Source organism: Acipenser ruthenus, chromosome 53 (assembly GCF_902713425.1).
Source record: "Acipenser ruthenus chromosome 53, fAciRut3.2 maternal haplotype, whole genome shotgun sequence".
Taxonomy (NCBI): domain Eukaryota; kingdom Metazoa; phylum Chordata; class Actinopteri; order Acipenseriformes; family Acipenseridae; genus Acipenser; species Acipenser ruthenus.
The window spans coordinates 3,890,832-4,035,010 of NC_081241.1; the positions used below are offsets into that span (position 1 = coordinate 3,890,832).

General features: G+C 40.8%; 3 protein-coding genes across 8 annotated transcripts; 2 read left to right on the forward strand and 1 right to left on the reverse strand.

Annotated features, from left to right (window-relative positions):
* The first annotated feature begins 4,055 nt into the window (after positions 1-4,055).
* LOC117433101 (transmembrane protein 184B-like) lies at positions 4,056-64,537 on the forward strand. Of its 3 annotated transcripts, XM_059016791.1 has the most exons (11): positions 4,056-4,451; positions 35,398-35,511; positions 35,817-36,044; positions 40,932-41,097; positions 46,270-46,360; positions 47,599-47,674; positions 50,483-50,574; positions 50,922-51,091; positions 52,154-52,348; positions 56,801-56,827; positions 58,585-64,537. In XM_059016791.1, the coding sequence occupies exons 3-11, from the start codon at positions 35,817-35,819 to the stop codon at positions 58,824-58,826; spliced, it is 1,287 nt and encodes a 428-aa protein (XP_058872774.1). In that variant the 5' UTR covers positions 4,056-4,451; positions 35,398-35,511; the 3' UTR covers positions 58,827-64,537. The 3 variants fall into 3 exon arrangements, with proteins under 3 accessions (XP_058872774.1, XP_058872773.1, XP_058872775.1); XM_059016790.1 differs by lacking the exon at positions 35,398-35,511; XM_059016792.1 differs by lacking the exons at positions 35,398-35,511; positions 56,801-56,827.
* Positions 64,538-74,155: 9,618 nt separating this feature from the next.
* On the reverse strand, positions 74,156-108,226 carry LOC117968497 (transcription factor MafK-like). Of its 4 annotated transcripts, none has more exons than XM_059016400.1 (3): positions 108,121-108,226; positions 80,317-80,381; positions 74,156-77,645 (listed from the first exon to the last, which is right to left on the reverse strand). In XM_059016400.1, exons 1-3 carry the CDS (start codon positions 108,140-108,142, stop codon positions 77,235-77,237), a joined length of 498 nt encoding a protein of 165 aa, XP_058872383.1. In that variant the 5' UTR covers positions 108,143-108,226; the 3' UTR covers positions 74,156-77,234. The 4 variants fall into 4 exon arrangements, with proteins under 4 accessions (XP_058872383.1, XP_034772056.1, XP_058872385.1 ...); XM_034916165.2 differs by lacking the exon at positions 108,121-108,226 and adding an exon at positions 107,986-108,112; XM_059016402.1 differs by lacking the exon at positions 108,121-108,226 and adding an exon at positions 81,479-81,602.
* A 6-nt stretch (positions 108,227-108,232) lies between these two features.
* LOC131723068 (mucin-2-like) lies at positions 108,233-115,482 on the forward strand. Its single transcript, XM_059016399.1, has 2 exons — positions 108,233-108,622; positions 112,858-115,482. The coding sequence occupies exon 2, from the start codon at positions 113,131-113,133 to the stop codon at positions 115,474-115,476; it is 2,346 nt and encodes a 781-aa protein (XP_058872382.1). The 5' UTR covers positions 108,233-108,622; positions 112,858-113,130; the 3' UTR covers positions 115,477-115,482.
* The last annotated feature ends 28,697 nt before the right edge of the window (positions 115,483-144,179 follow it).

Consider the following 144,179-nt stretch of genomic DNA (forward strand, 5'->3'; position numbering starts at 1 on the left):
CAGGATTGCCAATTCACAGGTTAGCCAACTCACCAGGGTCTTTAACAGCTGCATTGCACTGCCAATTTTCCACAGCTGCAGATCCTTCACCATGCTCTGATTCTAGTCACACAACAAAGAGTCATCATTATTGAATATGGTACGTGTACACAGTGTTGTAGAACACTAAACCAATACAAAGACGTCCTGTGCTGTAGGTCACAGGGTCTGACTGCAGGGAGACCCTTTGAGTGAAAAAGATACTGTACTTGTATCCTAAATAAAAAAAAACATGCACAGAAACCAGAGATCTTTGCCGGACTCTCTCCTGTAATAATGTTGCTAGTGCTAATATAGTGCCTTGCATAAGTATTCACCCCCCTTGGCCTTTTCCACATTTTGTAGTGTTACAACCTGGAATTAAAATGGATTTAATTAGGAGTTTTTGTCACTGATCTACACAAAATAGTCCATAATGTCGAAGTGGGGAAAAAAATCTACATATTTTTCAAAATTATTTACAAATACAAAACTGAAAAGTCTTGATTGCATAAGTATTCACCCCCTTTGCTGTGACACCCCTAAATAAGCTCTGGTGCAACCAATTGCCTTCAGAAGTCACATAATTAGTTGAATGGAGTCTACCTGTGTGCAATTAAAGTGTCACATGATCTCAGATTAAATACACCTGTTTCTGGAAGGCCCCAGAGTTTGTTAGAGAGTATATCTAAACAAACAGCATCATGAAGACCAATGAGCTATCAAAACAAGTCTGGGATAAAGTTCTGGAGCTGCACCAATCAGGGTTGGGTTATTAAAAAATATCCCAAACTTTGAACATCCCCCAGAGCACTGTTAAATCCATTATTAAAAAATGGAAAGAATATGACACAACCGCGACTCTGCCTAGAGAAGGCTGTCCACCAAAACTCAGTGACCAGGTAAGAAGGGCATTAGTCAGAGAAGCAACCAAGAGGCCAATGGTAACTCTGAAGGAACTGGAGAGATCCACAGCTGAGATGGGAGAAACCGTCCATGGGACAACTATAACCCGGACGCTCCACAAAGCTGGGCTTTATGGAAGAGTGGCGAGAAGAAAGCCATTGCTGAAAAAAACCCATATCAAATCCCATTTGGATTTTGCCAAAAGGCATGTGGAAAAAGGTTCTCTGGTCTGATGAGACCAAAACTGAACTTTTTGGCCTTAGCACTAAACGCTATGTGTGGCGCAAAGCCAACACTGCTCATCTCCCTGAGAACACCATCCCCACGGTGAAGCATGGTGGTGGCAGCATGATGTTATGGGGATGCTTTTTATCGGCAGGGACTGGGAAACTGGTCAGGATTGAGGGCAAGATGGATGGAGCCAAATACAGGGAAATTCTAGAGGAAAACCTGTTTCAGTCTGCAAGAGACCTGGGACTGGGGTGGAGGTTCACCTCCCAGCATAACAATGACCCTAAACACACAGCCAAAGCTACACTGGAGTCTTTTAAAAACAAGAACCTGAATGTCTTAGAATGGCCCAGTCAAAGCCCAGACCTCAAACCGATTGAGAATCTGTGGCAAGACTTGAAAATTGCTGTTCACCAACGGTCCCCATCCAACTTGACAGAGCTTGAGCAATTTTGCCAAGAAGAATGGGCAAAAATTGCAGGATCCAGATGTGCAAAGCTGGTAGAGACTTACCCAAAAAGACTCACAGCTGTAATTGCTGCCAAAGGTACTTCTACCAAGTATTGACTCAGGGGGGTGAATACTTATGCAACCAACAAATGTCTTTTTTTTTGTTTAATTAACTTTTGTGTCACAATAAAAAATATTTTGCACCTTCAAAATGTTAAGTATGTTGTGTAAATCAAATGGTAAAAATCCCAATTAAATCCATTTTAATTCCAGGTTGTAACACTACAAAAAGTGGAAAAGTCCAAGGGGGGGTGAATACTTATGCAAGGCACTGTAAGAGGTAAGACATGGACATTTAAAAAACGTGTTTATGAAGGCATTAAAAAATCTTTGCATTAGCACACACTAGCAAACTCAGGGTCTTTAAACAGCGCCCTCTGTTTAAATTACTCTGCAGAAAAATACAGCAGGTTGCTATAAATGTGTCACCTTGCTAAACCCACACTCAAGTACTGGTTTTAAAGTTATTCATATGAGATAGATCAATGGGTACTCTCCTGGTTAAATAATAAACAAATACAATACTACTACTACTACTACTACTACAAATAATAATAATAATATTAAAAATAATAATAATAATAATAATAATAATAATAATAATGGGTAAAATAACTTTTGCATGTACATTATGTTTATGTATGCATTTATGTAATTTAAATAAAGCTAAGAAGGAATCTATGAAAAAGACCTAGGAGTTTATGTTGACTCAGAAACGTCTTCATCTAGACAATGTGGGGAAGCTATAAAAAAAAAAGGCCAACAAGATGCTTGGATATATTGTGAAGTGTTGAATTTAAATCAAGGGAAGTAATGTTAAAACTTTACAATGCATAAGTAAGACCTCATGTAGAATATTGTGTTCAGTTTTGGTCACCTCGTTACAAAAAGGATATTGCTGCTCTAGAAAGAGTGCAAAGAAGAGTGACCAGAATTATCCCGGGTTTAAAAGGCATGTCGTATGCAGACAGGATCAAAGAATTGAATCTGTTCAGTCTTGAATAAAGAAGACTAATCTGATTCAAGCATTCAAAATCCTAAAAGGTATAGACAATGTCGACCCAGGGGGCTTTTTTGACCTGAAAAAAGAAACAAGGACCAGGGGTCACAAATGGAGATTAGATAAAGGGGCATTCAGAACAAAAAATAGGAGGCACTTTTTTACACAGAGAATTGTCAGAGTCTTGAACCAACTCCCCAGTAATGTTGTTGAAGCTGACACCCTGGGACCTTCAAGAAGCTGCTTGATGAGATTCTGGGATCAATAAGCTACTAACAACCAAACGAACAAGATGGGCTGAATGGCCTCCTCTCGTTTGTAAACTTTCATATGTTCTTAAAGCTAATTTCATATTGGTTGATATTGGTTCTCTGTCACTCTGTGAAGTGAATGTTATGATTTTAGACCCACATCTTGTTCTGTTTTGAGCCTCGCTGTGCTGCTCACTCACCCTCCCTGAGAATGCTTTACTGCCCGCCCTCGCAGTGGCAATGGAAACGTATAGTAACCAAGACTTAAAAACATTTCACCCCAGAATGCAACCGAAATCCACTTCTTGTAAAGGGATGGAAGAATATATCTGTAATTGTACAGATAAATGGAAGGCAAACATTCTGTTTTCAAACAAATTATACAAATGTTAACATAGATGTATTGAAGAAAATAATGATATGGTCATTATATCATCTGAGTAGCCTTCACTCAGGCTGCCCGGCCCTCCGGCTGCACACTGATAAGTCACACAGCTCCCACTCAATTACCACACCGTGCATTGCTTATTGCATTACTTCAGTATTATTTACTTTTTGCCAGCATGTCAAAGTAATCTAGGTGAAACAAGTCCGTTGTATTGAGAGAGGGAGCAATGTGGGTGTGCAGGTCCGTCGAGCTTCATTCTGGGTAAACAGAGCTGCTTGTGCACTGAGCAGGGAAAACTGACTGGAAATGTGTTTCTTTAGGAGCAGCTGACAATGCTGTAATAAATCAACGGTATTCAAAGCCATTTAAAGTACCTCTGAGTAGAGGCCATGTTTTAGTCTGTGCAATGTCAGGCTGCTTTGTATATAATTAATTTTATATTTTCATATAAACCAATGTGTGTGTGTGTGTTTTACAGTAGTCGCATGAAACAAAATCGTAGTCTGGAAAACAATACGATGCAATATTGTCGGGTGGGTTGAATTCATACAAAAGATATGGAAATCTGTAGCAAATAGTAAACCTGTTACAAAACTTGAAAGACGCAGTTTAAAGAGTTTACAGTTAATCGTTTTAAATAATATTTAGAAATAAATAAAGTGCCAACTATGCGTTTAAATAAAAACAAATTTTCAGACTTCAGTTAGGTCGAAACGTGGCATGCTGTCTCTTTAAAAACAAAAGCCTGTTACATCACCCGTTTGGAGAAAGGGAGTTGAAATTGCGCATGCGCATTGCTTTTCTTGTCTGAAATCGCAGCAGTTTGATACGAGGAGAACGCAGCCGTATATAGTTGCTGAGGGCCGAAACAAAAAGGGGGACAAAATCGTTAAAATTCGTGTTTCCAGGCTGCTGTACATACCTTCATTCTTCAACCGAGCGTCTAAACTGGGGAAATGGCGTCTAAAACCCGGCTTCTGAGTTGATTTGAGTGAGGTTTCGAGCCGTTGTTTTTAGGGAGGGTGATAGCAGTATTGAACGAGAGTATTTATCACCAGAAATAAGAGAGAGTTATATCCCGTTGGCTTCTGTCTGGATCAAGTGAATGATTTGTAAGCGAGCAAAAGGTGTTCTGTAATTTGCCAAGGTAAGCTACTCGCTGTTTTTTTGTTGTTGTTTTTTTTTTTTCTAATGAAAGCTGACCTGAACAAACAGCAATGATTACACAGCAGGTACAGTGTGTGGTATTAGTTATACTGCGGGCGGGGTATCGCTGTTGTGGTTTGCACAGCGCGGATGGAGATCAGAGCTGTACATAAAATACTAGTTGCTGTTTTTAAATATATAAATCCAGTCAATCGTTGACATGTAAACACACTGTGATCGGCTTAGCAACGCTGCAGTTTTTGAAAATCCGAGTTTTAAAATAATACAAATCATGCAAGCGGTTTTAACAAAGCATCATTCTTACACAGACACCAGTAATTCCGCATGCCTGTTTATTTGAATGATATATTTACACCCACTGACCCTGTAGAACGGGCATTCACTCACACCCTGTAACGATAACAACAGCAATGTGCAATCTGGTGCAAATTCTTGATGTGATCATATGTTACCCGTAACGTTTGTTTTGAGACAAAGCTGCGCAGTGTGTAAGTATTGTTTTCTGTGAGTATTAGCGTCCAGCTATTTTTGAAGTTACTTTTTTTATTTTTTTTACCGTGTGTTTGAAAGTGGTGAGACCAGGCCCAGAGCTGTTGGTTTGTACAGCTGCATTTGAGCATTGCTTGTGTTTATTTCAATGAATCCGTGCACCTGTGTCCTGCAGTACTTGAGATGCGCAGACTGTACTCCTTTGAGAGCAGACCCACTTTTCTTGAATTCAGTGTTTTGCTTTCAGATATCAGTCATCCAGTTTGACTATTTACACGGACAATGTAAAAGGTAAAGGTTTGGTCTCCATCTACTATTTATTCTTTCATTTATTCATTATATGGCTCCCTGTGCATTTTAGAACTGATTTATAAAATGTTGCTTTTAACTTGGAAAGCCCTAAATGGATTGGCCCCCCGAGTTATTTCCAGGAGTTGCAGAGCCCTGACAATCCAAGTCGTACTCCAAGATAACAGGATGTGGGGCTGTTGATTTCCTGAGAGTGAATAAAGATGTGCGGGAGGGAGGGCCTTCTCTTCAAAGCCCCAACGTTGTGGAATGCTCCACCATCTTCAGTCAAAATAGCAGGGAATCTATGGAGTGAGATTACTGTCAAATACGAGAGCGCAGAATCACAATGTGTAACTGTGAAATGGAAAAAATACAACCTCTCAAAAAAATCGCTTTTGGTTTTATTTTACCCTTATGGTTCTGTTCCGCTTACAGATCTTTTCTCTGCTTGCTCTCAGATTTTGACAGTAGTTTGTCGCTCCAAAAAATCTGCAGATGTGTAGCTCAGGCAGCCTAGATGATTGTCGGCACGATCGATGAGCACTTCAACTCAAACATGGCAGAAAACCAAGTACCTGCTGCTTCACAGCCTGAGGTACAATTGGATTCGATCATTTTATATGGTTTATGTGTTCCGTAAGTGTGCATAACGGCATTCAGTTTTAGTTTTGACACTTGTACGTCCCTAGGTGCAAAAAGTATTGTTAAGTAATTACTGGTCAATTACCTGCATGCAGAAAGTGTGGTAAGGTCTGTGCTAGTGGTAGTTGGCTCCAAAAAAATTCTGGTATTTCAATGTAGTCGTAAACATTTTACTGAACCACATTTTTTAACATTGTCGGAAAGTCGAAGTGATACACAAACATAATCACCTGAAATAACAAAAATCGGGAGCACACATTCCCCCTTAAATCCTGGTACAATCAATCAATTCAGGATTCCATCAGTGAAAATAAAATGTCTAATAGACAGGGAGTAACAGGTAGGTGTGTTCCTCCCAGGAAACAAGATACAATATCAAGATACAATACAAAAACAATTACAATATCAACACAAGTGATGAACTATGATGTAACTGTTTCAAAAGAGTGCTTGTGACTGGTATAGTCCTTGTTTTTACTGAAAATAAGCTATTTTTTAGCATGTCAGGCTCTGGGGTAACATTTATTTAAAAAGTGAAGTTGTATCTTTGTATTCTAACCATTAATCTTGTATAAATATATTTCTAAAATATGCTATCATTCCCGCCATTCTCTGTTATTCATTGCACACCTTTCCCCCCATCCCCACTAGTGCAATGAATCACAAAATCTGTAAGTCAGTCGAGGAAGAGTTGTTATAGGTATGCTATAGACCGCCAAATTCAGGCACCAAATAAAATAATCTGTTATACAGTGACCTTAGAAATGCGTGTAGCAAAAGAGAAGCCATATTAATGGGGGATTTCAACTTCCCCCATATAAAATGGGAAAACCCGGTGGGGAGCACGACAGACAAAATTGAAATGGTGGAAAAGACAAATGACTGCTTCCTAACGCAATTTGTCAAGGCACCGACTAGAGGGGAGGCATACCTTGATTTATTCTTTTCAAATAACAAAGACAGAATAACTAAAACAGAGGTCAGGTTTACAATTTTATTAAGGCAAACTATGAAGGGATGAAACAGACTAACAGAAGTAGATTGGAGTAAAATAGAGAAAACATCAATGGGAAAAAGGGTGACTGTTTTTTAAAAATGTAGTACTAGAGGCACATCCCAAAAATAGACAAATCTAAATCTAAAACAAAATGGCCAAAATGGTTAAATAGATCGATATTGAGAGAAAAAAGGCACTTTACAGAGTGAGGCTGTGTGGTCCGGTGGTTAAAGACAAGGGTTTGTAACCAGGAGGTCCCCTGGTTACAAATGCTAACTTTTTTTAGGCACATAAAATTTAGGGGCACTCAAAAATATACAATTTTGCTCAAATGTGTTATTGAAGATTCCTTCCTTTCTTACATAGCATTTGTGCAGTTCAATACTTGGCTGACGTTTCTAGATGTATGCCTCTCTGGACATTGCGTACCATGTTGAAGCACTATGTTTAATATATTTTCATGTTTGAACTTCTGGCTCCCTGTTAAGAATATAGCCTTGCCTGCCATCAGTTCCCCTGCATTCTGACAAAATGTGCAAAACATGGATTTTTTTTAGGATTGTCAAACTTAAGCCAGGGACAATCTTTTCGCCACTGTTGGTTGAACTTGTATGTTCTTTTGCTACTTACAACTGTGAACACGCTGTAACTAACATAGCCCTTCTCCAAGTTCCCTGTTAGCTTTCATCTTCTGACATACCTTCATTGCTCGTTTCTTTTAAAGGTGTCGACATATCTGAATTTTGTTCATCGCGGTTTTCTTTTGAAACCTCTCCAATCACATGAAATTAATTTGTTACTTTCCTCATCTTGGTTTCACAAGTTTTCAAACTGTCTGGAAACGAGTAGCCGTCGCACTGATAAATCAATGAAATTGGCAGGTATGGGATTTGTAGTTTTTAATGGTGATTAACAGTGGGCAGTGGACACCAATGAACACAATTCCCAGAGTACATTACTATTGAGCTATGAGCTTAGATCCGACTGGTCATTTTTTTTTGTTTGTTTTATACTTTCAGCTGAAAAAAAATCACGTTTACTTTTTATAGTCAACCTTTAGGAGTTTCTAGTCGCACACGTGCGCCTAAATTAAAACATTTTTTTAGTTTCATATGCAGAAACTGTTGGGATATTTTCAGCTGTGCTACTTGACAATGCAGAAGGCTCTCTTGTTCTGATTTGTCCCGAGATCGCAATCCACGTATTGGCCACCACTGATCTAGGCAATAAAAATGTTCATTATAAATATCATATGGGAGATAGTGAAAATGAAGAAGGGAACTATGAAAAAGACCTAGGAGTTTATGTTGACTCAGAAATGTCTTCATCTAGACAATGTGGGGAAGCTACAAAAAAGGCCAACAAGATGCTTGGATATATCGTGAAAAGTGTTTAAAATTAAAAATTAAGGGAAGTAATGTTAAAACTTCACAATGCATTAGTAAGACCTCATGTAGAATATTGTGTTCAATTCTGGTCACCTCGTTACAAAAAGGATATTGCTGCTGTAGAAAGAGTGCAAAAAAGAGCAACCAGAATTATCCCGGGTTTAAAAGGCATGTCGTATGCAGGCAGGCTTAAATAATTTAATCTGTTCAGTCTTGAACAAAGAAGACTACGCGGTTCAAGCATTCAAAATTTTAAAAGGTATTGACAATGTCAGCCCAAGGGACTTTTTCAAACTGAAAAAAGAAACAAGGACCAGGGGGTCACAAATGGCCGCCTTTAATTTGTAAACGTTCTTATGTTGTTTAGTTTCAGGTGTTGTTTATCTTGGGTGTAATAAGAGGCATGCATGTTGATGCACTGTATTGTTTAAAAAAAAAAAATTATATATATATATATATATTGTAATGACCCGTGCAGCAGACAGAGACGTTGCCAGGTGCATTGAATAACCAATTACAATCGCTACAGATAGATAGATATATAGATATATATCTAAAATAAAATACGACTGTAATCCTGCACACTGGTAGGATAATGAATTTGCCAGATGTATGGAAGGTTTTGTGGCACGACTGCCATTGCCCTCTGTTGGTTATTCTGCATCTCCCACCCTAGCCCATTGCCCCCCTGTTTCAAATATGTCAGACCCCAACCCCCTCTTCCTCAGTGATGGCAGTCTCTCATTCCTCCTCTTCCTCAGTGATATCAGCTCCCCATCACCCAAAGCGGAGCAAACATTCAGCTGCTGGGAAAAATGTATGGATGACTATGTAACCTATTAATTGCAGGTTGGTGTATTATATGAAATGTGTACAGTATATTGTTATTATTAATTTATTTGGCTGATGCTTTTATCCAAAGCATTTTTTTTTTTTTTGCAGTTCTGCTCCAGTAGCTAAACAGATGAGTGTTTCATGCATATTACGTGTTAGAGGTCAATACAATTACTGTTCAAATACAACTGTGGATTGCATTGGGTTTATGTCACACATATAGTACATGTCTTACATACATATTACATGTCGTGGCACGTTACTATCCAATAACATACATAATGTGGCTCTATACTTCTCTCTATCTTGTCAGCATTTACAATTACATGTACCGTAAAAAACATTGTATAAGTCGATTTTCAAGGCATTTCTGCAGGGCCCTTTAAAGGGGGAGCGACTAATACACCGGTGCGACATGTGCGGAGTGTCTAACATTAAACCACTGTACTGTACCAGTGCCACAATGGGATTACTACACACAGCCACGGTTATGGCTCCCACAAACTTAACTGCCAACAGCCAGATTATTTATTTATTTATTTATTTATTTATTTATTTATTTATTTATTAATTAAGAAAGTTTACAAACGAGAGGAGGCCATTTAGCCCATCTTGCTCGTTTGGTTGTTAGTAGCTTATTGATCCCAGAATCTCATCAAGCAGCTTCTTGAAGGATCCCAGGGTGTCAGCTTCAACAACATTACTGGGGAGTTGGTTCCAGACTCTCCAGTAATTAAAACTCTTAATTAGAACCACTGTTCTAATTAAAAGTTTTAATTTGTTTCTCTCAGTATCCTAAGTCACTTTGAATGTTAAACGTAAGCGTTCAGACTCTTTTTAGACTCAAATTGTCACACCTCTCTATACTGCGTGTCTGTTAACACAAGTTGTCTCTCTTTATGAATTTCCTAATTCCCACCCTCCCAAGTCACTGATTTGTCAACATTCAGACTAAACCTACCCATGGGATCTGTACCAAACAGCTATTGGTTAGAAAGCAGAGTAATATTAAGTTTGAGCTTGTTGTAACTGCAATGCTATTTGAGACTCATGTTGCAGAATAGGGGGAGAAGTCAGCGAAGCACCTGGCTCCAATTTGTTTTAATGGGGTCCTGCAGAAAGGCTGGGGAAACCCCATAGTGAGGACTGCTGTGGTGAAAGCTGCGTACAGCTGTGAGGAGACCTGTCTGGTTGGAATCAGCCAGAAACACAATCCAGGCATAGTTTTTGCAGATTGGTGTAGACTGTAGATGGAACCGCATGCAGCCCCAGTTTGGTACTGGGAACGAGATGAGATTTAGTTTTACACACTGGTTTCTTGGTGCAGATGTGAATTTGGCAACATGTCTAAAGAATCTAGGGACCAACTTTGGCAATGTCAGTAAAACTAACATTGAGAATTACCAGAACAGTGCACATTAAATAAGCTATACAGAATGGAGCTACTGTTAAAAAGATCTGCGAAATTCACTGTTAAATTGTATCAACAAACCTATTAAATAGCCTTCTAAAGGAATTCAGTGGCTGGTAAGTCCGGGTTTAGTTCAAACGTGTTTTGGGCCCTGTCCACACGACATAACTGAGAACCGTAAGCTCTTCTAATTATTCCAGCGCAAAGCAGCCACACTGAAGTACCTCATGTTTAGTCAGTAATGTGTACAAAGGTCCTGTCTACACTATGCCTTTAAACCGTATTAGTTGCCTTTAACCGGCTTAAAAGTGGCAAATATGGTTTACATCCACACTACACAGAGTTTAATACCGTACTCAAGACCACCTCGGGCTAGTCTCGAGTCTGGTTCCAATTGGATCACATCAGGTAGTGCGGTTTATCAGAAGTGTGGACGCTGTATAATACTGAACTACATTTTTTGTGTATCCTGTAATATCCCAAAATGTTTTCTGATATGTTTGGTGAAATACTCATAGCAGGCGCCTGAAGGACTTGCTATCACTGTACACTCCACAATCGGTATTCATTTTTATGCTTTAAAAAAAAAAAAAAAAAAAAAAAAAAAAGAAGTCAGGACATCTCTTGTTAAACTAGTGCGGAAAATAACAAAAGCACATCGTTAAATTAGGCGACTGCAAAAATGAAATGCAAGTTAAAAATAGGATCGGGGATGAACGTAATTTGTCAGCTCTGCTTGAAATAAAATGAAGGGGACCAGAATTAGGCTCATGCAAGAAATGAAGATTGTTTTGTAACTAACAGCCTTTTTCTGAGTTTAATTATGAAAACCGAATCAGATCAGTTTGTTTAAAGGGACATCACCTGATTAAAAATAAAACCTGAAAACTTCAAGCCCGACTCGTGTGTTCGTATTTACATTTTCTAAAATACTTGTTTAATTTCTTTTTAGCGATATGGACCTCTATTAATATGAAGCTGTAACCAAACTATTTGAATGTTTGTACGCATTAAGCCTGACTAAACATGAAACGGTACTCTAGTGTGGACGCTTTGACCTGGAGTAATTAAGATGTTTTTGGATGTGGTTCTCGAGATCAGTTATGTAGTGTGGACAGGGCCTAACACTATTAAAATAGTTCGGTTACAGTTCCTAGCAGCGCAATGGACTGTGGAAATGAATACGATAGTATCCCACCATGCACTGTATTTTGTTTTAAAATAATGTGTTATGCTTCATATTAATTGAGGTGCAAATTTAGTATTTGCTGTCCAATAGAACCAAGCTTTCACAGCAAATCAAAATGAAAAATGGTCCTTGCATGGAGCGCACGTGCTAAGAGCGCAGATTGCTGGCACAGTCCTATTGAAATTGATATTCCAGTACCAGGGTTCTCCCTCAGCTCCACCTCAGGAAAGCCTAGCTATCGATAGCAGGTGTGGCTGAAAGTACAGTAATTGTGCTCATTCACCAGAGTCTCATTAGCTTACATTAGCCCCACCTGTATGGAGCTGTTGGAAGAAAACAAGAGGAGTGCATTCACAGAATGAAATCAGAAAACAAGAGGAGTGCATTCACAGAATGAAATCAGAAAACAAGAGGAGTGCATTCACAGAATGAAATCAGAAAACAAGAGGAGTGCATTCACAGAATGAAATCAGAAAACGAGGAGTGCATTCACAGAATGAAATCGGAAAACAAGAGTCCGGTTATCTGAACGTGTATCAACCGATTTACCATTAAAACAGACTCATTTTTGTACTGGATTTTTTTGTCTGTTTTTACTTTATTTATTTATTTACAGTATGACTGCAATGAATTATGGACTGAAGCCTAAACTTGAATCAAAGCACTATACAATCAATCAGTCAATAAATCATCAATCAAAACCTTTATTTATCCAGATGAGTCAATTCAGAGCAAATTCTGAAATATAAATCAATCATTCCTTTTAAGGACATAAGAAAGTTTACAAATGAGAGGAGGCCATTCAGCCCATCTTGTTCGTTTGGTTGTTAGTAGCTTATTGATCCCAGAATCTCATCAAGCAGCTTGAAGGATCCCAGGGTGTCAGCTTCAACAAGATTACTGGGGAGTTGGTTCCAGACTCTCACAATTCTCTGTGTAAAAAAGTGCCTCCTATTTTCTGTTCTGAATGCCGCTTTATCTAATCTCCATTTGTGACCCCTGGTCCTTGTTTCTTTTTTCAGGTCGAAAAAGTCCCCTGGGTTGACATTGTCTATACCTTTTAGAATTTTGAATGCTTGAATCAGATCACTGCGTAGTCTTCTTTGTTCAAGACTGAATATATTCCATTCTTTTAGCCTGTCTGCATACGACATGCCTTTTAAACCCAGGATAATTCTGGTTGCTCTTCTTTGTACTCTTTCTAGAGCAGCAATATTCTTTTTGTAGTGAGGTGACCAGAACTGAACACAATATTCTGGATGGGGTCTTACTAATGCATTGTAAAGTTTTAACATTACTTCTCTTGATTTAAATTCAACACTTCTCACAATATATCCGAGCATCTTTTTGGCCTTTTTTATAGCTCCTCTAATCAGTACTTTCTGTTTTCTAGATGTTAACCACTCCCTAATCCATGTGCATGCATTTCCTTGAACCCCTACTGCATTCAGTTTGAGAATTAATCTTTTATGCAGGACTTTGTCAAAAGCTTTCTGGAAATCTAAATAAACCATGTCGTATGCTTTGCAATTAGCCATTGTTGATGTTGCATCCTCCAAAAAATCAAGCAGGTTAGTTAGACACGATCTCCCTTTCCTAAAACCATGCTGACTGTCTCCCAGGATATTGTTACCATATAGGTAAATTTCCATTTTGGATCTTATTATAGTTTCCATTAGTTTACATATAATAGAAGTCAGGCTTATTGGTCTGTAGTTACCTGGTTCAGTTTTGTCTCCCTTTTTGTGGATTGGTATTACGTTTGCTATTTTCCAGTCTGTCGGTACAACCCCTATGTCAAGAGACTGTTGCATGATCTTGGTTAGCGGTTTAGCTTCTTTCATTTCTGAATACTATTGGGAGGATCTCATCCGGCCCAGGGGATTGGTTTGTTTTAAGAGCTCCTAGTCCCTAGACACTTCTGCCTCGTTATGCTAAAGTTATTTAAATATTTTTTTTAATTGATCTATTAAACCATTTTGACCATTTTGTTTTAGATTTAGATTTGTCTACTTTTGGGATGTAATTGTTTTGTGCCTCTAGTACTACATTTTTAAAAAAACAGCCATCCTTTTTCTGTGGATGTTTTCTCTATTTTCTCCAATCTACTTCTGTTTAGTCTCTGTTTCATACCTTCATAATTTGCTTTTCTAAAATTGTAAATCTTAGCTTTAGTCATTACTTTTGGGGTTTTAAAAATCACTTCAAATGAGACCATGTTGTGGTTTGAGTTTGCCAATGGTTCTCTGACCTCTGTTTTAGTTATTCTGACTTTGTTATTTGAAAAGACTGAATCAAGGAATGCCTTCCCTCTAGTCAGTGCCTTGACAAATTGCGTTAGGAAGCAGTCATTTGTCATTTCCACCATTTCAGCTTCATCTGTTGTGCTCCATACTGGGTTTTCCCATTTTATATGGGGGAAGTTGAAATCCCCCATTAGTATGGCTTCTCCTTTTCTACACACATTTCTAATGTCATTGTATAACAGATTATTTTGCTCAGCATCTTAATTTGGCAGTCTATAGCATGCGCCTATTATTATGCCCTTTGAATTTGTGTCCATTATTCTGATCCATATTGATTCTGCGTTGTTTTCTTTGTCCTGATTTAACACCTGGGCTTCAAGACTATTTCTTATGTATAGCGCTACCCCTCCGCCTCTTCTGTCCTGCCTGTCTTTCCTATATAGTGTGTACCCACTAATATTATATTCGTCTCCATCACTCTCAGACAACCAAGTTTCTGTAACACCTATCACATCGTAGTTACTTGTTAGTGCTGTAGCTTCAAGTTCTAACATTTTGTTTCTGAGATTTCTAGCATTAAGATAAATACATTTAATAGTTGTCTTACCTGAGTTGCTGCCCTTGTTTTGATGTGGTCTCCCTTCTGTTTTTTTGTTTTCTCCCCCCTTCCTTTCTAGTTTAAATGCTTCTGGACCTCCTGAAGGATCCTTTCTCCGAGTAGATTGGTTCCCTTTCTGTTTAAGTGCAGTCCGTCCCACCTATATAGATAGTCCTTGTTGTAGAATGTGCTCCAATGTTCAAGAAAGATGAAGCCTTCCTGTGTGCACCACGATTTCAGCCATGCATTTTGATTTTGTATTTCCAGCTGTCCATATGGTCCTTTGCAAGGTGCCGGCAGTATTTTACTTAGCAGATGCCTTTATCCAAGGCGACTTACAGAAACTAGGATGTGTGAACTATGCATCAGCTGCAAAGTCACTTACAATTACGTCTCACCCGAAAGACGGAGCACAAGGAGGTCAAGTGACTTGCTCAGGGTCACACAGTGATTCAGTGGCTGAGGTGGGATTTGAACCGGGGACCTCCTGGTTACAAGCCCTTTTCTTTAACCACTGGACAACACAACCTCCCTATCCAGTATCCCAGTATATCAGAAAATCCCAGAAAATACCACAGTTTTGGTCTTGTCTTTTAATTTCCTTCCTAGCTCTCTGAATTTGTTTTGCAGGGATCTTGGCCTGTCTCTTCCAATGTGGATGACTACTACCAGGTCGTCTCCTGTTCGTTCTAGGAGCCTGTCCACATTCTCAGTGATGTGCTTGACAGAGGCTCCTGGAAGGCAGCACACTGTTGTAGTAAGGGGGTCCAAACTGCGAACTGAACTTGCTGTGTTTCTCAATATGGAGTCCCCAACAATCATGAACTCCCTTCTTTTTGCTGCCTGGCCAGCACTGTTTATAGGGTCCTGGATGTTGTTTCTTTCATTCTCTTGATGTTGGATTTGGTCATCTAAATGTTGAAGTGGCTCAAATTTGTTGGATGTCTGGATTTCTGGCGGTTGTGTTTGACGAAGTTTCTTTTTTTCCCTGCTTCTGCCTATCTGAACCCAGCTGTTTCGACTCTCTTCCATCACCGTGGTGGCTTTCGGTCTGCTAGGGGTGCAGACTTCCATGAATTGTGGGTGTGTCAGCTCCTCAAGCTCCTGTTGCTGTCTCATTTCCTCCAGCTCCTTTTCTAGCAGGCTTAATCGCTGAAGCAAGTCCTGGATCGTGAGGCACTTCACACAAACTTGGTTGAGCTCTGTTGGGTTTTCTCGGATTTCCCACATCATGCAGGTGTCACAGATTACTGGCTTGAAGACCATTTTTTTTTGTTTTTTGTTTTTTGGAAGTTTAGTTTAGTTTCTGCAGCTGTCAACCTGCTTCTAACTGCGTTGTACTTGTCCACTCGTACTTCTCCCATGATGTCGCTTCCACGCGCTGTCGCTGGGAAGACTGCATCTGTATTATTTAGAAAACTTCTGTTTTGAAAAAGACTTCAAGTGGACACGTTTGTCATTGAATTCTAGATTCTTTTAGTACTTGTGTAATTTGTATACAAATTTGTATAACTCCTGGTTTGTTTTTTGCACACCTGTTCATATGACAAAGCAAGAACCAAACAGCCAGATAATATAATACAAAGACTCCTGAGCACCTTAGTGGTGTGTTTCTCAACCTTAACATGATATTTCTTCTGTTAATTAAAGAATAGAGTGATCGCTTTGAAAATCTGGCCCTGTCTTTTCATTCCTAATCATTAGTAGGGATTTCCTGGGATCAGTCCACATATGTATTATATGAACAATCTGATTGGTGTGTGTTCAATAAAGCAGCTGGTTTCACAGTATAATTGAGAGCGTACTGTACAGTACCAGTATGAATCTGGGTGATGTTGTCTGCAGTCATTCTGAGTGGTTCTGGGTTCTGTTCCTACAGTGTTGAGCTTTCTCTGAATCTGCCTTCACCTGCCTTTGGGCTTGCTTTGAACATGTCTGTAGACAATGGAGAGTGGGTGGGACTGACAGAGGTGAAAGTTAACTGTGTGGAGCGACAGGCTCAAAGCCTGGTAAAGACAGATTGAGAGGAATGCTACCTCAATATGATAAGAACATAAGAAAGTTTACAAACAAGAGGAGGCCAATTGGCCCATCTTGCTCATCTGGTTGTTAGTAGCTTATTGATCCCAGAATCTCATTAAACAGCTTCTTGAAGGATCTCAGGGTTTCGGCTTCAACAACATTACTGGGGAGTTGGTTCCAGACCCTCACAATTCTCTGTGTAAAAAAGTGCCTCCTATAATAAAGCCTGGTAAAGACAGATTAAGCGGAATGCTGCCTCAATATGATAAAGCCTGGTAAAGACAGATTGAGAGGAATGCTACAAGGCCCAGAACCACTCGCAAGGATTCAAACTTGACTGGTATCTTCGATACTGTAGCGCCAATCAAAACTGAGTGTCTTGTGTAAAAAAAAAAAAAAAAGAAAAAAAAAGCTCACCATGTTTTAATGGTACAACTCGTAGGATGAATTTCGAGGGTCGTAAACTAGAACGGGGGTGGCAGGAATCTAAACTGCACATTCATTATATCACATGGAAGGGCCACCTGGTTAAATATAGGAAGGCATTGGCTAGATCATCATATTAGTCTAATTTTAATTGAAACAAATAAAAATAATCCTTGATTTCTTCTCACTACCCTAGATAAATTAATTAATCCTTCCCCTAATAGTCCTACCCTTGACATTGGCTCCTCTCACAGCTGCAATGACTAATTACATTTCTTTAAAAATAAAATACTAGACATCAGAAATGAGATTCCACAGACACCATCTATTAAGGACTGCAGCACAATTTTACCAACTACACCTATTAAGGCTACTATGGGGGCTTTTTCTTTGATTACCTTACAGGAACTGACAGAGCTAGTTCAACATATGAGAGCTACTACATGCTCTCTTGATCCTATTCCTACAGAACTATTAAAATATATTCTTGGTGTTATTAATACCCACATTTTAAAAATGATAAATGGTTCACTTTCCTCCGGTATAGTTCCCTCAGCACTTAAGGTAGCTGTGGTAAAGCTATGCTTAAGAAACACAATTTGGCCCCTAAAGTCCTCAATAACTATAGGCCATCTCCAACCTACCTTTCTTAGATAAGGTTCTAGAGAGAGTTGTTGCAATTCAATTTAAAAAATGTGGCTTAATGGTATATTCAAGAAGTTTCAGTCTGGTTTTCGTGCTGCACATAGCACCAAGGCGGCCCTTGTCAGAGTTGTGAATGATCTGCTGATAAGCTCTGACTCAGGCTTTCCATCAGTTTTAATTCTTCTAGATCAAAGTGCTGCCTTTGATACTGTAGACCATTCCATCTGAATTAAATGACTTGAAATTTAGATGAGTGGCGTCTGCGATCTCCCGACGTTCTTACGACATCCCAACAAATTTAACATGTCAGAAAATTTTAGTCCCCAACAAAGCAATTCGTGAAATGTGTGAGGGGCTACGGGCCGATTTCTTGACGAATACTGCCAGTAGCCAATAGGACAAGCTAGCAGCAATGGTGACGAAGAGAAATGTTGTGCCCCGCAAGGTGTGGAGCCTCAAAATTGAGGAAAGGATGGTGGAGATGTGGCAGGAACACCCGTGTGTCTTTGACAGAAGTGACATTTCCTATCATGATCACTCATTGGAGGAGCAAAGATGGAGGGAAATTCCTTTGGAACTTCAGGTACCTAAGTAAATAATTGTTATAACTTGTTTACGCCGAAGCAGATACTGTGTGTGGTAGTGTGTGCTCTCATTAGAATCAATTTCTAGTCACTCGTATTCCATAACCCTTTCAACCCCCTACTGTATGCTTGTATTGCTAATTTGATCAAATACGAGGAGGAGGGGTGCGCGTCTGTGTGTGTGAAATAGAGAATGTAGATTACGTTGTTGCATATTTAAACCTATAACAAACTTGTAGTAGCTATTAAAGTTGTATTCTAGTCTGTTCAAAAGCGCAGCACTCGCTCGTAGTACAAAATATTTATGAAAGTCTTCAAATTATTCATTTGACGACCGCTTGACGGCCAATCTCCCACGCCAATCTTTTAATCTAATAAATATTTTGTACTAGGAGCGAGTGTTGGGCTTTTTGAACAGATTCGATTTTATTATTTTGGATGCACCTCGAGTTGGTTCAGTGCACAGACGTCAATGAAATAAATATTGACATTGCTATAGCTTACTTAATTTTATAACTGTTATAAACTTTTTTTATCACAATATTGAACATTTCTGCAGTATATGTCCCTGAAGTATAAGTTTGCATGCTGGAATTTGCAGAGTATGAAATTAGCAATATCCACGGTCCTATTATACACACATAGTACTTACATATTCAAAATGCATTACGGTATGCTTTCAATTATATAGATCTGAATAATGACACTGTAATATGTATTTATAATTATTTTTGGTCAGTGGTAGAAGTCCAAACACACGCAGAAAGCTGCTGAAACCTCGTCACAGTGGGAGTGGGGCAAAGGACCTCACTTCCAGCAGAAATTGATTTTAAAGAATCTTGAATTCTTAAAGCCATTTCTTGTGCACCATCATAATGAAACCAGTTTGGAAGCAAGTAAAATATTTTTTTTAATGAGAATATTTTTCTAGTGTTTAATGTTTTTCATATCAGAGAAAAATATTAATAGCAAAATCTACATAAGCCAATTGCGCGTCCAAATGGATCTTCTCCGTGTTTTCTTCTTTTATCTGTGCAAACAATGCAGAGACAACAGCGATCGCCCCCTCGCTTGAGTCCATGATTCTCCCGAATGATGTCTACGATTCTGCAATGAAAATAGGCGCAGCCCGTGACAAGATATCTCGTATAGTGTGTCTAGCTTGCAATCCCCCGATCTACAGTGAGAAATCGTAGCTTAATCGGTACGCGTGCGTGGCGCTGCGTCTCCCGATTGAAAACATAGTGTATTGTAAACCTGGATGGGAATTGGATCAGAGTGCCCATTGAATCGGTTCTTTTGATTCACCCTATGAACAAACTGCTTGGCGCACAGGAGTCGAGTTACCAGCCTATCGAGTAGCTGATTTATTCGTTGTAAGAGGAAACCGGGTTGTCTCTCAACTCGTTGAGTGTTATGAAACTGAAGACCGTATGTGCCATGTTGGATCCAAATTCCCGCTTACTTAGTGCATGATAAGAACTCTGTGAGCCAAAATGGCGTCAGTTACATCCTCCAGACCATAGCTATTTATCTCTCCAGACGGTGTGTACTTTTCACGCTGTCAGTTTCAGTTCTTCTTAGTTTACGATGTACGTAACCTTGTGTAAGTCAGCCAAACAAAAAAATAAATAAAATGAATCGCTACTAGTTGTAGCCTATGTGTGTTGATCAGCTGGAATGAACTGCTGCTCTATTGATTAAAGAAAGATTGAACAATAACCCTTGTCATCAACTGTTATCAATGTGTTGTTACTGTATGTATTGTACTAGCATCAAAATGTTTGGTTCTTTTACAATTCTTTTACATACAGCTTGAATGAATAATTGTTAGATGGTATTTGAACTAGTCACAATTTTAGTATTTACGTTTGGTATACTTAATGTGAAATGGGTATTAAATTTTCTAAAGATTGGTCTTAAAAAGTCTTAAAAAGGTCTTAAATTTGCTCAGCTGAGAGCTGCAGGAACCATGTTAAACCACTGATCAAGCTGAGGCAAGTGAAACAGCTTCCAGTCATTGAGGAGAAGAGTGAGCTGAAGAGACTGTGTTCTTTGCACTTCTTTGACTTTCAAATGAAAGCAAATTGCTTGTGGAATATTCATTTCAATAGCTCCAGTGTGACGCCACTAGGAAGGCATGTTTCCTTGTAAACCACAGCTGCAGGAAAACAAATCGGCTTGATTTGGATTGAAGTGGTTCCAGATTGCGTCTAAATTCTTAAACATTAACGCCTGATTCCACAGACCCAGAACAGAGCTAATGTTGAACTACCTTACCTGCAGTAACCGTGGTGTAATTACTCACTCTGTATCCAGGAATCTAAATTAGGGCTGGTAATTAATATCAGTTAACTTCTGTGATTAACGCAGTTATTTCTTTGGAGATACGTTTTTTAACGCACGTTAATCACACTTCTCTGTCTTGACTCTCTTAGCTTCCCGTAACTAATCCCCTGCGTTGCCATTTTAATATCCTGGCGTGCATGCAACGCAATGAGTGCAGTCTGCGTTTGCATTGAAAGGTTGTCACAGAACTGCATTGTGGAGCAAAGTGCTAAAAGTGAAGGACTTGTCGTGAATGGGAATTTTATTAAAAAAAAAAAAAAAAAAAAAAAAAAATACTTTCCGTATCACAAACGTAGGCTAATCTAATCTGAAGCACCACCTGCGTGCTAAACATGCTTTCACTTCTCAAAATACACTGTCTGCAACAACACAACAACAAATGAAACCCTTCCGTTTCGACAGTGTACACCTTTTAGAAATTCAGGAATCAAGTATGATAATATAATATATATATATATATATATATATATATATATATATATATATATATATATATATATATATATATATATATAGCATTTACAATTCAGGGGAATATAACCTTTAGTCAATGAATGCTTTTTTTTATTTAGACAATTAAGTTACAAGGAAGAGAATACTTTTTTTTTTTTTTTTTTAAACAGCAATGAAAAACATCAGTAAAAGATACCCTTTCAAAGGAAACTGATAAGAAAATATACAGTACAATTTGAAATGCATTTAAGGTGAGTAATAAACTGACTCCATTGTGATTAAGCAGTTGGTTCAAACAATTTAACAGCAAATGCTGGAGTTTTTGTGTGTGTTATTGATATCGCTGCTGCTGTCGGGTTAGCATTCTCTGCACTAGCTCTCTGAGGTGTCTGTCTCTTGCACATTTTGTAAGCTGAACCCAAGGCTACCTAACCTAATAAAATGCAACTAAACAAATCATGTTGCAGTGAGTCATTGTGAGCTTTGAAAGGCTGGGCTGAATTCATTATAGAGGACAGTACTGGTGCTCTGAATCTTCCCTTTTGCTAAAAGACAAAGACCTGCATGTTTCAATTCGGGTCTTATCATGACATTTTGTGTATCGCGCTGCACCCCTAGTGCTGGGACAAATATTCAGACATTTAAGTAAACTTGAAATGTATTCAGGGGCAGATTGACTGACTACAGTATGTTCAAAAGCAGAATGTATAAAGGATTGTAGCAGAAGGATCTCATGAAAGGAAGTCCGCGCTGTGCAGGCTGTTCCTCTCCTTTAGTTTTAAAGGTAATGTGTGGTACAGGGCTCCCCTTTATAACGGTATAGTCAGAGCCATCGTTCTAAGACTGTGCTATTGGGGTTCCACCTTGCACCGAGTATGACGGAGCTCCTCTAATGGCATTGTGGGGCAAATGGGAACCAGGACAATAACTCCTTCTAACCAATTCCACCATGTCAAGGGCTCTTCCGAAGGGGGAGCACTGTACTGTTTTCTTTATTCCACACAATTCCAAATGAAATATTTGCTGGAATTCTGAACATGGGGAGAATTCATGTTGCATCCAAGGTTTCAGGCGGTTGGTAGTTTAGTGAATGTTGGTGTTACTGGCTAATTTAAACAGGTTTCATACATTATTTGTAGTATAGTGGCCTTAATACTGAATACAGGTGCAGCCTTTACAATGCTGTTAATAGGAGAAACTTGTGACTGAATTAAGTTTTACTATCCATTTCTTAAAATAAAATTCAAGAAAATCGAAAGTTTGTCATCTCAATAAAGTAGCTCATGCTAATAAAAAGGCAACTGAAACTGTCAATGTACAGCAAACATCCCTGACTGCAATTCAGTGATTATCTTGTTGAAACCAGGCATGTGCTTGATAAGCACCCCTCCCTCACTCTCACGCACACCAGTTATCGGAGCAGGAGAGAGCTGTTTTAATGATCACTTCTCCTGACATTCATTTGTTTGTTAGGCATTACCAGAGGCAGAATCTGATGCTGATGAGATTTCCAAATGGGAGATGAATCACTGCATTAGATGTGTCAGGCCGTTTTTTATCCAGATTTGTTTTTTTCTTTTTTAGCTTTGCAGACTGTTCTTGAAGTGTGAGCATCAATACTGTATATCTTTATTTATATGAATGTCACAGGCAACTGCAGTATAGTGAGACACACTGTGTTTGTATGTCAGACTTCCATTGCAGGTGTCCAGAGAATTGTGATTAAACTTGGTTACAAAACAAATGTTTTGGTTCTTCAGTTTCTAAGGCTCCATGATTAATATGCTGCCAGTTGTACAGCTGTAATAAGAGATGTATTGTACAAACTTAATTGTTTTGTGTTTTTTAAAGTATTCCAGAATAGTCTGCAAAGTTTGCAAGACGCGCATCACGTCGCCTTTACTGTGTCCCGTGTTGTCCGTATCGCAGTGTCATATTTTTAAACATATCGCTGACTCTTTTGACATTTACATAAGTCAGCTGGACATTACATTTCTCAACATTTTTAATCATGAGAGTTCGCCAGGCAATCTTCTGAGGATCTCATTGCATCCAGACTCCATCTGATCCCACAGTATGCCTCTCATTTCAATCCAGGCACCAGCTTCGCTGCAGGAGGGACAGCAGTGTCATTGTCATGTACTGTTCTTGCCCTTATCAGTGGCTTCCCATCACAGAGCAGATAGCCTGGCGTGTGCTGGGAGGTCTTCCATTCTTTAGACACTCGTTTTGACCATTTGTTTCCGGGTTGCTGGTCATACAGGATGTTTCAGAGGATTTTCCTTTTAGTCAGAAGCAGGGCTTCTGTTTTTCGGGGTTTATGAATTGTATTTCTCTGTGCTTATTTTTAGCTATTTTCGAGTTTTATGTAAATTGTTTTTTTTCAGAGCTTTCATTTTTGATATACTGTATGAAATTTAGTGTTTTCGGTTACTTTCCAAAATGCTTGAGCGTTTTTTTTTTTTTTTTTTTTTTTTTTTGTCAATATATGTGTAGTAAGTTGGCAGTACTTGCACACTTAAGTTGTCCCTTCTTTCCTTTGCTGTCTTCCACAACGAAATCCCTCTGGTCACGACACATACCTCTGGGGTTTTTGTGTGTAGGCATTTTTGTACATTTCGCCACAATTCTGTTTTAAATCCTCTGTATTTTAACTGTAATACAGCTTGAAATCCCGCTAGCCTCCATCCTGATTGTAATCTTGTTATAAATCTCGCAAGCAGAGTCTCCAATAGAAATGTAGGTTGAGGTGGTTTAAAGTATTCAGAACGAATCAATGATAGATACAAGTCAGGAAGGCGGGACATTGCCCAGCAGCACAGTTTTATTTTCTATTGGGAAAAGGGTAAAGTCAACGTGAATAGATTAACCATTTCCACAGTTTTTCCGGTGTTTATTGGCTATCCACCGATTTCATTTTTTTTGTATCAGTGGTGTTTTATCGGTTAAAACTGAAAATCAGAAGCCCTAGTTATAAAGATCACCTGCTTTGATGTGGTCTTTATAGTTGGTACATTAGTTTCTGCATGCTGCGTGCCTCGCATCACAGGACACAGAATGCTACAACAACCCCAAACTGTGCATTTCTTCCTCTTCGTAATTTAAGATTTCTTTTTATTTCTGAGTTGTTCATGTATTACTGAAGTATGCAGGACATGTTTCAAGTAAACATTGGGGGTAATATTCTGAAATAGGGCTGGGTATTGGCAGAGTCTTCACGATACGTATCGCGATAGAGAGTCACGCTACGTATCGCCATACTAAATTAAGCATGAAACACACAATTGTCTCATTTGCTTGTGCGAGTGTTTGCAGTAACACTGGTAAAGCACTTCTGGTCATATAAGCTTCACGGCCTGTTTCGCTTTTGTTTCCTTTTTATTCTTTAAAATATATTTATTTAAAACAAAATTACAAATCAGGGCTGCAGACAAAGTTTTTGCTAGGAGCATGACGGCACCTCCAGTGTAAAGCTTCCATGCTCGGTTTCAGTGAAGTCCTGATCTCACAGCATCCAACACAGACAGCTCTTCTGATTACATGGTGCTGTTTATTTTTCAGTAAAACAAGTTTAAATTGTAGTAAGTTGGCTCTGCTATTTAGATATTAAATATTAAGTGTTTACACATCACTCGCACATGTTTGATCACTGTCGCACTGCTGCATGAAACTGGGGTCACCGTGTTCTTCTGGTGTTAATACAGCACCTGCCTGCGCTTACAAGCATTTGTATTCGATGAAATTGTTATTTTTATTATTAGTGTATTTATTTGTAGTGTTTCGCATTTCCGGTTTATTCTGAATTTTACTGGATTGTTTTTTAACTAGACATCGTTTTTTGTTTTTTTTTACTGATTTTATACCTGATTTTTGTCTCTTCAGTATTTTTCTGGTACTATTTTCTAGAAAATAACACTATTTTGATTAAAATGCTGTTTTATTTTGACTTCATATTGTAATAAGCAGCCCTACACTATATCCTAGGATACAGCAAATGTTTAGACATCAGAGGATCAAATAACGGTTTAAACGTGATTCCCCATCACTTCACAAACACATTATCACCTGATTTATGTTGGCCAATCAAAGTCTGATATTGTGGCAATTGCTGGGCGTAGTAGCAAAAACTAAATTGAAATACACAAATAGAATATTTTTAGTGGATGAGGAATGGGGAGAAAATGTAAATCATGTTTTGAAGTATGCAAAAGTAGCAGAAGTGGGTCAGATGAGGCAGAGGATGCAGAGCGCTGCAAATACTGCTGCATTGAGGTACGTGTTCGCAATGACAAAAGAAGATGCTGAAAAATAAGCGATGCATTAAACTAACAAGAAAGTAAACGGAGAGGCAAGCAATCCATTTATGCAGGTGTTACATGCGCTTTGTAAAAAAGGAGCGCAGAATGAGTGTGTGTGACAGGCTAGCTGCAGGGAGGACTTCAGACCAGAAAGAAACACACAGACAGACGGTACTGAGCTTGAAACTGAGACGCTATGGCTGCGCTTAGTGCGTTTAATAAACAAACAAAAGGTTTTAAACAGAAAACAGGATACGGCACTTGAGGCCAAATAAAACAGACAAACAAAACGGACTAATACTTAAACGGTGGACGGACAGACACACAAACACGGTGAGTAAAAAACAAACGGTGGACGGACAGACACACAAACACGGTGAGTAAAAAATAAAGAAGTATCGTGCCGGTCCTTCCAGCACGCGATAGCAATTGTTATTAATTTATTACTCCTTCTCTCTCTCCCGTTCTCCACTCACCGAACACACCACCCTGAGTGAGTGAAACGTGCATCTATACATACTGTTGTGCCGGGATTCAATTACCAATTAATTATTCACTTGAATCCCAGCACATGAATTAATTATGTGCAACCTCGTGCTCACATATTAAATACTTTAAATGCACGTGAAGTGATGTGCCATCCTCATGCCTAAATACAATTCTACATCTTAAATAACTCGTGCTGCACACACCCATTGATATCCCGTGCAGCCATCTCTATACACCAACATTAACACACGCAACATACAACATATAACACACAAATGCACACAGGGGCGGGGCACATTGCCACAGTGTGTTAATGAGTTTGTCAGAGTGCTGTGCTTTGCTGGACAGCCACTGTTTATTGCAGGGAGGTATGTATTGGTGACTTTGTGCAACAGTACTGTCTGTCCATCAGCTCAAACAGTGCCTATCGCCGACAATCTTAATCATAAATATTTGACAGAAAATGCCGATGCTTTAAGAACATAAGAAAGTTTACAAACGAGAGGAGGCCATTCAGCCCATCTTGCTCGTTTGGTTGTTAGTAGCTTATTGATCCCAGAATCTCATCAAGCAGCTTCTTGAAGGATGCCAGGGTGTCAGCTTCAACAACATTACTGGGGAGCTGGTTCCAGACCCTCACAATTCTGTGTAAAAAAGTGCCTCCTATTTCCTGTTCTGAATGCCCCTTAATCTAATCTCCATTTGTGACCCCTAGTCCTTGTTTCTTTTTTCAGGTCGAAAAAGTCCCCTGGGTCGACATTGTCAGTACCTTTTAGAATTTTGTATGCTTTGTTCAAGACTGAACAGATTCAATTTTTTCAGCCTGTCTGCATACAACATGCCTTTTAAACCCGGGATAATTCTGGTTGCTCTTCTTTGCACTCTTTCTAGCGCAGCAATATCTTTTTTGTAACAAGGTGACTTGGAAAAGAACACAATATTCTAGATGAGGTCTTACTAATGCATTGTGGAGTTTTAACATTATTTCCCTTGATTTTAATTTCAACACTTTTGACAATATATCCAAGCATCTTGTTGGCCTTTTTTATAGCTTCCCCACATTGTCTAGATGAAGAAATTTCTGAGTCAACATAATCTCCTAGGTCTTTTTTCATGGTTCCCTTCTTGAATTTCAGTATCTCCCATATCTTATTTATAATGCCCTTTTTTTTTGCCTGCATGCAATACTTTACACTTTTCTCTCTTAAATGTCATTTGCCATGTGTCTGCCCAGTTCTGAATGCTGTCTAGATCATTTTGAATGACCTTGTGTTGTGGGCAACAGTGTTTGCCACTCCTCCTATTTTTGTGTCGTCTGCAGATTTAACAAGTTTGCTTACTATACCAGAATCTATGTCATGAATGTAGATTAGGAATAGCAGAGGACCTAATACTGATCCCTGTGGTACCCCACTGGTTACCTCGCTCCACTTTAGTAGTTAAACTTGGAACGCATTGATGGAAATGTCCAGTGTGATTTTTGACGCGTCTCCTGATGGCTTGCACCACCTAATTCTGTCAATTCTTTTCTTTTTATGATTTCATGGCAAATAAACTTGGCTTGTTTTGTGCTGATGTCATGTTCATACCTTCTGTATGAACTATGTACTATTTCCGTCAGCACAGCAATTGCCCAAACGTTCGCAAAGTACCAGCTAACTTGGGAAAATGTGGCTTCGACTTGCACAGATTGTGCTTTATCAGACATGCCAGGAACATTAAACTTAATCCGAAACCAGAACACATCATATTCAACATGTAAAGTGCATATACTGAGATCCCCCCCCATCCTGATTTTTACCGATGTTTCATTAAAAACATTTTTTTACTTTTATTTATTTATTTATTTATTTATTTTTAAGATAAAAACCGAAAATGCGGAACACTATGTATTTGTTACCGTCCTTCTTGCACTTCAGATTATTAGAACGTGATATGCGTTTTTCTTCCTTTTACAGACCGTCCTAGCGCATTCATAAATATTATTGATGCATGCTTTGAAAAGGAGAGGCAGCTTCTTCTTGTGCAGGTGCCAATGCCTAGACCCGAAAAACTGTCTACAACATTTTTTTTTTTTGTGCATTTGCAACCATTTTAGAGTCTGGAGCCGTGCAAATTCAAGCCTTCCACATCACAGCTCAAGAACACGAAGCGAGGCCACACTGGATTTTAAACCAGCCATCGCTTATCGAATTTCATCGTCATCCTGATGAGATTTTCAACATTAATACCCGCCTCCGCTCAGCTTTCATTTCACTCAGCTGCCGGCAGACTTGACAAACCCCCTTGAACACAGTGACTGGTAGGTGAGGCTGCTAGAGTGCATGCTAATAAATAATATACTCTAATTACCAACGTAGACACAAATTTAATGTATGCTGATGTTTGTTAGCAGTTCAAATTTTAAATTAAAAAATCGATGAATCGGCACACACCTAGTCTGAAACTAATATATATCATGACATATATGAACTAAACTGTGTGGTGTTGGTTCTCTGTTTTCATGGGGGCGTTGCTCACAACGTGCCTCTGTGTGAGCCAGCTCAGGGACCGATGCGTTCAGAGTACAGCAACAAACAAACCAAAGCCGACTCTGGAGCAGCCCACTCTTGTGACAGCTGGAACGATGACGTCTGTGTTTAAACTAAGCTAAGCTGCCTCAAAGCTATCTCATAGTGGATAGTGTAAACTGGGTACCTCCATGTCCCTTCAGTATTAACGCCATATTTTGCTGATCTCTTGACTGGTTGGAATAGGGTTTCACTGTCTAAGTAAAAACTGCCATGTCCAGGAGGTTCTGTGACTAGAACAACAGAGCACCAAAAACAAGCAGGCTGTTCCCTCTCCGCTGATGTGTCCCGTTAAGAGATGCATCTAACAAGCATGCTGTTCCCTCTACGCTGATGTGTCCTGTTAAGAGATGCATCTAACAAGCAGGCTGTTCCCTCTCGCTGATGTGTCCCATTAAGAGATGCATCTAACAAGCATGCTGTTCCCTCTACGCTGATGCGTCCCATTAAGAGATGCATCTAACAAGCAGGCTGTTCCCTCTCGCTGATGTGTCCCATTAAGAGATGCATCTAACAAGCATGCTGTTCCCTCTACGCTGATGTGTCCCATTAAGAGATGCATCTAACAAGCAGGCTGTTCCCTCTACGCTGATGTGTCCCATTAAGAGATGCATCTAACAAGCAGGCTGTTCCCTCTACGCTGATGCGTCCCATTAAGAGATGCATCTAACAAGCAGGCTGTTCCCTCTACGCTGATGTGTCCCGTTAAGAGATGCATCTAACAAGCAGGCTGTTCCCTCTACGCTGATGCGTCCCATTAAGAGATGCATCTAACAAGCAGGCTGTTCCCTCTCGCTGATGTGTCCCATTAAGAGATGCATCTAACAAGCATGCTGTTCCCTCTACGCTGATGCGTCCCATTAAGTGATGTATCTAACAAGCAGGCTGTTCCCTCTCGCTGATGTGTCCCATTAAGAGATGCATCTAACAAGCATGCTGTTCCCTCTACGCTGATGCGTCCCATTAAGAGATGCATCTAACAAGCAGGCTGTTCCCTCTCGCTGATGTGTCCCATTAAGAGATGCATCTAACAAGCAGGCTGTTTCCTCTCGCTGATGTGTCCCATTAAGAGATGCATCTAACAAGCATGCTGTTCCCTCTACGCTGATGCGTCCCATTAAGAGATGCATCTAACAAGCAGGCTGTTCCCTCTCGCTGATGTGTCCCATTAAGAGATGCATCTAACAAGCATGCTGTTCCCTCTACGCTGATGTGTCCCATTAAGAGATGCATCTAACAAGCAGGCTGTTCCCTCTACGCTGATGCGTCCCATTAAGAGATGCATCTAACAAGCAGGCTGTTCCCTCTCGCTGATGTGTCCCATTAAGAGATGCATCTAACAAGCAGGCTGTTCCCTCTCGCTGATGTGTCCCATTAAGAGATGCATCTAACAAGCATGCTGTTCCCTCTCGCTGATGTGTCCCATTAAGAGATGCATCTAACAAGCATGCTGTTCCCTCTACGCTGATGTGTCCCGTTAAGAGATGCATCTAACAAGCATGCTGTTCCCTCTACGCTGATGCGTCCCATTAAGAGATGCATCTAACAAGCATGCTGTTCCCTCTCGCTGATGTGTCCCTGTGACAAGCTGGCTTTAGTGGTGACGTCAGACCAGAAAGGAGTACACAGACAGACAATAGTGGTAGGTGAAACTGAGATGCGGCGGCGCTCAGTGCGTTTTATTGTAAAATAAAAAGGTTTAAAAAGAAAACGGCACACGGCACTTGAGGCCAAAATAAACAGACAAACAAAACGAATAGACACTAACAAACAGGGTGGATGAACGCTAAACACAAAACAAATACCGGGCTGGTTCTCCAGCACGTAGTAGCAGTTGTTGTTGTCATTATTTTCTTTAGTTTCTTTTAAATCGTTTTTACCTCCTCTCCACACCCGTTCTCCACTCACCAAACACACAACCCCGAGTGAGTGAAACGTGCATCTATATATACTGTTGTGCCGGGATTCAATTACTAATTAATTATTCACTTGAATCCCAGCACGTGAACTAATTTGTGCAACCCCGTGCTCACATACTATTAAATACTTTAAATGCACGTGAAGTGCAATCCCTGTGCCTAAATACAACTATATATTTTAAATCACTCGTGCTACAGAGACCCATTTATATCCCGTGCACCAATATCTATACACCAACATTAACACACCACACGAAACATATAACACACAAATTCACACAGGGGCGGGGCACATTGCCACAATCCCGTTAGAGGTGCATCTAACAAGCAGGCTGTTCCCTCTCTGCTGATGTATCCCATTTAGAGATGCATTACAGTGAGTTGCTCTGTATGTGGGTCACCTATTGCTGTCTGTGACCAGCATTCCTGTTTAAGTTTTCATTTCAAAGCAGGCTTGGCAGTTCCTCTTTGTTCTTGCACACAGAGAGCTTGCGTTCTACCCCGAGGTGGTTAACTAGGTGGCTGCTATGATAGCTTGTGCTAGAAGTGACCTGCTGCCGTTTTGAACTGTTCCTGTTCTTATTATTCATGTCTTTTTCAACAGGGTATTTGTATATGGAAATTAAAGAAGTAAAGGCTTATTTTGCAAGAGTTTCCTTTGCATTATTCCATGTTACTATTGATGTACTTATTCCCGGCCATCAGGGTTTTCCTCACGCTGATCCTGTAGCTCTGATTGGATGGATGTTACTGAAGGCTTCTTTTCTCTGGAAGTCGAGTCCTTCCTGAGCTGTAGGTTAATGGCTTATCAAGGAAATAGCTGACCTGCGATTGATCAGATGGACCTCTATTACAAGAGGCTATTAACCGTATTGTCCCTGTAGATCACACATAGGAGAACAGTGCTCAGGATCATTAACCCTATTGTCAATGTAGATCACATCATAGGAGAACAGTGCTCAGGATCATTAACCCTATTGTCAATGTAGATCACATCATAGGAGAACAGTGCTCAGGATCATTAACCTTATTGTCCCTGTAGATCACATCATAGGAGAACAGTGCTCAGGATCACCAGTTGAATCCTTTCGCTACGGTGAACATTTTACCTGTTTGAGGTCTGAATGACATAACTTGACTTTCGGCTTGTGTATCGGGATAAATATTCACCAAAAGTATACCATAGTATACCTTTCTAAACAGCTGAGAGTCTGAAGATTATTAAGACCACAACATTTTCACTCAATGATGAAATATACCCTACGATTACCTGGCTCAAATGTAAAATAAGTTTTAAATTGTACTTAAATTCATTTCTCTTTAGAAATGTCCCTATGAGTGTAATTTTAGTGATCTCCTACCTAGAAATGAAAAGTATCAGTGGTAGACACAACTCTCAGGAATTCTAAATTTTATAATTGCTTTCATTTTACACCAAGTTGTTTGACAGGTGTGTAATGTGAAGAAGTTTGCCATCAGATAGATCTGTCAACTCATCAACATCTTCTGTAAAAAGAAAAAAAAAAAAAATACATATTTTCATATATATATATACAGTACTGTGCAAAAGTTTTAGGCAGGTGTGAAAAAATCCTGTAAAGTAAGAATGCTTTCAAAAACAGACATGTTAATAGATTATATTTATCAATTAAGTAAATGCAAAGTGAGTGAGCAGAAGAAAAATCTAAATCAAATCCATATTTGGTGCGACCACCCTTTGCCTTCAAAACAGCATCAATTCTTCTAGGTACACTTGCACAAAGTCAGGGATTTTGTAGGCATATAGTCAGGTGTATGATTAAACAATTATACCAAACAGGTGCTAATGATCATCAATTCAATATGTAGGTTGAAACACAATCATTAACTGAAACAGAAACAGCTGTGTAGGAGGAATAAAACTGGGTGAGGAACAGCCAAACTCAGCTAACAAGGTGAGGTTGCTGAAGACAGTTTACTGTCAAAAGTCATACACCATGGCAAGACTGAGCACAGCAACAAGACACAAGGTAGTTATACTGCATCAGCAAGGTCTCTCCCAGGCAGAAATTTCAAGGCAGACAGGGGTTTCCAGATGTGCTGTCCAAGCTCTTTTGAAGAAGCACAAAGAAACGGGCAATGTTGAGGACTGTAGACGCAGTGGTCGGCCAAGGAAACTTACTGCAGCAGATGAAAGACACATCATGCTTACTTCCCTTCACAATCGGAAGGTGTCCAGCAGTGCCATCAGCTCAGAATTGTCAGAAAACAGTGGGACCCTGGTACACCCATCTACTGTCCGGAGAAGTCTGGTCATAAGTGGCCTTCATGGAAGACTTGCGGCCAAAAAGCCATACCTCCGACGTGGAAACAAGGCCAAGCGACTCAACTATGCATGAAAACACAGGAACTGGGGTGCAGAAAAATGGCAGCAGGTGCTCTGGACTGATGAGTCAAAATTTGAAATATTGGGCTGTAGCAGAAGGCAGTTTGTTCGCCGAAGGGCTGGAGAGCGGTACACGAATGAGTGTCTGCAGGCAACAGTGAAGCATGGTGGAGGTTCCTTGCAAGTTTGGGGCTGCATTTCTGCAAATGGAGTTGAGGATTTGGTCAGAATTAATGGTCTCCTCAATGCTGAGAAGTACAGGCAGATACTTATCCATCATGCAATACCATCAGGGAGGCATCTGATTGGCCCCAAATTTATTCTGCAGCATGACAACGACCCCAAACATACAGCGAAAGTCATTAAGAACTATCTTCAGCGTAAAGAACAGGGAGTCCTGGAAGTGATGGTATGGCCCCCACAGAGCCCTGATCTCAACATCATCGAGTCTGTCTGGGATTACATGAAGAGAGAGAAGCAACTGAGGCTGCCTAAATCCACAGAAGAACTGTGGTTAGTTCTCCAAGATGTTTGGGCCAACCTACCTGCCGAGTTCCTTCAAAAACTGTGTGCAAGTGTACCTAGAAGAATTGATGCTGTTTTGAAGGCAAAGGGTGGTCACACCAAATATTGATTTGATGTAGATCTTTCTTCTCTTCACTCACTTTGCATTTTGTTAATTGATAAATATAAACTATTAAATGTCTATTTTTTCACACCTGCCTAAAACTTTTGACAGTACTGTATATATATAAAATAAACAATGGGTTGGGTGCGCATTCTTGGTTATGTAAAGTAATGTAATGCTGCATTTTAAAATCATGGTATATACAGCAATCAAAACCGAAACTGAATGCTGCACCTCATAATAAAAGCTCTCTCTATTGGCCTGGGGCTTTAGTGAAAGTTATCCCTGAAGTTTGTCCTGTGAATATTTCACTACAGTTCATCTTTACTTAATTTGTTTTTGGGTTTACTGTATAAACATTTTGGGTGATTCAGTATGATTTCTGGTAAGCTTGTACTTGATCGCCGAATCTCCCAACAGAAAAAAATAAAACAAAAACTCACTCGTCTGGCTTTCTGTCTGTCTAACTTTACTTTTAGTTTCTAACTTCAGTTTTGAAAGTATATGGTTGTTTAAAAAGGCTTAAAATGGGCGTCTAACGTCACCATTACATCATCATTCATGTGTGAACGATTTCTAGCGGCGCCGTAGCAAAAGGGTTAAAGGTGTTTGATATTCTCGTTCACGGGCTGAACGTTTTTATCCTGCGCATATCCCTGGCAAAGGGGGCAGAGTGTAGACAGTACTACATGACATGCGTCTATGTGACAGTTTTCCATGTATCTAGAGAAGCACTTCTGAAACTTGGTAAGGACATTCTGCAGCACTATTGAGAGTATCAGAATCAGGGAGTTCTGCATGCAGGGTCTTGCTCAGGATTCTTGGAGGTATTGGAGGCTGTCTGTCTTGGGTCACCATGCATATGGTGGATGCAGGCATTGGTGAATTGTTTGCATATCAGGTTGAGAATGTCAAGCCCTGTTTGCTGTTAATGCAAGACTCTGCTCTGACCTCAATGGCTCCCGTCCATTCATCATTTTTTGTTGCATAGCCTTTGAGGTCTTTTGCCAGACCATGGGGATTGACCTTTTATAACAGGAAATGATATTGTACAGGGATGGAAAGAAGACTCCCATTGCATAGCAGTTTGATCCATTACACTTGAACTTGTTTCCTATGCTCACTGGGGCTAATCAAACTTGTAGTAAAACCTGGAATGGGTGAAACTGCTGTGCAATAGGAGTCCTGTTCCATCCCGTCCCATCCATGTGGAACCATGAGAATGGAAGTGTGGGCTTTCTTCTGCTACAGTGTACAAAATAAACTAAAGAAACAAAACTCTTTAGCACAGAGACAAGGGGACAGTTGATAATGTTCTAAGTAAGATGTATGAAAATTGATTTTGAAAAGAACTTGGTTAGCACTCCTTTTAAAGGGGACCAGTGATAATGTTGCTCATTGATGACAGGTATGGATTTTAAAGCCTTGGACACACCGTTTTAAATCTTGAAATTTGTGTCTTTTTTTCAGAACACTGGGGAACATTCTAAAGCACTTCAGAAACCAAAAAAAGTTCAGGTTTTTATTTTTTTTAGCACACTAATATATATATTTTTAAACGTTAAATATTTTTTTATTATGTTGTATTCTGCTTGGAGGTACATGTCTAAAAACGTGTTATTCTATGACCCGAGATAGGATTTTATACTATGTTTTTAAAATGTAAGTGTTCCCTTCAGTTAACCTTGCTTGTGTTATTCACTTGTAAAGTGCCTGGTAATTGTTCCAGGGATTCCCCTGTGTGCTGCAGTCGGCTCACTTGCCCTCGGTCTGTCCTGTCAGTTCACCAGCATCACAGCGCTTGCTCAGTGTGGGTAGGGATTTTGAAAGTAAACAATCTTCTCTGATCAGTGAAAATGGTTCTGAGGGAATGAGCTGTATTAAATCATATAACAGAATGCCAGCACCTAGCACAGTAAATGAAAGCACATGTATTGGATTGATAGATGACTTTACCAAGTCGTAAACAATGAGAGCTGTGGAGCAAAAGTAAGGATAATCAGGAATGTAGCTACTCTCTGAAAAATTGGTAAAAATACATGTGCTTGTATTTAGTAGTGGTGGTGGGATTGTGAAGTGATTTTTATCCACAGCCACTCATGCTAGGACAGGGCCTGCATCGTTCACATTGGAAACCCTGCTCCATACAGAAACAAGTAGCCAGAACTGACAGGAGATACTGACGTGATTCAACTCATGAAACACAGGTGAATCACTTTGACAATGTTAGGTGTTAATCAAAAGTACATGTGTAAAAGAAATGCATTAACTTTAAGACCTTAAAGGACAAAATAGCAGAACGGAATGGCAGTCAAGGGGTTAACATGTTTGAAACATGTTGTAGCAACCAAATGAAGCCTCCATAGAAAAAGGGACAGGGAAACTGGAATGTAGTTTGAAACAACTTTAAAGGTAATAAGAGCTTAATCGTAAAGACATGAGAGAATCAAACCGCTTGTTGTGCTTGAAGCCTAACACTCCTCTCTCTCTCTCTCTCTCTCTCTCTCCTCAGATGAGCAGGCTCTGGAGGAGAGATGTTCCCCTGGTGGCCCCTGGCTCCTCTGTGGGGGAGGTTGCACCCGGCCCTCACTCCACGGCCACCCCGGCCAGCCCCAACATGTCATGGATCCCTGAGGAGCCCATCACCCCGCTGGGGGAGCCCTTCTTCCTCATGACCACCTCGGCACAGGCCATCTCCGGCTTCTTCGTGTGGACAGCACTGCTCCTTACCTGCCAGCAGGTACAGAGCACTGTCCTGCACACTGCAGGCTGGCACGTTGCACACATTCACATATACATATTGCTAAGGACCTTCTTTACTTTGCATAATGTCACTGGTAGTCCTCATTTGTACATCGGCAACATCACCATCATTCCCCTTTTAGAGGAGTGATAGCAAGACTTTCAATTCCATTAATTTTTTTAAATGTTTTATTTTTTACCTCTTATACAGACATGCTCAAATTTGTTGGTACCCCTCCACAAAAAACGAAGAATGCACAGTTTTCTCTGAAATAACTTGAAACTGACAAAAGTAATTGGCATCCACCATTGTTTATTCCATATTTAATAGAAATCAGACTTTGCTTTTGATTTTTTTATTCAACATAATATTGTAAATAATAAAACAAATGAAAATGGCATGGACAAAAATGATGGGACCGCTAACCTAATATTTTGTTGCACAACCTTTAGAGGCAATCACTGCAATCAAACGTTTTCTGTAGCTCTCAATGAGACTTCGGCACCTGTTAACAGGTAGTTTGGCCCACTCTTCCTGAGCAAACTGCTCCAGCTGTCTCAGGTTTGATGGGTGCCTTCTCCAGACTGCAAGTTTCAGCTCTTTCCGTAGATGTTAGATAGGATTCAGATCAGGACTCATAGAAGGCCACTTCAGAATAGTTTTGTTCTTATCCATTCTTGGGTGCTTTTAGCTGTGTGTTTTGGGTCATTATCCTGTTGGAGGACCCATGACCTGCGACTGAGACAGAGCTTTCTGACACTGGGCAGTACGTTTCGCTCCAGAATGCCTTGATAGTCTTGAGATTTCATTGTGCCCTGCACAGATTCAAGGCACCCTGTGCCAGGCGCAGCAAAGCAGCCCCAAAACATAATCAAGCCTCCTCCATGTTTCACTGTAGGTATGGTGTTCTTTTCTTTGAAAGCTTCATTTTTTCGTCTGTGAACATAGAGCTGATGTGACTTGCCAAAAAGCTCCAGATTTGACTCATCTCTCCAAAGGACATTCTCCCAGAAGGATTGTGGCTTGTCAATATGCATTTTAGCAAATTCCAGTCTGGCTTTTTTATGTTTTTCTGTCAAAAGTGGAATCCTCCTGGGTCTTCTTCCATGGAGCCCAGAAACTGACGTACCTTCACCTTGGAGTTCAGCTTGTATCTCTTTGGCAGTTATCCTTGGTTCTTTTTCTACCATTCGCACTATCCTTCTGTTCACTCTGGGGTCGATTCCTCTTGCGGCCGCGCCCAGGGAGGTTGGCTACAGTTCCATGGACCTTAAACTTCTTAATAATATTTGCAACTGTTGTCACAGGAACATCAGGCTGCTTGGAGATGGTCTTGTAGCCTTTACCTTTACCATGCTTGTCTATTATTTTCTTTCTGATCTCCTCAGACAACTCTCTCCTTTGCTTTCTCTGGTCCATGTTCAGTGTGGTGCACACAATGATACCAAACAGCACAGTGACTACTTTTCTCCATTTAAATAGGCTGAATGACTGATTACAAGATTGGAGACATGTGTGATACTAATTAAAGAAACTAATTAGTTTGAAATATCACTATAATCCAATTATTTATTATCTTTTCTAAGGGGTACCAACAAATGTGTCCAGGCCATTTTAGAATATCTTTGTAGAATAAGCAATAATTAATCTCTTTTCACAGCTTCTTTGCTTTATTCTGTGACATACCAAAGGCATGCAAGTATACATGATAAAATAGCTTTTAATTTCATCACTTGAAGCATTATTTCAATGAGCTGTAAGGGTACCAACAAATTTGAGCATGTCTGTATGCTGGGTATGCATATCCCCTGTGACAAGGATATAGTTGAAGTGTCTAGATATGTACATGATCTAGAGAACTTGTCAGATGGTGATGACGCTTGGTAAGGATATTGCATAGCGCGTTATTGTGATGTCTGCTTTATCACACTTACATTTTTGCATATACATTAGAGAAGTGTACCCAGTTGTGAAGCTGTGGATATATGGAAGCAGGCTTATTCACTTGTACTGAAACTATATATGGGGGTATATGGGGTCCAATAATATACAGCGATGGAAGTAAGACTCCTATTGCACAGCAGCTTCACCCATTCCAGGTTTTAAATACAAGCTTGATCAGCCAGTGTATAGGAAACACTCTCAAGTCTTATTAAACTCCTAGTAAAACCAGGAATTGATCAAACTGCTGTGCAACGGAAGTCTTATGTCCGTTCCTGTGTTACTGGTGCTTTGGTAAGAACAAGGATGTGAAAGCCTTGGTTAACAGCTTAATACATTCCAGTGGAACTCTGCGCAGGGATAATGAGCTGCACCTGTTTAGACGTCACATTTTGCTCAAAACAACAGATAACAAAGCTGCCTGGAGGTGAATAGAGATGCAGGGGTTACCTAGTGCCGTTGCCTAGCAACATGTGCCAGCTGTGACATCAGAGGCTGGGTTGCTAAGCAGAGGCTTGTATTTCTCTCATATGGGCGTGGCTGCAGGCAGATGGAGATGTTAGTCAGATATTCACAGGCACAAAAACAACTGGATGCTACAGTCACCGCAAACACTGTGTGTTACTGAACTTGATGATGTTCATGACCCCAAGTTAGGAAAAGTGTCATTGTGCATGGATGAAAATAAGACTCCCAGTGCATAGCAGTTTGAGCCATTCATGGTTTTGCTAGGAGTTTAATAAGACACACAAGCTTGTTACATATACACTGGGGCTAATCAGACTCATTTTATAACCTGGAATGGGTGAAACTGCTATGCAATAGGAGTGATTTCATAATGTGATGCAATAAAATTCTAATGATTTTTATCATGCAGTTGTAACATCAAATAGACCCAGAACATGCACTGGTAATACTCCAATTTGCTAAGGATTTTTATAATTAGCTCTGGGCCTGCAAAAATTGAACCAGACTCAAAACCTGATCGCAGAATAAGGAATGTTCCCATGTTGCTTAAAACATGTAGGTACCACCTCCCAGCCCTACAGATAAGGTGCATTCAGCTGTGTGTGAGAAGCACTGATCCATCTAGCACAGATTACTGTGATTGACCTGCATTAATCCGAGGCAGTGCTGTGCTGTGGACTAAACCAGACTGGGGAGATCAGAGATGATTACTGCTGATATGAGTCAGCAGCACGCTGTTGATTAGGGGTCTTTGTGGAAGGTAATACTCTGGGTAGTTCTAGTTTATATGGTTACACAGTACAGCCAGGCTCTGTTAAATATTAAATCACTATACCAAAAACAAAACAATAAAAAGAGATCTCCTTCTCCTTTCTTTTTTATTTTTCAAGTTTGGAATCCATCTCCCATGCCCCTGTTTGTTCTGAAGGCTTATGTGCTGTTTAGTTCACAAAATGACAGCTTCAATGAAAGAGGAAGCGTTTGTGCCCACCGCTGCCTTGAGTAGTGATGTAAACAAACTTGCAAACCAAAAACGTCTGGTTTCCAATGAAGCAGAGTGCTTGTGTAACGGCAGTGTTTTGTGACGCACAGCTGTTCTGGATTCTGTGGATGAGATGAGGCTAAAAGTTCTAAAACCTTGCGGTGCGCAGGGTCCCGGCACGGCTCTCTAGCACAGTGGTTGAGATGCTCGCTTGCGGTGCGCAGGGTCCCGGCACGGCTCTCTTGCACAGTGGTTGAGGCGCTCGCTTGCGGTGCGCAGGGTCCCGGCACGGCTCTCTTGCACAGTGGTTGAGGCGCTCGCTTGCGGTGCGCAGGGTCCCCGCACGGCTCTCTTGCACAGTGGTTGAGGCGCTCGCTTGCGGTGCGCAGGGTCCCGGCACGGCTCTCTTGCACAGTGGTTGAGATGCTCGCTTGCGGTGCGCAGGGTCCCCGCACGGCTCTCTTGCACAGTGGTTGAGGCGCTCGCTTGCGGTGCGCAGGGTCCCGGCACTGCTCTCTTGCACAGTGGTTGAGATGCTCGCTTGCGGTGCGCAGGGTCCCGGCACGGCTCTCTTGCACAGTGGTTGAGATGCTCGCTTGCGGTGCGCAGGGTCCCCACCCGTCTCTCTTGCACAGTGGTTGAGGCGCTCGATGGAGTGAGCGGTGTTGCCAGCCTCTGCACTATTTCACATAAAGAGAAGGCTAAACTGTGGAAGCATATAGCAAACGATCATTCAGGAATTACATTTTAGCTTTGAACATGATTAAGGGACATGGAAAGCAATGAAGTTTGAACGCAAGGCCTGTGTGTTTCTGTTTACATGAGTCGTGACGAAACATAGAAATGGATTTCTACTTGCGCATCAAATGCAGTGCTCTGATCTACTAGCAATCACAATGTCATTTATTTAAACAAATCCCATTGCATAGCGGTTTGATCCATTCCTGGTTTCACTGAGTTTAATAAGACACACCTGAGCTTTCTTACCTACACACTGGGGCTAATCAGGCTCGTAGTAAAACATGGAGTGGGTGAAACTGTTATGCAGTAGGTAGTAACATGGTACACTAGTAGCTTTATTATATGTTGTTGAGAATATCAATACTGGTGTGTTTGTGCCATTTACATTTTTCCATGTATCTGGAGAACATGTCAAATTTCTTATTTAACATTTAATTATTAATTTTCCTAAACTGTAATGCTGTTGATATACATCATGGTTAACCTTTTTTATCTCATTTTGTACCACAGTGGTAGGAATGTACTACAGTGGTTGGAGATGTATGTTACTGACATATTTGTTTATAATATACAGCAGGGGTACAAAATACAAGCTCTCAGGGTCCTCCAGGTTCTGCAAGTATAAAGCTGGTGTCCTCTAGGTCCTCCAGGTTCTGCAGGTATAATAAAGCCGGTGTCCTCGAGGTCCTCCAGCTTCTGCAGGTCTTATTCTGAAGCTGGTTATGAACTCGTCTCCCTGTGTGTCTCTGCAGATCTACATGCACCTGCGCTACTACAGCGCCCCGAACGAGCAGAGATACATTGTGAGGATCCTCTTCATCGTTCCCATCTACGCCTTTGACTCCTGGCTCAGTCTGCTCTTCTTCACCAATGACCAGTACTACGTCTACTTCGACACGGTCAGGGACTGCTACGAAGGTAAGGGCACGGTCAGGGACTGCTACGAAGGGAAGGGCACGGTCAGGGACTGCTACGAAGGGAAGGGCACGGTCAGGGACTGCTACGAAGGGAGGAGCACAGTCAGGGACTGCTACGAAGGGAAGGGCACGGTGAATGAAATTGCATCACATTATGATTAAATGTTAAATACATCATTTTAGCATACAAGTCAATATTTTTTTTATTCCTAAAAAAAATGAACCGCTGTTTTTCTACATCACACACCAACTTTCTTTGCAACAGAAACCACAGGAGACTCGTACTCACTGCACTGTTACACGACCCTGTCTTGCTCTGAAAAGCGATCTCCGTTCATCATTTGAAAATACTGTATTCCAATTAAATGAAGTGACGTCCCAATTAAAGACATAAATAGAACCATCTCCCAGAGTTGTATCCCTTTTATAAGCAGACATCCCGATTAGGCGGCACCGACTGTACCATATCCATAAAGCACATGGTTTTTAATTTAAGTGAATTCATTGGTTCTTTTTATAGTGGAATTACCTCCGTTTTAAAAACGGCTGCAACCTTGAGCCTAGTTAAAGCCTGCCTATTTTCACAATGTACCTGAATAGCGCTGCTGATGTAACTAACAGATCCATTGACATAGATTATGTTGTTGTCTGTATGATGGGTTGACATAACATGTGTTTGTGTAGCTGCTGATGTCCCCCAGGATATAACTATAAATAAATAATCTACATTATTTATATATATAGTAGACTGATATTGAAGTGATACAGCCATCTGAAATGTCTTTAGAATATAGTAGACTCTGATATTGAAGTGGTACAGCCATCTGAATTGTCTTTACTGTGTAGTAGACCCTCATAAGGATGTGATAGTCATCTGAAAAGTCTTTTTATCGATGGCCATGCTGTCGCATCACAGTTAGCTATGCAGTTCAGTTCGTATTGAACTCTATTTTATAATGTAGTCCAGGGTGCTGTGTATGAAGCTGATTTCCACCCAGTCCAGGTCTGAGCAGACAGTAACCTGCTCTGACCTTGTCGTGTAGAACAGCAGCTATACTGTGTACCATATCCATGTATTTAACAATGTGTAAGATAGCTGTCCTCTGCATTAACACTTTAATTGATATGAAGGTTACAAATCAATATACCCTTGGGAAACTGAAATAGTATTTTTTTTTTTAACCACTTTGACCTTTAGCCTTGTATATAAGAGGTTTTTTTTAGGAATACAAGTTAAAATTCTTTTGAAAGCCTGTTAAACAGTATATGAAAATGAGATGTATATCTCAAGAGTTCTGGTTAGATAAATCAATTTGAAATATACACCTAACTCAAATTTGTAGAACTCTTTGCCATGTCTTCGATAAACATTCAGCTAGTTTTTAGCAAACTGACACTGCAGTAACATTTCTAGCTTTTGTCTTTTGTAGTCTGTATTAGACTTATACAACCCTATTCCCACCTCACCCTTTTATAAAGTGATTAAAAAGAGAACAGAACAGTTCTCGTGCGAGTTATTACCAGGTTTACAGCCTTCTCTCCCTCTATACCAGCATCAACAGGAGGCAGATGGTGCTTTTATAAGGAGGCTCGTGGGCCATCTTTGTTTTGTTGTTTTTTTTTGTGGTGAGGCCTAATAAGATATCTGAGGTTGGGATGCTTGTTGCCTAGCAACAGCCAATGAGCCGTCTCCTAGGAAGGGGATTTTACAGCAGACAAATGAGTTTAGTTTAATGTTAACCTTCTATCACTGCTGCTCTCCTTAAATCCTGCTCTCCCAAATCACTGCATGATTTGGGAGAGCAGGATATAAGGAGGTGAAAATCTGCTCATGGATGTGTACTGTAAGCTGTAGCACACACTTTAGTGTGTAGAATTTGTTTGGCCTTTCAGATTAATCTGGGAACCCAAGATATATCAGGAGAACATGCCCCACACCAGGGCAAGGCCAAGAAAAGTGTGTACAGTAGACTCAATGGAACTGACTCCTGTTCAGATCCAACCCCCACTATACAATATATATATATATATATCTATATCTATATCTATATATATATAATTATGTGCCCAGTCTAAAACAAAAATATGTTTGGCATATTAAATATGTAGACATACTAACTAAATAATTCTACAAATGTACATCTTTTTATTTAAGAACATAAAGTTTACAAACGAGAGGAGGCCATTCAGCCCACCTTGCTCGTTTGGTTTTTAGTAGCTTATTGATCCCAGAATCTCGTCAAGCAGCTTCTTGAAGGATCCCAGAGTGTCAGCTTCAACAACATTACTGGGGAGTTAGTTCCAGACCCTCACAATTCTCTGTGTAAAAAAGTGCCTCCTATTTTCTGTTCTGAATGCCCCTTTATCTAATCTCCATTTGTGATCCCTGGTCCTTGTTCCTTTTTTCAGGTCGATAAAGTCCCCTGGGTCGACATTGTCTATACCTTTTGAGAGCTAGACTGCGTAGTCTTCTTTGTTCAAGACTGAATAGATTCAATTATTTTAGTCTGTCTGCATACGACATGCCTACACACACACATTACTAATGCATTGTAAAGTTTTAACATTACTTCCCTTGATGTAAATTATAAGAACAATTTAATTAAGAAGGCCTACAGGTTTGTTAATGTAATTGTACATTTTGATATCGTAGTCTTCCTTCGCAGCATGTTTACGTCTGGTGACAGAAGCGTGCATTATGATTGGGTTGCATTACGTTGTTCCTGTGTGTTGCCAGCTTGTCAAATGCAGGCTTGTCTCTCATGTGGCCACCGCAAACTGCAAGGCAACACACAGGCAACAACACATGTGTTCCTCTTGTTGTTGCTGTCAACAAAAGTCGCCCGTGTGACCAGGCCTTTTACACCAAGCAGGTTCAGCTGCACATATTGCCTTCCATACAATGTAAGGAGTTCAAAGCCATGGACAGCCCTCTGTTTAACAAGAGGTTCTGTGCTATGACAATGGGGGGGCACTCCTCAGTGTCAGAGGAAGGGGAGAAGAGAAGAGAGAGGCCATCTGCCTTCCCTACGTCTGGCTGTGCAAATACACTCCTGTGTAGAGAACAATGCAGGCTCTCCAGCGCGCGCACACACAGACATGCACAGAGTGGCAGGGCCGCTGCAGCTGTGCACACGCACACGCACACACACACACACACACAGACATGCACAGAGTGGCAGGGCCGCTGCAGCTGTGCACACGCACGCACACACACACACACACACACACACACAGACATGCAGAGTGGCAGGGCCGCTGCAGCTGTGCACACACACACACACACACACACACACACACAGCAACAGAATCCACGATGAGGGATTCTCAGGAGGTCAAATAAAAATAATTGGGCAATTCTCATATGCAGACTAAGAATGTATTTGCATTGAGATTAATCATAACAAGTTGAATAACTGCGTTATACATTGACCTAGGTGAGCAGCAGGGAATCGGCAAACAGAAGCCGGTGTGTCATTCCTGAATGCTTTTATCTTTTGGGGGAGGGGGGGGGGGGAGAATGGTTTTGCCATTTTGTACATAATCCAAACACTGTGCAGACGAAGGCAGCACCAATAACAGAGTATGCACCCTTTCAAAGGTATCATACTGCCAATAAAGCGCCATCTCTAGTTTTGCATTTCCATTAGCTACAGAGGGTTACAATGTGCTTATAGCAAACATGTATTCCAACCACAATTGGCCATATTTTCAGAGCATTTACTCAAGTCTTAAATTCAATCCAATTGTTTCAATCTGGTGAAAAAAACAACTTAATTTTACAAAACCAGAACCAACAACTAAGTGATGTATTTCAGGTCCTCATAAGCACAGGCAGCGTGTTTTGTTTTTCATTTGTAACATTAATAAACTAATTTCTCCCCTCCCAAATAGGATTTAATTAAAGAATGGAGGAAACGTTTATGAAATATGTCCCAGTGTGTGGTATTGCATTGGGTCATAGAAAGTTCTCAGTTTCCATGCAGCGCTCACAGCAAATCTGTTACACTTGCACTTCCTAGGTCAGTCATTTCACCGGAGTGTCTTCTGTGCCATGTTACTGGCTGAAAGCATGTCAGTCAGTACAGGGAGTAGCTGATTGGTTAATGACAGGAAAAACCATTGAAGGAAGTGCAACACTATCCAAAAGCATAGTCTGGAAAAAGAGATTTATTTAACCTGGCACCTAAACATGTTTCTTTAGAAACTGCACATTTGAGACCTGTGTAACAAACGCACATTAGCTGAATTGTGGGCTCTTGTCATTGCTTCACCTCCTGCCAGGTCCCAGTTGAAAGGAGTCTGTGGTCTCAGCCTTGCCTCCCGAGGGTAGAGATCGGTGTAATCCACAGCAGAGCAGAGATTGTGCAGTGCCTTGCCACACTGCACTGCAGTGGGTTCTTTACAGGATTTAGATCTGTTCAATTCACAGGACCTTTCTCTGTCTCCGTAGTTAACTGCATTGTGCAAGGCACTTAGGAAGCAGGAATTCCCTGGTTTAAAATAGGTCCTCCTTCATGAACTTGTGCTAATGCGGGTTTGGCACTGCTGACCGAGCTCAGCATTTGGCTCATGGATGAGATTGTTACGTCGTGTGTTGGGTGAATTCACAAAGGCATTTACTCCATGTCATTGAAGAAAAACACAGACTGAAGTTACACAACTTTAATAAAAGGGTTCTTAGGTATTCTTAAATGTATGGTTAAAATCAACTTTTTAACAACTTCTTTTCCAGTGTACATATTGCACTACTATAAATCATTGCTTATTAAAATCCGTGTATTTAAAGAGGATACCGTTCTCTATTCAGGGATACCAAGATATTCAGTAAGTAAAGGGTCTGCATGGGGATTTCTTACTGTTAAAGTAAATGTTATATTTCATTTTGAGAGCTATATTGAGGATGTGATGACCTGAAACAGAAACTGATACAAAGTGAACCTAAACAAGAATAATTGGTAATGCTACTATAAGAGATCAGTGGAGGGGAAGCGTGCCTACCTGCAGCTAAAACTGCCTTAGATAATGTGCACAAACTGGAGAACCAGCCAGGTCTGTTTTAATAATGATAAACTGGAGTTCACCCAGGAATCTCATTGTAGCCTCAAATTGAACAGGATTGTGGGCCAAAAAATAACTCTCTTGAACCTGTCTTCCCTCTGTCTTGCTGTAGCTTTTGTGATCTACAATTTCCTGAGCCTCTGCTATGAATTCCTCGGAGGGGAGAGCGCCATCATGTCAGAAATCAGAGGGAAGACGATTGAGTGAGTTTATTTGTTGTGGAAAACGTGAACTGGACTCCAATATACAAGCAATGCCCTTTTGTATGCAGGCAATTATTATGCAAGACACTGTATTGTAACTTGAATTATTTGAGGTTTATTTTAGACAAGTGCCCAAAATACCATAATAAATTGCTCACCTTTTTAAAGGAATGCATTTGTTTTGAAATGGTGCAGTGTACCTGTGTGAGTGGGAGGGGGTGCACAGTGGTGCAGTGTGCCTGCGTGCGTGGGAGGAGGTTCACAGTGGTGCAGTGTGCCTGTGTGAGTGGGAGGGGGTGCACAGTGGTGCAGTGTGCCTGCGTGAGTGGGAGGGGGTGCACAGTGGTGCAGTGTGCCTGCGTGAGTGGGAGGGGGTTCACAGTGGTACAGTGTGCCTGTGTGATGTGGGGAGGGGGTGCACAGTGGTGCAGTGTGCCTGTATGAGTGGGAGAGGGTGCACAGTGGTCCAGTGTGCCTGTATGAGTGGAAGAGAGTGCACAGTGGTGCAGTGTGCTGGTGGGAGGGGGTGCACAGTGGTGCAGTGTGCCTGTGTGAGTGGGAGAGGGTGCACAGTGGTGCAGTGTGCTGGTGGGAGGGGGTGCACAGTGGTGCAGTGTTCCTGTGTGAGTGGGAGAGGGTGCACAGTGGTGCAGTGTTCCTGTGTGAGTGGGAGGGGGTGCACAGTGGTGCAGTGTGCACATAAGCTGGCTGTCAATCCTACCCACCTAATACTCTTCATGACCTACATTGGGAGCCTATGTCTTATAAGGTGGGTCGTAAGATAAGATTGATATCCAACTTGCGTGCCTCAGCAACCCCCCACCCACTTACTCGGACTGTGTTCACTAGGGCTGTAATGATGCGATCCGATATCACAATACAGGGCATGGTCCTGATGGGCTGCTTGTATGATGCATTGTAAGATCAAAGGATCATTTAATGATGGACTATTTTGTTAAAGACAAACATTAAATGAGGTAGGGTAGTATGTATTCACAACAACTATAAAACACTTGTGTTGTCATTCAAGAAGCATGCTGATTTTTTTTAGTGGTTTATTTCAATTTACAGTATATATACAATGTTACATTAAGCAATAGTCAATGTCTAGTTTATCATTGATACTCGTTTGTTGTCCCATAAAAGACATGCAATTGATAATTACGAAAATAGGTGAAAAGCTTTTTCAGTGTAGGACTCTTTGCAGCAGCAATGTAACCCTGTCTGTCTGTCTGTAGGTCCAGCTGTATGTACGGAACCTGCTGCCTTTGGGGAAAGACCTACTCTATTGGCTTCCTGCGTTTCTGCAAACAGGTCAGTCGAGTTGCTCCTTCCTCTTATTAAACCAACCACACTGCTGTGTGGTGCACAGGGTGAGTCATACAGCGCAGGTTCATGTCCTCGCTGTGTGAAGTCACCCGTCTTTGCTGGGGACTCCGAAGGGAGCGTCGCTTTGGCTCTGGTGCTCCCGTGGTTTAGGGAGGCAAAACTGACACTGACTGTTTCACCCCATCGCGCTACAGTGGTGACCCTGCTGGCTAGTGTTGGGACAGTTATCTAAAATGTTGTAATATTGCGATGGTAATGTTCATTTTTATAAATCAGTTTGATCTGTTATCATGGTTACCATCCATATCGCCATTATCGAGGATCGTAGTCAGAATTCACAGGATAACATTCCACACAAACAAACTTAGTTCAGTAGTCTGTTGCCACAGAGTGAGTAGTTTGCTTCTGTGTAAATGGGGCTATTTTGTTACCCTACTTGTTTGTAAACAGTCTGACACGATGCAGCTGTGCCTGTGACGCACATTGCCATAGCAACAAAGCAACTTGGGACCCGTTTCATACAAGCAATTTGTGCCGAATCACAGTCGCAGGCACTTTGCAGATTAAAATTTGGGTTTCATAAAACTTTTTCACAGGGCTGTGACATTGCCGATTTTGACTGTAACTTGCGACAGCCAGACAGCAACCACAAGTAGCAATTCTCATCACAGATCCTGTTTCAGGACACACCGTGCCACGCATACAACTAGCTGGGCGTCGATATGGCAGAGAAATCGGAAGGGAATGAGTATTTAGGGACCGGTCCAATCCTCTTGATGCAGTGTACACAGACAGAATTCATATCAGGGTACCGATTGACAGGAAGGGAGGTAACTAATCTTAGGGTGCTCAAATGTATTTTTAGATTTAAACAGAAAAAAAAATCTAAATGGATTTTATTAATCAGTTTTAACCTAACTTAATCGTTAGTGGTCCATTTATTCAGCGCGTCTCATTTATTCAGCCCGTCGCTGGATTGCCCAAATAATTGGCATAGGAAATACTAGATTGGCCCAGCATCGATGTTGAAGCTTTGGACGAAACTAGAATCGCCTGGGCTAGTTCCGAAATTCAGTGAAAACTGTTGAAAAACGGGTTTCGCCCAGTTGTCTTTTTCAAGTTCTGGGCCAATCTAGATTTGCAGGCGAGTGCCGAAAAAAAGTGGTAACTTCGGGATTTGCCCAGAAGCCCTTGGCGAAACTAGATTGCCTCAGGTTTTGCCCTTAACGTCTGTGTGTGTGTGTATATGTGTGTCATATATATATATATATATATAAATATAAAGTATTCAAAATAAAGCATTGCTGCTGGAATTTTAAAGTTTCAAGACACCAAAATGGATTATCGTGATAAAAACAGTTATCGTGATAATTTTTTAGATGATCGTGATACAAAAATTCTGTTGTCCCAACACTGCTGCTGGCCAGGTGCCCAGTGAGCTCAGAGCGGACACCTGCAGGGGTGGCCTTAGTCCTCCAGAGGGCGGTAGCTCACTGACATCCACTCTCGAGTTACTGGGTGAAAAAGGAAGCTGGCTTGGTTGTGGGATCAGAGGACACCCACTGAACCTTCGGGTCTCCTGAGCCATGTGGGGAATTGCTGCAGTGAGGAGAAAAGTGATTGGGCATTCCAAACTGGGAGAGAATCAGGGGTAAAATAATAATTGACACACAAAATAAAAACATCTAAAAAGAAACTGGTTTCCTTGCAGTTCACAGGTACTTGGAGATTGTAGTGGACATAATAATCCCATACATTTCCCTGCTAGCAAAGTCCATTCATTATATTATTCTCAAATGTTCAGTTTTGAAAGAAAGTTTTAGCAGATGTGTTTTTTCATTTTAAAATATGACATCTGATAGCTGTGTTGAAATGACCCAGGAAGTAAAGCAGTAAAAGACTTCCTGAAGGCAAGACAAGCAAACTGAGAACTTTTTTTACCTCGTGTAGCAAGTACCAGATGTTTTAAAATGAAAATACGTTTGTTGAACTTACGGAACTGCACATTTGAGACACACACAGTGAATAGCAGGTAAGATTTCTGAAATGAATTTGCTACTTTTAACTACTTTTAGGTACAGTGAAACAGTACGGTACAATACAAAGATAAGGAAAATCAAGGAAAAGATTAGACTAGCATTCAAGTACTCTCATGCTTTAAATATTTAAAGTAGTTGAATATTGTGTGTTGTTTTTTTAGTTTTGTTTTTTTTAAACCCTTTTTTCCTCCCAATTTGAAATGTCCAATTGTATTTTAGGCTCAGCTCACCGTTACCACCCCTGCACTGACTCGGGAGGGCGAAGACGAACACACGCTGTCCTCCGAAGCATGTGCCGTTAGCCGACCACTTCTTTTTACTCTGCAGGGCTGCCATGCAGCCAACCCAGAGCTACAGCGTCGGAGGACAACGCAGCTCTGGGCAGTTTTTGCAGGCAACCCCACAGGCGCCTGGCCAGTCTACAGCGGTCGCTGGTGTGCGGCTAGCCAAGGACACCCTGGCCGACCTAACCCTCCTTCCCCCCCTGTGGGCAGCGCTCGACCAATTGTGCACCGCCCCTGGGAGCTTCGGTCGGCAGTGGAATAGCCTGGATTCAAACCGGTGAACTCCAGGCTATAGGGCGCATCCTACACTCCACACGGAGCGCCTTTACCGGATGCGCCACTCAGGAGCCCTGTAGTTGAATATGTTTTAATGGAAATTCCCACCCTAAGCGCACACATAGTGGTTGTAGGTTGATGGCAGTGAGGTTGCCGGTACGAAGGGACTGAGACTCCTGTCTGTTTCTTTCCAGGCGACTCTGCAGTTCTGCGTAGTCAAGCCCTTGATGGCCATGATTACTGTGATACTGCAAGCTTTTGGGAAATACAAGGATGGAGACTTCAAGTAAGTGACGTCAATCCTGCCTGACTTTTAAAGACAAATCCACACTCAGTGACTCTCACACAATGTTAGGGTTGTTGGTTTTCACAAAGCCCACTTCTTTATGTAAAAGGTGCTGTTATTTAGATATGACACCATTTAGATCAATTGAAGACCCCAGTGAAGTTGTGTGATTAGTCGACTGTCACTTTACTGTTTGCCTATTCGATGGTACCCCTAGTCTATCATGCACAAGACGACGTGATTGGATTTGGTGAAAGTGGCTTCATGATTAATAATACAGAAGACGGCTCAAGCTGGGTTATGCTCTAGCTTGTGACGCCCTGTCTCTCTGTCTCGCTCTCTCCCAGCGTGGCAAGCGGATACCTCTACGTGACGATCGTCTACAACATCTCGGTGAGCCTGGCTCTGTACGCGCTCTTCCTCTTCTACTTCGCCACTCGGGAGCTGCTCAGCCCCTACAGCCCTGTGCTCAAGTTCTTCATGGTCAAGTCTGTCATCTTCCTGTCCTTCTGGCAAGGTGAGCATCCCTGACACTCTCCGCAGTGCAGTGCCTGCTGACGGCAGATGTGGAAACTGCATCCTTCATGTTACACATTGCAATAAGTACTCTGCAGAAGTTACTACATCCAAACAGGGTCCAGTCCCAACTGGAGTAGATTAGGAAGTGTCTGCAGTACACACACAAAAACATAAAGAAACATTTCAAACTACCACAAGACTGTACTGTGACTAAGCTGTGACAGAAGTTATGTGCTACTGAACATGTGCTACTGGCGCATAGTGGTGGAACCGTTCACCAATGAATCAAAAATTGAAAACAAAGCTCTTTTAGGAACACTTTTTAAAAATATTACACAGCGTATTGAAACGCATAATGGGATTTATTTTATTGATCTATATTGTAGTGAATCTAAATATTGGCAGCGGTTAAATGTTTCTATTAAGTGCATTTTTGTCTTTTAAAATGAAGTAAAATGGTTTGGTCCTAATGTAATATGTAAACAGTTTCCGTTAGAGCCGCATGAACTGATTATTGGCACCAAACTCTCTACGGCTGCGGACAATGATGAGGGTCATTGGTGTCGATCGGGCTTATTTACCATTCAGTGTGAAACGAGTGAATAAGCAGCTGCTTGGGTTTGTGTGGATCGCTGTTCTCCGCAGCAATCATCAGAAATCCAAGCAGCTGTTTCACACTTGTTTCACTTTGAATAGTAAATTAGCCTGATCAACATTAATGACCCTCTCCTGATTTCTGTGGAGAGCTCAATCCCAGTCGTATAATCAGTTAGTGCAGCACCAATGGCCGTGTGTGACCCACTGCGGTTCAGAGTCATTGAATATACCCTGATTTTATAAAGATGTGTGGATAATTGCACAGTACGTTTAGACAGACTGGGAGCTGGTGGTCTACAGGAACAGGGTAATAGTAGTATCTGAACTGTGTGTATGTGTGTGTCTGTCTCTGTGTGTATCTCTGTGTGTGTGTGTGTGTGTCTCTGTCTCTATGTCTCTGTCTCTGTGTGTGTGTCTCTGTCTGTGTGCGTGCGTGCGTGCGTTCGTGCGTGTGTGTGTGCAGGCTTGCTGCTGGCTGTCCTGGAGAAGTGCGGGGCGATCCCGAAGATCAGTTCGGCGGAGGTGTCGGTGGGAGAGGGCACGGTGGCCGCCGGCTATCAGAACTTCATCATCTGCGTGGAGATGTTCTTCGCTGCCATCGCCCTGCGCTACGCGTTCACCTACAAGGTCTATGTGGACAAGCAGCTCGTCACACAGGGTAGGACAATATAGCCCTGCTGGGCAGCATGCATTCATACCAACTACAAATACAAAGGGCTTGTTTGTCATCACTTCATCCTGCCCATGAAATACTGTGGATAATTGTTTCTCATGACGTCTTGTTTATTCCAGAAATGGGGAGCATGTATTCATTGCTATTGTTGTTTATATTAGGTGCCTGCCCAGAGAATTCATATTCATATTATTAGTCAGTGCGGTTAGGTGAGACAGTTTCTGATATTACCTCTATTGGGACCCAAATCAAATTTGTATTGGGATTCATAGCAAATTGAGTTAACTAAACCCACAGTTTCTTGTTGCAACACGACACAGAGATGAGACTTTTTTTTTTTTTATCCTGGAAGGTAGGAAGGCAGTACTGTGAAGAGACTTTATTAATATAAAACCACTGTGATCTATGATGTAAGAAACTCCTCTCCTCAGTTTAAGTGATACACGAACAAAGGATTTCACTAGATGTTTAAACACAGATCTCCTGTTTGTAAAATTATGCTGCATTGATTTCTACTAATCAGAAAGTTCTTCGGCATAGAATAGTACTGGTAGTATCTAAGGTCCTGTCCACACTATGCATTTAACCATATTTTCCATAACCCCTTTTCCACCTGCACACCCGAGTCTCCAGCCTCGCAACATATCTGAATGTGGCTCGGGGCCGAAGCAGGCTGTGGGCGGGGTTACTGCATTTCATCATCACGCTCAAGCGTCATTACAAGAGAAAGTGGCAACGCACAGGACCTCAACCGCTAAATGTTTTCCTAACTCCTTACCTTTACACCGCGGGACACATAACAACACACATCTGACTGAAATACACAATAAAATAACTCTCTATAATGCACGTAAGTGAAGCAAAAATGTAACTTTTCCATCAAGCATCATGTAATCAACGCTATATTTATTACAAAAAAAAGGTAACATTCCCACTCGTGGATCATTTTAATTTAGCAGTTTTTAAACTATAAATAGCCTGGCTAAACGGCGGTCAGGAGCTCAGTTTGAAGCAGGAGTGGGGAAGGCCGAATGGGTTCGCCCCACTTTCAGCTGCTGGAGCGGGGCTGAAGCATCTCGTCTCCCGAAGAAAGCCACAGCACCTCTCAAAGCAAAAAAGTAAATACATTAGGAAAGAGAACCATGTAATAGGCTTAATATTTGTTTAGTTATAAAACGAATGCTGAGTAAGATGTCTGTGTTATAAAGTGCCAGCGCAGCGTTTCTTCAGTTCAGATACTGTATCAAAAGGGAGAGACAGAAACGGAAGTTAGACTGAGAAGTTGTTTACAGTTTTAACAACACCGGTACTGTACTTACTGTTGAAATATTGCATGAATCACTAGTATAGGGAATTGGGGGACATGCTGTAGGAGCGTTTTATCCGAGGTGCGTTATAAGCGAGAGCCTTATAGCGAGGGGGCACTGTATAGATATCAGGGCTGGGACTATTGATCGATGCATCGAAAAAATGAGAAACATTAAACCACATGTCGTTTCATGAATCAATTTTATAAGGACATAATTCAATTATGTATACCTGTAATACGGTCCCCCGTCTTTGCTTCCTTTGTTTTAGTATGTATTTCAGCAAACCCCCCCCCACACACACACACGCATTTTCAGTATTTTTCTGCAATAACAAAAAAAATCCATGATAAAACATATTTTATAAACTAATGCTTAGTTCTGTTTTTGCAGTCTGTGACGTTTTAATGGACTCAGTACGTTCATTACGTGTTCATGTAGTGTAAAAGCGGCTCGAGCTACCCAAGCCGTACCAGGCTGGCTCAACTCGGCTCGGGTGTGCAGGTGGAAAAGGGGTATTAGTTGCTCTTAAACTGGCTTAAAAGTGCTCAATACGGTTAGCATGTACACGGCAGAGTGTTTAATACGGGACTCGAGCACTTCAAAGGCAGTCTCAAGTCCAGTTCTCAATGAGATCACAACAGGTGGTGCGCTTTGTAGAAGTGTCGATAGTTTAATACCCAACAATGTTTTTTGTGAATCCTCCAAAAATGTTTGCAGCGGGGATATTGTAAATACTCAGCAGGCACCTGAGCAGGCACCTGAAAGAGGAGAACGACTATCATTACAACCTCACTGCATACAATTTTTGAGGCTTATGTTATAAAAGGTGGATCGTGGAGAGACGTGGTCAGATGCCGAATTCAAGGCACTATTGATATCTAGAGCAATAGAAGAAAAAAAAACGAAATGCACAAAGCCATAATGTTCATGCTAAGAAACGCTATGTCTTCCGTGGGCATGGGTTCCATATTTGCAGGGTTGTCGTATTAAGTCCACTGTCCGTTGCGCTGTAACCAAACTATTTTAATAGTGTTTGCCTGACACTAAGCCTGACTGAACATGAAACAGTGCTTCAATGTGGGCGCCATGAGCTGGATTAACACTTTCAATATTTCGGGCCCCGCCTTTTCACAGCGCTGCTTGTTTTGTATCCATTGCATCATTTAAAATGGTGCTGAAATGTGATCTGTGTACTGATAGACTTAAAACAGTCGCATGGACTGAAGGGTAGGCTCGATGAACTTTGAACCCAGATGAGATTGTAGTTGAGAGCTGATTTTGTAAAATGGAATTCGGCAAGCGATCTCACAAAGCAGTTCTTTGGAGAATGGGAGTAATTGTGATTTACTCCAGTGGGGGCGAGGATCCTGATTTGGAGGATGAAGAGCTTTTGGATCTTATTTTTGCTGTAGACATGGAAGGTGATTTCATTATTTGATTTTGTATCCGTTCTTTTATTTATGTTCTTGCTCACACATCCCTTACTAATATGCCATGACATACTACATTAGTAATATATTTAGGACACGTTATTGTGTTTGCCAGTTTCCTTGCAAGTTGGTTTATTTACTGTTTTTATATATAGATTACCTGTCAGATTGATTACTTCTCGATAGTTATTTAGCTCGATGATTTACTTTAGAAAGCAATGTTCTAGTCAGTCTTTTTTTTCTGTTGTCATTCATTTGGTGTCTGCGTGGGTTTGTGTTTTTATTGTAATTTACCCTCTGAAGGTACATTTCTAACCTAACTTTAGTAATCCTTGTATAACAGACGTCTCAGGTACACAGCTGCTGTTTATAGTCAAGTTCTAATGCTTGAGCAATATATTTTATTTGCAGCTTATATGTACAACGTTGTCATTTTGTTTTACTAAGAAGCAAATACCCTTACAAAGTTGATCACAAAGTTGCTGATAGATTCTCACAGTAATGTTGCAGTTTATCATCCTTCTCCCATGCTTATACTACGCACTTCCTGTGCTTTATTTGCCAGTCGTGAGTCTGGCGTTACCATACTTTGTGATTTGCCGTGCCCTAGTGCAGGTGACCAGGGAGGCAGGCTGATTTTTTTTTTATATTTTATGTATTTAAGTATTTATGTATTTATTTATTTGTTTACTATTCGATTTATTTATTTTGTTATTTACTTATTGACCTCAAGAGGTCAAAGCTCATTCCGTTTATAGTCTTTATTGGAAGAAACTCTTTTTACTTCTCCTCACATTCTGACTTTTACATTAACACCACCCCTTGGTGGCATTACATTGTGGTTGGGAGAGGTCAATAGTTACTTATTCATAGATAGATATACACTTCATGGTGAAGTGTATGCATAAATAGTTATTGAAAAATTATTGCAATTTTACTTTGTAGTTTCTGTGCCATTTTTATATTCCAGCATGCTCTGAATTATGTAAATAATTACTGGAAAAAAGGGTCTTCATATGGAGACAGAAAACTCCTGTATCTCCTGTGGGACATTCCTGTGTCTGCAGCTCCATCATTGGGACCTGAGACACTGAAATGGGAGAGTAGGAGGATACATTTGTTATGTGGAAACTTTTTTTTAAAACTTATTTTCTGCCAATTTTGTACCTTTTTACATTTTACCATTTTTTCTGAATTCTGTAACAGTTTTAAAATAACGTTCAGGTTTGAAGCATTCCAGCATGCAGTCTAAACCCGGTTTTGAAAGGGTTCATTGAGTTCGGTTACGCAGTGTGGACAGGGCCTGAGTTACTCATAAAAAGTGTTTAACCAGACTACACACAGCATTTGTGTGCTCATGTTTCATGTTTTTATGCACACACACACACACACACACAATATTAATCTTTTGACAAATATTACAGATTGTTCAACCTCTAAATGTAAAAAGACACACTGGTTGTTCTGCCCTATGAAATTCCTTTCCAGGGTAAAAGGTGCGCTAGCGAGGCCAATGGGCTGGTCGGCCTCTTCTCACTCCAACATTTTCATCTGTACCTAACCCACACCTCTGAATCTCAAATGAATATTTCTCATGAATGTGTCTCGAGTCTCTAACCATGTTGTTCTGACTTGTTTGTTTGCTCTTCTCTCTCTCTCTCTCTCTCTCTCTTTTTCTCTCTGCGCTCTGTATAAAGGAATACTTCCTACTTATGGGCCCTATGGTAGGTCTTCAGTTTCTTTTGTGTTTTGGGATGAATTTTAACCTTAAACACCAAGACCATAGTCCTTAGTTAAGAGGTACAGAACTAATTGGTGTACCTCTCTGTGTAACTAAATGTTTTACACGAAGCAATTTGCAAGTCTTCCCCTTTCTGCATTCATAGGTCTCAAAGGTGCGTTTTTTGTTGAAATACTTGTTATAGCACACATGTACAGTGCCAAGAAAAGGTTTGTGAACCCCAAAGATAATTATGGAAATTCCATAGTTTTACAATGATAGCCTTCTTGAATCATTTCTTAAATATCCAATAGGGTTTATATTAACCAATTCCATGAATTTTGAAACAAAATGATGTATGAATTAGACAACAATGAGTAATTAAGATTCGGGCATGTGAAAAAGTAAGTGAATCCCTGGTTTTATCAGCTCAGTTAAGGGGATAATTAGAATCAGGTGTTTTAAATAATTAGGTCGATCTTCAGGGGTGAGTTTTGGAGGCCCCATCCTTTGTAAAGATCAGAAACTTTGTGAGTTTGGTCTTCACCATACAGGTGTGTGGAAACACGTCATGCCACGATCAAAAGAAATCTCAGAAAAACAGTTTTTGATGCTCATCAATCTAGAAAGGGTTACAAAACCATTTCTGAGGATTTGGGGCTCCACCAATCCACTGTCGGACAGATAGTCTACAAATAGAGAAAGTTCAAGACCACAGTCACTCTACCCAGGAGCGGTCGTCCTACCAAAATCTCTCCAAGAACAAACCGGAAAATCATCAAGGAAGTCACAAAAGAACCCCAGGTAACATCCAAGGATCTGCAGGCAAGGATCTCTCGCGTTTTAGAATGGCCTAGTCAAAGTCCGGACACAAACCTCATCAAAATGTTGTGGCAGGACCTGAAGCGAGCTGTCCGTGCAAGGAAGCCCTCAAATGTCACAGAGTTGAAGCAGTTCTTTAAGGAGGAATGGGCCAAAATTCCTCAAAACCGATGTGAGAGACTGACCAACAGTTATAGGAAACGCTTAGTTGAAGTCATTGCTGCTCAAGGGGGTGCCACCAGTTACTGAATCTAAAGGTTCACATACTTTTTCACACATGGATATTGAATGTTGAATCATTTGTGGATAAATAAATGTTGAAAAAGTATCAGATTTTTGTGTCATTTTGTTTAATCAGGTTATCTTTATATATTATTAGGACTTGGAATAAGATCTAATAACATTTTAGGTTTGAAATATGTGAAAATCCTAAGGGGTTCACAAGCTTTTTGTCGGCACTGTATTTTCATTTTAAACAGATGTCTGGTTCTACATTTAGTTCTCAGCTTGCTTGCCTTGCCTTTCAGGAAGTTTGTTTCTGCTTTACCTCCTTGGGCATTTCACCCCAGCAGTGTTTTCTGGGTAGAAGCATGTCAGTCTATGGAAGCAGCTGATTGGTTATTGACAGGAAAGAAGCCAGGGAAGGGGGGGGGGGGGGGACCCAGGAAGTGTAAGACCAACTAAAAGCAAGGTTTGCAAACCTGGTGTTGTACCAGATGTTTTAGAAAATACTTGTTTGTAAAACATGTGTTTCTTTCCAAACTGTACATTGAGACCTGTATAATGAATGGATGTGCAAGGCAGAGAACATGTATTGAACTGCTTTGGTAGCTACAATTACTTTAACCCTGGTACACAAAACAAAGGCCCTACTAATTATCTAAACCAGATTTGATTCCTCTGTAACTAAAACACTCTCTCAACAACCTCTTCTCTCAGGTCGTTGCGCCCCGATGAAAAGCATCTCCAGCAGTCTGAAGGAGACCATGAACCCCGGAGACATTGTCCAGGATGCCATCCACAACTTCTCCCCTGCTTACCAGCAGTACACCCAACAATCCACGCTGGAGCCAGGCCCGGGCTGGCAGCGCAACGGACACGCCGTCTCACGCACACACAGCGTGGCGAGCATGAGGGACAACGAGAAGACACTGCTGCTGAGCTCCGACGACGAGTTCTGAGAGAGCACAGCACAGACACACGCAAACACACAAACACACACACATACACACACACACCTAAATAAAACTGGCATTGGGGAAGGGTCGTTTGGAACCATTATCAAAAGTCACGCACTGGACAACTAGCGCCATCTGCTGTTGGAGAGTAGGAACTAATGCATTCAATCCAGCATTTTATTGTTCACAAACCTTTTTGAAATAAACACACAACATAACCACTTTAAAATACACTATGCCCCAATTTGTTCAGAAAGCAGCCTGAAGAGGAGGTTTTACCCTACACAGTTTTAGGCTATATTCTACAGTTCCCTTTTATGTGTGAAGCTGTTATGTTTTTATGGCTTGTCTGTTTTTACAGCATTTCCGGATTTTGACGGAAACTTATACAAATTCTGCATTGCCTCAATTGCAACCACACTCAATTCACATGTAAACGCAGACCTCCACACAAACTAGCCATGTTTTTAGGATTACAAGTGTCCTGAAACTGCCAATTGTCGAAACTATTATTCCAAAGGGCTTGCCAGTCTGCTGCTGTTGAGCTGAAACCCCAATGGTTCATTCCAGCACTGCTTTTCCACATTGCTTGTAAACCTTTTGAAAAATGAGTGCAAACATTTTACAGAGTGCTAACCAGAACTTCCTGTCTTGCAGCATCTTTGCACTAACATTGTTGCTTATCAGGCAAAAACATTTATTTTTAAACCTTCCCATGGTGTGTTCTCATTACTGGATATGAGAGAGACTCTGTTCTCAATATTGTAAGGGCAGCACTTGATGTGTAATAGGTTGTACCCAGCAGGTTGTGGACTAAGAATTGGAATACCTGCCAGCTATAGCGCACCTTGTGGCATCTCTGACTGCATTTTTTCTTTACTGTTGTTTTTGCCCTTTTCTGTTTTTTCATGAAACTGCAAATGATACATTTTAGATAAAGGACAAACAGAAGACCATTGTGCAAAGAGCAGCCGATCAGCTGAAAGGAGCAAAAGTAAATCGCATGAAACGGGAAATCAGAGGGGTTTGGAATGAGTGAAACTGCATCGCCCTGTTGGCAAGTCCGTTCAGTCATGGTGAGCAAGACTGGGTAGGTGCTTGGTTGCTGGTGTTTCCATATTGAAGCCTAATGATAGGCTGCACATCCTGTTGAGTGCACAGCCTTTTATATATACAGAGCATCAAAAGAAACATATTACTATTAAAACACATTTATTTTGTGGGGAAAAAATAAGGTATATAAATGATGGACATTGACGAAATGTTTTTGGTTTCTTTTTAATCACTTGATCATTCATCCTTGACCATGTCATGCTTGAGTGACTATGACTGAAGCATATGCACTTAATCACCTAATTAGTGAGACAGTTGATTGGACACTGGATATGGAGTGATTTCAGCTATTGAATTGCAAGCTCCAATAAAGCAATAAAGAAAATCACAAAAAAAAAAACCAATATGCCACATCTGTCAAGAGAGCAATGTCTTAGTGCAATCGGCATGTTGGAGGCTAGATTAGAGCAGCGTACTGTGGCTCGTCGCCTTGGGTGCTCACAGCCAGCAATTTCAAACCTGGCGAGACAGTATAACCAGACACACTCGGTCAATGACAGGCCACGAACTGGGAGACCAAGAGTCACAACACCTGTCCAAGATCGACAGATCATTTTGCAGCATCTTCGTGATGTCATTTGTTAATCAGCACAATAAAAAGTCACTGCACCTGCTCTTAAACAGAGTTTGCAATTTTTCGATCCATCTAGTGAATTTTATCCAAATATAAGTGATGTTTCTTTTGATGCTCAGTATACATTAAAGAAGTATTGTGTTGATGGGACACAAGGCTACAGCAGCATGGTGACATGACAGTTAAGGCCTGGAACAAGAACTGGAAAATACTTTCTGGGGCCAGATTTAATATATTTGCTTTAATTTATTATTTTCTATTCAGTTAATTTGACTGGGAAACTAAAGGCCTGAATTAGATAACTTGTACCATGGACACAGATATTTAGCATAGTGCCAACAAACGTCTATAGACACTGATAGCGGTGCTAGAATTTAGATTTAATCCAGTCTAAGTGTTTGCTCAGTTTTAAGTTATTGCCAGATGGAATAAGGTCTAAAATATATTCTTCAGACCACATCCCTATTTTTTTTTTTTTTTTTTTTTTAACAAGAGAAACGATTAGTTTTGATTTCGATTTGACTTTTTTTTTTTTTAAGGATATACCGTAGCAATTAAAAAAAAAAAAAAAAAAAAAAAAAAAAAATTCTGGCATACATAAAGGGCGCCCAAATTTGGGGTCCTTATATATGGCTACAGTTATTGCATTAATATGTCGATATGTTGTTGTTCTATTGTACAGTTGTTCTATTTAAATGTCAAACAAGAAACATGTATCGTAACTTAAGAAAAGCATTTACTGCCCTGTGGCAAGTTCACACAAGTGTGCAAAAAGCTGGTTTTACCATCAGCTAGTGATCTCAGCTAGTGGTCTTTTGAAACTTGCCCATCGTCTTTTAATGATACCAAGCAGCATCTTGTCAATCTTATCAATTGGCCTTTCACCGGAGGTTCAAGTCCGAGTTTGGGGGCCTCAACTTAGCTCCCCAGTTGTGACATCTGAGGCTTTTTGAAGTTTAATTAAACACGCCTTTCGGACCATGTTGTCAAAGCTTTCCTCCATTCTTTAATTGGCTGCTTAAGAGAACTCTGATTGTATTATTTGTTTGTTTATAGTTTTGTAAAATTAACAGGCATTTTACCTTTTTAAAAAAATAAGAGTTCACTAAAGACTGGAGTAAACCCTTTGAAAACATGACTTCTCAATTCCTGGTCCTAGATTAAATGCTCCTGAATCACAACCAATGGAGATCACCTATACTCTTTACTGTGACCAATCCCCCTACTAGCTGTGGATTATAATGATATGCCCAACCTTTCCAACCTCTCCCTCCAACTTCAGGGCAAGTCAGTCTTCTCTGCAATCAAAGACTTGTAGCTTAGAAGGACTCCCAGTGGACATCCTTGAATTCAGCATTATAAATCTCACCTAAATTCACATAAAATAGTGATGTTTTTAAATGACCAAGTAGTTTCCCATGTATAAAATTGGTTGAACCACTGGGCAATTGACAGTTGAAGCTCAGCTAAATGTAGGATAATTCTATCATACTCCCAGAAATGGGAGCCTGCATATCCCCACACCCTTCCATTCCAGTGTGGGTGGTTAGCTTATAAAACTCTACCATCATCCAGAGATTTACAGTTTATATTTTAATATATTATTTTTAGCTGTTTTTTCTACTCCCCAGGTTACAACGGGGATGAAGAATCAGCTTTCAGTCTTTTTTGTTTTTCCTTTTTTTATACATCTCAAATGAAGTGTGTTTGTTTTTTTTGTCTTTTTATTTGATGTTTGTCATTTTAATAATACGTCGGACACCTCTCTTGCCAACTGTCCCTTACTGTTAATGATATCATTCTTCACTCATTTGGGTCCATTGTTGTGAGATTTCACTTTAACGAAACATATCAATTCCTGGTCATAGATTAAATGATACCAAATCAATAGATATTGCCTTAAAGTTTACACTGGTGACCAATCTCCCGACTAGCTATGGATTACAAGAACATGTCCAAAATGTTCAACCAGTCCCTCCAAAGTAAGGGCAGTCAGTCTTCTCTATATGAAAGGATTGAAGCCTAGCGATCCAATACAAAGATATAAAGCAACAAGCCTACCAGTATGTTCAGATATCACTGTGTTGTGAACACGCTAATGGATTATCAATGCAGTGCCCCATGCAATATCATATTCAATCTGGATCATTCTTTTGATATGTTATATAACCAAGAAAAAAAAAATCAAATTACACATGAAATGTAATAATTTGCATTTTTGTTCTCCAGCACTTCTGATTTGTATTATAATTTTTATTTCTCCAGTTGTTTACTGTTAAGGAACAGCATTATCACATAAATTGAACACATTTTTGGGTGAAAATCTGACTTTCTTACCACTTCCCCGCTATGAAAATGGTGTGCATGGTATAAATATTTGTGAAAAACTGTTCTGAATTTGTGCAATGTGTATCGAAATGTAACTGCAACAGGCAGACACTAAACCCCATTACCCCTGCGGGCTGCTATGACACACTTTGAAATGTCTGGTCACTGCAAAGTTTGTTTTAAACCACATTTAAGAGCGAGCTGGGATTTAAAGGGGTAGCATTTATCATTGTTTTAAATTGACTGAACAATTTGGTTTTGTAACATCCCCAATCAGCTACATTTTCAGCTGCAATCTTGAGATAAGGCTTTTAAGCCATGTTCTTACCTCTCATTGGCTGAATCTCAACAGGCAGTGTTGTGCCAATGCTTTTCAAATGTCATTTGTATTTAGTTTGCCCACGTTGACATGTTGTGCACTTTTGTGTGGACATTTGGGAACGTCTTCACATTTCCCATTCTGCTAAATTAGCATTAAAAATTAAATAAATGTATAGTAAACTTATTCAGAACTAGATACAAGGTGCATGTAGGAGCTCTGAAATGAACTGCCTGAGTAATTTAATTGAACATCAAAGTGTTGTGTTTTATTTTTTATTTTTTTTAGAATAATTTTTGTGAATCTAAACCAGTACAGTATATTATGGTGGGATAGAGAATGAGGTAGGATGTCAGCCCCAGTTAACACCCTGGTATACTGCAAAAATAATATCAAGCAATTCCGTTGTGGTAGGGATTGGATGATAAATACGGATTACTGTACACATTAGAAATACAAGATGTATTGACCTTTTAGAGGCGCAAAACAGCCCTGGGTAGTAACTTGCTGTGAAATGCAAACCTCAGCTTTCAATGATGGATCTAGGGTTTCTCTAAAACATTTCCATTGTATTCTTCTAAAATTCTCTATAAGTTAGTGTTCCTGTTTATCGTTGTAGATTGCTCTTGCTGATATACCTCTAGTGGGGATTCAGAGCAAAGTGTGTCAGATTACTAAACGCACAGGCTCGTTTTCATTATAGCTCTGCGTGAACAACACATAAACACGACAGTGCAATATTAACACTTTGTATTATCTGGGAAGATAGTGCTGTGAACAGACTTTATTTGAAGCTTTGGCAATTCTGAAGCAGGAAAAAGAAATCCCAAGCTGTCATTAAAAGACTGAAGGTTGGGGGAAGAAACAAAGAGTTTGTGATCTTAAACCCTAATGACAATGTTTTTCCAATTACAGAGGCTGTTGCTGCAGAAAATGTAGTATAACTGTCTGTCCACTAAGTGCAGATTGAGTTTAAAACGAAACTCGGATGATCAGATTGATTGCACAAAGGAAGTCACCAGAAATAATAAATGTGTTATTGAATTATTACCACTGACCTTTCCTTCCCTAAGCTGCTTCCAAACAGTTCAATTCAGAGTGGCTTGTTGCTGTCAGCCCCGCACTCCCTGTAACACTAGTGTCATTTTTATTGCAGAAAAGTGGCGTACAGTACTGTATACAAATATTGGAATATTGAATAGGAATAATATTGTATGATATCTCAGAGATACAGACACCTAGTTTTGTACCGTCAGTGTTTTTCTTATTTCTTCTTGTTTTTCTTGATCTGGTATATTGACATAAAGCTGCAGAGATTCCGCTTCTATTTTTGCCTTTGTGATGTTAACAAAAAAATAAATAAAAATTATATAGATTGTCCTTTACGTTGTGGTTTTGTATTATTTCATTGATTTATTAGCTTCTGCAGCTGGAATGGAGTGTTTTCAGTGTTATGGAAACTCACGCTGCATCTAACAGCACTTTGACCTGTGACCCAAGAAGATGGCTGCCATATTTTGGGTCATGTGGCTTTTCTTGGTTTCTGATGGAAAAGACTTAATGCTTCCAAATATACCGCTTCACGTTCGATCATGGAAATTGTACAGAAAGAACAGCCTTTCTGAGTAAGATTCCTTATTCAGTGGAAATTAACCATTTCACTGAAATAGCAACAATGCAGGTCTTTCACATCTGATGTCAAGCCCGCCAAAGATAAGGAACAATGTAGCTCATATAGACCACTTGACGTAGATTTTAGGATCCTATCTAAGCTACTTTCTTGAGGCTTGAATCTCTTGCAGCCACAGTTACATATGAAGACCAAACGGCTTCTTACAGCACAGACTGGGAGCTGATAATCTTCATAGATTATTTTACATTACACATCAATCACAACCCTCAAAAGACCCAAGGCTTGTTATTTCAATGGATGCAGAAAAGGCATTTGACCGAAAGAGTGGGAATTTTTATTCCAGGTCCTGAACATATGAATTTTGGCCAAACTTTTATTCATTATATTAAAACGCTGTACATAAATGCACAAAGCCCAAATTTTGACGGACAGTGTTATTTCGGAACCTTTTTTTTAAGGCCGGGGCACAAGGCAGGGATTGTTACAACTGATAACATAATAAAATACCGATTACGTAATAACTCTACAATAACGTAATAATTTGCGGTTTATAACGTAATAATACTGATAATGTAATAAATTTCCCGATAACGTAATAAAATTTCCCTACTGATAATATAACTTTTTTGCCAATAACGTAATAATTTATTACATTATTGGGATTTATTATGTTATCCACATGATTTAAATTTGTTGTTCGGATAATGTAATAATTATACTGATAATGTAAAAACACTCAAAACTGAGCACCAACTCCCACCCATTTACAATTTTTTGATTATCTAATGTGCTACATGGGAAAAGAGATGAATACAGTATGAAAGAGGTGTTTGGTCATTATTTCAAATATAATTTTGCGTTACCTGAAGTAATGCTTTGGCAATTATTATTCTTTTTCTTTAATGAAAACTCAGCCCACAACTGCCACCCACTGACATATTAGTTATTTATTATTTCTTATTTCTTAGCAGACCTAGTTGGTAATATTAACACACTGTGGGTCAGTGTAGTGCATTTAATGTAATTGTAGCGGAGCTTTAAGCTAGCAGTAAAAGCTCACTCCCATAGACGTCATAAGAACGCTACTAATTCCTGCCTCAATGCCCTTGGGGTAGCAGTTAGAGTGCTCGGTTGGTGCACATGGAGTTGTATGTTGAGGCCCCCGCGGGGGCAGACCGGTTACATAATCATGGGCTCAATCTTTGATTATAACTGTCAGTCTGATGCAAAGAAATGCTATTTGCATCTACTTAAACTATATTTGCATTTTTATTTAACATATTTACGAATCATTAATGTATTTATAGATTTTTTTTTTCATTTCCACATGTCAACATTTCCAAATTTAATATAAATGATGAATGAGGTTTTGGTGAGATTCGGGTGCACTAAACATTGAGTCACAAAAAGGCATGCTGTTTTGCCTGGGGTCATTGTACAGAGGAATTTGAAACTGTCCAAATACAAGGTCCAGTTTAGACCTCCGGGAGCCCAGATTTGACCCAAAAGTGGTTTTCGGTCAATGACATCACTAGTGTGACCAGACATGAAGAGCAGAGACGACAGAAATCAAACTAAAACAGACGATTGTACCTGATTCTATACACTCATGAAGATCGCCTGGAATCATTTACTTCCTCTGATTTAGTAATACAGCTAGATTCTCTGCCGTCCCGAGAGCCAGAGGGGGTGGAGCTGCCGCCCCAAGAGCCAGAGGAGGTGGAGCTGCCGTCCCGAGAGCCAGGGGGGTGGAGCCGTGGCTGTCTCAGGAGCCACTGGCTGAAAACAAGGGGGAGGAGGTGAAGACGATACCACCACCCCTGAAAACCAGTCCGGTGCTGCCAGGTACGGTCCCTTGCTCCTGGACACCCTGCCGGTCTGCCCAGACCTCCCGGTGCTTGTGTTACAGGTAAACAGCTTAGCTGTCCTGTGTATAGGTAGGTTGCAATGTGGTGTAGTTAGTGCTCAAAAAAGAGCTAGGTGTCTGTTTTGTTTTTGTATTTGTTTATTAAAAATGAGCACGTAGGCGCTTGAAAAACCGCAATTTTCTGTGTCCTGGGTCTGTTTTAAAGGGGCAACAAACCCGAGTGGGTACGGTTCTGTTACAGTATATATATATAACTTTTTTGGGGGGGGGGTTTGTGTAAGTACAAGCAATGCTTGCATTCAATATATGCATCCTTTTGGATTCTACAAAAAATTTGCCCACAGTCTTTTGAGTTGTGTTTTTAATATATTTCTTCTTTTGATAGAAACAATAAACGTTTTGTGTTAACTACACAATATTTGATTTTAGTGCTTACTGCTTTAGTCACTCTGTCAAGAATTCAGTGCATTCATTTGAAAATGTATATTGGACAAGGAAAAATTACTTTGCTATTTAGGCCTAAATAACATTACACCTAGTATCAATCAACAATGTTATGTCATCATGTACCATTCATTATGTACAATTGTTTTTCCTGCCAAGAAAGTAAATTAGTTATGTAGGACTCCTTTCTGAACATTCAACCCTTAGAGCAAAACGACCATATTATCTGTTACAATTAATCACTAAATTTTAACCTTTTTTTTACTGCATCTTGTATCACCTTATGATACCAATGTATAGGCAAATCAAGGTGATATAGACAAGCACACAGTCATGGGAGGCACAAGGTGTCTGTTTTGTTTGCAGAAGCTAAACAAACTAAACTTTAGAAAAATGGTCTTCAAGCCAGTAATCTGTGACAACTGCATGATGTGGGAAATCCGAGAAAACCCAACAGAGCTCTACCAAGTTTGTGTAAAGTGCCTCACGATCCAGGACTTGCTTCAGCGATTAAGCCTGCTAGAAAAGGAGCGGGAGGAAATGAGACAGCAACAGGAGCTTGAGGAGCTGACACACCCACAATTCATGGAAGTCTGCACCCCTAGCAGACTGAAAGCCACCACAGAGATGGAAGAGAGTCAAAACAGCTGGGTTCAGATAGGCAGAAGCAGGGAAAAAAAGAAACCTACACAACCACCAGAAATCCAGACATCCAACAAATTTGAGCCACCAACATTTAGATGACCAAAACCAACATCAAGAGAATGAAAGAAACAACATCCAGGACCCTATAAACAGTGCTGACCAGGCAGCAAAAAGAAAGGAGGTCATGATTGTTGGGGACTCCATATTGAGAAACACAACAAGTTCAGTTCGCAGTTTAGACCCCCTTACTACAACAGTGTGCTGCCTTCCAGGAGCCTCAGTCAAGCACATCACTGAGAATGTGGACAGGCTCCTAGAACGAACAGGAGACGACCCGGTAGTAGTTGTCCACATCGGTACAAACAACATTGGAAAAGACAGGCCAAGATCCCTGCAAAACAAATTCAGAGAGCTAGAAAGGAAATTAAAAGACAAGACCAAAACTGTGGTATTTTTTGGGATACTGCCAGCACCTTGCAAAGGACCATATGGACAGCTGGAAATACAAAATCAAAATGCATGGCTGAAATCGTGGTGCACACAGGAAGGCTTCACCTTTCTTGAACATTGGAGCACATTCTACAACGAGGACTATCTATACAGGTGGGACGGACTGCACTTAAACAGAAAGGGAACCAATCTACTCGGAGAAAGGATCCTTCAGGAGGTCCAGAAGCATTTAAACTAGAAAGGAAGGGGAAGAAAACAAAAAAACAGCAGGGAGACCACATCAGAACAAGGGCAACAACTCAGGTAAGACCACTATTAAATGTATTTATCTTAATGCTAGAAGTCTCAGAAACAAAATGTTAGAACTTGAAGCTACTGCACTAACAAGTAACTACGATGTGATAGGTGTTACAGAAACTTGGTTGTCTGAGAGTGATGGAGACGAATATAATATTAGTGGGTACACACTATATAGGAAAGAAAGGCAGGACAGAAGAGGCGGGGGGGTAGCGCTATACATAAGAAATAGTCTTGAAGCCCGTGTGTTAAATCAGGACATAGAAAACAATGCAGAATCAATATGGGTCAGAATAATGGACACAAATTCAAAGGGCATAATAACAGGAGCATGCTATAGACCGCCAAATTCAGACGCTGAGCAAAATAATCTGTTATACAATGACATTAGAAATGCGTGTAGCAAAGGAGAAGCCATACTAATGGGGGATTTCAACTTCCCCTGTATAAAATGGGAAAACCCGATGGGGGGCACGACGGACGAAATTGAAATGGTGAAAATGACAAATGACTGCTTCCTAACACAATTTGTCAAGGAACGACTAGAGGGGAGGCATGCCTTGATTTAGTCTTTTCAAATAATGAAGACAGAATAACTAAAACAGAGGTCAGAGAGCCATTGGCAAACTCAGACCACAACATGGTCTCATTTGAAATATTTTTTAAAACCCCAAAAGTAATGACTAAAGCTAAGGTTTACAATTTTAGAAAAGCAAACTATGAAGGTATGAAACGGAGACTAACAGAAGTAGATTGGAATAAAATAGAGAAAACATCTATAGAAAAAGGATGGCTGTTTTTTAAAAATGTAGTACTAGAGGCACAAAACAATTACATCCCAAAAGTAGACAAATCTAAATCTAAAACAAAATGGCCAAAATGGTTTAATAGATCAATTAAAAAAAATATTCAGCGAAAAAAAGGCACTTTACAGAGCATTTAAAAGGGACCAAAAACAAAGTACTCAGAAAGAGTACATGGAACTGCAAACACAAGTCAAAAAGGACGTTAGAAAGGCCAAGAGAGAGAGATAGAAATAAATATTGCTAAGGGGGCTAAAACCAATTCCAAAATGTTTTTCCAATATTATAACAGCAAGAGAACATTCAAAGAGGAGGTTAAATGTCTAAGATGAAGAAAAAAAATAGCAAATATATTAAATGATTACTTTTCACAGGTTTTTACAAAGGAGGACACGGACAACATGCCCCACATGTCGACCTGTTCCTATCCAGTCTTAAATAACTTTAGCATAACAGGGGCAGACGTGTTAAAGGGACTAGGAGCTCTTAAAATAAACAAATCCCCTGGGCCAGATGAGATCCTCCCAATAGTACTCAAAGAAATGAAAGAAGTTATTTACAAACCGCTAACCAAGATCATGCAACAGTCTCTTGACACAGGGGTTGTACCGACAGACTGGAAAATAGCAAACGTAATACCGATCCACAAAAGGGAGACAAAACCGAACCAGGTAACTACAGACCAATAAGCCTGACTTCTATTATATGTAAAGTTATGGAAACTATAATAAGATCCAAAATGGAAAATTACATATATGGTAACAATATCCTGGGAGACAGTCAGCATGGTTTTAGGAAAGGGAGATCATGTCTAACTAACCTGCTTGATTTTTTTGAGGATGCAACATCGACAATGGATAATTGCAAAGCATACAACATGGTTTATTTAGATTTCCAGAAAGCTTTTGACAAAGTCCGCATAAAAGATTAATTCTCAAACTGAACGCAGTAGGGATTCAAGGAAATTCATGCACATGGATTAGGGAGTGGTTAACAGGTAGAAAACAGAAAGTACTGATTAGAGGAGAAACCTCAAAATGGAGTGAGGTAACCAGTGGTGTACCACAGGGATCAGTATTAGGTCCTCTGCTATTCCTAATCTACATTAATGATTTAGTTTCTGGTATAGTAAGCAAACTCGTTAAATTTGCAGACGACACAAAAATAGGAGGAGTGGCAAACACTATTGAAGCAGCAAAGGTCATTCAAAATGATCAAGACAGCATTCAGAACTGTGCAGACACATGGCAAATGAAATTTAATAGAGAAAAGTGTAAAGTATTGCATGCGGGCAATAAAAATATCCCTGGCTTAAAAGGCATGTCGTATGCAGACAGGCTAAAAGAATTGAATCTATTCAATCTTGAACAAAGAAGACTACGCGCCGATCTGATTCAAACATTCAAAATCCTAAAGGGTATACACAATGTCGACCCAGGGGACTTCTTTGACCTGAAAAAAGAAACAAGGACCAGGGGTCACAAATGGAGATTAGATAAAGGGGCATTCAGAACAGAAAATAGGAGGCACTTTTTTACACAGAGAATTGTGAGGGTCTGGAACCAACTCCCCAGTAATGTTGTTGAAGCTGACACCCTGGGATCCTTCAAGAAGCTGCTTGATGAGATTCTGGGACCAATAAGCTACTACAACCAAACAAGCAAGATGGGCTGAATGGCCTCCTCTCGTTTGTAAACTTTCTTATGTTCTTATGACCCAAATTGACTCGAGGGCTCTTCCTATCAACAGGCTCAGTCTAGACACAGAGGTCCTACCTTAACGTCTGTGAAGGTTCTATACCCTCGGTATGCGGTACCGAGTGCGTCATCACAGGAAGGGGCCTTCGGCAGCTCTGATATAGAGAGCTCAGTATTACCTACCTCAAGGGCAGGGAATATCCCATACAAAATGTTGGTGGTCGTCTTCGACTTGAAAGGGAACAAGCTGCAGACAACAGAGAATCGGGAACGTTCCGCCTTCTATGCCACAATCACTTCAGTGCATTCTGTAGACGCATTGGGAAACAAAGTTACAGTTTTAAAAGCTAGTATGAAAGCAGTGCACTACTGTTTGGAGAGGAATTTGGTAGCAACAGTTACTTGATATAGGGTTAGTAGATTTTGACATTTATTTATGTTCGCTACCTGTCTTTAAAGCTGTAATTAGCATTGTTAAACCATGGTCTGGATTATATCGAGCTCAGATATGTTGTAGCTCTGCATTCCTTAATGAAAGCTGGTGGCTTTCCTCTCACTGTAAGGAAGATGTAGTCACTACACACGGCTGATTTCGTAAATACAGATATTCTGTCTGGATACATACACATATTGGCTTTTTGTGGGTTGCTTGCATGCACAGAAAGCATATCAGATGATTGTATTCCTTCACATACCAAGGCCACCTTTCTAACCAAGCTCATTCACAGCATCGAGTGAACTTTTCATTTCCAAAGCAGCGAGTAGGGCATCTGTAGCCCTTTGGTTGAAATGCCTCATTCACGTTTTTTGTAATTGCTCTTACTTGAAATCATTCTTTCCATTTATCGTAGTTAATATGTGCTCTTAATGGAATTTACTCTTATCAGCAAATATTTTTACTATAAGTTTAAGTGCTCTTAGTTGAATAGTCTCAAACGTAATTATTTACTGTAGTACTGTACTTATTTCTATTTGACCTTACTATCTACTGAATTTATTGTACTTTATAACTGCTCTTATCTGTAATGTGATATTTTATAATGCTTACACTTTTCTCTATTAAAATTACAGAAGCCGAAGTTCTTAAAGCATATTCTGCAATGTGATACTTTGTATTGTGATATTTTGTAACAACTGTAAGTTGCCCAGGGTAAGGGCATGTTGTTGTAGTTGTAGTTGTAGTAACAGTAACAGTAACAACAGCCTACCAGTCGAGGTAGTAGATCTAGAACCCTGGGAAAATATTTAAAAAAAAAGATTCAGTGCTTTTAAATTGGATTGCCCCAGTAGGGGAGAATGCTGTAATAAGGAGGGGCGAGGCTTGATGGATTGAACGGCCTTTCTCGTTCCCAACGTGTCTACTGTTCTTCTGGCCACTTCATTGTCGGGCGCTTCCAGAATCAGACTGGGTCTCCAGGAGCTGTATCTTCCTGTTAGGAATATGGGAAATAGTTCAATTGCATTGCTGATACTGGAAACCCTTTTCTACAAACACAAATAGGGGGCTGTGTGGTCCAGTGGTTAAAGAAAAGGGCTTGTAACCAGGAGGTCCCCGGTTTAAATCCCACCTCAGCCACTGACTCATTGTGTGACCCTGAGCAAGTCACTTAACCTCCCTGTGCTCCGTCTTTCGGGTGAGACGTGATTGTAAGTGACTCTGCAGCTGATGCATAGTTCACACACCCTAGTCTCTTTAAGTCGCCTTGGATAAAGACGTCTGCTAAATAAACAAATAATAATAATAATAACAAATAGAACAAGAACACTTTACTTTATTATACATTTACAGTATATAAACTGAATCACTGTCAGAAAATTCTGATTCACTAGAATCAGACACTAGTATTTCTGCCAACAATGATTCATCTAATTCTTGCCCTCTTGAATGAACTTCTGCGTGGAAACATGTATATATTATTGTATGCATAACAGTTTCTGTAAGTAAACAGTAAACATATACACAGAATATTCTATTATTAAAAGCAGTATTTTACAAACAGCAAAAACAGAATAAATAGTGCCAACTACAAAACATTAACTATAAGCAAACATAGTAAAATTGCAATGTCATAATAAGCGTTTATTCTCAGGATCTTTATAAGCCATAAAGTACACAACATGATTATTTTCTCAAAATAAATATTTATAAATAAAATAGTTCTTTATTCCATTAATGAAAAAACATAACCGATATAAATTATGTTAATGAACCATTATCTGCTTATATCCACTCATTTCTTTATATTTATAAATGTTGTAAAATCATATACTGTATATTAAAACACATGAGAAAGAATAAATGGTGTAATATAATAAGTCAAATACATCGAATGTTCAGTGTTTCTCCGTTTCTTTCTGATCTCTAAACAAGTTCCTCTGATGTTTTCATTCTGCGTGTTTTGGAAAACTTTCTCCGCCCTTTAAAGTGTTCATGCGTCACACGGCAGGGGAGAGGAAGTACAGAGTGAGGTGGGAGGTGTGGGGGAGGATAGAAAATACAGAGTGAAGTGTGGAGGAGGAGAGGAAGTACAGTGAGGTGAGGTGTGGGGGAGGAGAGGAAGTACAGTGAGGGGAGGTGTGGGGGAGGAGAGGAAGTACAGTGAGGTGTGGGGGAAGAGAGGAAGTACAGTGAGGTGAGGTGTGGGGGAGGAGAGGAAGTACAGTGAGGGGAGGTGTGGGGGAAGCGAGAAAGTATAGGTTAAAAGGAAATCTCAGATTCATTTTCTAATTATTTTATTTTTATTTTTTAACCCCAATTTTCTTCCCCATTTAGAATGTCCAATTATTGTTTCCCCTCACTGCAGCGATTCCACACACAGCTCTCAGGAGAACTGAAGGTTTAGTGGATGTCCTCCGATCGAGCCAGCTTCCTCTTCTACACCCAGGAACTCGAGAGCGGATGTCAGCGAGCTACCAGCCTCTGGTGGACAAAGACCAGCCCTGCAGTTCACCAGGCACCTGCCAACAGGGTTCACTGCAGCGTGAGGATGACCCTGCTTATTTTACTTATTTTAAGTTAAATTTTTTCCCCCCCAAAGAAGAAAAATAAATCAAGATGGTTTCTATGTACATTTTTTTATTAATATATAAAAGTGATACATTTATTTTTATCCAGGAAAAAATAATAATAATAAATAGGCAAATTTCCAAGATAATGCAAAAAAAAAAAAAAAAAAACCAACAACACACACACACACATCACAGTATCAAAAAAAAGTTTTTTTTTTTTTTATATACATAAAATCTGTAATTTTAAAACAAAACCAGTCAAGATGGCGAAGAACCATTTAAATAAGAAAATACAATAATTATATCTCATCGTTTATCCATGACCAAAAACATAGAAATACTAAACAATATTAATATTTATTATAATAATCATTAAAATGGGGCAATCGTCTTACAGCATCTTTCAAACCATGTATACACAGGTAAATCTGTGGAGCAGAAATAAATTACTGTGCAGCGATTCCATTGTATTTCTTTATATTACTATTTTTCTAAATCTCTATTTTAAGTTTCTACTGTTCCTAACTGTTTACACAGTGCCCCCTGGTGTTCAGATAATGGAAAGAGCGACAGACATTGATTGCAGTATTAATTTGGATTTAATACTCGTTTAATATTATAACATGAGTGTTCTGTATGGTTTACTGTCTGCTATGATTGTTGTATTTGTGAGGGGGGGGGGGGGGGGGGTCATATTAATGTTGCGCCCTAAAGCCCATTGTTGAAGCATTGTGCACTGAAGCCTGTGCAACATCAACATGCTTCCCTGCAAGTAAACTTGATGTTAACCAGTGCTGTTGAGACCAGACAAACCACTTTTTAGTCCTCTCACTCAAATGACTTCTCTGTCCATTATTGACTCAAACCTTTCCTTTTCTCAGTCATCACACCCAAAAACACTGTATAAGGAAAATAAACTTACTGTACGAGCTTCAGTCAAAGTTCCATCTGCTACAGCAAGGTGAATGAACGCAGAAGAGAATATCTGACTGTTCGTCAGATTGGATAGTAGACTGCAGATGGAACAGGCAGCAGACCAAGTTAATTACACAAGACTTACTAAGGTACAAATAGAAACTTAGCATTAGTTGTAAAGTTTCAATTAATATTTTAACATGTTGTCAAAATGTTTGTTTTACTCTGTAAATCAAGATTATGTTAGTACTAATTATTATTATGGCTGAGTTACACAGTTATTGGGTGTCTCATTTTCCTTCTCTCTTCCTTTGCTACCCTCCTATTCTCTGTCCACACATCCCTCTCTCTATAAACTTTCTTGTAGTCCTTCTTTTTACCTGCTTCCCTCCTACTGCCACCAAACTAACTTGGAATGGCTGCATACCTCAACTCAACCTCAACAAAGCCAGCACTGACCCGTCAAGGTGAGCGGTTAATCTGAGCGCTTTGTTGAAGGGCGATGGACTGCCCTGGCGAGCTCACGGCTCCTCATGTCAGCGCTGAGCAGCAGTGCTGTCAGCAGTCGTCACCCTTGAGTGGGAGCGGTTTTCAATGGCATTGCTGTAAAGCAAGGTTGGCCACTTTCTAATCCTTCATAAAAAGACCAAATGCAGTTATTGCTACTCAGCACTTCGAGAAAGATTTGAAGATTAAAACTCTGTATTAGGAGCACTCAGGACGATTGCAAATATCTGTACATGAAAAAAATGGTTTTGTATAAAAACGTCAAAATGACAATTAACAGACAAGCACGGGGGGGAATTCGCAGGAGCACAAGCAGGACAAGTAGTCGTGTGCACAGGTCTGGGAAGCACGAGTCTGCGCTTAGTAATTTCGACTAAATATATCAAATCCCACCCCCCCCCCCCCAAAATAATAACATCTCAAACAAGCACCCCCCTGGAAACGAGATGCCCATAGCATCTTTGCCATGTCCTGACGTGTCCTGCATAAATCTCTTCAAACAATAACATTATTTAGCATAAAGAACAACAATTACAACAGTACAAGTTACCAGGCAAGTGTTCCACTGGTAGCCATGGGTATCACGTCATCTCACATTTCACAGCAGATGCGCGGCTGAACAGAAGCACTGCAGCACAGCAATGTTACACAAGCTGGTCGATCATGTAAACAAATCGCTGCCAATTTCCGCCATCATAAATGCTACTGAAGCTTTTTTTTTTTTTTTTGTCTGGTCGGATAATTTTAAATGAAAATGAAAAAACAGCTGTCACGTGATGAATACCTGCTACCTACTTTCCAAACTCATTTTAGAAGCCTCTTCTGAAAGCAAACAAATAGTTAACGAGTGCTGAAGACAGCTATAAGCGCCATGGCTTAATATGCCTACCATTTGTCTGAAAGTTGTGTACCATTTTTAAATAAAATTGCACAAAGCAGCATTTTCACTGGGACACCAACACTCTGCCTTTTATAAATGACTAACTGTACTGTACAAGAACACAGTCGAAAAAACATGTGAAACTGTATGGCGTGTGTGTTTATGGGATATTTAATGTACTACCGGTTTAAATACCCATGTTCTAAATCCTCCTGTAACTGCTGTCTCTGCTTAGATCTTAATTTACCAGCTTCCTAACTATTCCAGAAAAAATATCAGTTTTCAACCACTTCTAAAATAAATGGCCACTAGGGGGTGTGCCCCATTATTTCTGCCCCTGCAGCAACTCAAAAACCTGTACAAAAAACACAACTTTCACAGGGACAGGAATTCCAGCTGGTCATGTCTCGGAGCTGAAGGGGTTTGAAGCAGGGTTGAACAAGGAGATCAGTCAACAAGTCAGGGAAAACATGAGCAAGCATACAATGAGCATGATAATGGAAACACACAATAGGCTGGCTGTATTTTTTTCACGACACATCACGGTCTAAAAATAGATATTTCAAGATTAAATATTATATTTATTAAAAGCAGAAAATAAAAGCGTTGTCACATTCAGAATCAATCGTTTTTCTCTACAGTTATTATACAACACATTTCACAGAAACCGTGAAGTCTGTGATAACCGTGAACAAAACACAGCCTTAACAATAGGATAGAAGTGGTAAGAAATCAATTGGAAGATGTAGAGTGTATACTGGATTTCACACTCTTCAGGTTGTCCAAGTGCTGTGAATCTGGTAGCCCTGTAATGCAGCAGCCCACAGTTTGCTGCCACTCCTGCCAAGTTGCTCAGCACATACCGACACAGACCTGAACGAATCCCCCTTGCTCCCCTAAAGGTTCAGTGGAGATCCCTCTGTGCCCCGTCTAGGAGTGGTGCTGGCCCCCTGACTTGACGATGGTGATGACGCTGGTGGTGTTGACTTTGTGTGGGGTGACGGGCCCGTGGGCCACGGTGCGTGCAAAGTGCTGCAGGGCCTCGAAGCGCTGGCTCAGCCCCTCTAGCTCCTGCCTCATGCCAGCGTTCTCCGAGCTCAGCCGCCGCACCTCCTGCTGCAGCTCCTGCTTCTGATGCTCTAGCGCCTCCTTCTGGGACATGCGCTTCACCCGGCAGCTGGCCGCGTAGCCGCGGTTCTTTAGGGTGCGCCGCCGCTGCTTTAGCCGCACCACCTCCTCCTTGGAGAGCCCCCGCAGGTGGTGGTTGAGCTCCCGCACCGTCAGAGACATGAGCTCGTCATCCGAGAGCACAGGGACGTTCTCACCCGACTCGCGCTTCACCTAGGACAGAGAGCGCAGGGCTGATTGAGAGGGGCACTCCTGTTTCATCTGGGCTCAATCACAACTGGAACTGTGTCATTGGAAATTGCAATTACAGTGTCAATGTAGTTGAACTTTGGCACACTTTGTCATTAACCAAGCAACTGCTTCCCCTATTGACTGCCATGCTTTCAACCAGTAACACTGTTTGACTCTGAAGACACTGCTCAGGGACAGGGTTCCTGAAGCATGGTGTAGCGGTGAGCTACAGTACTGACTTTGATGCCAGTAATGTTGTCTTTTAGGAAATGTAGTTTTATCCCTATAGCAGTGTTAAAGAACTTCAGTACCCAGAGAGCATGGCGTTTACAAAGCAGTATGGCTTAATTTCATTGGGCTGTTTTTAACCAATGAGAGAAACATTTATAGGCTGCTGTTTAAAATGGCGGTGGGAAAAAGAAGAGGAAGACAAACAGCAGGGAGCTGGAGAAGAGAGCAAGCTGGTGGATTACAAGTTATACAATCTTATCTGGAATACAAGGATTGCGTTATAGTTAAGCTTGACTTGCATTAACTATTTTTTGTTAAGGTTTTTTGATAAAATAGATCTACTGGGGCCCTAGTTAGAAACCGTGTTTTATTGTTTGTTGTATGCACAAATATAACGCTGTGCATTATAAATCTACCACGCTTCAGTTTCTGGATATCTTTGTTTGGAGTTCTGGAGAACAGAAGACTCGGCAGCTGGTTAAACATCCGGAAGACTGGTGAGGTTGTTTCAGTTTCTTTACAATGACTCAAAAGATATAAAAGGATTGTTTTTTCATGCTGACTGTTTTAGCTTTAATACCTATTGGCAGAGGAAGCACCAAACGGAACTCTAGCTGCTCAAATACTTCCAGCTGACTCGTATTGTGTTCATAATGTGCTACATTTGTTGGTTGGTTTGCCTGGTCGTTTGCTGATGTGGTTATTTTGCATTGCTGGGATCATGGGTGAACGGGATGTTGTCATTTCAATGGTGTGTCAGTATTGATTGCACTGTGTAACAATTTTTTATTTTTTTTTTGGTTCCTAGGTAGTAAGTGTTATTTCCTAATTGCTTATGCCTCAAAAGTATAGAAAATGGCTATTATTCCCCACAAACTTTGCTTTTGTGACCAGGACAGTGATATTTTGAAATTTACCTATTTTCCAGAACATTCCATGTAGATTCAGTGCTGAGTAAACTTGGAGTAACTTCTAGAACTTTCCAGTAATATAAATAGTAGTATAAATACAGGGGCCTTAAGCCCACCAGTTCAGTTTCGTTCCAGCTGCCTAAGTGGATACATATCTGCATTTTTCTGAGATGGCATCAAGAGGCTGCAATGGTGGCATTCCTGATGGGTCTCCAAGGCGGTTTTACCAAGTTTCCCTGCTATCTTTGCCTTTGAGACAGCAGGGACACCAAGGCGCACTACCACAGGCGGGACTGGCCACAGCGGACCGAGTTCTCTGTGGGGAGGAACAACGTCAAGTGGGAGCCACTGGTGGACCCCCGGAAGGTGCTGCCACCACTGCACATCAAATTGGGCCTTATGAAACAATTTGTCAGAGCTCTAGATAAGGAGTCGGCAGCCTTCAAGTACCTTCAAGACTTCTTCCCTAAGCTGTCTGAGGCAAAGGTCAAAGCCAGTGTCTTCGTCGGACCACAGATAAAGAAGATCCTGGAGTGCAATGAATTCCCTAAGAAGCTCACTAGTAAGGAGAAAGCGGCTTGGAACAGCTTTGTCGCAGTGGTTCGGGGCTTACTGGGCAATCACAAGGCCAAAAACTATGTGGAGCTGGTTGAGACTCTGGTGAAGAACTACGGCACAATGGGCTGTAGGATGTCCCTCAAAGTCCATATCCTTGATGCTCATCTTGATAAATTCAAGGAGAACATGGGAGCGTACTCGGAGGAGCAAGGCGAGTGCTTCCACCAGGATATACTGGACTTTGAACGCCGCTACCAAGGACAGTATAACGAGAACATGATGGGAGACTACATTTGGGGGCTGATTCGTGAAAGTGATTTACAGTATAATCGTAAATCTCCAAAAACTACTCACTTCTAAATCTTTTGTAGTCATTTTTGTATTACTTTAGTATAAATACATGTTAATTTGGATTCACATGTTGTTTTTTTCTGACTATGTGAACGAAGAGACACAAATTCGCCAATTTTTTCATTGGAAATAGGTAAATTTCAAAAATATCACTGTCTGGTCACAAAAGCAAAGTTTTTGGGGAATAATAGCCATTTTCTATACTTTTGAGGAATAAGCAATTAGGAAATAACACTTACTACCCAGGAACAAAAATTGTGTTATAGTGTTGTATATGGTGAGTTATCTGCTGTTATGGAACATAAACACCATGGTACAATAAAAATAGTTATTAATTGTGTACAGAGCTTGTCCCTTGTGTTTTTTGCTGTCTGTATTTCTAGCTGATTTGGGAGTTATTAGTTTTGTAACCTTAAATCGGGGGTTATTTGAGTGTTAGTCTGTACCCAGATACACTCGATATAGAGCATCCGCTACAATGGAATGAGAGCTTTGGATTGTCACGCATTCGGATACAAAGCGGTCAGAACCAAATGTCACATTTGGATAAACTTTTTTCTAGATACATGCAAAACGGTAAAGTAGGGGATTAAAAATACTACCTTCAATGCCTTGCTGGATCTGCTATCACTGTTCATCTTCTGGGCTTGGTCTGCAGTTGTAACACCTGAAAAAGCAAACAGAGTTTAATTCAACCTGCAATCTAACACAGAACCAAAAGAGGGCTCCAATCATGCCCAGCGAGGCACAGAACTGTCCATTGCAGATGCCAGGACACATCCATCTACAGTACCTCGATACCAATTGAACTCACAAGCTGCATTTTAATTGGATTCAGTGCAAGTACAGGAACCTCCATGATGATACCAGCTGAAAAAACTGCTTCTTCCTCAAAACAACAACACAGCTTCTGCTGCAGCTACTTTGAACTTCTGCCCATAAAACAACCCAATTCCATCACATACTGTGCACCCAGACTTCGTTCAGGGGTGTAACCTGGGAGAGAGGATGGGAATGCCCCTGCGACTCATGTCCCTTCCCACCTCCTGTTTGGGCCACAGGAAGCGATCAGGTTCACACTGCAACCGACAGGAGAAAGGAAATCGGAACAAATCAGAGGATTCCAAAATTCTCAACTTTCATAACAAACTAACTTAGAAACCAACAGTTGGTTCACAGACCCTAATGTGCAACAGTCCTGGATCCAGAACAAGTAAATTAGTATTATTTATTTCTTTGCAGACGCCCTTATCCAGGGCGACTTACAATTGTTACAAGAGATCACATTATTTTTACATACAAATTACCCATTTATACAGCTGGGTTTTTACTGGAGCAATCTAGGTAAAGTACCTTGCTCAAGGGTACAGCAGCAGTGTTCCCCACCAGGGATTGAACCCACGACCCTCAGGTCAAGAGTCCAGCACCCTAACCACTACTCCACACTGCTGGATTTAGAAATACTAAAGAAACTCACCGCCATTCAAGTTATTACGTTTATTTTAGTATCAGGAATCTGGGACTACCTAATGTTAAGGAAGTCAAACATGAGTGCATATCAGGGTCTGTATGGTGAGTTTTACTTTAGAATTTCTGATTTTAGTTTATGGATCATGTAAAAACATAAAGTATGACATCTGAACCAATGGACAGGTGCCCCCCTATAGCCCCGGCTGTGTGCAAGTCTTCGTTTTTCATTTTTACCTCTGGGTTTTAAAATGTGCGAGTAGTTAAAATATAAAAAATGGAGTAGTTATTTCATACGTTACTACTGAAATAGTGTCAGGAAGCTCCGGGAGACTGATTTGGCTTAGTTTGGAATTCTCTTCTGCATCGTCAATCGTCGGAGACAGCAGGCTCGTATTCAATATGCACAGAGAGAGAGAGAGAGACAGCAGGCTCGTATTCAATATGCAGAGAGAGAGAGAGAGAGACAGCAGGCTCGTATTCAACATGCACAGAGAGAGAGAGAGACAGCAGGCTCGTATTCAATATGCACAGAGAGAGAGAGAGACAGCAGGCTCGTATTCAATATGCAGAGAGAGAGACAGCAGGCTCGTATTCAATATGCACAGAGAGAGAGAGAGACAGCAGGCTCGTATTCAATATGCACAGAGAGAGAGAGAGAGACAGCAGGCTCGTATTCAATATGCACAGAGAGAGAGACAGCAGGCTCGTATTCAATATGCACAGAGAGAGAGAGACAGCAGGCTCGTATTCAATATGCAGAGAGAGAGACAGCAGGCTCGTATTCAATATGCAGAGAGAGAGAGAGAGAGAGAGAGAGAGAGAGAGAGAGAGAGAGAGACAGCAGGCTCATATTCAATATGCACAGAGAGAGACAGCAGGCTCATATTCAATATGCACAGAGAGAGACAGCAGGCTCATATTCAATATGCACAGAGAGAGACAGCAGGCTCATATTCAATATGCATAAGAACATAAGAAAGTTTACAAACGAGAGGAGGCCATTCAGCCCATCTTGCTAGTTTGGTTTTAAGTAGCTTATCGATCCCAGAATCTCATCAAGCAGCTTCTTGAAGGATCCCAGGGTGTCAGCTTCAACAACATTACTGCAGAGTTGGTTCCAGACCCTCACAATTCTCTGTGTAAAAAAGTTCCTCCTATTTTCTGTTCTGAATGCCCCTTTATCTAATCTCCATTTGTGACCCCTGGTCCTTGTTTCTTTGTTTAGGTCAAAGAAGTCCCCTGAGTCGACACTGTCTATACCTTTTAGGAATTTGAATGTTTGAATCAGATCGCCGCGTAGTCTTCTTTGTTCAAGATGGAATAGATTCAGTTCTTTTAGCCTGTCTGCATACGACATGCCTTTTAAACCCAGGATAATTCTAGTTGCTCTTCTTTGCACTCTTTCTAGAGCAACAATATCCTTTATGTAACAAGGTGACCAGAACTGAACGCAATATTCTAGGTGAGGTCTTACTAATGCATTATAAAGTTAACATTACTTCCCTTGATTTAAATTCAACACTTCACAATATATCCAAGCATCTTGTTGGCCTTTTTTATAGCTTCCCCACATTGTCTAGATGAAGACATTTCTGAGTCAACATAAACTCCTAGGTCTTTCTCATAGTTCCCTTCTTCAATTTCAGTATCTCCCATATGATATTTATAATGCACATTTTTATTGCCCGCATGCAATACTTTACACTTTTCTCTATTAAATTTCATTTGCCATGGGGGCTCCCGAGTGGCGCATCCAGTAAAAGCACTCGCTAGAGTGCAGGATGCGCTCTATAGCATGGACGTCGCGAGTTCGAGTCCAGGCTATTCCACAGCCGACCGTGGACGGGAGCTCCCAGGGGGCGGCGCTCCATTGGCCGAGCGTCGCCCGGGGGGAGGGAGGGTTAGGTCGGCCAGGGTGTCCTCGGCTCACCGCGCACCAGCGACCCCTGTAGTCTGGCCGGGCGCCTGCGGGCTTGCCTGTAAGCTGCGTTGTCCTCCCTAATCCATGGGCATGCATTTCCTTGAATCCCTTCTGCGTTCAGTTTGAGAATTAATCTTTTATGCGGGACTTTGTCAAAAGCTTTCTGGAAATCTAAATAAACCATGTCGTATGCTTTGCAATTATCCATTTTCAATGTTGCATCCTCAAAAAAGTCAAGTAGGTTAGTCAGACACGATCTCCCTTTCCTAAAACCATGCTGACTGTCTCCCGGAATATTGTTACCATAGAGGTAATTTTCCATTTTGGATCTTATTATAGTTTCCATAAGTTTACAAATAATAGAAGTCAGGCTTATTGGTCTGTAGTTACCTGGTTCGGCTTTGTCTCCCTTTTTGTGGATCGGTATTACGTTTGCTATTTTCCAGTCTGTCGGTACAACCCCTGTGTCAAGAGACTGTTGCATGATCTTGGTTAGCGGTTTGTAAATAACTTCTTTGAGTACTATTGGGAGGATCTCATCCGGTCCAGGGGATTTGTTTATTTTAAGAGCTCCTAGTCCCTTTAACACTTCTGCCTCTGTTATGCTAAAGTTATTTAAGACTGGATAGGAATAGGTCGACATGTGGGGCATGTTGTCCGTGTCCTCCTTTGTAAAAACCTGTGAAAAGTAATAAGAACATAAGAACATAAGAAAGTTTACAAACGAGAGGAGGCCATTCGGCCCATCTTGCTCGTTTGGTTGTTAGTAGCTTATTGATCCCAGAATCTCATCAAGCAGCTTCTTGAAGGATCCCAGGGTGTCAGCTTCAACAACATTACTGGGGAGTTGGTTCCAGACCCTCACAATTCTCTGTGTAAAAAAGTGCCTCCTATTTTCTGTTCTGAATGCCCCTTTATCTAATCTCCATTTATGACCCCTGGTCCTTTTTTCTTTTTTCAAGTCAAAGAAGTCCCCCGGGTTGACATTGTCTATACCTTTTAGGATTTTGAATGTTTGAATCAGATCGCCGCGTAGTCTTCTTTGTTCAAGACTGAATAGATTCAATTATTTTAGCCTGTCTGCATACGACATGCCTTTTAAACCCGGGATAATTCTGGTTGCTCTTCTTTGCACTCTTTCTAGAGCAGCAATATCCTTTTTGTAACGAGGTGACCAGAACTGAACACAATATTCTAGGTGAGGTCTTACTAATGCATTGTAGAGTTTTAACATTACTTCCCTTGATTTAAATTCAACACTTCTCACAATATATCCAAGCATCTTGTTAGCCTTTTTTATAGCTTCCCCACATTGTCTAGACGAAGACATTTCTGAGTCAACATAAACTCCTAGGTCTTTTTCATAGTTCCCTTCTTCAATTTCACTATCTCCCATATGATATTTATAATGAACATTTTTATTGCCCGCATGCAATACTTTACACTTTTCTCTATTAAATTTAATTTGCCATGTGTCTGCCCAATTTTGAATGCGGTCTAGATCATTTTGAATGACCTTTGCTGCTTCAACAGTGTCTGCCACTCCTCCTATTTTTGTGTCATCTGCAAATTTAACGAGTTTGCTTACTATATCAGAGTCTAAATCATTAATGTAGATTAGGAATAGCAGAGGATCCCTGTGGTACACCACTGGTTACCTCACTCCATTTTGAGGTTTCTCCTCTAATCAGTACTTTCTGTTTTCTACATGTTAACCACTCCCTAATCCATGTGCATGCATTTCCTTGAATCCCTACTGCGTTCAGTTTGAGAATTAATCTTTTATGCGGGACTTTGTCAAAAGCTTTCTGGAAATCTAAATAGACCATGTCGTATGCTTTGCAGTTGTCCATTTTCAATGTTGCATCCTCAAAAAAAGTCAAGTAGGTTAGTTAGACATGATCTCCCTTTCCTAAAACCATGCTGGCTGTCTCCCAGGATATTGTTACCATATAGGTAATTTTCCATTTTGGATCTTATTATAGTTTCCATAAGTTTACATATAATTAGAAGTCAGGCTTATTGGTCTGTAGTTACCTGGTTCAGTTTTGTCTCCCTTTTTGTGGATCGGTATTACGTTTGCTATTTTCCAGTCTGTCGGTACAACCCCTGTGTCAAGAGACTGTTGCATGATCTTGGTTAGCGGCTTGTAAATAACTTCTTTCATTTCTTTGAGTACTATTGGGAGGATCTCATCCGGCCCAGGGGATTTGTTTATTTTAAGAGCTCCTAGTCCCTTTAACACTTCTGCCTCTGTTATGCTAAAGTTATTTAAAACTGGATAGGAACAGGTCGACATGTGGGGCATGTTGTCCGTGTCCTCCTTTGTAAAAACCTGTGAAAAGTAATCATTTAATATATTTGCTATTTTTTTTTCTTCATCTATGATTTTGCCATTTGTGTCTCTTAGACATTTAACCTCCTCTTTGAATGTTCTCTTGCTGTTATAATATTGGAAAAACATTTTGGAATTGGTTTTAGCCCCCTTAGCAATATTGATTTCTATCTCTCTCTTGGCCTTTCTAACTTCCTTTTTGACTTGTGTTTGCAGTTCCAAGTACTCTTTCTGTGTGCTTTGTTTTTGGTCCCTTTTAAACGCTCTGTAAAGTGCCTTTTTTCGCTGAATATTTTTTTTAATTGATCTATTAAACCATTTTGGCCATTTTGTTTTAGATTTAGATTTGTCTACTTTTGGGATGTAATTGTTTTGTGCCTCTAGTACTACTTTTTTAAAAAACAGCCACCCTTTTTCTGTGGATGTTTTCTCTATTTTACTCCAATCTACTTCTGTTAGTCTCTGTTTCATACCTTCATAGTTTGCTTTTCTAAAATTGTAAACCTTAGCTTTTGTCATTACTTTTGGGGTTTTAAAAAATATTTCAAATGAGACCATGTTGTGGTCTGAGTTTGCCAATGGCTCTCTGACCTCTGTTTTAGTTATTCTGTCTTCATTATTTGAAAAGACTAAATCAAGGCATGCCTCCCCTCTAGTCGGTGCCTTGACAAATTGCGTTAGGAAGCAGTCATTTGTCATTTCCACCATTTCAATTTCGTCCGTCGTGCCCCCCATTGGGTTTTCCCATTTTATACAGGGGAAGTTGAAATCCCCCATTAGTATGGCTTCTCCTTTTCTACACGCATTTCAAATGTCATTGTATAACAGATTATTTTGCTCAGCGTCTGAATTTGGCGGTCTATAGCATGCTCCTATTATTATGCCCTTTGAATTTGTGTCCATTATTCTGACCCATATTGATTCTGCATTGTTTTCTTTGTCCTGATTTAACACCTGGGCTTCAAGGCTATTTCTTATGTATAGCGCTACCCTTCCGCCTCTTCTGTCCTGCCTGTCTTTCCTATACAGTGTGTACCCACTAATATTATATTCGTCTCCATCACTCTCAGACAACCAAGTTTCTGTAACACCTATCATTTAATCATTTAATATATTTGCTATTTGTTTTTCTTCATCTATGATTTTGCCATTTGTGTCTCTTAGACATTTAACCTCCTCTTTGAATGTTCTCTTGCTGTTATAATATTGGAAAAATATTTTAGAATTGGTTTTAGCCCCCTTAGCAATATTGATTTCTATCTCTCTCTTGGCCTTTCTAACTTCCTTTTTGATTTGTGTTTGCAGTTCCAAGTACTCTTTCTGTGTGCTTTGTTTTTGGTCCCTTTTAAACACTCTGTAAAAGTGCCTTTTTTTGCTGAATATTTTTTTTAATTGATCTATTAAACCATTTTGGCCATTTTGTTTTAGATTTAGAGAGAGAGAGAGAGAGAGAGAGAGAGAGAGAGAGAGAGAGAGAGAGAGAGAGACACAGACAGCAGGCTCGTATTCAATACGCACAGAGAGAACAGGCTCATATTCAATATGCACAGAGATTGAGGAGTATCCTATTGGATCCAGATTCTCCTTGGGGCATAGGTAGGGCTTGTGATTTTCGGTTTTAACCGATAAAACACCTGATACAAAAAAAATTAAAAATCTGTGGATAGCCAATAAACACCGGAAAAACTGTGGAAATGGTTAATCAATTAACGCTGACTTTATCCTATTCCAATTAAAAAATAAAAGCTACTACAAAAATAATAATAAATACATTTCCCAGTGCTGCTAAGCAATGTCCCGCCTTCCTGAATTGCATCTATCATTGATTCGTTCTCAATACTTTAAACCTGCCTCAACTACTGAATGACAGCACATTCCTACATTTCTATTGGAGATTTAAGATAAGATTACATCAGGATGGAGGCTTGTTAGCGGGATTTCAATCTGTATTAGTTAAGATACGGAGGATTTAAAACCGAATTGTGGTGAAATGTACAAAAATGTCTACGCACAAAAACCCCAGAATAATGTGCCTGTGACCAGAGGGATTTAATTGTGGATGACAGCAAAGGAAAGAAGGTACAACTTGAGTGTGCAGTAAAAAAAAAAAAAAAAAAGCTCAAGCATTTTGAAAACTAACCGAAACACTAATTTCACACAGTATATCAAAAACGAAAGCCCCGAAAAAAAAACGATTTACATAAAACTCTAAAATAGCTAAAAATAAGCACCAAAAAATACAATTAATAAAACCTGAAAAACAGAAGCCCTAGGCATAGGTGCAGAAAAACTGGCCACGCTCTTTACGTGGTGCAGAAAAATGGGCCCATGTGAAACTGCACTACATCCTTCAAACACATGGAACATTCTCTTTAGCCGTTGCTTGTTTGAGATCACTGTACCACACTATGCTTGATCACTGTACCACACCTTGCTTGTTCGAGATCACTGTACCACACTGTTTACATCTTGTGCGCTCTGTTTTCACAATGGCCACAGAGACGGTGAACACTTTGATGGTGTGTGAGACTGTCGCCAACACTCTAAAGGTAATACATTTTTTTTTCAACAGCAGAGTTTTGAAAAAATTAACCCAAACTCAAACTCAAACATTAAGGTAGGCATGTGTGTGTTGAAAAGAAAAACAGATTTAAAATCTTAACTCTGTATTGGAATTCTCAGCTGGCCTGTCTTTCTGCACCTCTGCCCTCCTTGGAGCAGTTTGCTATTTTGATTTTACAGAATGATTTTGATATATTAATGCTCACAGATCTAACTAGAGACCACGTCTCAGAGCTAATCAATACAATAAAGCCTTTTTAGTCTGGTTGTTTTTTTTTAAAATTTATTTATTTAAAGTGTTTCCCTTCAGGATAAGGAGGGTGTGTTATGGCTCTGAATGAAAGCAGTCTGCTGCAGAGCATGTGAGCAAAGCTGCTTGTGGAATTTTCCAGGAGCTGCTCAGAGCTCCCCAAAATAAACCAGCCACTTCACTTGTGCATTGTATCGAGCCACAGCACGGTCTTCCCAGCTCACTGCACAAAGCAACACTTCTCTATATCGTTCGCTATCTTTACACCTCACTACCACTGCAACATTTGCAGAGTGCATTTTCAAAGGCTTGTTTGTTAGGAAAAGAGACACTAGTTAAAGTGAAAAGGAAGTCGGTCAGTAACACATTCAATGGAGCGAACAGTATTTAAAAAAAACAAACAAGCAAATGGCCATGACATGTATTACTCCAGATTGTGTCACTCTCACTGGCATGTGGTAACTCTAACCAAGTTTGATCAAAATTGGATTAGAGGTTCTCTAGATGCAAAAATTGGCACATATTGGACAAGCTTTTAAACCTTGCCTTTCTGAAGACGATGCCACCCTCGCGCACAACAAGCCATCTCTCTAGCCTCCATTATGACGATTCGTTCTCCACACACTTCAAGAATTGGATGATGTCATTTTCAGTGGTCATCATTTTTTTTTTTTTAAATATACATTTTAGAGTGCTCAATTATTTTCTCCCCAATTTAGAATGTCCAATGTTCCCTCCACAGAAATTCCCCACAACTCTAGAGAACTAAAGGTTCAGTGAGCATCCTCCAATCCCACGACCAAGCCAGCTTTCTCTTTTTCACCTAGGAACACAAGACCAGATGTCAGCGAGCTACCGCCCTCTGGAGGACAAAGGACAGCCCTGCAGACGTCCGCTCTGATCTCACCAGGCGCCTGGCAGGCAGGGTGCACTGTAACGCAATGAGGAGAAACGGTCTCCGACGGTCTTGCCTCCCAGACCCAGTGCCAGTGTGGAATACCCAGCAAAGACTCGGAGCCTACTGAGAAAGACTTGCAGTTAAAAGGTTTCTCAATGAATCTTACAGAAGTACCCTTTAGTATTTCTAAATGCACCACTATTCACTGCTAGTTACTGTTGGTTTCTCAGTTTGCACCTCAATCTGTACCCTTCAGTACAAGAACTCACTGCAACAGACCACCCCCTGAATTCCTCCACAATATATACCCATCAATAACGAACTGAAACCCCAAAACATAAGAAAAGTTTGGAAATGGGAAACGCAGCATTTAAAGTGGTTGAGAAAAAGTGCCAGTGTGCACAGTTCCCGGGGGGGTGGGATCATTTGAATGATGTCAATGTTTTCTCCAGGACATGCACCAATGTGAATAGTTGTTTTTTTGAACACCAAATCGCAAACCTTGAATTATATAACACCCAATAATTGACACAAAAGATCAATGTAAAATCTATACAAAAAGGTAGGAGTGTGACTACCGACTCAGAATAAACTCCAAAGGGGTTCATAGGCTCCGGTCCTGTTTTTTCTTTACGGCTCATGCAATGGTGGGAGGCTGCGCTGTGTCTGCCTTTTCTTAACCAGGTTTTCACGTGTGGTTCTGGATTCTACTTATGTGCAGGAGGGCCAAGCAGCGACACAAACATAAGATGAGACACGGTTCTGATATGTAGTCTGTCCTCGATTCTGACATTATAATGTTCATTTTACTGAATCCTCTCTCACAGTCCACATTACTTACAGGTAGCGTGTAAACCGCCCTGAATAGTTTTTTTTTTTTTTTTTTTCAGTTTTGCAGAAATGTTTCTTTTTCCAGTTGATTTGTATTCCACAAACGCTTGATGAGTTTCATTTAAATCCAGATTTTTTATGTTTTTCTCACCATGGCACCCATCATGCTCACTGCGTGGTTCCCATGACACAATCTATGTCCTGCAGCAGTCATTTATTTAAGTCATCCTCGGGCATCAGTTGTTGTTTCATGTTGTCGACAACTGACTGAATCAACTGATCCCTGTTCAGACGGAAATTTGCCACCTTCCTTTAACTCCACTCGTTTTGAAGTATTCTTGGCCTTTTGCTACGTGACACTTTCGTGCTTGTAAAGCTTCTGCCAGATTCTTGAGTTCAAACAACAAATCACACATTAACGCCAACATAAGAACACATTTTTGCTAGTTAACTTGTCAGCAAGTCCCTTGAAATTTATTTCACTCAACAGACTTCCTTGCAGCCTTTTCGGCTTCTGCAGTGAAGTGGTGATTGAGAGCAGGATATGATGTCCAAACTGCAGAAACACATCGGTAAGAGGAGGCGACCCAACAAACCCCTAATATTCTGCCTATTGTCTTTACCTCTGTTGACAACAAAATTTGCACATTGCTCCAGCAGATTCACGTTTTTTGGTGACTGGCTGTACAAAGCATGCATTGTGGTCATGAAGCACTCAAAATGATTCACTCCTCCACCAACTCTGGCAAGGAAGCCGGTGATTTAAACAGTGCCAAATTGTGATGTTTGGAAATTCTTCTTTTAAAAGAGCACTAAACGCCAGAGTGCCTGCCCAACATCACACTTGCTCCGTCCGATCCAAATCCAACTAGGACCAATTTAAGATCATTTTTGCTATAGCCATTCCTTTCCAAACATGCTATTAAAGCATTGAAAATAGTTTCAGATTTCTGATCCGCTAATTCCACCAGCTCAAGAAAGAACGTAAATATTTCCTCTAAGGGGTCATCATCATCGGCTGTCATCGGCTGGTAAATGTACACGATGATAAATAAATCAATGCAGATTCATTGCTTACTGATGTAGATTTGTCAATCAATATAGCTAATTTAGATTGACATTTCTTCAGATGTTCGAGTAATTTGGATTTAATTTCCAGAGAAACATGCTCAATAACGTCAGCACATGTCACATTACTATGAAGGATGCTACCCATTTTTACTGCAAGTCTACTAAATCCGTATGATCTAAAAATGGTCGATCATTCTTTGCAATGTAATATGCCGTGCGAAAAATTCTGGAGGCGACTTCAACATTGTTGGTACTTTGATCAGAAAGAAGATTTTCTGATGTTTTTGATTGCACATCTTTCATAATTTTCTGAGCATTCAGATGGGCTAAACTTGATTTATGGTCATAAATCTTTTTTCTCAGCGATTGCTGTTGTTTTGTGTTGCTTCCGAACGGGGTTATACTACAAGTCACCCACTGAGGGGCTAATGTAACACCCTGACTAGACAGTATGTTTAAATGCTTTGCATCACAACAAATCTTTGCAGCCTAGAGAACCTTTCGAAAAAAACATCCATTCATATCTGGTTTTGTAATCCACATACTGTTGTGAGCAGCAGCAATCAGGGTAATCATCAATTGAAATATCAATACTTGCGGAGGAATTGCTTGGCTGCTGATTCAGACTTCATTTTCATTTTGCATCAAAACCTTCACATTGGTCTGTTTGTGTCGCCGATGTTTTTTGTTCATCAGAAAGTTTTGATTGCTTCGGAAGGCTGTAAAATGAATGTATACTGGTTTGTTGTAGTATTCCACTTTTCATTTTAATGACTACTCCGTTACTGTGCGCGGGTAGTACAGTATAGTGACACCAAAACTGTTTCTGGGGGAACTGTAGTGATGTATAGCAAAGATATTCTATTGTGTATAAGCAACTTGCACAGACAGTGAACGAACTCTGAAGGTGCTGTAAGCCTCTTAATACGTATGTCCTGTGAATTTCCATGCCAGGACTCCCGACAGGGAAATTCATGGTATTGATGAGCTGATGCTGATGCAAAACACAAGATGTGCAAGTAGGTTTTTTGCATCAATAGTAAAACTTCATTGTTTTTTTTTTTTTACTGGTATGCATACTGCCCCACTTTAACCACTGGGGAAAAGGCCATTCAGCCCATCAAGACTGGTCCTTTTGTTAGCACACCACTCTCCCCTACTGGGGGGAATCTAATTTTAAAGTATCTTTTAAAATGTTCCTAGTCGGCCATTCCATTCACTTGTAACTCCGTAACTCAAACTGTATTTAATAAACGGTTTAAACACCACAGCTGCTCTGTCAAAGTGAAATGGAGAAATACAAGAAAAATTGGAAAAATAATAAAAGGCAAAAACAGCACCTACATGTCCCAGCTCATGTGTCTGCTATCATTTCCTGTGGTTTAGAAAAGTGTTTTGAAACTGACCAGTCACTTGAACTTGCAGTTTCCACAACAGGTGACAGAACACATTTTTAAAGAAGCAAAACTTTGAAATGCTGGAATAGCCAGCCGACTGCAGCCAGTCACCGCCTCTCCACAGAATCACAGCTGCAACTGGCTTGAACATATCCTTTGATAAAACTAAATATGCAGATTGATAGCTGTATCATCCATAACTACAGACACTCAATAGTGCTAAACTGCAAAAAATAAATTTGACAAAGTCTTTAAAAGACACTGAAATTTTGTCACCGAATTTCTGTTCTTGTTCTGAATTGATCGTTGATCATATGCCTTTTACAAACCCTTCTATGATGGCACACACTGGACTTTTAATTGATTAATTTTGCAATCCAAGTGAAACTGTGACTTGGGGGGGCAGAGAAGACTTAACTGTGGATTGGACAGTCACTGAATCCACAGCAGTCAACTGCTTGTTTTCCTCTCAGAAATCATGTTGAAAACCCACACAGTTTTTATGAAATGTTTATCAACATGTGTTACAAACCAAAAGTACTGGAATTGAAAATTAAGCATTTCAAATGCTTTCACGTTGGTAACCATCTACACTTTTATTGTAATTCTTGCGATCGAGATATATATAGATAAAGATATATAGAGATATAGATAGATAGATTAGATATATAGAGATATAGATAGATATACACACATATACATACAGTGGTTTGCAGAAGTATTCACGCCCTACCAATAATGTCACATTTTGTTGAATTACAAATAATTTGTGCACAGTTTTTCAAACTAACTTTTTTTTTATTCAAAGCTGTAGTGGTTAAACTGAACAGTTATATGAGAAGGAGGTTAAATTTCAGCAAAACTTACTAAGAATGTATAAAAATGGGAGGGGTTCCCGAGTGGCGCATCCAGTAAAGGCGCTCCACGTGGACTGCAAGATGTGCTCAATAGTCTAGTCGTCGCGACTTCGAGTCCAGGCTGTTCCTTTGCCGACCAAGGACGGGAGCTTCCAGGGGGCGGCGCTCAATTGGCCGAGGGGGAGGGAGGGTTAGGTCGGCTAGGGGGTCCTCGGCTCACCGCACACCAGCGACCCCTGTAGTCTGGCCGACGGCACACGCTTCGGAGGACAGCATGTCTTTGCCCTCCCGAGTCAGCGCAGGGGTGGTAGCTGTGAGCTTTGCCTAGAAATAACTGGCCATTTCCAAATTGGGGAGAAAATAATAAAAATAATAATTGGCAATAACTACATTTATTTAAAAAAAAAAAATGTACAAAATGAAAATTTACTGGTTGAATAAGTATTCAGCCTTTTAAGTCAGTACTTGGTAGAAGCACCTTTTGCAGCAATTACTGCAATGAGTCTTTTTGCATAGGTCTCTACTAGCTTTGAACAGTAGGATGGTGACATTTTTGTTCATTCTTCATGGGAAAATTGCTCCAGTTCTGATAAGTTTGTTGGGGATCATCGATGGACTGCAATCTTTAAGTCTTGCCATAAATTTGATTGGATTCAAGTCAGGACTTTGACTGGGCCACTCAAGAACTTAATTCTCTTCTTGTTCAACCCATCCAGTGTGGCTTTGGCTTTGTGCTTCGGGTCATTGTCCTGCTGAAATGTGAATTTCCTCCCCAGTTTCAGAGTCTTGGCTGACTCAAACAGGTTTCCCTCAAGGATTCGCCTGTACTTTGCACCATCCATTCTCCCCTCTATCCTGACAAGCTTCCCAGTCCCTGCTGAAGAGAAGCATCCCCATAACATGATGCTGCCACCACCATGCTTGACAGTTGGGATGGTGTTGACTGGGTGATGTGCAGTGTTGGGCTTGCGCCAGACGTAATGCTTGGAATTTAGACCAAAAAGTTCAATTTTTGTCTCGTCTGACCAAAAAACATTTTTCCACATGTCTGCAGTATCATCTACATGCTTTTTCGCAAACTCCATCTGATCTGCAGAGTGACATTTAAAATTCTTGTACCCTTCTCCTGCTCTGTGCCTCTCTACCACTTTATCCCTGACTTGTTTCGAAAGCTCCTTGGTCGTCATGGTTGCTTTGTTGGATCACTATGTGAGTTGCAACTTGAAAGTCTATATACCTGTGGGAAATTATCTACAAGTTAAACCACTTTGAGTACACAGAGGCTGAAACCATTTCACTAATTTGGTGACCTTTCAAACAAATCATTTGCACCTGAGCTGATTTAGGGCTACAGTAGCAAAGGGGCTGAATACTTATGCAACTGAGATTAATCTGTTTTTCCCTGTAAATCTTACTTATTTATATTCTATATGCATTTTTTAACTTTATCAATGTGGAGTAGTTTGTGTAGATTCTACATGTAAAGTCTAATTTGAAAGCGCCATGGAGTTCGCTCAGGTGCCAACAAAATGTGAAAACTTTGCAGGGGGTGAATACTTCTGCAAACCACCGTGTGTGTGTGTGTGTGTGTGTGTGTGTGTGTATATATATATATATATATATATATATTATATTTTATCTTCTTATCAATAAATTCACATTTACCATTTTAACTGTCTTATCTCTTCACAAAGTAAAAAAAAAGTTTTTACTTAAATTAAAAAAAAAAAAAAATTATATAATTGTTCAAAATTGAAGATTACATAACATGGCTAGGCAAGGGTCTGAATGCAGCTACCAACAATTACTAGGCATGAAACCCCAGACCCACAAGCAGGCAAGAACTTGAAGCATATGTGGAAGCAAAATCACGGTCAGCACATACTAGGATAGAAACGAAAATGATATCCCTCTTCACACAGTACAGAACGAGTAAAAGTTAAATACATTAATATTCTTTTTTTTTTTTTTACATTTGCTTTTGTAATTTCAATATATTGTGTATATAAAATCAGTGGTCACGAACCCAAAATAAATATTACTTTTCTTAACTTGAGTAGTGTTTCAAACGTATATTAACTAAATAAAAGGACTTAATGAACTTGTATAACAAACATGCACATAAACAGTGCTAAAGTGTACATACTGTAACAGTTACATCCCTGCTGTTTATGTATTTATTGTTAATACAGTATTGTAGTACACTTGTGGAAATTTCACTTCTGTCAAAGTTGTTTTTAGGCTTCTTGTTAATGACAGTAGGACAGTATCGCACTGCGCTTTTTATCAGACATTACTATCAGTGGTGTAGTGGTAAATAAAAGTTTGGAGTTAACAGATAGATTGAACAAATAAACATGAACAGATTGATTGTTATTGTCTTTTCCAATGAGCACGCAGAGAGGCTGACATATTGACCCCGTCACTGAAGAAAATGTCTCCTAAGATTTTGGGAGGGGGCCACATTGACCCCCAGTCTAAGTCATGAAGCAAACACAGAGGGAAGTAATGTTAAAACTTTACAATGCATTTGTAAGGCCTCATCTAGAATACTGTGTTCAGTTCTGGTCACCTCGCTACAAAAAGGATATTGCTGCTCTAGAAATAGTGCAAAGAAGAGCGACAGGAATTATCTTGGGTTTAAAAGGCATGTCGTATGCAGACAGGCTTAAAGAATTTAATCATTCAGTCTTGAACAAAGAAGACTGCGCAGTGATCTGATTCAAACATTCAAAATTCTAAAAGGTATAGACAATGTCAACCCAGGGGACTTCTTTGACCTGAAAAAAGAAACAAGGACCAGGGGTCACAAATGGAGATTAGATAAAGGGGCATTCAGAACAGAAAATAGGAGACACTTTTTTACACAGAGAATTGTGAGGGTCTGGAACCAACTCCCCAGTAATGTTGTTGAAGCTGACAACCCTGGGATCCTTCAAGAAGCTGCTTGATGAGATTCTGGGATCAATAAGCTACTAACAACCAAATGAGCAAGATGGGCTGAATAGCCTCCTCTCGTTTGTAAACTTTCTTATGTTTATGTTCTTATGTATCTGCTTGAGCACACCAGTGTCTGGCGTAAGGTCTGCAGTAGCACAGATTTGCCTCCCTAACGAGTTGGAGCACCACAGTCAATGTAACACTCTCTGTGGAATCACAGATAATTGATTTGGCACAGCCAGGACACAGCACTCCCCTGCCTGTGTGACTCCCCCTGCACACCACACGGTCCTGACTACACTACCACATGTTTTGAGTGCCTAATCATACTCGTTAGAACAGGCCCGTGCAGGGCTAAGAGCAGTAACCCAGGAACACTTCTGTAATCTGAAGGAATTACTCATAAAAACAACAGTGTGTTTATAAGGTGCTGGAGCAACAAAAAACAAAGGCTTCAACAAACATTTCACCCAATGCGTTAATCGGTGTTACAGAAAGTATTTTAGATGGCATTTTGATAAATCCTTTTGAAAATGTCAACAGAAAAACAAAAGAAAGCTGGCATCGAGATCTAGCGGTTATTATAGCTGATGCTTAATGGGAAGGGGCTTGGACACATTATAACTAGGGACCTACCTAATTCGCGATTTCGCGGATTTCGCGGAAATCGTGAAATTGAGGGGTCACCGTGAAATTCACCTCTTAGGGGCCAATGCATACAAACAAGTACGGAGAGGGAAAAAAAAAAAAAAAAAAAAAAACTTGTTTTAATGAACTACTGCACAACACAAGCGACGCAAACTACGTGCCTTCCTTCTGCAGATAGCCCATTTTTATTCCTTCGCCGTCCCGTGTGCATTGCACTTAACCAAAAAACAAACAAAAAATGTCCACAAGTAACATTTACAAAATAAATTCTCCAAAGCAGTTAACGTTCTTGTTTACTATTCAAATGACAACGTTTTAATCAGCCTATCAGTGCGTCTTTACTGCTTTTATGTGATCTGTACTGTGCAGGAGGGGGCGGGACAAAGTTGGTGCTGCATTGTTTTCATTTAGGTTGCTAAAATCTAGTTTTCAGCATTGGAGGTAAAATAGTAGAAATGGACGACAAAGAAAGCAAACTATATTTCGGCTAATGATCGTTTCAAGATATTTCCCAAAGAAACTACATGCAGACTGAGGTCATTGTTTTCCATATCTTAATGTGTATTTGGAGAAAATACGATCGATCGCTATTTAGCGTCAGAATCACACATTAAACAAAAGGCTGCTAGAGAGGCTGCTGAACAGAACGTAAAATAAACAGCTTTCAGAAACCAAGCTGCAAAGTCAGCCCAGACAAGAAGTATTCCTGTCTGCAAGTTAAATCAGTCCTAAAACGATCCAGCACAGCCACCTCGCTTCAACCTGCTGCTTACAGTTGGAATTTTAGACCCGAATAGCCGCGTCTTCTTTGTTTTGACTCGGTACTAATAAAATAAATAAACATGACAACGAACATGCTGCATACATTGACTTTATTAAAGTATGCCAGATGCCCTTGTGTAACTGAGTTTTTGGGCTGTTTCTAATAGATTTCCACATCTGTATAACTTGGCAAAGCTTTGCCTTAACTTCCAACGAATTCAGTGGATGCAGACGTGCAGTCCCAATGTATGGGCAAGTCAACTGCAGGGGGATGCTGCATACTCGCCTTTAACAAATGCCAGCACTCTGTTTTAGTAAGGAAGCAAGTACCACTATTTTTAGGCTTTATAGTGTTCTGAAATACTGTCTACTTAGGTTTATTTAATGTTTAAACAGGTCCGAGAAATGTCCACGAAATCCTAATTTTATTCCGCAACATAACCGTGAAAAATACGCGATTTACCGCGATTTAAGTAGACCCCTAATTATAACAATGTTACCCAAAACAAAGAGCCGAGGCCAATTCAATATAAAAGAATTGAGAGTTTATTACACCAAGTTAAAAATGTCTAAATTCATACCAACCACATCCTCTAAATCTGAGAAATGTAAATTACAAACTGAGAACATGCATTTTGGGAGTGTGTTACAATAATGCAATATGGCAACAAATTCAGGAATGCATTTCTGATATTTTTAAAGTAAGGCACACAGTGATACACATACTTGTGGGATGCCATCTATTTGAAATTATATTAATATTGTCTTAAGATATTGTTTTTTGATACTAAAAATAATTAATTTACACTGCAGGTCTGGGTTGGATTTACACTGCAGGTCTGGGTTGTGAGGTTGGATTTACACTGCAGGTCTGGGTTGTGGGGTTGGATTTACACTGCAGGCCTGGGTTGTGGGGTTGGATTTACACTGCAGGCCTGGGTTGTGAGGTTGGATTTACACTGCAGGCCTGGGTTGTGAGGGTGGATTTACACTGCAGGTCTGGGTTGTGAGGTTGAATTTACACTGCAGGTCTGGGTTGGATTTACACTGCAGGTCTGGGTTGTGGGGTTGGATTTACACTGCAGGTCTGGGTTGTGGGGTTGGATTTACACTGCAGGCCTGGGTTGGATTTACACTGCAGGTCTGGGTTGTGGGGTTGGATTTACACTGCAGGCCTGGGTTGGATTTACACTGCAGGTCTGGGTTGGATTTACACTGCAGGTCTGGGTTGTGGGGTTGGATTTACACTGCAGGCCTGGGTTGGATTTACACTGCAGGTCTGGGTTGGATTTACACTGCAGGTCTGGGTTGTGGGGTTGGATTTACACTGCAGGTTTGGGTTGTGAGGTTGGATTTACACTGCAGGTCTGGGTTGGATTTACACTGCAGGCCTGGGTTGTGGGGTTGGATTTACTCTGCAGGTCTGGGTTGTGAGGTTGGAGTTACACTGCAGGTCTGGGTTGGATTTACACTGCAGGCCTGGGTTGTGAGGTTGGAGTTACACTGCAGGTCTGGGTTGGATTTACACTGCAGGTCTGGGTTGTGGGGTTGGAGTTACACTGCAGGTCTGGGTTGGATTTACACTGCAGGTCTGGGTTGTGAGGTTGGAGTTACACTGCAGGCCTGGGTTGTGAGGTTGGATTTACACTGCAGGTCTGGGTTGTGAGGTTGGATTTACACTGCAGGTCTGGGTTGTGAGGTTGGAGTTACACTGCAGGTCTGGGTTAGATTTACACTGCAGGCCTGGGTTGGATTTACACTGCAGGCCTGGGTTGGATTTACACTGCAGGTCTGGGTTGTGAGGTTGGATTTACACTGCAGGCCTGGGTTGTGAGGTTGGATTTACACTGCAGGTCTGGGTTGTGAGGTTGGATTTACACTGCAGGTCTGGGTTGTGAGGTTGGATTTACACTGCAGGTCTGGGTTGGATTTACACTGCAGGTCTGGGTTGTGGGGTTGGATTTACACTGCAGGCCTGGGTTGGATTTACACTGCAGGTCTGGGTTGTGGGGTTGGATTTACACTGCAGGCCTGGGTTGTGGGGTTGGATTTACACTGCAGGTTTGGGTTGTGAGGTTGGATTTACACTGCAGGCCTGGGTTGTGGGGTTGGATTTACACTGCAGGTCTGGGTTGTGGGGTTGGAGTTACACTGCAGGCCTGGGTTGTGGGGTTGGATTTACACTGCAGGTCTAGGTTGTGGGGTTGGATTTACACTGCAGGTCTGGGTTGTGGGGTTGGATTTACACTGCAGGCCTGGGTTGTGAGGTTGGATTTACACTGCAGGCCTGGGTTGTGAGGTTGGATTTACACTGCAGGTCTGGGTTGTGAGGTTGGATTTACACTGCAGGTCTGGGTTGTGAGGTTGGATTTACACTGGAGATCTGGGTTGTGAGGTTGGATTTACACTGCAGGTCTGGGTTGTGAGGTTGGATTTACACTGCAGGTCTAAAACACTAATTTCATACAGTATATCAAAAACAAAAGCCCAGAAAAAAAACAATTTACATAAAACTCAAATAGCTAAAAATAAGCACCGACAAATACAGTTAATAAAACCCGAAAAACAGAAGCCCTAATTATAAGACGCGTTATTTAAAAGTAAAAAATATTTATTAAAAAAATAACTACAAATATGCAGTCATGTGACCTTCCCTTTATGGACAAAATCAGTTGTGTACAGAGAGAGAGAAAAGCCTCGACCCTCTTTGCACAGCGGCGCTGGTTATTCAGCTTTAGAGGAGGTTGTCAGAAACAATTAGCAATGATCATTTCATTACCCATCACAATTAGCACTGATCATTTCATTACCCGTCACAATTACCACTGATCATTTCATTACCCGTCACAATTACCACTGATCATTTCATTACCCGTCACAATTTCTCAGACCTTCCCAAACAACTTAGTGCCAATACTGCGACTTGTATTGGGCTTGGCCCAAGACTGAATGGCAGGAACGAGAGCTCAGGTCAGGTTTGAGGAGTCTTTCCATTCACCCTACAGACAGACACCTAGCAAATCAATCAATTTTATTTTTATATAGCGCCTTCACAACAGGTCGCCACAAAGTGCTTTACAAGGATAAAAACAATACATATTACAAAAACAACAATAAGCAGTAAAAGAGAACAGAATAAAAACAAAACCATAAAATATGTAAAAAAAAAAAAAAAAATTAAAAAGGGTAAAAAAAAAAAAAAAACCAGGATATATGAGCTACGTTATAAAAATTGGAACAATATCAGCTCATCTAGATGAAAATGCCAGGTTATAAAAATTGGTTTTTAGTCTAGATTTGAAGGAATGAGCTGAAGGGGCTTGTCTAATTGTGATGGGCAAGTTGTTCCTTAATTTAGGTGCCATATAACTAAAAGATCTACCACCTGAGGTTTTCTTTTATGAATAATAGGTACAGACAGTAACCCAGCATGCAGTGATCAGAGCGGGCAATTAGGGACATAGGGTTCCAAAAGATATTTAAGGTATGGAGGAGGAAGACCATTAAAGCCTTATAAAGTCAACAGCAACACCTTAAAATCTATTCTAAAACTAACTGGGAGCCAATGCAAGGTTGCCCGCATGGGGTGATAAGCTCTCGCCTCTTGACCCAAATTAAAATTCTAGCAGCATTGGAGGTAAGAAATAATGTTGTGGCTTGTCCCAATGAAAAGACTATTGCAATAATCAATCAAGTTTACTTCTGCCCTAAAATCTGTACAGTCCATCAAATAAAACATCAACCAAATATGTATTTATGTTTTTTTCTGAGATCCTAGCATCATCAGTTCTGTTTTGTATGAATTTACCATTAAAGAGTTATTAAACATCCAGTTCTTGATGTCAGCAAGACAGGTATTCAAAATGTTAGCAGCAGATACACACAGCCCTGTTTGAGGGACAAGTAAAGCCGAGTATTATCAGCATAACACTGGAAACTAACTCCATGTCTATGAATAACGTCACCCAAGGGTAACATATAAAGAGAAAATAAAATTGGGCCTAGAACTGAACCCCGAGGGACCCCACAAGTAACCTCTGATAAAAAGGAGGTCTCCTCTTCAATTTTTATAAACTGAAATCTGTTTGAGATATAAGACCAGAACCAGGACAAGACAGTACCTGACAATCCCACCAAATGTTCAAGGCGATCAATTAAAAAAGAGTGATCAATGGTGTCAAAAGCTGCACTTAAATCAAGTAAAACAAGGACCGATGGCGAGCCCAAGTCAGAGGACAGCAGAACGTCATTCAGTACTCTGATTAGTGGCGTCTACTAGAAGGCTTGAAACAAGACTGAAATCTCTCAGAAATTTCTGTCCATTAATAGATCTATTGAGGTGGCCCAAATACTCTAACACTTTGGACAGAAAAGAGAGATTGGAAATAGGCTTGTAGTTATTAAGAACAATGGGATCAAGGGTGGGCTTCTCAAGAAGGGGTTTTACTACTGCAGTCTAAAACGAGTCTGGCACAACACCTGATAAGACAATACCTGTTGACAATTTTTAAAACCATGATATTTATTTTTGGATAGATCTCTTTTAAAGGTATAGTAGGAATAGGATCTAATGTACAAGTTGTGGGTTTCATTTTTCTAAATAAGGAATCAGTCAAGGAATAATACTCAAATATTCACCTACACACCACCATCATTGAATCACTTGGGAATTCAACTCCTAGTCAAGCAAGAACTGTCCCAATGCAGAACATGAAAATCAGAAAGCACTTCAACAGTGCAAGTCAAGCCTTACATGTTCTTTACAACTTCTTGTCAAAAGCAATGTTGAAGTAACCCCAGTAAGAACCAGTAAGGGTGTCTGGCATCGTTCTAAACACAAACTGCATTTTACACAATTGTTGGCAGGTGGACTCGATTTGACAAGATTGACAATATGAACATGCTTGCCACTTAGGAGTGATGAACCTACACTTTAACATTTGTACAGCTCAATTAAATTTGGCTTTTAATATAGTAGCACTTGGTTTGTACTTGCAGTCATATGTAGCTGTAATGCAGCAAGTCTCAATGTTAAGAATACTTATTCACTTTGTCTCCCTTGGGCTCCAATCATAATAATAACAGTTAACTGATAGTCTCTGTTCAATCTTGAAAAAAACTGGCTAATATTAAATGTGGATTTAATATTGCTATTAACAATAACCTCTTATACGTCACTGCGAAAGACTAGTCACAACCCAAGAATTAGTATACTAACACTGCAGTAAAAGTATTGTACTAAAAAACATAAAAACATACAATAATTAAATAAATTGGTGGGACAAATATTTAAACAAAGAAACTTAATGTATTGATGACAAATGCCCATGTTTGTATTCGTTCATATAACAGAATTTATAATGACCGTGAAGATGCAAAGGAAGATGAATAGCATGAATGAGGTCTGGAATCAAGAACACATTCTACTGCACAGAGGAGTGCTCAACTCTCTGTTCTTTAATAGCATCCATTCTACTGCAGAGAGGAGTGCTCAACTCTCCGTTCTTTAATAACATCCATTCTACTGCACAGAGGAGTGCTCAACTCTCCGTTCTTTAATAACATCCATTCTACTGCACAGAGGAGTGCTCAACTCTCCGTTCTTTAATAGCATCCATTCTACTGCAGAGAGGAGTGCTCAACTCTCCGTTCTTTAATAACATCCATTCTACTGCACAGAGGAGTGCTCAACTCTCCGTTCTTTAATAACATCCATTCTACTGCACAGAGGAGTGCTCAACTCTCCGTTCTTTAATAGCATCCATTCTACTGCACAGAGGAGTGCTCAACTCTCCGTTCTTTAATAGCATCCATTCTACTGCACAGAGGAGCGCTCAACTCTCCGTTCTTTAATAGCATCCATTCTACTGCACAGAGGAGCGCTCAACTCTCCGTTCTTTAATAGCATCCATTCTACTGCACAGAGGAGTGCTCAACTCTCCGTTCTTTAATAGCATCCATTCTACTGCAGAGAGGAGCGCTCAACTCTCCGTTCTTTAATAACATCCATTCTACTGCACAGAGGAGCGCTCAACTCTCCGTTCTTTAATAGCATCCATTCTACTGCAGAGAGGAGCGCTCAACTCTCCGTTCTTTAATAGCATCCATTCTACTGCAGAGAAGTGCTCAACTCTCCGTTCTTTAATAGCATCCATTCTACTGCACAGAGGAGCGCTCAACTCTCCGTTCTTTAATAGCATCCATTCTACTGCAGAGAAGTGCTCAACTCTCCGTTCTTTAATAACATCCATTCTACTGCAGAGAGGAGTGCTCAACTCTCCGTTCTTTAATAGCATCCATTCTACTGCACAGAGGAGTGCTCAACTCTCCGTTCTTTAATAGCATCCATTCTACTGCACAGAGGAGCGCTCAACTCTCCGTTCTTTAATAGCATCCATTCTACTGCACAGAGGAGCGCTCAACTCTCCGTTCTTTGATAGCATCCATTCTACTGCACAGAGGAGCGCTCAACTCTCCGTTCTTTAATAGCATCCATTCTACTGCACAGAGGAGTGCTCAACTCTCCGTTCTTTAATAGCATCCATTCTACTGCACAGAGGAGTGCTCAACTCTCCGTTCTTTAATAGCATCCATTCTACTGCACAGAGGAGCGCTCAACTCTCCGTTCTTTGATAGCATCCATTCTACTGCACAGAGAAGTGCTCAATCTCCGTTCTTTAATAGCATCCATTCTACTGCACAGAGGAGTGCTCAACTCTCCGTTCTTTAATAGCATCCATTCTACTGCACAGAGGAGTGCTCAACTCTCCGTTCTTTAATAGCATCCATTCTACTGCACAGAGGAGCGCTCAACTCTCCGTTCTTTAATAGGAAATTTTAGAGGTAACAGGTTTATTTTACTCCCGAGAGATACATGTTTTCTGGATTATGGTACAAATTATATTTTTCTTTTCCAGCCATTATATATATATGTTTAAATATTCAAAACATGAAAACCCCAATGTTTCTACCAGCACTAAAATAAAAAAAAAAAATACTTTAAATCAGGACTCCTTTCAACACAATATAAGCAAAGGGCCAAACCATTACATTTAACGGGGAGGGGGGGTGCTAAATCAGCTGTCAACACTGCAAGGCTCTCACTGAGTGAAAACAAAGTACTTTTTCCTATGCCGTGATGTTTGAAATGCACAGAAGAGAACCATTTTTTGTAGAATAGATTTCCCTCTTGCGGTTTTATAAATTACTGGTTTTGTGCAAAGAAAACAAAAACAAAATTAATTTAGGAAATGCAAACAATTAAATATAATGCTAAAGATGAGCCGCACATCCGGGTAACTTTGCTGTACCCTGTGGAGTGAGGCTGAACACATGATGTATACAAGGAATGTATACAAGGAAAACGCCACTTTGCATCTCAGCATTGTTTTCATCTTCTGAATTAAAAGTATAAAAATAGAAGCAAGAATAAAAAAACTGAAGAACAAGGAGCCCAGTATAAATGGATAATACAAGCCTGCCGACCTCTTCTTTAAAAAGAGTAACTTAAACTTGTTGGTAAAACCTGAATTTAACAATAGGCACTAGACATTGGTGGCTGTGACAAATGACCGGTCATTCACTGTTTAAAAAAAAAAAACACATTCTGAAACAGGCGACCACAAAAGACAGAACTTACTCTGAATGACAAATAAAAAGGACCTAAATCTGTCACTGCACGCAACCCTCAAGAACTGCAAATACAAAACTATAGTCAGTCAGCAGGAGAATGAAAGAGCTGATCAAGTTGACCAAGGCTACATACATGTAGAAAGCAGAACTGAAGGTTCAGTGGGCGTCCTCCAATCCCACGAGCGAGCAAGCTTCCTCTTTCACACCCAGGAACCCGAGAGCAGATGTCAGCGAGCTACCGCCCTCTTATCAGGTGAGCCACTCTGGGACCTTCATTCCTGGTTTAATAAGGCACACCTGAGATTGCTATCTATACACTTGGGCTAATCAAGCACGTAGAAAAACCAGGAATGGGTGAAAACGCAATGCAATAGGAGTCTTATTTCCATACCTGACATAGTAGCAAGCGTACAGTGAAGGCGAATGTATTTGATAGTCAGTGTTTGCTCAGTCTTTTCCGTAATCAATGAAATGCTGCACACACAGTATTGCAGTGATGTTTCAGAAGGGATGGAGGGATATAGGAGGCTGTGTGGTCCAGTGGTTAAAGAAAAGGGCTTGTAACCAGGAGGTCCCCGGTTCAAATCCCACCTCAGCCACTGACTCATTGTGTGACCCTGAGCAAGTCACTTAACCTCCTTGTGCTCCGTCTTTCGGGTGAGACGTAGTTGTAAGTGACTCTGCAGCTGATGCATAGTTCACACACCCTAGTCTCTGTAAGTCGCCTTGGATAAAGGAGTCTGCTAAATAAACAAATAAGAAGAAGAAGAAGAAAAATTCCTAGGATGGTTTGCATTGCATTTTATGTCCAACCTTAGATTATTTCTTTTTTGGTTCTGTTAAGGACAGTCAACTTGGTCCAAACACTATTCAAATTCTGCTGAATCATCCTGGAGGAGCAGACCGATTTCCTTTTCTGAATGCAGAGGTTGGCAGGAAAGCACCAGTGAACTTCTGGTATTATTAAACTGCCAAACTCATGATGATTCAGCACAAAAGGACCCGCCCACATACTATGGGTGTAAGACACTGACACACAGACACCTGCACGCAGACTGCAGGATTAAAAAATACAAGACACCACCACCTTCAAATAAAACTATTAACTGCATATTGTGATGTACACATGCAAACACACTGGGAGTGACTTATTCATTAACAAAAGGTTCACTGTATTATACAGATTACGGAAGCGCTAATACGTTCAAAAAAGTCAGAAGTGTGTTGTATTGTAAACAGTCAAATCCAATATGTGTTCAGTCTTTATTTTAAGAGGAACCAATACTAATGCTTGACCGTGTGTCGGACAGTAACACCTGTTCAAATACTGTAATACACTTGAAATGCTGTTACTTGTAGAAGTTAAATGACACAAAGACCACAGTGTCGTTCTCGTTGCCAACCGTTACATACAAGAACTATACATGAAGTAGGCCGAGAGTATTTAAAAATGTAAAACCAATGTAAACAACAAAAATAATGCTTCAGGTTTATAAATCTGTTACCTAAACAAACAATTTGACACCACGCTCAACCATTTATTGCAACAGTGTCACAGAACAGATCTAAATATACGTTCATATTGACGCGTTACTGTAAAACGATAGGTTTAAAGTTGAATTTTTTCTGAACTTCAGGAGACCCGCATTCCCGTAATATCTTCTTTGTTATAAATATATGTATTCAGATAGTTTGGTAAGTATAGATTAACATAACCAAGATATGAAAAAGTAACACAGACCGCCTCCCATCCTAGTTTTTGTCCCTTGCAGTTGAGCCAGTCCTTTGACCATGAACCCCAGGGATACACAACGCGGTTCACCCCTGGGCTGAGCAGAATATATACACTTCAGAATCGGGATACATACATTTAAATACGTATACAATGTGTTATTTGAACTGTGTAAGCAATGTTCTTATTTGAATACAGTGTTTATCACTATTCGTGTTTTTACATTAGACGAACAAAAAAACACTCCCATCACACTCCGACTGCTGCACAATCACCGTACCTCCCCTTTCCAATTCGTGGTCACGCTTAGCTAGATCCTGTGACCATAGCCAATGTATTGTGATTCGTATCGTTCACTTCCATCATTTTGCATGTTTAATTTAGTATTCTAACCAATATATGAAAATATTGTTCGGAACAATATTTTAATATGATTGTCGATTGTTTACGTAATTAACGTAAGGAGTACTAGGTCGCGCCACTGCAAACCGGGACTTTCTTTTTAGTTTGGGAGAAATGTTGCCACACAGGGACAGTAACTTTGGAAATGGGATGTTTTGTCACCCTACCCTCGCCGTCACATGCCGTTAACAGCAACACACGGACACTAAACAGTGTAACACATCCCACCAATGAAAAAAGTTAAGAAAAAAACGTTCCTAGACACGCAAATTAAATAAAACCAACTCGAATAAACCGCGGTTCACATTCTACTTAAAACACCGTTACGCGTTGAGCTGTTTAAACACATTTAAACCTTACAATACATTGTATAAGCGTCTAGTTCCTTGTTTGGGCTCTGTGTAACAACGCACACAGGTCTATACGCACTTCCATTTTAGATACCAGACACAGACTGATTCGGTAACGCGCAAAAAAGGAAGAAAATAATAACGAAGAATGTTTTCTCAAGTGTAATGTCAACGGTTTCGAGCCGAAACCTTTCAGTTTAAGTCTTTCCTTACCTATCTCAGTGTTGTGTAGCTGTCTCGCCGCGTTTGATTCCTGGATATCTGCTTTTTTCCCCTCCCCGAAGCTTCAGCTGCGAGCAGCGGTGTTGTTTGGTAACAATGTCAGCTCGCTTTCCTGGAATTACTCACCATCAGGATTCCTTTCATTCATAAAAACACAGCCAGCATGACGTCACCCCGGAGGAATGAGGGCGGAGGCTGCCTCCCCCACCTTCCACTCCATAAGAGGCTCAGCAGCAAGGCTGGGCAAACCACGTGACGGGCAGCCGTTGTTGTGAAGTGAAGAAAGACGCTGTTGAAAGTTTACTACACTGATCTCCGTGGTTTACTGTTTAAAAAGTAGATAGATAGATTACTTAACAGTTTTATTACTAACGTATTCGTATTGCACGATTTAGTGTAAAATATTAAAATAACGTAATGTGAGGAAATGGCCGTTCACGAGCTATTTTGTGTTAAGATGTTTTTAAACTGTTGTGAGATCTAAAATGTGAATTTCATTTCTAATAACGGAAGTTCACAGTTAAACCACTGCAATTAATAAATTAGTAGCGTAAGTGATACCAGGGACGCACTTGGATGCATCAGGAACCGAAGAATGCCGCTGCTCTTCCAGGATTGATCGCTACAGGTGAACATTTCAAGTTGAATTTGTATTTTACTGTTCTCAATATCTTTAGTTTGCTTCTGGTAAATGTTTTAACACTGTATAGACCAGCACGACTTCCTTATGGAGCACTGTGGATTTGAACAGTGGTTTTCTTACAGTAAAGTTAAACTGCCTTTAGAAAGCCTGTTAGGAGAGAGATGCAGAGGTCAAACAGTTAGTTTGCCAGCAATCGGGAGCGTGGTATAGGCTGGGAGGGGTAAAGGAGGGAAGACAGATAAGCTAATGCCGGGTGGTATTGAGGTGATTTGTTACGCAGCGTAAAGGAATATTTATAAAAAAAAAAAAACACACACTTGTCAATGTAAAAAAACAAGTTAGAAAAACGCAACAGCCGTTTAAAGGGGTGATATCAAACACAAAAGCCCAAGTCATGAGAAGCAATTAGGCCAATCTTGTCAAGCATTAAGCAAATAGGCACAATTGGAAAGGTGCTGGGGCCCAAGATTAACACAACTCTTGCTTCTAACTTGGTGCCTTTTTTTGTCTCTTCGCTCCACTTGAAATGCTCAGTGGCGCAGCGGGCTAAGGTCGTGTGCTCTTCAAGTACATCATGTTGCAAGTTCAAACCACTTGAAATGCTCTTTGTATGACTTGAAGTGACTGAGACACACACTCACACACACTGAGACTGTGTGTTGTAGTGTGTGTGTGTCTCAGAGTGTTTGTGTCTGGTGTGTCATTGTGTGTGTCAGTTTGTGTGCCTCAGTGTGTGAACATAAGAAAGTTTGCAAACGAGAGGAGGCCATTCAGCCCATCTTGCTCGTTTTGGTTGTTAGTAGCTTATTGATCCCAGTATCTCATCAAGCAGCTTCTTGAAGGATCCCAGGGTGTCAGCTTCACAACATTACTGGGGAGTTGGTTCCAGACCCTCACAATTCTCTGTGTAAAAAAGTGCCTCCTATTTTCTGTTCTGAATGCCCCTTTATCTAATCTCCATTTGTGACCCCTGGTCCTTGTTTCTTTTTTCAGGTCAAAGAAGTCCCCTGGCTTGACATTGTCTATACCTGTTAGGATTTTGAATGTTTGAATCAGATCGCCGCGTAGTCTTCTTTGTTCAAGACTGAATAGATTCAATTCTTTGAGCCTATCTGCATACGACATGCCTTTTAAACCCGGGATAATTCTGGTTGCTCTTCTTTGCACTCTTTCTAGAGCAGCAATATCCTTTTTCTAACGAGGTGACCAGAACTGAACACAATATTCTAGGTGAGGTCTTACTAATGCATTGTAAAGTTTTACCATTACTTCCCTTGATTTAAATTCAACACTCCTCACAATATATCCGAGCATCTTGTTGGCCTTTTTTATAGCTTCCCCACATTGTCTAGATGAAGACATTTCTGAGTCAACGTAAACTCCTAGGTCTTTTTCATAGTTCCCTTCTTCAATTTCAGTATCTCCCATATGATATTTATAATGCACATTTTTATTGCCTGCATGCAATACTTTACACTTTTCTCTATTAAATTTCATTTGCCATGTGTCTGCCCAGTTCTGAATGCTGTCTAGATCATTTTGAATGACCTTTGCTGCTGCAACAGTGTTTGCCACTCCTCCTATTTTTGTGTCGTCTGCAAATTTAACGGGTTTGCTTACTATACCAGAATCTAAATCATTAATGTAGATTAGGAATAGCAGGGGAACTAATACTGATCCCTGTGGTACACCACTGGTTACCTCGCTCCATTTTGAGGTTTCTCCTCTAATCAATACTTTCTGTTTTCTACATGTTAACCACTCCCTAATCCATGTGCATGCATTTCCTTGAATCCCTACTGCGTTCAGTTTGAGAATTAATCTTTTATGCGGGACTTTGTCAAAAGCTTTCTGGAAATCTAAATAAACCATGTCGTATGCTTTGCAATTATCCATTTTCAATGTTGCATCCTCAAAAAAGTCAAGTAGCTTAGTTAGACACGATCTCCCTTTCCTAAAACCTGTCTCCCAGGATATTGTTACCATATAGGTAATTTTCCATTTTGGATCTTATTATAGTTTCCATAAGTTTACATATAATAGAAGTCAGGCTTATTGGTCTGTAGTTACCTGGTTCGGTTTTGTCTCCCTTTTTGTGGATCAGTATTACGTTTGCTATTTTCCAGTCTGTCGGTACAACCCCTGTGTCAAGAGACTGTTGCATGATCTTGGTTAGCGGTTTGTAAATAATTTCTTTCATTTATTTGAGTACTATTGGGAGGATCTCATCCGGCCCAGGGGATTTGTTTATTTTAAGAGCTCCTAGTCCTTTTAACACTTCTGCCTCTGTTATGCTAAAGTTATTTAAGACTGGATAGGAACAGGTCGACATGTGGGGCATCAATAACTGTTTTTCTGAGGTCCTCGGAGATTTCTTTTGATCGTGGCATGATGTGTTTCCACGCACCTGTATGATGAAGACCGAACTCGCAAAGTTTCTGATCTTTACAAAGGATGGGGCCTCCAAAACTCACCCCTGAAGATCAACCTAATTATTTAAAACACCTGATTCTAATTATCCCCTTAACTGAGCTGATAAAACCAGGGATTCACTTACTTTTTCACATGCCCGAATCTTAATTACTCATTGTTTGTCTAATTCATACATCATTTTGTTTCAAAAGACATGGAATTGGTTAATATAAACCCTATTGGATATTTAAGAAAAGGTTGGTTTTTATTCAAGAAGGCTATCATTGTAAAACTATGGAATTTCCATAATTATCACTGGGGTTCTCAGACTTTCCATCATTATCACTGGGGTTCTCAGACTTTCCATCATTATCACTGGGGTTCTCAGACTTTCCATCATTATCACTGGGGTTCTCAGACTTTCTCGGCACTGAATGTGTAATAAATTAATGCACTTACCCGTCACATGCGATTTCCGACTCCGTCTCCAGTTTTCTGATACAAAGCCCATCTCTTCAGTGTTACAATTTATCTGAATATCCGTCACAGCCTGCGTTTAAAAATAAATAAATAAGTAAATTCTCTTAATGCCAGATCAGTCTGTCTTCTTATATTGTGCAGTTACACAGCACTTCCTCCAGTTTCACCTGACAAAAATGCAGCCAAAACAGCGAACAAGACAAGCTAGGGTAATGTAACAGTTAATCATTAAACAGTTTAAGATACTGTGATGTGTTTTTTTTGTGATCTTTTGTGCATTTTCAGTGAACTGTGACATAAGGGCCCTGTCAAGCACTATATTCTGTAATTTTGGATACTGTTTTAATTCTGGAAACTGCAATTAAGGTTATAGAAATTCTTGCACTCTATGCACAAAACATGTACACAATCAGTATTTTAGTAACATTTATTTAATTACATAAACTATTTACATAGATGTCTGTGTGGCTTAGTAATTAAACTCAACTACAGACCACAGGGTCATGGGGTCAGATGCCAGGTGCGGATACTATTGCCACTATAGCCCTGATCAAGGAGGTACTTTACCCTAAAAATTGCTCCAATAAAATATAGCCAACTATATTAACAGGAACTAGAATCTGTGCATAAAAAAGAATTAATTCCACTGCTGCTTGTTTTTTTTTTTTTTTATCAATTCAATTCAATTCAATGGTGCTTTATTGGCATGACTTGCAATAGCAGGTGTTGCCAAAGCATCTTGGTTATCTAAATTGGTTTATCTTGGTTTTGCTAAATTGCATTGCCTTTCATGTTTTACGCAGTTCTGTGCATGGGTAGCATTTAGATTATTATGCGGTTGGGTAGTTAACGGGAAATGTTACATACCGCTACAATACGTAATGGATTTAAAAGTATGCGCTGTATTACAGTTAACGTGTCATCTCTTTAGTTTTGGCAAGTGATATTTTCAGAATCATATCGTTCTGAATTAAAATACTACTTCTGTTAAATATAGTACATCTAAATGGAACCCTACTTATTTTAAAACACAATCCTTTTAGATGTGTGTTTTTGATATCAGGGAACACATAAGATACAAGGATTGGAACGGGCTAAAATGAAATATCAGATATGTGTCACATGCGTTTACCCGTCACTGAAGTAAAATATTTTGTAGGGTTGAATATGAGTGCTGACTGTAGAGGGTGTGACCGGGAGAGAATAAATCTGAGCTGCAAATATCCCTCCTGACCTGAGAGAGCACTAGGTTTTGCTGAGTACTTCCCCTTGTTTTGTGCTTGGTACGTAACGAGCTGGAAGCTGTTTTGTTTCTTTCTTGTACACAGACGGCAGAGGGAGCCCTTAGAGCTGGAGCTGAAATTTCCGGACAACCACTGCAGCTGGAACCAAGATGCACGTCACCCAACCCTACCTCACAACCCCGTCATGCACCACGTCTGGACCCGCACGTCCCCCAACCCTACCTCACAACCCCGACCTGCACGTCACCCAACCCTACCTCACAACCCCGTCATGCACCACGTCTGGACCCGCACATCACCCAACCCACCTGACCACCCCGACCCGCACGTCACCCAACCCTACCTCACAACCCCGTCATGCACCACGTCTGGACCCGCACGTCACCCAACCCTACCTCACCACCCCGACCCGCACGTCACCCAACCCTACCTCACCACCCCGTCACGCACGTCACCCAACCCACCTCACCACCCCGACCCGCACGTCACCCAACCCTACCTCACCACCCCGACCCGCACGTCACCCAACCCTACCTCACAACCCCGTCATGCACCACGTCTGGACCCGCACGTCACCCAACCCTACCGCACCACCCCGACCCGCACGTCACCCAACCCTACCTCACCACCCCGTCACGCACGTCACCCAACCCACCTCACCACCCCGACCCGCACGTCACCCAACCCTACCTCACCACCCCGTCACGCACGTCTGGACCCGCACGTCACCCAACCCTACCTCACCACCCCGACCCGCACCACATCTGGACCTGCACATCACCCAACCCTACCTCAGCACCCCGACCCGCACGTCACCCAACCCTACCTCACCACCCCGACCCGCACGTCACCCAACCCTACCTCACCACCCCGTCACGCACGTCTGGACCCGCACGTCACCCAACCCTACCTCACCACCCCGTCACGCACGTCTGGACTCGCACGTCACCCAACCCTACCTCAGCACCCCGACCCGCACGTCTGGACCCGCACGTCACCCAACCCTACCTCACCACCCCGTCACGCACGTCTGGACCCGCACGTCACCCAACCCTACCTCACCACCCCGTCACGCACGTCTGGACCCGCACGTCACCCAACCCTACCTCACCACCCCGTCACGCACGTCTGGACCTGCACATCACCCAACCCTACCTCGTCACCCCGACCCTGACCACGTCTGGACCTGCACATCACCCAACCCTACCTCGCCACCCCGACCCTGACCACGTCTGGACCTGCACATCGCCCAACCCTACCTCACCAACCCGTTACGCACGTCTGGAACCACACATCACCGAACCCTACTCACCCCCCCCGACTCGCACGTCACCCAACCCTACCTCACCACCCCGTCACGCACGTCTGGACCCGCACGTCACCCAACCTTACCTCACCCCCCCGACCCGCACCACATCTGGACCTGCACATCACCCAACCCACCTCACCACCCCGACCCGCACGTCACCCAACCCTACCTCACCACCCCGACCCGCACCATGTCTGGACCCGCACGTCAACCAACCCTACCTCGCCACCACGTCTGGACCTGCACATCACCCAACCCACCTCACCACCCCGACCCGCACGTCACCCAACCCTACCTCACCACCCCGACCCGCACCATGTCTGGACCCGCACGTCACCCAACCCTACCTCACCACCCCGAACCACACGTCACCCAACCCTACCTCACCACCCCGACCCGCACCATGTCTGGACCCGCACGTCACCCAACCCTACCTCGCCACCCCGACCCGCACCACATCTGGACCTGCACATCACCCAACCCACCTCACCACCCCGACCCGCACGTCACCCAACCCTACCTCACCACCCCGACCCGCACCATGTCTGGACCCGCACGTCACCCAACCCTACCTCACCACCCCGAACCACACGTCACCCAACCCTACCTCACCACCCGACCCGCACCATGTCTGGACCCGCACGTCACCCAACCCTACCTCAGCACCCCGAAACACACGTCACCCAACCCTACCTCACCACCCCGACCCGCACGTCACCCAACCCTACCTCACCACCCCGTCACGCACGTCTGGACCCGCACGTCACCCAACCCTACCTCGCCACCCCGACCCTGACCACGTCTGGACCTGCACATCACCCAACCCTACCTCGCCACCCCGTCACGCACCACGTCTGGACCTGCACACCACCCAACCCTACCTCACCACCCCGACCCGCACCATGTCTGGACCCGCACGTCACCCAACCCTACCTCAGCACCCCGAAACACACGTCACCCAACCCTACCTCACCACCCCGACCCGCACGTCACCCAACCCTACCTCACCACCCCGTCACGCACGTCTGGACCCGCACGTCACCCAACCCTACCTCGCCACCCCGACCCTGACCACGTCTGGACCTGCACATCACCCAACCCTACCTCGCCACCCCGTCACGCACCACGTCTGGACCTGCACACCACCCAACCCTACCTCACCACCCCGACCCGCACGTCACCCAACCCTACCTCACCACCCCGTCACGCACATCTGGACCTGCACATCACCCAACCCACCTCACCACCCCGACCCGCACGTCACCCAACCCTACCTCACCACCCCGTCACGCACGTCTGGACCCGCACGTCACCCAACCCTACCTCGCCACCCCGACCCTGACCACGTCTGGACCTGCACATCACCCAACCCTACCTCGCCACCCCGACCCTGACCACGTCTGGACCTGCACATCGCCCAACCCTACCTCACCAACCCGTTACGCACGTCTGGAACCACACATCACCCAACCCTACTCACCCCCCCCCGACTCGCACGTCACCCAACCCTACCTCACCACCCCGTCACGCACGTCTGGACCCGCACGTCACCCAACCTTACCTCACCCCCCCGACCCGCACCACATCTGGACCTGCACATCACCCAACCCACCTCACCACCCCGACCCGCACGTCACCCAACCCTACCTCACCACCCCGACCCGCACCATGTCTGGACCCGCACGTCACCCAACCCTACCTCGCCACCCCGACCCTGACCACGTCTGGACCTGCACATCACCCAACCCACCTCACCACCCCGACCCGCACGTCACCCAACCCTACCTCACCACCCCGTCACGCACCATGTCTGGACCCGCACGTCACCCAACCCTACCTCACCACCCCGAACCACACGTCACCCAACCCTACCTCACCACCCCGAACCACACGTCACCCAACCCTACCTCACCACCCCGACCCGCACCATGTCTGGACCTGCACATCACCCAACCCACCTCACCACCCCGACCCGCACGTCACCCAACCCTACCTCACCACCCCGACCCGCACCATGTCTGGACCTGCACATCACCCAACCCACCTCACCACCCCGACCCGCACGTCACCCAACCCTACCTCACCACCCCGACCCGCACCATGTCTGGACCCGCACGTCACCCAACCCTACCTCGCCACCACGTCTGGACCTGCACATCACCCAACCCTACCTCACCACCCCGACCCGCACCATGTCTGGACCTGCACATCACCCAACCCACCTCACCACCCCGACCCGCACCATGTCTGGACCCGCACGTCACCCAACCCTACCTCACCACCCCGAACCACACCACATCTGGACCTGCACATCACCCAACCCACCTCACTACCCCGACCCGCACGTCACCCAACCCTACCTCACAACCCCGTCATGCACCACGTCTGGACCCGCACGTCACCCAACCCTACCGCACCACCCCGACCCGCACCATGTCTGGACCCGCACATCACCCAAACCTACCTCAGCACCCCGACCCGCACCATGTCTGGACCCGCACATCACCCAAACCTACCTCAGCACCCCGACCCGCACATCACCAACCCTAACTCGCCACCCCGACCTGCACCACGTCTGGACCCGCACATCACCCAACCCACCTCACCACCCCGAACCGCACGTCACCCAACCCTACCTCACCACCACGTCATCCAACCCTACCTCGCCTCCCCGTCACGCACCACATCTGGACCCACACATCACCCAACCCTACCTCACCACCCCGACCCGCACGTCACCCAACCCTACCTCACCACCCCATAACACACCACATCTGGACTCACACTTATTGTTTGTTGGTATGGTCTCTTTGTTTGTGTATACATCATTGTAAAAATAACTTGCCTCAAATATTAAAAGGCCCTGCGGGTTAAAGACGTCATTTGAGACTCTCTTGTTTTGTTTGAATAGCACCTGCACCCATCACCCTGACAGAAGGTAAACAGTTTATTCACATGTCATATTCTGTGCTGTGCAAAGTGAAAGGGATGCTACACTTAAAGTATTTGCTCTGTCACACGTCTGTTGTTTTTTACTTTTATGTATGTTTTTGTTTTGTTTGATAATTAACTGATGGTGAAAATAGAATGTCTTTAAAAGGTGTACATAAACGAACTATTGTACAATTTCACAATTACTGCGCTTCGGATAAGCGTTTAAATATTTAAGAACATTTTGTTGTATAATAACTCTTGAGAATTATACATTTGAACAATGCTATTTTTTCTGTTTAATAAATATTATGTTAATCGTGTTGAAACACCTATTTTTTTAGACCATGAAGCAGCTTTTTTTTACATAATGATTACATTATTGATTTGTAAGAGTAATAATTAAACAAACACAAGTTCCGATGTGTGAGATCGTTTTTCCACTAATTTAAGTCCATTTCATTTATTTGTACCCTTTATTGCTGTCGTGGACTTTGTTACATGTTCAGTTTTCCAAGGCTGTCACTGCAGTCGCCTTTCTGTTGCGATGGTGTTTAACATTTTCAGAAAGGGAAACGCTGATGCAGTTTGCATATTTCTGTGTGACCGTTTAGGTGCTGTGAAATGCAGCACACTGATTGGCTAAACGCGTCACAGCACGATTCATTGGATGTGGGGCAGTTCAGTTTTGCGTGTCATGTGTAATGTTTCTGGCGAGTTTGCCATTTCTTACAAGAAACATTTAAACCAGAATTAGTGACATCAAAATATCCTTAATATCAAATATTATAAGTTAAACATATCCAGCACTCCGGTAGAGTGAATCAGGGGCATGTTTAGTCGCCCTGCTGGTTTGGACTAGATATCCTCTAAAGATCTCAATTGCAACCATGCTGTAGATGGTTTCCCTTTGTTTCTTTACTTGTCTGTTAATAAATCTGTCAAAATGAGTTCAACATTATGATATCTCCAAAAAATGGCCAGGAAGGATGCGAACTGTCACAAAACCCAAATTCCGACAGTATGAAGAATGTTATGCAAATTAAAGTGGGTACCTAATTAACATACCCCCATGCAAAAATCAAAAGGGTTGCTGTGGTCGGAATGAGTCTAAAATGGTTCCACCTGTTTTAAAGAGTCCTAATGGAGATAAGAACATATTTCAAACATGCTCTGTCTAAAATAAACCACCTGTTTGGACCTAACAGAAGATATGTGTTTATGTGATGAAGTTAAGAGGATTTAGAGTCAAGCACCCTGAGGGTATCGCTTACAGCCGTGTCATTCTTTGCTCTGTTGTTTGTATGATATCGCATTATACACTTGATTGTTACTAATTTTCATATGTGCAACCGGCTATGTAGGCTATTTTATGCCAAAAAGAATAAATAAATCAAACGAATAAGTAAACACGTGTCTTTATTTATGTTTCATTTGTTTATTCATTCGCTTTTCATTTTGGCATAAAATATCTACCAAAACCGGGTACATGAAACTAATTGAATTAACAGGACAGAACATCTCTTGCTTTATTATGTTCTATTAAATCTTCTTTTCTTTCTCCATATCTCCTGAAAAACACATCTATTTTGTTTTTCTCCACCTTTACTACCTTTCAATCCCATCTGTCCATTGATCAAATCCTGAAACATATAGATTTCTGATTTAAATATTGAATAGTTATTGTGCCACTTTTATGTAAATTGCACCCATTCCACCTGTCGCAAAAATGCAGAAAACGGTTTCATTTCATGATGGAAAACAACGTTCGGGATAAGAGTCGGGTTAAAACAGACAGAGACAGCGAGTTTCGGACTGTTGGAAGACACTTTTGACATTTAGGGCCCAAGAGCCAACATATCGTTAGTCTGTTGATTTTTGTCAGCCGTATTCTATTTTGGTTACCAGTCAAAACATGTCTGTCTGGGGCTCCCGCGTGGCGCATCCAGTAAAGCCGCGCTACGTGGAGTGTAAGACGTGCTCGATAGTCTGGACGTCGCCGGTTCGAGTCCAGGACGGGAGCTTCCAGGGGACGGCGCTCAATTGGCTGCGCGCCGCCCGGGGGGAGGGAGGGTTAGGTCGGCCAGGGTGTCCTCGGCTCACCGCGCATCAGCGACCGCTGTAGTCTGGCCGGGCGCCTGAGGGCTTGCCTGTAAGCTGCGCTGCCTTCCAACGCTGTAGCTCTTGGGTGGCTGCGTGGGGAGTCCGCAGTGTGAAAAAAAGCGGTCGCCTGACCGCACACGCTTCGGAGGACAGCGTGTGCTCGTCTTCGCCCTCCCGAGTCAGCGCAGGGGTGGTAGCGGTGAGTTGAGCCTAAAAATAATTGGCCATTTCAAATTGGGGAGAAAATAATAATAAAAAATTGGCAACGAATAAATTATTTAAAAAAAGGCTGTCTTAGTATATGGTGCTTCAGTGCACAACAAAACTATCATGGCTCTATCGTGTTGTGTGTGTGTGTGTGTGTTTTTAGTTTTTTTTTTTTTACTTTTTTCAAATGTTACGGTTCTTTTTTTCTGTTGTTACTTTGGACCTTTTTCTGCTGTGAATAAATACGAACCAAAGGGACATTTAAAACAGCGCATCGCAGCTTCAAATGAATGGACAGAATCTACACAGCGGACTGCAGATACACCCGGGTGAGACCAAACGTTTACTTGTGTTACATAACTTTCTTATGTGCATTATATATATATATATATATATATATATATATATATATATATATATATATATATATATATAAAGTTGTGGGATTTGTTTAGGTTTTTACGTAAATGAGACATTATTGTTTTGACTGGTAACCAATGTGTCTGCGTGAGTGTGTGTGTGTGTGAGGGGTAGATGTTTTTCGGGTTCTCCTGGGACAGAACCGAGACTGCAACCGTGAGGTAGATGATAAAGGCTCAAGCCGTTTATTATTTACAAATATTACATTTATCTTTCGCGCCAAACCTGCACCTCAATTCTCCTTCACACACAACCCCTTCACGCATACACACCAAATGCAAAACCCACGTACACACTGTTACACCAGTGGTGGCCAATACACCAAACACTACGAGTTTAGTGGATCTCAACGGGCTCCGCGATCCACCAGTAAGCTATGACCAACAATTATTAGCGGGTTTTAATACAATAGTGTCCGATACGTAAGACAGCAATAATAAAAACAAAACAACCACATCAACAAAAACGTAACGAACACTCTACTCAGGCACATGTGCGCCTAAGTTAAGGGAAAAAAAGGTAGACGTGCACTGAAAAATTTAGGGCCACACACACACAATTAATGATGATAATAACACAATTTTTGCTTAAATGTATTGTTGAATATCTACAGATCTTTTTTCCCTTCCTTTCTTACATAACACTTGTGCAGTTCAATACTTTTGCATCACAAAATTAAAATGGTCAGCTTTTTTTTTTTAGCTGCCTTCTTCAGAAGGCGCTGCTTGCTGTTTATGGTAGCGGGATGGGCTGCTTCTCCGCACACTGCGTGCCGTTTTGAAGCACTGTGTTTAATATATTTTCATGTTTGAACTTCTCTCCCTGTTAAACATGCAGTCTTGCCTGCCATCAGTTCCCCTGCGTCCTGATAAAACGTGCAAAACATTGATTTTTTAAAACATTGTAAAACTTAAGCCAGGGGAAATCTTTTAGCCACTATTTTACACAACTGTGAACACGCTGTAACTAACTCCAAGTTCCCTGATCGCTTTCATCTTCTGACACACCTGCATTGCTCATTTCTTGTAAAGACGCCGACTTATATGAATTTGTTGTTTTCCTCATCTTGGTTTGACAAACTGTCTGGAAACGAGTAGCCACCGCACTGATAAATCTGTGAAATTGGCGAGGTATGGGATTTGTAGTTTTTAATGTGTGATAAACAGTGGGAAGTGGACACCAATAAACTACATTCCCAGAGTACATTACGATTGAGCTATGAGTTTAGATCCGACTATGAGGTTGTTTTTTTTCTTTTGTGTTATACTTTTCAGCTGGAAAAAGTAAATCACGTTTATTGTTTATAGTAAACCTTTAGGAATTTCTAGTCGCATACGTGCGCCTAAATTAAAATGTACGTTGGCACAGCATTTTGTTAGCGTCTCATATGCAGAAACTGTTGGGATATTTTCATCTGTGCTACTGGACGACCCAGAAGGCTCTGCCCATCAGCCGAAACAAAAACTTTATAGTCTACTGCTTGTTCTGATTTGTCCCGAGATCCACCGAAAATCTTTTGCTATCCACCCGTGGGGCTACCGCTGCTCTACACTGTCCTGATTCTCCTCCCTCTACCCCAGCATCGCTAGCGATCTTGGTTCCCGCAGGCAAGTGTGATTACGTCACCTACAAGCCCTACTGCTGCCTTACCCAGTGCACGCTACACTCTCCCCTGCCAGCCTCAAGTCTGCCCCGGACTTGCTAACCAGGCTACAGTCCGAAGAGTGCGTACCTACGTCCACTTCCGATACCAATGTAGCGATCTTGGTTCCCGTAGGCAGGCGCATCACACAGGGCGAGGCAATCAACACAGAAGCAGAGGGCGGGCGCGAACCCGGGACCTCTCGCACAAAAGCATAGCACCGATACCGCTGTACAAAAGAGCCGGCTTCCTTGCAAGGAGCGTATATCAGGCTTATGTCTTTGTGTGTGATTACATCACCTACCAGCCCTACTGCTGCCTTCCCCCGTACACGCTACAATAGATAGATAGCCAGCTGCCCAATGGTGCAGTTTTCCTTTTTCTCAAAAACATAAGAACATAAGAACGTTTACAAATGAGAGGAGGCTATTTCAACCCATCTTGCTCGTTTGGTTTTTAGTAGCTTATTGATCCCAGAATCTTATCAAGCAGCTTCTTGAAGGATCCCAGGGTGTCAGCTTCAACAACATTACTGGGGAGTTGGTTCCAGACCCTCACAATTCTCTGTGTAAAAAAGTGCCTCCTATTTTCTGTTCTGAATGCCCCTTTATCTAATCTCCATTTGTGACCCCTGGTCCTTGTTTCTTTTTTCAGGTCGAAAAAGTCCCCTGGGTCGACATTGTCAATACCTTTTAGAATTTTGAACTTGAATCAGATCACCGCACGGTCTTCTTTGTTCAAGTTTGAATAGATTCAATTCTTTTAGCCTGTCTGCATACGACATGCCTTTTAAGCGCAGGATATTTTTATTGCCTGCATGCAATACTTTTCACCTTTCTCTATTAAATTTCATTTGCCATGTGTCTGCCCAGTTCTGAATGCTGTCTAGATCATTTTGAATGACCTTTGCTGCTGCAACAGTGTTTGCCACTCCTTCTATTTTTGTGTCGTCTGCAAATTTAACAAGTTTGCTTACTATACCAGAATCGAAATCATTAATGTAGATTAGGAATAGCAGAGGACCTAATACTGATCCCTGTGGTACACAACTGGTTACCTCACTCCATTTTGAGGTTTCTCCTCCAATCAGTGCTTTCTGTTTTCTACATGTTAACCACTCCCTAATCCATGTGCATGCAGAGGCTGTGTGGTCCAGTGGTTAAAGAAAAGGGCTTGTAACCAGGAGGTCCCCGGTTCAAATCCCACCTCAACCACTGACTCATTGTGTGACCCTGAGCAAGTCACTTAACCTCCTTGTGCTCCGTCTTTCGGATGAGACGTAATTAAGTGGCTCTGCAGCTGATGCATAGTTCACACACCCTAGTCTCTGTAAGTCGCCTTGGATAAAGGCGCCTGCTAAATAAACAAATAATAATAATGACAGCATTCAGAACTGGGCAGACAACTGGCAAATTACAGTTAATGTAAGGTACTGCACACAGGTAATAGAAATGTTCATTATAAATATCATATGGCAGATACTGAAATTTGAAGAAGGAATCTATGAAAAATAATTATGTTGACTTGGAAATGTCTTCATCTAGACAATGTGGGGCAGCTATAAAAAAAAGGCCAACAAGATGCTTGGACATATTGTGAAAAGTGTTGATTTTAAATCAAATATAGTGTACAGTTCTGGTCACTTTGTTACAAAAATGATATTGCTACTCGAAAAAGAGTGCAAAGAAGAGCAACCAGAATTATCCCGGGTTTAAAAGGCATGTTGTATGCATACAGGCTCAAAGAATTGAATTTGTTCAGTCTTGAACAAAGAAGACTTCTGTGTGATCTGATTCAAGTTCAGAATTCTAAAAGTTATTGACAATGTCGACTCAGGGGATTTTTTCGACCTGAAAAAAGAAACAAGGACCAGGGGTCACAAATGGAGATTAGATAAAGGGGCATTCAGAACACAAAAGAGGAAGCACTTTTTTTTACACAGAGACTTGAAACTGATGTTGAAGCTGACACCCTGGGATCCTTCAAGAAGCTGCTTGATGAGATTCTGGGATCAATAAGCTACTAACAACCAAACAAGAAAGATGGGCTGAATGGCCTCCTCTCGTTTGTAAACTTTCTAATGTTTTTAAAGCACAAGGAAACGTTGTAGAGCACAGAGGTCTGGCAAAGCATAGGGAAGCCTTTTAAAGCACAGACAGGTATGATAAAGCAGATGCAAGCATTTTAAAGAACAGATGTCTGGCAAAGCATAGAGGAAGCACAGAGATCTAGTGCAGTTTAGGGAAGCATTTTAAAGCACAGAGGCATTGTAAAGCACAAAGGTATGGCAATGCACAGGGAAGCACAGAGGTCTGGTAAAGCATAGAGAAGCATTGTAAAGCACAGAGGTCTGGTAAAGCATAGGGAAGCATTGTAAAGCACATAGGTCTGGTAAAGCATAGAGAAGCATTGTAAAGCGCAGGGAAACATTGTAAAGCACAGATAGGTATGGTATAGCGGAGATAGGTACGGTAAAGCACACTAAAGCATTGTAAAGGCTAGAGAGCTATTGTTAAGCACAGGGGTGTATTGTAAAGCAGAGAGGTATGATAAAGCATAGGGAAGCATTGTAAAGCACAGAGGTATGGTAAAGCATATTAAACCATAGTGTATGATAGTGAGTGTGCACAGTAGAGAGGACAGTGCTGTTGATTAGGCTGCTCCAAGAGGCATCCGAGTGGATCAGCAAAATCAAGGGAAGCCCAAAGAGAGGCAGCTGTGACTTAAATTACAGTTTATTCTTCATTTCAGGATTTCAATCAATGGACAGGTTTGATTTGCACTGTAACTATTGATGTATTTTTTGTATACAACTGTAAGTCGCCCTGGATAAGAACATAAGAAGAAGAACATAAGAAAGTTTACAAACGAGAGGAGACCATTCAGCCCATCTTGCTCGTTTGGTTGTTAATAGCTTATTGATCCCAGAATCTCATCAAGCAGCTTCTTGAAGGATCCCAGGGTGTCAGCGTCAACAACATCACTGGGGAGTTGGTTCCAGACCCTCACAATATATCCAAGCATCTTGTTGGCCTTTTTTATAGCTTCCCCACATTGTCTAGATGAAGACATTTCTGAGTCAACATAAACTCCCAGGTCTTTTTCATAGTTCCCTTCTTCAATTTCAGTATCTCTCATATGATATTTATAAAGCACATTTTTATTGCCTGCATGCAATACTTTACATTTATCTATTAAATTTCATTTGCCATCTGTCTGCCCAGTTCTGAATGCTGTCTAGATCATTTTGAATGACCTTTGCTGCTGCAACAGTGTTTGTCACTCCTCCTATTTTTGTGTCATCTGCAAATTAACAAGTTTGCTTACTATACCAGAATCTAAATCATTAATGTAGATTAGGAATAGCAGATGACCTAATACTGATCCCTGTGGTACACCACTGGTTACCTTGCTCCATTTTGAGGTTTCTCCTCTAATCAGTACTTTCTGTTTTCTACATGTTAACCACTCCCTAATCCATGTGCATGCATTTCCTTGAATCCCTACTGCGTTCAGTATGAGAATTAATCTTTTATGCGGGACTTTGTCAAAAGCTTTCTGGAAATCTAAATAAACCATGTTGTATGCTTTGCAATTATCCATTGTCGATGTTGCATCCTTTAAAAAAAATCAAGCAGGTTAGCTAGACATGATCTCCTTTTCCTAAAACCATGCTGACTGTCTCCCAGGATATTGTTACCATAGCGAAGGTAATTTTCCATTTTGGATCTTATTATAGTTTCCATAAGTTTACATATAATAGAAGTCAGGCTTATTGGTCTGTAGTTACCTGGCTCGGTTTTGGCTCCCTTTTTTGTGGATCGGTATTACGTTTGCAATTTTCCAGTCTGTCGGTACAACCCCTGTGTCAAGAGACTGTTGCATGATCTTGGTTAGCGGCTTGTAAATAACTTCTTTGAGTACTATTGGGAGGATCTCATCCGGTCCAGGGGATTTGTTTATTTTAAGAGCTCCTAGTCCCTTTAACACTTCTGCCTCTGTTATGCTAAAGTTATTTAAGACTGGATAGGAATAGGTCGACATGTGGGGCATGTTGTCCGTGTCCTCCTTTGTAAAAACCTGTGAAAAGTAATCATTTAATATATTTGCTATTTTTTTTTCTTCATCTATGATTTTGCCATTTGTGTGTCTTAGACATTTAACCTCCTCTTTGAATGTTCTCTTGCTGTTATAATATTGGACAAATATTTTAGAATTGGTTTTAGCCCCCTTAGCAATATTGATTTCTATCTCTCTCTTGGCCTTTCTAACTTCCTTTTTGATTTGTGTTTGCAGTTCCAAGTACTCTTTCTGTGTGCTTTGTTTTTAGTCCCTTTTAAACGCTCTGTAAAGTGCCTTTTTTTGCTGAATATTTTTTTTAATTGATCTATTAAACCATTTTGGCCATTTTGTTTTAGATTTAGATTGGTCTACTTTTGGAATGTAATTGTTTTGCGCCTCTAGTGCTACATTTTTTAAATACAGCCATCCTTTTTCTGTGGATGTTTTCTCTATTTTACACCAAGCTACTTATGTTAGTCTCTGTTTCATACCTTCATAGTTTGCTTTTCTAAAATTGTAAACCTTAGCTTTAGTCATTACTTTTGGGGTTTTAAAAAAACATTTCAAATGAGACCATGTTGTGGTCTGAGTTTGCCAATGGCTCTCTTACCTCTGTTTTAGTTATTCTGTATTCGTTATTTGAAAAGACTAAATCAAGGCATGCTTCCCCTCTCGTCGGTGCCTTAAGGGCGTCTGCTAAGAAATAAATCATAATAATAATAGTAAAGGCGGAGAAAAATAAAACAGACGCATGTTTCAGGACATGCAGAGAGGAGACATTTAATAGAACACAATAATAAATCAAGTACATCAGGACAAAGAGGAAAAAAACTAAATTTTTAGAGAGCTCCTATTTTACTGTAGCTTTTTTTTTAATGTATTTCTTAGATGCCCTTAGCCAGGGCGGCTTACAGTTGTTACAAAATATCACATTACATATAAAAGCAGTTAAAATTACAATAAAGTTAGTAGTAACAGCAAAATCAAATAAGAGAAGATAAATTGTAAATTACGTTTGAGAGTGAATATTAATTAGGTTCCCACTTAATTTGCATCCTTCATACTGTCTGAATTAGGGTTTTACAACCCTTCCTGGACATTTCTGATTTTTGCTCGGAATAAGTCGAAAAGTTAAAATCCCTCCACAAAAGCGATCCCCGACGGTCAGAAAAGCTTTAATATTAACAATTAAACTGATAATTGGCTTAATTAGACCCTTTAATTGTTTTTCAGCTCTAAACGGTTGCAGAGTTCAAGTTAGTGGACTGATAAAATGTTATAACTAACTTGAAATCTCCAACTTTAAAGCTGAAAACAAGTATAAACTGGCTATTAAAAATGATCCGTGAAATGAAGGGTCTAGTTAACTGGGAGTTAAGCTGGAATGAAAGTCAGCAGACACAGGAGGTGTTCATAAGACACTATAACATTTTGGTATGTCATCTTTTTGATCATTATAAAAAATGAAATGAAACAAATGTGAATAAGAGGTGAGCCAAGAATCCAAAAAGGGAACTAAAAGATCAAACTCATGTGGCCAGTTTGGCAGAAAATGGGTTAAGTTAGAGTTCCCTCTGGTGGAGGCACCCTGGATTTTATTTGTATAAACTGAGAACACCTGTGGCATTGGGGAAGCTTTGTTTGGAAGGATACCTCAGGTAAGCCATGTGCTTTAACTGTTTGAAAAGGTTTTAAATCTTTTTAAAACTGTGTGCTATGAATTAGATTAAGGAATATGTTTGTTGCATGCTGCTTGTGGTTTCTTGTTACAATATAATTTGATTTGCTTGGTGTTGATAATGTGGCTGTGTTTCATTTGTGTTTGGTTTTGATAGTGTATATTTATACTGATTTTGTGTTTGCTTGTTTCCCCCAGGTTGGGCACTATTGCTATTTCTTTACCCCAATTGTAGTTTGGCACAAGTTTAGGCAGTTGCCTAGGTAGTAACAACTTGTTAAAAAAAACTTCTATCCGAGATACTCTGTAAACTATCCCATATCTGAAACAAATGATTTAAATGCATCAGATTTTGCTATGTTGAATAAAATAGAGAATGTGACCTTTTTTTAAAAAAATACTCTGTTTTGTTAATTACTCTACCAACCATATCACAACTTAATATACATGTTTATTTAGCTGCGGCCAGGGTTCCAACAGAACAAAAACACGTGAACATATCTCCCCTGTGCTAGCAGCCCTAAATGGGTTCCCGGTGCGGTCTACGAGTGGGTTTAAGGTCCTGCTGCTAACCTATGAAGCCCTGAAGTGTGTTCCCAAGGGCTTTGAAGTAAATCACAGGTAGAGCATTCAGTTGTAGGGACTTGTACTGTGGAACGCTGTCCCTGGCTCTATTGGAGGCCTCACCTGTTGCAATTTGTCAAGACTGAAAATTAATTTATGATCTATCGTTTCCATTCTTATGTGACTCTTACTGTTCTGCTGTTTTTATGGCTCGTGCAGTTTTATTGATATTTTTAACTTTATGTTAAGCGCCTCTGCCATCAAAAATGTTTTGATTTGAAATTTTCATTATTAAAATGGTGTGTTCAAAGCAAAAAGAAAGCCACGGTAGGAAAAGAACTGTCATTTAAGTATTTTTTCTGTAAATATCATAACATTTTTATGACATTCAGCTGAAATAGTGGAGGACATAGGGGAAATAAAACCGGTTTTCAGATAAGCAACTTTACCTTTTTAATGGTTGCAACACGTCAATTTTAAAAAGCTGCTTGAACACATGATTTCCGTTACACGAGAGTAGATGTTAAAACTTCATGCTGATTTGAACTCGGCTCTTGCCAAGATAAGCACCAACTAAGACGCAGCTTTGCAGTAAACTAATGTGATCCATCTGTGTCTCCATCCATTTGCGCTTCCTTCCATATGATGATGTAAATATCCTTCTGTCTGGTGTTGATGGCTGAAGTGTAATGCTGGCTCCAGGGATCGGCTTATTGCCTCCCTAGCGCATCAGCACACACAACGGCTGCGATGCTGGCTCCGGGGATCGACCGCAGTGCGGTCTCCCCAGCGCATCAGTATGACAACCGTCTGGATTGAGCTAAGTAGGGTACATCTCTGGGGTCTTCAAGTGGGCAGCTTTCATCCTCTTTGTTTCGTCGACTAGCCCACGATACCTCAAGGTGTCGATGGTGATTCTGGTGTCCCAGCATCACCCCACTCCGTCCCCCACTCAACTTAGCCCAGGTTACTTACCCGTACATCAGCGTTTCTTTCTTTTCTATTGTGCTTGACATTCCCAGCCAGAATCTTTCCGTCTCAACCACAGCCAGTCAGATAACTTCAGATAAGTTCTTCACCGTGCGACGCAACTCTTGGCCAAGGAGCTGAACTGAGACCAAGACCCCCTCTTCCATGCTGAACTTGCCCCATGATATCACCAATTTGAAGGGCAGCCTAATTACTTAAACCTTTATTTAACTTCCAGTACAGTACCAAAACAATATTAAGCCATAGCAGTTCAAACGAATGGTTATTACCCGTTCTCAATTGGAACTTGGGTGAGGTCTGGAGTTTCTGCATCAAGCAGTTCTGCCTCTTAATAATTCATTATTATTAATTAGTCATTTTAGCACACACGTCTAAGTGACTTCCAATCGAAACCTGCATGCACCTCTACACGAGGTACATGAAAATCCCGGAGTTGTAGGAGCTTTGCCCATGTTTCCACCAATGATGAGGACAAGCCCTGCAAAATCAGGATGACTAACTTAAATCTGCAAAAAGGACAAAGATAAACAGCCTTGCTGCAAGTGCTGTTTGACCATCTCAGTTTAAATCCCGGATCCAACAGAATAGAGCTTTTGCAGTTACTTTTATCTACCCTCTTTCGCCCTCCCACACAGCCAACCAACACCCCACAATAACCTGCGAGAGCGACAAACGCACTCCAATCCCTGCAGAACGCACTTTTCCCACACTAGGCGACCAACCATCGCCACACATCTGCAAGCCCCAAACCTCAACCTGCAATGCACACTGATGATTGGACTAAAGCCAGACCCAGTCTCTAACACAGTTCCAACACACAGACATAGACTGTTCTACACAAACGCATAGGCAACTGTTTACAATTATAAATATCCAAAGTCTCTGTCTTTTGACTGGGCCGCTATAATATTTTCTAGATTACAACATAAATGTTTGTGTATATTAATCATGTTGCTTATTAAAGGGTACCCGTCTCATAAGCAATATGTGGAGTTGTTAGCATCGCTAGTAACACATTTCCCATTTCTTCGAGAAAAAACTGGATCAGGCTAGAAGTCATTTTATTTACTTTCCTACCCTTTTCACACTGCCTCCAGAAGATGCTAACTAATGCATTTAAGTTAAATATTATTGCATAACATAACGTTTGACAACAAGCGATCATCAATCAAAATGATACGTATTAGAACAAAAGAACATAAAGTTTACAAACGAGAGGAGGCCATTCAGCCCATCTCGCTCGTTTGGTTGTTAGTAGCTTATTGATCCCAGAATCTCATCAAGCAGCTTCTTGAAGGATCCCAGGGTGTCGAGCATCTTGTTGGCCTTTTTTATAGCTTCCCCACATTGTCTAGATGAAGACATTTCTGAGTCAACATAAACTCCTAGGTCTTTTTCATAGCTCCCTTCTTCAATTTCAGTATCTCCGATATGATATTTATAATGCACATTTTTATTGCCTGCATGCAATACTTTACATGTGTCTGCCCAGTTCTGAATGACCTTTGATGCTGCAACAGTGTTTGCCACTTCTCCCATTTTTGCGTTGTCTGCAAATTTAACGAGTTTGCTTACTATACCAGAATCTAAATCATTAATGTAGATTATGAATAGCAGAGGACCTAATACTGATCCCTGTGGTACACCACTGGCTACCTCGCTCCATTTTGAGGTTTCTCCTAATCAGTACTTTGTTTTCTACATATCAACCACTCCCTAATCCATGTGCATGCATTTCCTTGACTCCCTACTGCGTTAAGTTTGAGAATTAATCTTTTATGCGGGACTTTGTCAAAAGCTTTCTGGAAATCTAAATAAACCATGTCGTATGCTTTGCAATTTATCAATTTTCAATGTTGCAACCTCAAAAAAGTCATGCAGGTTTGTTAGACACGTTCTCCCTTTCCTAAAACCATGCTGACTGTCTAACAGGACCATATAGGTAACACTATGTAACACAATTTTTGTTCCTGGGTAGTAAGAGATTATGCCTCAAAAGTATAGAAAATGGCTATTATTCCCCACAAACTTTTGCTTTTGTGACCAGGACAGTGATATTTTGAAATTTACCTATTCACAATGAGAAAACGGGCGAATTTGTGTCTTTTCGTTCACATAGTCAGAAAAAAACAACATATGAATCCAAATGAACATGTATTTATATTAAAGTAATACAAAAATGACTACAAAAGATTTAGAAGTGAGTAGTTTTTCAAGATTTACGATTATACTGTAAATCACTTTCACAAATCAGCCCCCAAATGTAGTCTCCCATCATGTTCTCGTTATACTGTCCTTGGTAGCGGCGTTCAAAGTCCAGTATATCCTGGTGGAAGAGCTCGCCTTGCTCCTCAGAGTACGCTCCCATGTTCTCCTTGAATTTATCAAGATGAGCATCAAGGATATGGACTTTGAGGAACATCCTACAGCCCATTGTGCCATAGTTCTTCACCAGAGTCTCAACCAGCTCCACATAGTTTTCGGCCTTGTGATTGCCCAGGAAGCCCCGAACCACTGCGACAAAGCTGTTCCAAGCCGCTTTCTCCTTACTAGTGAGCTTCTTGGGGAATTCATTGCACTCCAGGATCTTCTTTATCTGTGGTCCAACAAAGACACCGGCTTTGACCTTTGCCTCAGACAGCTTAGGGAAGAAGTCTTGAAGGTACTTGAAGGCTGCCAACTCCTTATCTAGAGCTCTGACAAATTGTTTCATAAGGCCCAATTTGATGTGCAGTGGTGGCATCAGCACCTTCCGGGGGTCCACCAGTGGCTCCCACTTGACGTTGTTCCTCCCCACAGAGAACTCGGTCCGCTGTGGCCAGTCCCGCCTGTGATAGTGTGCCTTGGTGTCCCTGCTGTCCCAAAGGCAAAGATAGCAGGGAAACTTGGTAAAACTGCCTTGGAGACCCATCAGGAATGCCACCATTTTGAAGTCTCCTATGACCTCCCAGCCGTACTCATCATACTTCAAGGCGTCCAGCAAGGTCTTGATGCTGTTGTAATCCTCTTTGAGGTGTACCGAGTGAGCCAGGGGAAGAGACGGGTACTTGTTACCATTATGGAGCAGCACGGCTTTGAGGCTCCTGGATGAGCTGTCAATGTAGAGGCGCCACTCGTTCTGGTTACAGGCGATTCTGATTGCCTCGAACAAACTGGTCACATTGTGGCAGAAGCAGAGCCCATCTTGACGGGTGAAGGAGCTGGAAAAAGGTTGGTGACGCTTCCTCTGATCTGCGACTTGCACACTTTCATCCAACAAGTTACACTGCTTGAGCCTAGACGTCAAAAGCTCGACATTGGACTTGGTGAGACCAAGATCTCTAATCAAGTTGTTGAGGTCTTTTTGGTTGGGGTAGTATCCAGATATGTATCCACTTAGGCAATTAGAACTAAACTAAACTGAACTGGTGGGCTTAAGGCCCCTGTATTTATACTACTATTTATATTACTGGAAAGTTCTAGAAAGTTCTAGAAGTTACTCCAAGTTTACTCAGCACTGAATCTATCTGGAATGTTCTGGAAAATAGGTAAATTTCAAAATATCACTGTCCTGGTCACAAAAGCAAAGTTTGTGGGGAATAATAGCCATTTTCTATACTTTTGAGGCATAAGCAATTAGGAAATAACACTTACTACCCAGGAACCAAAAAAAAAAAAATAATCTGTTGCACGGTGTAATTTTCCATTTTGGATCTTATTATAGTTTCATATATATACATATAATAGAAGTCAGGCTTATTGGTCTGTAGTTACCTGGTTCGGATTTGTCTCCCCTTTTGTGGATTGGTATTACGTTTGCTATTTTCCAGTCTGTCGGTACAACCCCTGTGTCAAGAGACTGTTGCATGATCTTGGTTAGCGGTTTATAAATAACTTCTTTCATTTTGTATTTGTTCCTTCCTTGTAGGATGCACTACATGAGTCTCTGAAGTCCAGAGAATGAAAGAAAGATTGCGTCAGGATCAGGGTGAAAGTGGCAATTGCCAATCCAAGAACCAGCAACTCTGAAGAGAACTTGCAGGACAGCTGTAAGTATATCATACTACACAAATATTTACAGTTTATTAACTGAACATTAGAATGCCATGGACGTGCAGAAAGTTTAAACACTGGATACGTTTATGTATTGTCACTTATTTTCTTTGCTTGCTTGCGACTGGAAACTGTAGGTCTGGACTGTTGAACACTTGTGGACACATTGTGAAGTTGAGAATGTATTTGTTTATTACAGTCAAGAGGTACCTAAGGTCTGACGTCACAGGAAATAGTTTACATTACAAACATGATTTAAAACTATTAAAACAGAGCAAAGTAGCCAAGACTGAAAATGTATGGTGCCGAGTGAAGCAAGGCAAATATCTTTTGCAGTTTGTAACAGTAGTTACACATATACACTACAAATACAAAGCACATGTGCATACAACCTACAAACACAAACACACTGTGCACAATAACTGCAAAAACCGTTTCATTTGACAAAGTGCAAACAGAAACAAAAAAAAATCCCCAAACAAAACTGTATTGCTTTTTTTTTTCTTTGCTGTATTGTAATCTCTTTCCTATATTGTGATAACTTGTTACTTAAGTCGCCCTGCATTATGGCGTCTGTCAAGAAAAAATTAAAAATCATGTTAAGATCCTGCTGCCTTCCAACCAAAACTAAAATCTTAGCTGTGCTGAGAATACCTTGTTTCCAGCTAAATATGGCTGCTTTCGTTTTCACATTCTCTCAGGAACAGCTAAACAGACATTTTTTGCAGCCAGCACGATAACAAGCAGAAAAAAAAAAATATTTTTTTTTAACCAGCCTTAAGTGACACATTCAGCAATGTTTTTCAAGTTTTATAAACCTTTTTAAATTGTTGACACACTAATGAAAAGGAACTTGCAATTTCCATATTTGCTGCCCTTTAAAATTAACTCATATATACGGGAGAAGTTAACAGCAAACCTTACCTTCAAATTATTAATACATTGTAACGTGATACATGCCACTGACTTAAAAACATAAGAAAGTTTACAAACGAGAGGAGGCCATTCAGCCCATCTTGCTCGTTTGGTTGTTTGTAGCTTATTGATCCCAGAATCTCATCAAGCAGCTTCTTGAAAGATCCCAGGGTGTCAGCTTCAACAACATTACTGGGGAGTTAGTTCCAGACCCTCAATTCTCTGTGTAAAAAAGGCCTCCTATTTTCTGTTCTGAATGCCCCTTTTATCTAATCTGCTTTTGTGGCCACTGGTCCTTGTTTCTTTTTGCAAGTCAAAAAAAGTCCCTTTGCTAGGTCATGTAGCATGACTCGAACACCAATCATGATAAAGTCGTAATATGTTTGACCCCGTTGCCATAGTAACCAAATGCACAGCGCTGATAAAAGTAGAATTCATAGTGTGAAATACTGCAAGAAATAAAATGCCTATTTTTTTAATGGGAAATTGCAAGAGGCTGAAAGCAATTTTAATTCGCCAATGCCCGCCATTGCTACAGTACACATTCAAAATATTTAAGATGGAAAACTGTCAACGGAACACTCCCAACCACTATATACCTCGCATGTCAACCGTTTAAAATGTTTTAAGTATACAGAAAATAAATGTACTTGCATATATTCGCAGTGAATGCATTTTAAAAAGTCAAATAGGCAGCGTCGCCGAACCAGCGAGAACACAATCTTACATTTTAAGCATTACTAAATACAATGAAAGTACGTCAGTTACTTACCATTGACTAGTTAGGATCCTCTCGTCTCCTCTTCACCTTACACAGGATAGAGCTGCGGGGCTTGCAGTTATATAGTCATGACACTCCAGAAACTCGCACATATCTCTTCAAACCACAGCAATTTTAAGCTATTTGTCAGCATTCGGCTAGCTGTCTTAATTCTGTTCACTCGAGCCTTTCTACTAAACTAAACTCTTAAACCTGTGTGCATATTTATTTAGCCATGCTGACCTAGGGTGACCAGATAGCAAGAGTGAAAAATCGGGACACTTTTTCAGTTGGTGAGGGGAGGAAAGAAACCTTGTGAACTACTGCACAACGCAAGCGACGCAAACTATGCATCTTTCTTTTGTAGATGGGCGTTTTTGTATTTCTAAGCACTTAGGCAAAAAAAAAAACCTCAGTGAAATATAATTTAAAAAAATAAATAATATATACTCCTAAAGCGTTTTAATCAGCCTATCAGTGCGTCTGTACTGGCTTCTCTGTGACCTGCTGTACTGAGCGTAGCAGATGGGACAAAGTCAGTGCTGCATTGTTTTGGGTTGCTAAAATCTAGTTTTCAGCATTAGACATAAAATACCAGAAATGGACGACAAATCAAGCAAATTATGGTGAAGCACAGAGGGGTCTAGTAAAGTACAGCGAAGCATTGTAAAGCACAGTTAGTTATGGTAAGGCACAGGGATACATTTTTGAGGATGCAACATCGACAACGGATCATTGCAAAGCATATGACATGGTTTATTTAGATTTCCAAAAAGCTTTTGACAAAGTTACGCATAAGATTAATTCTCAAATTGAACGCAGCAGGGATTCAAGGAAATGCATGCACATGGATTAGGGAGTGGTTAATATGTAGAAAACTAGTGGTGTACCACAGGGATCAGTATTAGGTCCTCTGCTATTCCTAATCTACATAAATGATTTAGATTCTGGTATAGTAAGCAAACTTGTTAAATTTGCAGATGACACAAAAATAGGAGGAGTGGCAAAGACTGCTAATGAAAAGGAACATGCAATTTCCATATTTGCTGCCCTTTGAAATTAACTCTTACATACGGGAGAAGTTAACAGCAAACCTTACCTTCAAATTATTAATACATTGTAACATAATACATGCCACTGACTTAAGAACATAAGAAAGTTTACAAACGAAAGGAGGCCTTTCAGCCCATCTTGCTCATTTGGTTGTTTGTAGCTTATTGATCCCAGAATCTCATCAAGCAGCTTCTTGAAGGATCCCAGGGTGTCAGCTTCAACAACATTACTGGGGAGTTGGTTCCAGACCCTGGTTCAAATCCCACCTCAACCACTGACTCATTGTGTGACCCTGAGCAAGTCACTTAACCTCCTTGTGCTCCGTCTTTCGGGTGGGACCTAATTAAGTGACTCTGCAGCTGATGCATAGTTCACAAACCCTAGTCTCTGTAAGTCACCTTGGATAAAGGCGCCTGCTAAATAAACAAATAATAATAATAATGACAGCATTCAAAACTGAGCAGAAACATGGCAAATTACATTTAATGGAGGAAAGGACACAGGCAAGAGAAATGTGCATTATAAATATCATATGGCAGATACTGAAATTTGAAGAAGGAATCATGAAAAAGAACTAGGAGTTTATGTTGACTCGGAAATCTCTTCATCTAGACAATGTGGGGAAGCTATAAAAAAAATGGCCAACAAGATGCTTGGATATATTGTGAAGTGTTGAATTTAAATCAAATATTGTGTTCAGTTCTGGTCACCTCTTTACAAAAAGGATATTGCTGCTCTAGAAAGAGTGCAAAGAAGAGCAACCAGAATTATCCCGGGTTTAAAAGGCATGTTGTATGCAGACAGGCTCAAAGAATTGAATCTGTTCAGTCTTGAACAAAGAAGACCGGGCGGTGATCTGATTCAAGTTCAAAATTCTAAAAGGTATTGACAATGTCGACCCAGGGGACTTCTTTGACCTGAAAAAAGAAACAAGGACCAGGGGTCACAAATGGAGATTAGATAAAGGGGCATTCAGAACAGAAAATAGGAGGCACTTTTTTTTTTTTACAGAGACTTGAATCTGATGTTGAAGCTGTCACCCTGGGATCCTTCAAGAAGCTGCTTGATGGGATTCTGGGATCAATAAGCTACTAACTACCAAACAAGCAAGATGGGCTGAATGGCCTCCTCTCGTTTGTAAAATTTCTAATGTTCTTAAAGCACAAGGAAACATTGTAGAGCACAGATGTCTGGCAAAGCATAGGGAAGCCTTTTAAAGCACAGAGAGGTATGATAAAGCAGATGGAAGCATTTTAAAGAACAGATGTCTGGCAAAGCATAGGGGAAGCACAGAGATCTAGTGCAGTTTAGGGAAGTATTTTAAAGCACAGAGGCATTGTAAAGCACAAAGGTATGGCAATGCACAGGGAAGCACAGAGGTCTGGTAAAGCATAGAGAAGCATTGTGAAGCACAGATGGGTATGGTATAGCGGAGATACGTAAGGTAAAGCACACTAAAGCATTGTAAAGGCCAGAGAGCTATTGTTCAGCAAAGGGAAGCATTTTAATGCACAAAGGCATGTGAATGCACAATGTAAAACATAGAGAGGTCTGGAAAACATTGTAGTGCACAGGAAAGCATTGTTAAGCACAGAAGGTACTGCTAAGCATAAGGGAGTATTTTAAAGCACAAAGGCATTATAAAGCACAAAGGTATGGTAATGGGGCAGCAGTGTGGAGTAGTGGTTAGGGTTCTGGACTCTTGACCAGAGGGTCGTGGGTTCAATCCCTGGTGGGGAACACTGCTGCTGTACCTTTGAGCAAGGTACTTTACCTAGATTGCTCCAGTAAAAACCCAACTGTATAAATGGGTAATTGTATGTAAAAATAATGTGATATCTTATAACAATTGTAAGTCGCCCTGGATAATGGTGTAACGGTGCTACTAGAATAAATAAATTTGGGGTGCCAGGAAGGGAAATACCCTTACCAATAGAAAAGTAATCAAAACAAACAATAACAGAGAAGCAACAAAACATAAAAAAACATGAAATAAGCACCATTACCAGACTACAGATACCAGTGACACAGGGGCCACCTGACCTGCACCCTGAAGCAGAGTTACTATCAAGTAAACAAAAAAAAATTACAATTAATTACAAAAAACTAAATATACCTGTTTTTGTAATAACAAAAACCAAAAGAAATACAGAGCACACCAATAACCCCACACACCTAATAAGAAATAACCTTAAGTACCATACTCTAATAAAACTATACCAAGAAATAAAGAAAACAGGACACCAAAGTTCTGAGGCAATTAATAGTTGTATTATTCAATCAAAGCCGCAGCACAAGCCACACAATCACACTCCTAACCACTACCAAAATAATTAAGCGTAATGGTGAATTAGCAATACACACTAAAAACCCTAATCACATTTAATTCAGCACCTGGGTTTTTTAAACTAAACACCTAATAACAAAGTATTTATACAAACAAAAAATATACCCGTTATAAACTATATAAAAGTTAGCAGAAAACAAGAGGTCTATAAATAAACAAACAGTCTTAGAAGGACTATATACTTTGTCTCAAATCGTGCATAATAACTAACACAGTATAACGACAAGAGTTAAAGAAGGAGTCATTAGAAACATAATAATTACAAAAAGAAAAAGAAACAGAAAAACAAACAACGAAAATAGAACAAATACAAGTACCCACTGATTTCCTTTCTGGGTCAGCGTTTGTCAATACACACCATTCACTCTGTAGATTTAAATTAACAGTCCAACCCCACTCCTACTAAGGACTGAAGAGACCTCCATGAATTTTGTATCCCGTGTAATATAATCCATCCGTGTTTGCCGCGAAAAACCCATTTAGGAATTCCTCCACATCAGAGTCCTCCACGATTGTTTACATTATTATTATTTTATTATTATTTATTTATTAGCAGACGCCCTTATCCAGGGCGACTTACAATTGTTACAAGATATCACATTATACATTATTTCACATTATACAGATATCACATTATTTTTTACATACAATTACCCATTTATACAGTTGGGTTTTTACTGGAGCAATCTAGGTAAAGTACCTTGCTCAAGGGTACAACAGCAGTGTCCCCCACTGGGGATTGAACCCACAACCCTCCGGTCAAGAGTCCGGAGCCCTAACCACTACTCCACACTGCTGCTCCACTTCCAGCCTCAACCCAGGTAGTCGAAAGCCGAATCTTGTTCATCTACTGAAACGCCGCTTCATACTATTGTGACAAACGTAGAACAGAGTTTAGAATTAAAGATTACTACCCCAGAAAACAGCAGTAACGAAAAACCACAGATGCATCCAGTCCAGGGAAAAAAAAGAAAATACGCTCTCTCTCTAGAAAGAAACCGGCGCCTTATTAAGGCTCAAGGGGGCGTGGCATTTATTACACTCAATTTTCTTAAAAGGACAGACACGGAGAACCGTGACTCGTCACAATGGTGTCGGCTAAGAAATAAATAATAATAATAATAATGCACAAGGAAGCATTGTAGAGAACAGAGGTGTACTGTAAAGCACAGGGAAATATTGTAAAGCACAGAGGTATGGTAAAGCAAAGCAAAGTTCAGCACAGATAGGTATGGTAATGCGCAGAGTGGTATGGCAAACCACAGAAGTATTTTAAAGCACAGAGGCATTACAATGTAAAGCATACAGAGGTCTGGTAAACATTGCACAGCATAGGAAATCATTGTAAAGCACATGGAAGCATTGTACAGCACAGAAGGTATTGCTAAGCATAGGGAGGTATGTTAATGCAGAAAGGCATGTCAATGCACAATGTAAAGCATAGACGTCTGGTAAACGTCGCAGAGCCCAGGAAAGTATTGTAAAGCACATGGAAGCATTGTAGAGCACAGATGGGTATGGGGAAATCATTGTAAAGGCCAGAGAGCTATTGCTAAGCATAGGGAAGTATTTTAAAGCACAAAGGCATTATAAAGCACAAAGGTATGGTAATGCACAGGGAAGCATTGTAGAGAACAGAGCTGTATTGCAAAGCACAGTGACGCATTGTAGAGCACAGGGAAATGTTGTAAAACACAGACAGGTATGGTAAAGCACAGCAAAGCATAGTACAGCACAGATAGGTATGGTAATGCATTAAGCATTAAAGGTATGGCAAATCACAATGTAAGCACAGAGAGCATTGTAGAGCACAGATAGGTATTATAAATCATTGTAAAGGCCAGAGAGCTATGGTAAAGCATAGGGAAGCATTGTAAGCACATGGGAGGATTTTAAAGTACAGAGGTATGGTAAAATGCATAGGCAAGCAATTTTGAAGCACAGAGGCATTTTAAAGCACAAAGCGGTCTCGAAAAGAATAGGGAAGCACTGTAGAGAACAGATAGGTATGGTAAATCATTGTAAAGGCCAGAGAGATATTGTAAGCATAGGGAAGTATTTTAAAGCACAAAGGCATGTCAATGCACAATGTAAAGCATAGAGAGGTCTGGTAAACGTCGCAGAGCACAGAAAAGCATTGTAAAGCACATGGAAGCATTGTAGAGCACAGATGGATATGGTAAAACATTGTAAAGACCAGAGAGCTATGGTAGAGCAGAGGGAAGCATTGTAAAGCACATGGGAGGATTTTAAAGTGCAGAGGTATGGTAAAATGCATAGGTAAGCATTTTTGAAGCACAGAGGCATTTTAAAGCACAAAGCGGTCTTCTAAAGAATAGTCCAGAACACCAGGCAAGCAAACAGACAATTATGTAGTTTACAACATGTAAGGAAAAAGGAGCAAACAAAAACAGTTTAGATTTTAATATTATGCAGGGTGACTTCAAATACAGAAACCTTGATGCATTTCCCATTTTCTTCAAAAAATTAATGCATTTTTACATTGTGTGTCATATGCATAAATAAAATAAACAGAATAAACATTTTCATAAATCGTTTTTATGTCTAATTTGGGAACCTCCTGTCTTGTCTAGTGCTGTGTGTGTTTGAATACAAGAGAGAAATGAAACAATGTATTCTTCCTCTAAATCAGTTGCTGCTATAGTAAACTATGTAACAGTGTAATGCCAGAGAGAACAACTGAACCCCTGAAACAATGTATCGAATTGAAGTATTTGGCTGTAACTAACAGACAGCACTAGTTTGTGCAATATGTGAATTAAAACGAAATTGTGTTTTAGAATATTCCTGGAAGGTGTTAGTAATAAATCAGACACTTGATGCAAGTGTAGCCCATCAATCAACAAAACCTTTATTTAACTTCCAGTACAGAACCAAACAATATTAAGCCATAGCAGTCAAAACGAATGGTTATTACCCGTTGTCAATGGGAATTTGGGTGCGGTCTGGAGTTTCTGCATCAAGCAGTTTTGCCTCTTAATAATTCATTCTTATTATTAATTAGTCGTTTCAGCAGACTCTTCTATCCAAAGCGACTTCCAGAGACTAGGGGTAAACTATGCGTCACCTCCAATAGGACCTCGGTTTTATGTCTCAAGGATGGAGCACAAGGAGATGAAGTGATTTGCTCTCACACACAGTGCGAGTTGGGATTTGAACCGGGAACCACCTGGTATGAACAGGCCCACCGAGAGGGCCTAACGCCTCGAAGGGGGTCCCTGATGAAAGGGGATTTTTTTAGAATATATAAAAACTTTAAAATAACCCTAAAGTTGCACAATATTTACCACAGTATGAATTATTCTATTAAGATCTCTAATTTACTCAAAACAACATGATGCAGCAGTTTGTTAGAAAAATGGTACTGTGTAAACTAAAGTACTTTCTTCAGCTGGTGGTAAACACAATTACAGAATGATCGGTATTGCTTAAAATACAAATTTACCAATACAGGCTATTGGTTAAGAGCAGAGATGAGTGGTTTATTTTTGCACGGGATAAATAAAATAGTGTATAGCAACACCATTAAAATGTAGTTTATGCTTAAAACGTATGTTATTTGATGTTAAGTAAGCTTCCGATTAGTGACTATTACACGTGGAGTTTGTACAAAAATGTTTATTCACTTGCCTAAAAAAAAAAGTTTTAATACTGTAAATAACTTAAACAATTACTCTGAGAAAAAAGTAAACTATCCTGCTGCAGATTTTAATTGAGATATTGAAACTTCTAGGTATCGTTGACAGTTTCCTTCAAACCCATTATCAAAATAATGTATCGGTTGAAATGATCTTCCTCAGACACTGCTAAGATTGCAAGTATCACTGCTTTGTTTAGAAGCTTGGTTTAGACTACAGTATACAACAAAGTCGGATGAATGTAGTACCATGGGGGGGGGCAGCGGGACATACCAGTCCTTCCCCGTGGCCCATGACTGCTCTCGGCGGTCCTGGTTATGAAGCCTTTGTCTTTAACCACTGGGACCTTACCCAAGCTTCATCGAATACCTAGCTAATTCACATTTTTAACTCTCGACTCTCGCGCTTTTCTTATGTCATTCTTAGCCAAGTGCATGACAGTATGTCTAATAATTGCACTGTAGCCTATAATATTCTGTGCACAGAGGGAGCACATTTACTAATGTAACAGGAGGAGGAGGTGTTTTGGGCAGGGGTGTGTTGGGGGCTATTGTTGGTTGTTCGGCCAGGGAGGGAATGAGCAATTACTGAATGGCTGGATATTGTGAGCATGGGTGTGGAGCGTAATTGTGGGGTTATCTGGGGGGGTTTATTATTGGGCTTTGTCGTGGCCGCCAGGGTTTACAAATAACTTCAGTCTTTCATTTGCTCCGAGTTCCTGTTACCTTTTTCTTATTAATTTAATAAACACTGGCTTGTGTTGTGTTGTAAAAAAAAAAAAAAATCCTAAATGCTCTGCCTCATTCGTACCCACAGGGGTTGTATCTTACATTAAAGGCTAATGAAACCCCAATCTCATCATGCCCAACAGACAGACCTACCACGTTAAAAATGAGATCCAGTTTAACAATCCGACCGACATCTCACTCGTTTACATTGCAATCTTAATAGCACACATTTACTACTGCCACTTTTGCATCTCACTCTAAAAACAGTCTCATCAACAACACTAGCTTGTTAAAGTGAACAATCAACAATTTATATGTGGTTACACCGTCAACATCTTTAAAAGTACACACGCATGTTTCTTATGACTCTTTTAAAATATGTACATCTAGTAATATGGACCCAGGAGCAAGCTGATGTTCTCTAACCCCTATATTCTCATCATTCAGTCTACAACAATATCCAGTGTACCACAAACTTACCAACACAAGCTTGAATGGTTGTCGACGCTAAGCACATTCAGCAGAGAAATGAGTACAGAGTTCCCAGCATACTGCATGGACTATTAAACTGATTATTATAAAGTACAAATACAGAATCTTACATGTGTTTCCAAACAGCACCAGATAAACGGTTCCACATCTAAGACATAGAACCGTTTTTGCTCCATTTTGTTTTCCTGAAAGTATAACACATAGCTGAAATTTGCTTCTAGTGCTTAATTACTAAAAACAAGATCTGGTCAATAACATGATATTCTCTGTCGTCACTGAATTTGTAGGCAAATGTAGTGTTAATATCCAGTACAATATTAAAGTAATAATCGGTGGCTCTTTGCAGGTGTTCTATCAAGGCTGAAAAGTGTAGTCTGTATAGACAGTAAAAATCAACTGACATAAGAACATAAAGTTTACAAACGAGAGGAGGCCATTCAGCCCATCTTGCTCGTTTGGTTGTTAGTAGCTTATTGAGCAGCTTCTTGAAGGATCCCAGGGTGTCAGCTTCAACAAAATTACTGGGGAGTTGGTTCCAGACCCTCACAATTCTCTATGTAAAAAAGTGCCTCCTATTTTCTGTTCTGAATGCCCCTTTATCTAATCTCCATTTGTGACCCCTGGTCCTTGTTTCTTTTTTCAGGTCAAAGAAGAACCCTGGTTCGACATTTTCTATAACTTTTAAGATTTTGAATGTTTGAATCAGATCAAGACTGAATAGATTCAATTCTTTTAGCCTGTCTGCATACGACATGCCTTTTAAACCCGGGATAATTCAGGTTGCTCTTCTTTGCACTCTTTCTAGAGCAACAATATATTTATGTAACGAGGTGACCAGAACTGAACACAATATTCTAGGTGAGGTCTTACTAATGCATTATAAAGTTTTAACATTACTTCCCTTGATTTTAAATTCAACACTTCTCACAATATATCCGAGCATCTTGTTGGCCTTTTTTATAGCTTCCCCACGTTGTCTAGATGAAGACATTTCTGAGTCAAAAGACCTCCTAATTCTTTTTCATAGTTCCCTTTTTCAATTTCATTATCTCCCATATGATATTTATAATGCACATTTTTATTTCCTGCATGCAATACTTTACACTTTTCTCTATTAAATTTCATTTGCCATGTGTCTGCCCAGTTCTGAATGCTGTCTAGATCATTTTGAATGACCTTTGCTGAGCAACAGTGTTTGCCACTCCTCCTATTTTGTGTCATCTCCAAATTTAACGAGTTTGCTTACTATACCAGAATCTAAATCATTAATGTAGATTAGGAATAGCAGGGGAACTAATACTGATCCCTGTGGTACACCACTGGTTACCTCGCTCCATTTTGAGGTTTCTCCTCTAATCAGTACTTTCTGTTTTCTACACGTTAATCACTCCCTAATCCATGTGCATGCATTTCCTTTAATCCCTACTGCGTTCAGTTTGAGAATTAATCTTTTATGCAGGACTTTGTCAAAAGCTTTCTGGAAATCAAAATAAACCATGTCGTATGCTTTGCAA

What these genes read in the sequence shown, in the direction of transcription:
- LOC117433101 (XM_059016791.1), top strand. Translation starts at nt 35,817, where the DNA reads ATGAGCAGGCTCTGGAGGAGAGATGTTCCCCTGGTGGCCCCTGGCTCC. An exon ending in TACAAGGATGGAGACTTCAA is followed by an intron (nt 50,575 to 50,921) that starts GTAAGTGACGTC and finishes GCTCTCTCCCAG; the next exon opens with CGTGGCAAGCGGATACCTCT. An exon ending in TCCTACTTATGGGCCCTATG is followed by an intron (nt 56,828 to 58,584) that starts GTAGGTCTTCAG and finishes CTCTTCTCTCAG; the next exon opens with GTCGTTGCGCCCCGATGAAA.
- LOC117968497 (XM_059016400.1), bottom strand. Translation starts at nt 108,142, where the DNA reads ATGAATGAAAGGAATCCTGATG. An exon ending in GAATGAAAGGAATCCTGATG is followed by an intron (nt 80,382 to 108,120) that starts GTGAGTAATTCC and finishes TTGCTTTTTCAG; the next exon opens with GTGTTACAACTGCAGACCAA. An exon ending in GATCCAGCAAGGCATTGAAG is followed by an intron (nt 77,646 to 80,316) that starts GTAGTATTTTTA and finishes TCTCTGTCCTAG; the next exon opens with GTGAAGCGCGAGTCGGGTGA.
- LOC131723068 (XM_059016399.1), top strand. Translation starts at nt 113,131, where the DNA reads ATGCACCACGTCTGGACCCGCACGTCACCCAACCCTACCTCACCACCC.